Here is a 144179-nt window from a genome sequence, read left to right as displayed (position 1 = left end):
TGTTTTTCAAGAGCTCAAGTTAAATAGATAAACTTGTGGCAAGTTTGGGTGAAGAAGAGATAGAAGGAGATAAAGAAAAGGCACAATACAAGCTGTCAGGCATGGAAGGGAATTATAATCATAATTAAGATTCTAAACATCAGAAGAATACTTGGATGTAAAAAAGTATTCTTTACACCATGGTTTGAAAACTTAAGTGAAAATTACTAATTTGCTAAAAATACGTATTACAAATAGTAAATTTAGAAAAAACAGGAATCGGAACAGATCTATTAAATAAATTGAATCATAGTCAAAACTCTTCTCAGGGCTACCCTGGTGGCGCAGTGGTTGAGAGTCCGCCTGCTGATGCAGGGGACACAGGTTCGTGCCCCAGTCCAGGAAGATCCCACATGCTGCAGAGCAGCTGGGCCCGTGAGCCATGGCCGCTGAGCCTGCGCGTCAGGTGCCTGAGATCCTACATGCCGCGGAGCGGATGGGCCCGTGAGCCATGGCCGCTGAGCCTGCGCATCCAGAGCCTGTGCTCTGCAACGGGAGAGGCCACAACAGTGAGAGGCCCACGTACCGCAAAACAAACAAACAAACAAACAAAAACTCTTCTCAGACAAAAGGCCTCTGATCCAGCATGTTGACAGGTAAGTTTTACCAAACCTTCGAATAAGTAGATTAACTCTTACTGCTGTGAACTATTCCCCCTCCAAAATACATAAATAAGTATAGAGGAAAAGTTGCCCCAAATCATTTTACAAAGCTAGCATCATGTTAACATCAAAACCAGGCAAGAACATTTAGAAAAGGGAAAGTATTGGCCAATTTTATACAGCAGCTTCCTGGCTAAAACTCCTGCTATTCTTGTCCCCTTAGTTTATTCTACTTGAAGCCCAGCATGATGCATTTAAAGTATATCAGATTATGGCACCACCTATATACTCTGGCCCCCGGCCACCTCTCTGTCCTGTCCTCTACCTGGCTCTCTTGCTGCTTGTCATGGTCAGCAAGAGTACTCCTGCTCCAGGGCCTTTGCACTGGCTGTCCCTCTGCCAGGAACACTCTTCTCCCCACATTCACATGGCTCTCTCCCCACCTTCATTCAGCCTCTGTTCAAATGTCCTCTGCTCAGAGGCCTCCCTGACCACTTTGTCTAAGATGGCAGTCATCCCCCACCTCTCTCACCCTTTGTAGGAAGTATGGACTTTCTACATCGTCCATAGCATTGTCTATTGCTATGGTCTAAATTGTGTCTCCTCCCCCTCCCTCCACAAATTCATATTGAAGTCCTAACCCCCAGTGTGATGATATTTGGAGATGGGGCCTTTGGGAGGTAATTAGGTTTAGGTAAAGTCATGGGGGTGGGGCCCTCATGATGGGATTAGTGCCCTTATAAAAAGGGACCCTAGAGAGTATAACTGCATCTTGACCAGGTAGTATTTATCTCAGGAATGCAAGAATAATTTAACATGAGAAAATTTGCTGATGTAACTGCTATGGGCTGACTAATGCCCACCACCTCTACTAAAGATATCCATGTCCTAATCTCTGGAACCTATGAATATGCTACCTTCTGTGGCAAAAGAAATGCTGCAGGTGTGATTAAGTTAAAATGTGGAGCTTGGAAACCTATCCTGGATAATCCAGGTGGGCCCAATGTAGTCACAAGGATCCTTATGAGAAAAGACAGGAGGGTCAGAGAAGGAGCCGTGAGGACAGAAATAAAGATGCGAGAGAGAGAGAGAGAAAGAAAGGGGTGGGAAGAGGTGTTGAGATTTGAAGATGCTAAACTGTGGGCTTTGAAGATGGAGGAAGGGGCCATGAGCCAAGGAATGCGGGCAGCCTGTAGAAGATGAGAAGAAAACAGATTCTCCCCTAGAGCCTCCAGAAGGAATGGAGATGGGCTGACACCTTAATTTTAAGGCTGTTGACCTTCAGAATTATAAGGTAATAAATATGCTGTTTTAAGCCACTAAATTTGTGGTGATTAGTTAGAGCAGCGCTAGGAAACTAATACAGTAACTTACATTAACAGATTAAAGGGAAAAAATCATCTCCATAGATGCGGAGAGAGCATTCAGCACCTGTCTATGACGTGGGCAGGGCAGGCCCTTGGTGCTACTGGCAAGGCCAAGGCTAGCCATTCGTTACGGAGCACTGTCCCCAGTGCAACTGAGGATAACGGACGACCTGGGACTCTTGATTCTGACATTTCTGGATGGGAATCTTGGCTCACGATGCAGAGTGTAAATTTGGACAAGTGACATAATTTCTTGCATTACTTTTCTCATGTGTAAAGAATCAACCTACATTGAAAGCCATCATGGGGTTACATGAGGTGGACCACGTAACACTCCTGGAATGCAGCCCATACTCAGTAAGTGCTCAAAACTGGTTAGCTCCTGTAGGCTGCCTGCCCTGGGATGGTGCCCTGCGGGTTTAGGGGAGTGACCCCATCACACTGTTGGCTTCACTGTCCATCACCCAGATCTGCCAAGTGCCGCACCGCCCAGCTTCCTATTCCATCCAGTGCAGGTGGGGTCTGGACCTCAGGCTTGGACTGACCTTACTTCCCTCTGCAGGTGAAGTCAGTGCACTGTCCCACTGGATGAGGTCCCTCCAGAGCCCAAGCACCTCCTCAGGCTTCAGGCCACCTGCAAATTTGATTCCAGCCTCTTGTCCAGCATTCTCAGGACACATGGATTTCCTACCCCTCCCCCATATGGCTGTTTGCCATATTCTCCAGACTGCCTTTGAAGATCCCAGTGCCAATAACAATCTAACAATGACAATAATAACGTGCATTGGTTGGGTTACAGCCCAGGGCAGGCCCTGCCCATCTGTTATTTGTTAGCTCACAGCAACCCTGCAGTAGAGCAACAGTGGAGGAAACCAGGTCACCTGGGTGACACCCAGGCCAGTGCTCTTTCTGCCTTCATTCCCCCACCCCTTGGTCGGGGTTTGCACAGCTCAGCAGCCAGTTCACTTTGACCAATAAAAAGTGGGACCTTAGGAAAGTCTGTGCTTGGGGCCCACGACAAGGCCAACTCTCTCCAAACCCACAGAGCCCAGCTGATAAACATCTATCGCTCAATGGGCCTAATTTTTGTGCTCAGAAAAATAAACCCAGAAAGTGCATTCCTGTCATTCTCAACATTTAACTACATACTTCACTAATCAGTAGATTTCACTGATTTTTCACTTGGAGGTTTTTAGAAACCCAGTGGATTGATTACAGGAAATCAAATCCACTCAGAGAGAATAGCCGAGCCCTGTTTCATCACTGGCCAGGCTCAGAATTGTTTCAACAATAACCGACTTTACCTGAATTAAACTGCACGTTTTCTGTAGGAAAAAAAATGACTAACACTAAATAGTCTTGAAATGTCCATACCATTGTTGGAACTCCTAATCCACAATTATTTCTTTGGTCCCACTGACCAGCCCATTAACAATAACATGGAGCTAAAGGTGAAGCTGACACTATCAACCACGTGCTTCCGAAAGTGGAAACTCTCTGTGGAGTCTTCTCTCTCTAAACCGTCACCTTGCTGCCCTCGTGTACTCTCTGTTTGTCACCTGAAAAATCACTCACTTAACGGTTGAAAGGTGTACTCAACGTGGATTTTTCTTCTTAAAAAAAAAAAAAAACAGGAAAAAAACACTCTTTCCTTATGAAACGTAACCACATTAAAGAAAATTTGGAAAATGGAAAAAAAGAAAACAAAGAAACACCCATAATCCCAGCAAAATGAGCCAGCTAATGGTTTATGGTGAGTGTCCACATGGTGGTCCTTGCAGATGTCCACCTGAGGTCCACCCGCGTGGTGACAGGCCCCACTGCTTCCCAGCAGGGGCTGCGTCCTATTTGGGGTGTGCACATGCACACACGTGCATTCTTGTTGATGCTCTCTCCTGTTCATTTGTCATTTTTGGTCTTGTCTTCTGCCTCTCCTTCCAGGCAGAGTTCTTTAAGAGATGACTCTCTCATTAACGTGCTCTCAAATTCCACACATGCAGGAGGAAATGAATAAAGAGCAGATGGAACCTGCCCCTCTGCCTGCAGGAAGAGGGCCCGCGAGTGCACAGGGTTCACCCACCCCCAGGGGCCACACAACTCCCTGGAATTAGTAACATCTCACTGCCTCAAACAACTTGATGAAAAACCCTGCAATGAAACCTCCGCTGAGTTTGTGCAAATACAGCATGGTAGCCCGGTATTTCAGGGTGAGCACTGGTCAGAAGCCCCCAAAATGTGAATCAGAGTCCTGACTGTGACCTTTCACAAGTGGCTCACTGCTCAGAGCCACCTGTAAATGTGAGCATCAGTTTCCCCATCTGTAAATGTGAGAAGTCGCTAAGGACCCCTGGGGGTCTTTCCCAGGTTCCCGGGCCGCCACAGCTCTCTTGTGGGAGCTGCGACTGAGACACCCACCCCATGCTAGGTCCTGCCCTGGACTCCAGGACCCATGCTGGCCTGAGGACGAATGAAGCTTCAGCTCCTCGTTCCAGGATGTGCCATGTGTCCAGCCCTGACATCCCTACCCCAGGTCAGGAAACTGGGCTTAGGTCTGATTTATTTAGGCAGCAAACACAATTGAGCTTCTGCTCAGAGCTGGGCACTGTGCCAGGATGCACAGAGAAGTGAACCTCATCCTACTCAGAGCAGCCAGGGCGGGGGGCGCAGACAGGATAGCACAACCCTGTCCTAAGGCCTGCCTCTCTACCTGTGTCCCTGGGCCCAGCCCACGAGCGGATCTGCCTGGTGCCCTGGCCTGCACCCGTGACCTGCCTAGCAGCCACCCCCCATTCCCACTCCCACCTTTGACTGTGACCTTCTTCCTGGGAGACTCAGACTTCGGCCCTGAGCCTGGGTCTGGGGACCTGAGGCCAGGATTTCTAAGAACTCACTCCTCCCAGCTTCCCTGACTCTGAGCTGCCCTCTCTTGATGAGACCCCAACACTCAGGGTTAGGCATCCTCAGCACCTCGCAGCCTGGGAATAGCCCCACACTGTGGGGCATCTGCTTGGACCCTCTTCTCTCTGAACTGTCCCCCCAACCCCAGGGGCAGTGCTCCCAGCAGCCACCGCACCCTGGCCCTCTGGCCATAACTGACCAGTCTAAGAGGGAACATGTGGCCTAGGTTAGGATTGCCAGAAAAACACTGGATGCCCAGTTAAGTTTAAATTTCACATAAACAATGGGTCATTATTTCTAGTATAAGTATGCCACTATGTAGTATTTAGGCATCCTTTATTTTTATTGGCTAAATCTGATCACTCCACCCAAGCTAGACCAATCAAATTCTCTCTGGCAGGATTTTGAATCTAGAATTCAACAAGACTATAAGGTAATACCTTGCAGTGAGAGTGGGGCAGGTAGATTCCACCAGGCAGGAAGAGAAGAGAGGAGTCAGATCTGACGAGAGAGAGAATGAAGCTGAAGGAGGCAAGAGGCAGCCACTTTCTTCTGTGTCATGATGGGGACATTTCCTAAGAACTGGCCCATTCCTGGCTTCAGTGCCCTAGGATGCCCTGGTGTCCTTATAATTAATACTCTCTTCAGGTGAGGGGTCTCGCCCAGCAGTTTTTAGGTATAACCCGTCCCTTGGAATCTGGACAGACTAGCTGGTGTGAATGGTGCTTTGTTTGCTGCTTTCCACCCCAAACATCAAGATGGTCCCCTCCATGTCCAGGCATCACTCTAGACTCCTCTCTCCCCTCACCACACCCTGCATCCAAGTCCTGTCTACTCCATCTCCCAAGTCTATGTCAGCTCTGTCTTCTCTCCATCCCAATGCCTACCACCACCCTGCTTCTGGCCACCAGCATTTCTTGCCTGGATTAATACAATGGCTTCCTGTTTTTCTCGCATCCAGTATTCTCTACCCTCCAGCCAAAACAATCGTCCTAAGACGTAAATCTGACTTGCTCCCCAAACCCTCCACTTGAAACCCTCCAGTGGTTTGCCCTCCAGAGGCACAGAGGCTCCTCCGTGACCTAGCTTCTGGTGAGCCGTCCAGGGTCACCTCTTACCTTGCTGTCCCCACACCCCATTCCAGGCTCTGGCCACGCTGATCAGCTTTCACCTCCTCCTCCAGACTCTCTCTCACCTCAGGGCCTTTACACCTGGTGCCCTTCCCGCACCTCTTCACCTGGCTCTCCCCCACCTTTGGGGGACCCAGTCTGCGGTCATCACCTGCCTTGACTCTGTTCACCCTCTTCCTAACGGGTGCTTCCCCAGCATTGTGCTTAGTGTGTCCCCTGTGGTCCTCAGATTAGCAGCAGCCGCAATAGCAGCAGCACCTGGGAACATGTCAGAAATGCAAATTCTCAAGAGCCCCCCAACCCAGACTTCCTGATCAGAAACTCTGGGGTGGGGTCCAGCAGGCAGTGCTCCAACTAGCCCTCCAGGTGGGTCTGATGCCCACCAATGTTTGAGAACCACTACTATACTGTAATTGTATAATTATTTGTTTGAAATAAATAGTTTGGAAGCCGTGAGAGGATTAGAAAGGCCATAGCATCTTCATGAGCAAATACAGTAACTGGCACGTGATAGATTCTTTATAAATGTTTGTGGATGGAAGGAAACGGAAGAAAAGGGGAAACTAGAAGGACAGGAAGAAGACAGGCAGGCAGCCACAATCCTGCCAACAGCACACTTGGTCTTTCTGACCCTCCAAGCGTTTCTAGACACAGCCAACCCCATTCTGACATTTCCCTGGATCTCCCCTCTGCTTGCCGTAAGGCTGGGCATAGAGACAGGGCAGGATTTGGGCTCTGGGCACCTGCCATCTCTAGTTCAGAAGCGGCAACAGGGCTTGCCCAGCTACCAGTGGGCCCCACAGTTCTTGCATGGATTTGGGTGCCTGAGGAGGCCCAATGAGCTCTGCATTTGCACGAATGGCTGGAGATGGTGTTGGAGCTTATCAGCAGGAAGAGTCTAGGGCTCTGCTGCCCCGTCCCCCCAAGGCTACTTCAGGCCGTGTGTTCTGGCACGTCTTCCATCTCTCCCATCTGAGGCAGGAAGAGCGGCTCTGAGATGAGCATCCACTCTTTTTGCTCTCGGTGGCACGCACTGACCGTGGTCCCTGACTGGGCAGTCCACGGAATCCCTATGTCCTGTTTCCAGTCTCCACTCCCCAGGCCTGCTTCTGAGTCAACAAACCTCTAGTTGCCAGGCCTGAGCTGTTACCAGCACAGCTAAAGGGAGCGGGCAGAGGTCAGCAGGAAACCTCCAGAAGTGAGTCATCCACGGGGGAGGGACAGAGGGCTGGCCTCTGGTGCAGAAGCTTCTGGAAGGGCTTTCCCGACTGGCTGCCCCGAGCGCCCCTGCCTCACACGATGAGAAGGCCCTATGCGGACAGGCTCAGGCCCACTTTCCCAAAGAGAGGAGCGGGGAGGACATGGGGGACATCATTTGCTATTGAGTGGCAGCAAATGGACTCTTCTGCAGAGGAAACAGCAGCCGTCTTCAAACTGGCAGTAAGACGATCTGGTCCAGTTACAACCACAGCCCCCGCCCCTGTGGAAAAATGAGACCCCCATGCAGAACTCCCACCCCGGGTGGGCCTCCTCCAAAAGGAGGAGGTTCCCTTCCACGTTCCCCTGAGTTGTTAAGGATAAACTCACACTTGAAAAGCTCTTCACCAATTTCAAAGCCTGTATCTCACCTAATCCTCGCCAAAATCCTGAGAAGATGCAAGATTTCAATACATCCTGTCCTAGATGGGAAAACTGAGGCTCAGAGAGAGCAGGGCCCTGGGCGAGGAGGGAAAGGAGCAGAGAAGGGAAGTTCTCTTCGGATGCACAGGCCAACTCTCATTCCCCTGCCCACGCCCCTCACTCAGACAAGGGCAAAACTACCAACACAAAGAAACAATCAAAAAAGCCTATATAGAGAAAGCACTGATGGAGCTGGTCCAAGTAGAGAGAAGGCTACAGAGGTTTTCTTAAGTGTCAACACCCTCTCAGCATGTGGGAAGGAGGTGGGAATTGGAGGATATAAAGGTAGGACTAGTCTTTGGGTATTTTCTGGGTGGGTTTCACGCTGCTCACCCACCCAAAAGCTTGTGGAGGGAAGTGCATCCTCCTCTCTCCACCCCAGGCCACAGGTGACCACCCAGCCCTCCCTCCAACACCGGGCAGGCAAGTGATCCAAGGGGAGCCCTCTACAGGCTGGTCTGTAACTTAGGACCTATGTCCTTCGTTTGATAAAACAAGCTGGGCCAATCTGATTCCTTTCTCAAAAAGTCAGCATGAGAAAACTAAGAGATTGGGACAGTTGACTGCAGGGCTTAATCATGAGTTTGTGTAGGGGGGCCGGGGAGATTGTGATGGGTCCCGTGTGGCTGATGACAGAGTGGAGACTGGGAACCCAAGGAAGAGAAGAGAGAGATCTGGGCAGATGCAAAATGAGATGGAGGGGGGTCTCAGGAAAGACCACATGGCTGTCCCACCGCCATGTGGTGAGAACCATTCTACCTGGAAACCCGAATTCCTGAGCCTTCCTGGATGCATTTACAACAGACCTTCCTCTGCTGAAGCTACTGTGGGTGAATTTTTTAAAATCAGAGAAAAGGAAGCACTCAGTTCCAACCCACTTTCAACATTTGTGGAAACCAAGGACCACAACTAATCAAGGAGCTTGAACCCACGCTGCCCAGTGATACCCCAGGGTCCCAATCACAGCCCTCACGGTGATGGCCTTAGAATTACAGAGCTCAAGAGGGCAAGATACACGCTTCCATTTTAAAACTAAACATAAATCAGTCTGTTTCTAAATACAACCCCATGGAAAGACTTGAAAATCTCTTGGCATCTCATTAGTATTTCAAGGAAGCATGACATGAAGCATTGTCTATGAAAAAGTAAGAAGACCTGATTTTGTAAATGTGAGATGCTGAATACCACCTGGCCATTTCTATTTGGGTCTTACCTGAAACGCATGAATAACAAAAGCCTAGCTGATGACCTTTGCCTACAGGAGCAACGGCTGAAGAATACAATATATTTGCCAAGTCTGAAAGCAGTTTTGTTTTAGCTTTCTTGCTTGGGCAGAGGAGTTGGCATGTGTAAGTGTTGATTCAATTTGGCTCTCTTGTTAAAACACAGGACTTGGAAAAATTAAACATATTTGTGAAATCTAAGCATGCTTCTATCTATTAATGTTCACATCCTAATATTTTTGGTTTAATTTTCAGTTAATAATAATAGCTAACATTTATTATGTGCTTAGTATGTGCAAGGAACTTTTAACAAATAATCATATTTAATTCTCACAGTAACCCTATGGAACAAGTATACTATTGCAGATATGAAAATAATTATTATATGGGTACCCTGCCAGGAACCTGCCCAAGACGCACGGCCAGGAAGAGGCAATGCCAGGCCTCCACCTCGGAGGCCCAGTCTCTTTCAACCTTTCAGCCATCTCACCCCAGGGGAGGTTAGCTAAGGAAACAGATGATTGCTTGTTTGTTTGAGGTACAGACAGGGAAGATAATTCAGGAATTTGTAATTGCTCATCCCTGCTGGGGGATATTAGCTAGACATTAGCCGTGACACGTGAATCATGACACTTGTTTCCAGCTGAGTTATTACCTACGCACAATGCTGCTCACCAGCTTGCCCGCTTGCTTTAGAAAATGCTGGAAAAAGATGGTCCTTGATGCTTCCAGCTGCTCCCCAATGCCGACGGCTCAAGCAGGAATCCAGGAACCACCCCCCCAACCACCACCCTACATTGTTAACGGGCAATCCCTGGCTTCACTTCTACATCTGTAGGGTGAGTTGCGGCCCTGGTGCATCTTGTAGGGATGTTGTGAGATACCTTCTGGGAACACTGACTGCAGATCTTTGGGAGCTACAGCAGATGCTCAGCAACCCTTGAGGAAGGCATCCTCAGGGTCCTCAGAGTCCCCTCGCCTTTGCTCTGGGAAGGGCCCAGGGGCAGGAACTGACCTCTGGGAGCCTCCTTTGTCCCTACTCTGGATGCTCTGTGGGAGACCTGGGCCACACATCCAGGGGCCGCCCTGGCTGCCCCCGAGAGGGAACTGGACAGATTCTGAGTGAGATCCAGGGGGCAAAGGCCTGCCCAGGTGGTGCCCCTCCTGCTGGGCAAGTCACTACCCCTCTTCTGTGCTTCAGCTTCCTTATCTGTCCAAAAGAAGGGGTGGCAGTGGCCTGCGGGAGGGGAAAGGGTTCAGCTGTGACTCAGCGAGGCAGAGACACTGTCCCGCGTACTCCTGGGACGCAGGGCAAGCCCAGGGCCCATCTCCTAGCAGATCCTCCACCAATATTTCCACCCCATTTCTGGGGATACGCTAGGCCTTCCCTTTCATCATAAAATCTGCAGTGAAAGTTGTCACTCGTGTGCTTTAAGATGTAGGAGGGGAAGCATTTTTCATCTATTAAAAAAAACACTCAGCTCCCAACACCTCCCGCCTGGGGCTTTCCTGCCCTTTCTCATTTTGCCCCTCCTCCCTACGCTTTAGAAGTCAGACTGAAGCCCCCTGTGAAGCTCCCACCTCTGGAAGCCTCTCTACCTGTAATTCAGGCATCCTCCTGTGTGCCCCCCACAGGGCACTGTATTACTCTGGCTCGTATTTGAACCATTCAGTCATTCACCAAACACACCCCGAGTGCTTCTTCTCTGCCCAAGAGAAGGCTCAACAGAGGCCAGAGAAGCCACGAAGCATCCAAGGCAGGTAGAGGGCACAGGTGGAAACATAACCGAATAAGCCTACATATCCCCAAACTCTCTCCATCCAGTTTATATTCTTGTTTGTATTTCTAAGCTATATAGAATTTCACTCCTTTTTTAGAAAAAATTAACACTGCTGTTCCTTCCATGGAATAGGTGTCAAAGTATACCACCCGAACGCGGCACAGATGAGGCCTTGCAGTGGAGTGTGATTACTAAAGGGCACCTGGAGATTTCCTTCTCCCTGTACCTGCATTTCCTGGGCCCAGGCCCTCCTGGTGCCCCACCATACAGGAAAGGTATGAACGGCTCCCCTGGGCAGCAAAGGGGCAGAAAGAGATTAGGACAACTTCCCAAGTGTGAGTACTGCCTGGGGTAAGGCCGAGGGGTCCTCCTGCCACTAAAATGATTTAAACACAAGTACCACCACTCCTCCCCTCTCCCCTCTAGAAACTACAGAAACAGATGGTTTCCACTTAGATTTCTCCGACATCCAAGGACCAGACCCTCCCATCCCCACACCAGAAACCTGAAGATAGGGGGCTGCGGTTCATAGGAAAGCCCTTGCCCCCCATTACTCCCCCTCTGTCTCCCGCATCTTCCCCCGCTTCATGCACCACCCCCCAGCCATCCAGCATTTTCCTCCTTTAACACGACCCCCAACCATACTGATTAACACTGAAACTTCACGGCCTACAGGAATAAGGCTGTGGGATGATTCTTACCTCTAAGAGGTTGGCGGGGGTTGATGGCAAAGTCGGAGACCCGCTAAGCCGTGGCCTGGCCGGAACTCAGCAGCGGCGGAGGGGGTCCCGGGTTGGGGGTCCATGGCCAGTGCAGGGACCTCGTGTCTGGCGGGGGGCAGCGGGGCAGGCCCCTGTCTCCTCTTTCCCCTGAAGGACAGAGCGCCCACGGTTCCCCACCACAATCCTAGTGTTGAAGATGACAGCCTGCCCTCCGGCTGCCAAGCCTGAGCTGCTCCTGCCCCAGCTGACAGCACATGAGAGTGGGGCCTCGGGGGTGCCCTGTGCCTGCGAGCAAAGGGGGCGCTGATGGGGCGCAGAGGGCGGGGTGTCGGGGGGGAAGAGGCTGCTCCTGGCCCATCTCTGGTTCAGCCCAGGCCTCTCCCAGGACCCACTAGGGACGTGGAAAGCATCTGCGTAAGGAAAAGAGGCACGATTTCCCCAGGGAGAGGGGAGGAGGATGCTGTGGAGTGGCCAGGTGCTAGCCCCAGGCCAGGGCACCACGCTCCCCTGCTGTTCTCTTTCCCCTCCCATGACCTCCTCTCACTTTACTTTTCTTCCCAGACAGACTGTACATTGTGAGGTCAGGACCATGCCCTCCCAGTTCATCTCAGTATCCAGCATAGTGCAGTGACGTGTAAGTTCTTAGTAAAATTTTTTCTGAATGAAAAAAAGAAGTGTACGAAGGAATGAATGAAGAAAACTCCTTGAGTCCAAGATTGGCTTATGTTTAGATTCTAGTTACAGAGAATATTCTCCTTATTTATCAAAACCAACTTTGTGGGTTAAAAGAAATGATGCATTTAATTCATTCATCTACCAATGAATCACCTACTATATGATTTTTGTATATGGGAGTTTATTGGCCCTGAGGGATCTTTGTATCTAAGAACATTCTTAGACTCTCCTGTTGCCCTAAAACTCAACTCCTGGAATCCCAACAGTCATATAACTAGGAGTAGGAAAGACACAGTCCTTTTAACTGAGCATCCTTGTAGGATTTTTTCCCTCTATAATGAAATATATTCAAGAATGACAAGGTGTCAATAGATTCCTGTTTTCAAACATCTCTCCGAAAATCCAAACCCTGGGCCACATCTCCCTGTCTGTCTAAACAGGTAATTATACTCTGTGTATTAAAGTCTTATATCTCTGACTTATCCAGTGCACAAAAAACAGTTTAACCTTTAAACCAAGTCATGTACACCATTTTACTGCTAGAAAGATGAATTTATGTTACCCCGTCAAATCAGTATCAACCTGACCTTTAAACACATCAGTGTTTCTTGGAAAAATATTATGGCTGGGATGCCTACCGAGGTAAATAATATTAGCTGCTCCTACCCAGCGCTGAGCCATGCTGCGCAGAGGCCTATCAGAATGAGGGGGCGGAAGGCAGCAGGGCTCAGAGCTCTTCTGACAAACTCTGCAGGATATGAAGAACAATGTAAATGCACCAGAGGTGGCAGATATATTTCTACATTACTGTTCCAGAGATAAGAGCTAAGGTGAATCATTTCCCACCACCTACCATTCCAAATTATTTCAAATTCTGAAGGGATCCTATTTATTTCATTGGTAGCTAGCAATTTACTTAGCTGAAGATCATTATATTTATGTGTCTGTGAAATCCTCACAATAATTACACATTTGAGCTGTCTCGGATGTGCTATACGTAGTCTCATTAGTCATATACTTGGAAGGATATTATCACATTTTGTAGCAACCTTAGCAACGTACGTCTAAAGCATCCAACTGGATGTGAACTTTGATTCTCGTGCTTTTCTTACATATCTGATTTATCAAACAGCAGGACAGCCTGCATTCACAAGCAAATGCTTACACAACGCTGGGAAGTTGTCTCAATTTCTCTTTTCTCTAGATCCCTTCTGTGCGGCAGCCCGGAAAGATATTGTATTGGGCAGCAGGGAGAACAAAACTAGCTGAGATCTAAAATTACTTGAGGAGCTCACCAGAAAGTTCCATAATGGGAAATATTTATAAGACAGTATGCTTCTTCCCTGACTGTAAAGTCACTGAAGTGTAGGGGGGAGGTCGTTGAAATTTCCAGTGTTCTCAAGCAAGTGTCCCCAGGTTGAATTCTCAGGACAACTTCTGTGAGGCTGCTGGGTTTATCTGAAAGGTCTATTTTGTCATTTTAAAGCCAGAGATTATTAGAGGGAAGCGACCGCCTGCTGGTTTTGCCCATTTCTGCCTTCCACACATTTATTTCAGAAGAATCCACTATTATTATAAACAGGGTGATTCTCAGAACATCTCTAACCTTGATAGCAAATAACCACGATAGAAGACAATTCCCCTCCTGAGCAACGATTCTAACATGGCAATTCATGCACCAGAGAACATTACCGAACCATTTAGCTCAGGACTGGGGGGCTTCTGTGGCACGTACCATCATTTACCAAGGCACGTAATCTGTGATCACTGCATTAACATGTGCTCCCCCAAGTAGATGGTAAACTCCATGCACACACGGACTATATCTGCTTATGTTCCCTTTCACATCCTCAACACCTAGTACACACTAGGTGCTCGATAAATATTTATTAGAAATTGAGATATAACTGAGGGAGTTATCTGGACCAGCTCTGTGCCTTTCGCCTTTAGCTGGGTAGTATGACTATCCGATATTCAAATGGCATGAGGCCGAGAAGTCACGTCACTTTCTCACACATGACTGAAGCCAGAGTCTCCAGACCATCAAGCTCCTTCACATTCCATTTACTAAACAATGATTTAATGAGCACCTGCTATGTGCCAGGAACTACGTTAGGAACAACTATGCAGCCCACACAGAGCTGCTGGTCTAATGGGAAAACAGACCTTTAGCAAGAGCTCCCAAGAGAGGAGATTCCCAGAGCAGGAAAAAACAGTCATCAAATGAGGCCATAATAGAGCCAAGAGAATGCGCTCCCTGTTACTACTGCTGTGTGACAAAGTATCCGAAGCTTAGCGGCTTAGGAGGGGACTTTGAGGGATGATGGAAATGTTCTATATATCGGATGTGATGGTGATTTCACGACTATACATTTGTCAAAACTCACCAAACCATACACCTAAAAAGGGTGAATTTTACTTAATGTAAGTTATACTTTAATAAACTGACTTTAAAAATGAAAACAAATAAACAAAAACAACTTCAGAGGCTGTATAAACAACAGCCATTGATTATACTCATGGATACCTTGGACTGGAATCTGGGCTGACATAGCAGGGAGGCTTATCCTGCAGCTTCAGCTGGGAAGAGCTATAGGCTGGATGTGTCTAAAACGGCTGAGGGCTGAGTCACTAGGAGGCCCCCGCTCTCACATGTTAGGGGCCTGGGTTCTAGGCTGGGGTGACTGGAAGAATGTCACCTGGAGCACCTCCACTCAGCACATCCTTGCTGAGTGCCTGCTGTATGCCAGGCATTGCTGTGGACACTGAGACTATAACAATCACCACAATAGACAAATATCCTTGCCCTGCTGGAGTTGACAGTCAGATGGAAGACAGACAATAAATAATAAACATTATAAATAAGTAAATTGATGGTATGTTGGGGGTAATACGTGCATGGAATAACACGGGTTCGAGCCCTGGTCCGGGAAGATCCCACATGCCGCGGAGCAACTAGGCCCGTGAGCCACAACGACTGAGCCTGCGCATCTGGAGCCTGTGCTCCGCAACAAGAGAGGCCGCGATAGTGAGAGGCCCGCGCACCGTGATGAAGAGTGGCCCCCGCTCGCCACAACTAGAGAAAGCCCTCGCACAGAAACGAAGACCCAACACAGCAAAAATAAATAAATTAATTTTAAAAAAATCTGTTCTTTAAAAAAAAAACCAAAAACTTAAACCAGGTGAGGGGGATAGAGAGGCGGAGGAGAGACTATTCTATGTGCATGGCGCCTCCTCCAGTCCTGATATTTTGCTCTGCCAATGCCGTGGTGTAAAATGATGTCTTGTTGTGGCTTTAATTGCATTTACCTGATTACCGGAGAGCTGGGCATCTCTTCAGATGTGTGGAGACTGCTAGCTGGTCACCAAACGAGGTTCCTCTTTTTCCCCGGGTCCAGTTGGATTACACTTCCCAGCCTCCCGTGCCGCTGGCTGTGGCCTCAGAGTTCCAACCGCTAAAAGGCGAGCAGTAGCGTCCTCACCATTTCCAGGTCCGGCCCATAAAAACCTCTTTTCTTCTTCCAGCTGCCCAGTTCCTAGGGCAGCTTTGCAAGTCCCACAGTGAAGATGGCAGGGCTTCCAGCAGCCTGGGCTCCTGGGGGCTGCGAGGGGAGAGCCCCGCGGCTGGCCCTCACCTGCCTAGAGCATGTGCCCCGTTTACGTGAGCAAGAAATAAACTTCTATAGCGGGGCCTCGATGTGACAGCAGAAGCCCATCCCAACTAAGACGCTTTAATTGCTCATTGGGTTTGTCTTGTGTGCTCAGACCCTCTGCCAGACGTAGGATGGGCTTATTTCTTCTTTCTCAGTCACCTGTAGGAGTCCTTTATATCCTTGCTACTCAAAAGGTGGTCTGTGGACCAGCAGCATAAACTTCACCTGGGACCTTGTTAAAAATGCATACTCTCATGCCCTACCCACACCTGCTCAACCAGAACCTGCATTTTCAAAAGATCTCCTGGTGATTCCTGTGCACAGTAAAGTTTTGTCACCTGCAAAGCCCGTTAACAATTCCTGGGAAATAAAAACAGAATCTGGGTAATAAAATAAAGTCTAACCTTTTTTTTTTTCCTTTGTGCTTAGCCTGGTGTCACTTGCTCACAGGGGGCCGCGTGAAGGGGCTGCGAACTTGGCGCTTCAGAACAGAGTTCCTGGTGCAAAACAGCCGTGCAGAGACCTCAGCCCGCGAGTCGTGGGCAGAAGCGCTGTGCACAACACCACAATTCAAGATGGCGGCGGTGGGCCGTGTGCAGAGAGGCTGCGCCCGCCGGGCTCGCAGCGCACCTGCCCTCGCGAGAACCACGCCCTGCAAGAACCCCGCCCCGTCCCCTCCCAGCTGACAACACCCTTGTAGGGCAGCCCCGCCCAGGGCCTGCCTGCAGAGCGCGTGCTCCAGAGCGCAGCTCCCGCCCCTCTCCGTTCCATGATCAAAGAATAAAGGTCTCTTTTGCTTCTGAACCAAACTCGATCTCATTCTATTGACTTAGCTGACACAGAGCAGAAGGACCTTTGCTGGGGATTGACTCAGGACAGTCGGTACCAGTTTGAGCAGCACTGCTTCACACATTCTGCAATAATTCATCTTTTATGTGCATTGAATTCATTGTCTTCCAGTCTGTCGCTATCTTTCCGTTTTTTGGCTCTATTGTCTCACGTACAGATTTTTTTTTTAATGTTTTAACATTGTAGTATTTACCAAAATTTTATTTTATGGTTTGTATGTCCTCTTTGTTTTTTAAGAAATTCTTCTCTTCCTGAGATCATACTGACATCATGCTATATTTTCTTCTAAAATTTTGAAGTTTCTTTTCACAGATTGTCCTTCCACCTGGAATTTGTTTGTCTGTGGTATGCCATAACACTCTCATTTTATTTTTTCACATGGATATGACCCCAGAGCCATTCATTGAGTTATCCGTCTATTCTCTACGGGTTTGTAATGCCACCCGGCCATAGGTCATATATCAAGTTTCCATACACGTGTGGTTCATGTCTCTGGTCTCCCTACTCAAATTCTTCTGTTGTGTAACCTGCTTTTTTCTCAGGTAACCAAATATTGCAACACATTTTGTCCCCATAATGAGGTTCTTTTACAATGTAAATTTCAGTGGCTGCCTAGTAGTCTGCCATCCCTTCATTTTGTTAGGCTGTTAATGTTTTTTCAGTTTTGCTCTGTTGTAAATAACATTGGGGGTGAATATCCTTCACAGGATCTTTGCTCAAATGTATATTGATTCAAGGTAAATTCTCTGAGTGAAATTAGCAAGTAGGCATATTTTTAAGGAATTGGATAGATTTTGCCAAATTGCCTTCCAGAAAAATTGTACCAATTTATATTCCCACCTGTTCCCTGCCACCTTCCTGACATTTTTTAATTCCTCAGCATTTAAATCCCTGCCAATCTCATGAGCAAAAACAAATAAATAAAGACATACTGTTGTAATTCACGTGCCTTTTATGACAACTGACAATGAACATTTTTTGTTTATTGGCCTTTTTATTTACTTATTTTAACATACATGTGTGAAACTGTCCTGTTTGAAGCCTATTTATGTGTAGGTGCATGTGTCTTTTTCTTATTTATGGATAAAGCTCTTTATATATGAGAAAATGACAATTCTTGCTTATGTAGATTGCAAATTGTTTTTGCAATTTGCTTTTTACTTTTGTGGTAGTTTCTCAACATGAAGAAGCTTTAAGTGTTGATATGGTCAAGTCTAGCAATGTTTTCCTTTAATATTATACTAAGAGAGAAAAGGAAGTCCTACCCAAAATCATTCCTTGATGTTTTCTTTCAGTTCTTTTAGATTTTGTTTTTCATTGTTTAATTCACTTGTTAGTTACACTCACTCTGCAGGTGGCAACTGTGTCTTTCCTGACTTCTCCAGCCTGGTGAAATCCCCCTACTATATGCTTGCAGAACCCCAGGTACCTTCTCTCTTACCACTTTCTTGATGGTTATGTTTCATGGTGTGTGATTCTTTGACTAATGTCTATGTCCTTCCATGACATGCAAGTCCCATGAAGGCAGGATCTCTGTCTCTTTTCCACTTTTGTGTCCCCAGCACCCATCAAAATGCCAGGCACCTGCATCCACTCATTACCATTCTAGCTTTGTTTAGGACACCTGATAATTTCCACGTATTCCTACCGGCCCTTACCTATATCTATTTAGCTTAACTAGTATGCACATACACACACACACACACACACACACACACACACACACATATATATATACACATATCTATGTTTATAGTTTTATAGTTATACAGTTGTATCCTACCCATCCTTCTTATGAGTCTGCAGCCAGACAAGGGGCTGCCTTGGCTCATTTGACAGTGTCATTCTCTTCTCTGCAATAGTTCTCTAGGTAGTGCCCCTGGGCTTTATAAGCAAGCAAACATAATATCTAAAAATAATTTAGTTTGTCTTATTTCTACCAGTCATAATTCACATTTTTGATTTGTTTATTGCATTGGCTCAAACTTCCAGAACTTGTGGTTCTTTTATAAACAAGAAAAAAAAAACTGTATAAAACCAAAATAGAAGATGGCTATATTGTATTCAGGTTGCAATTTCTTTCAATTTTAAATTTCAAAAGATATCTAGATGGTCTCCTGATGTGCACACAAAGATAATTTTCATCATTCTCATACCAGTACTAAAAGCAGCCACCACCTACCCCCACGTTCCCAGCAGCCTGCCCTGGTCTCCTTTTGCACCACTGCAGTGAGTCCAGTGTTCCAGTGGAAAACGAGGGTCATGCCCCTCCAGCAGCACCAGGGTGCACACCGCCTGGGTGTCAGGAAAGCTAGGACCGAGTGCCAACTCTGGCCCTGAGCTGGCATCCTGTCTGGGACAAGTCACTGTCCCACTATGGGTGTCTCCCTACTTTCCAATCAAGGCACCTGCCTCCCAGCTCTGCAGCCTGGGACTCCAGGCTTGTGTTGGAATGGCCCTTCAGGCAGTGTGGGTCCTGCCATCTCCTAGACCCTGCTCTCTGAGCAAAGTGATCCCTGCCAGGGTGGATGCAAGCCAAGTGATGCCTTAAATAAGCACTGACTTAAAAGCCTGCTGCAGCCATGGTATTAAGGAGATAAACCTTGGAGAATATCCTGTGTTGGCTGAGTTGAGCCTACATAGATCACAGAGAGGATAAACCCTAAAACACTGTCAACCCACTGTAAGAACAGAGTGCCCAAGATGAGCGATGTCAGGGAAGAAGAGGCAGCGTGAAGCACTGCCAAGCCCAGTGGAAGCAGAGACAAAGGTTCAAATCCTTCACGGCTGCCCAAGCACCGCCCCTCTGCAGAGACTTCCCTCACCCTGTCCAGTCACCCACACACCAACGGTCCTAGCATCATGGTGGAGGTCTCCCCACCCTGCTGTCTGCTGCTTGAGGACAGGGAACATGCCTTGTCATTTCTGCCTTCCCTGAGCCCTTTTAGATGCTTAGATGGTGACATAATTTGTATGGTTTTCAAATCATATTTCTTAATTAGAAAATATCAAATGCTTATTTTAGAATATTTAGGTGATATAGAAAGGTACAGGAAAATCAATACTAGTCACCTCATCTAGAAATCAAGCGTTACATTTTGATGTATTATATTTCCTCTCTGTTTTCAATGTTTTTTTTTTACAAAACCGATCTTATTACATGCATAATCTATATGTATATATCACTGTAACAATTTCTTACATCATTCAATATTTTTCTAAGATATGATTTTTAGTAGCTACAAAATTTTTCATCTCGTACCCAGGAGTTTTCCATTTACCAGATATTTAGCTCTGGTCTTTGAGCTATTATAAATGACTCTGTAATAAGCATCTTTGCCCCTAAATCTTTGTCTAAGTATCTTATCAATTCCTTAGGATATGTTTTTCGATAGGGGATTATTGGGTCAAAAGATATGAATTTTTATAAGAGCTGTTCATATGTACCACTACATTTCTTATAGAAATGTACCAGTTCTGTCTGAAGTTATCCATCTCAGCAAATCCTTGCTAGCATTAAGTATTTAAATTATAATAATAAAAATCTTTGCTCATTTCATGGTGAGAAATGGAAACTCATTGTTGCTTTAATGGGCTTTTCTTTGATTACTAGTGAAGCTGAAACTTTTCTCATTTGGTTACTGTCCATTTGTAATTTATCTTTTGTGGATTTTCTATTCATCCCTTTTCCCCTTCCTCCCTCCCTCTCTCCCTCTTTTCCTCAGACATTCAGTAAAAGTGTGCTGATCACCTATTTGCCAGACCCTGTCCAGGGACCATGGTGGGCATGGGTCAGGAAGATACAGTCAAGGACTCAACACACCTGGGTGACACACACTTGAGCAAGACACTCCTGGATTGTCAATGACAATTACAGTGGGGTGGCAACCACATGTAATTTTTTAAAAATTAAGGTAAAATACACATAACATAAAACATACCATCTTAACTATTTCTAAGTATTCAGCTGAGTATTAAGTGTATTCACATTGTTGTGCAACCAATCTACGCAACTTTTCACCTTGCAAAACTGAAACTCTGTCCCCATTAATAACAACTCCCCATTTTCCCAGCCCTGGCAACCACCCTTCTACTTTCTGTCTCTAGGATTTTGACTGCTCTAGGGTCCTCATATAAGTGGAATCATACAGTATTTGTTCTTTTGTGACTGGCTTATGTCACTTATTGTAATGTCCTCAAGGTTCATGCATGATGCAGCATGTGATAGGATTTCCTTCCTTTTTAAGGCTGAATAATATTCCATTGTGTATATAATATATATGTATTTCACATTTTCTTTATTCATTCATCCACTGGTGGACACTTAGGTTGCTTCCACCTTTTGACTATTGTGAATAGTGCTGCTATGAACTTGGGTGTACAAATGTCTCTTCAAGACTCTGTTTTCAATTCTTCAGGATATATACCCAGAAGTGGGATTGCTGGATCATAAGGTAATTCTACTTTTAATTTTTTGAGGACCCACCATACCGTTTTCCATAGCAGCTGCACCATTTTGCATTCCCATTAACAGTGCACATGGATTCCAACTTCTCCATATCCTCACCAACACTTGCTATTTTCTATTTTTTTGATAGTAGTAATCTTGATGGGTATGAGGTGATATCTCATGGTGGTTTTTTATTTATTTTTTTATGGCTATGTTGGGTCTTCGTTTCTGTGTGAGGGCTTTCTCTAGTTGTGGCAAGCGGGGGCCACTCTTCATCGCGGTGCGCAGGCCTCTCACTATCGCGGCCTCTCTTGTTGTGGAGCACAGGCTCCAGACGCACAGGCTCAGTAGTTGTGGCTCACGGGCCTAGTTGCTCCACGGCATGTGGGATCTTCCCAGACCAGGGCTCGAACCCGTGTCCCCTGCATTGGCAGGCAGATTCTCAACCACTGCGCCACCAGGGAAGCCCTCATGGTGGTTTTGATTTGCTTTTCCCTGATGATTAATGATGTTGAATGTCTTTTCTGGTGCTTGTTGGCCATTTTTATTTCTTTACAACAGGTGATTTTTGACATCGCATTTGCCGTCATTGTATGTAGCATTAACAATGTTGGGAGGAATTGTCTTTCTGCGTTTAGCTCATTCCTTTTTTGTAATATCTTTAATATGAAGCTAACTTGAAATCACCCCTATGATTGGCCAATTTCAAAATGATAGAGAAAGCTTGCGTCAGTCCCCGATCAACCAAATCCTCCACAGGCCCTGAAACATCAAGGTGTGAGGCTCTATAGAGAGCCGATGGGTAGGTTTGAAGTGACCCTGTAGGTGTGTGAAAAGTATTTTAGGTTCATTCCAGCTCTTTGCAGCCTCGCTATGACTGTTATGTCGACAAATATGTACCCAGGGATTTAAAAACACATTAAAGAAAAGATTTGAGGTCAATTACTTTGAATGGCCGTCTACGCAGTTTGAATTTACCAATAGTCAGTGGCCTCCTTGCTCCGGCTCTGGAGACGGGGCTCTGGAGGGGAGAGACACGTGAGAATCAGCTGGGTTGACATGTGTGGACAGGCTGGAAGGCTTTCTATGGCAATGATTATTTTCCCTCTTGGTATCATCAATTCTTAAGTCTCAGCCTTTCAGAATTATCTGCAGTGACTTTTTTATTCTAAGCTGGACAAATTTGTAGTCCTGGATCTCTTTTCCCAGCTGTGAATTGCGGCAGGCTCAAGAAAAGCAACTGAATTCCAGGGTTTGTGGAAACAAAACACACTCTGGCTGCTGAGTGTCCTAATCTCCCAAGACTCCCTGCTGCCCAGTATTACGCTGAGAACTTCTCAAACGACAGTGAAAGGATACGGGGACAACGCCTGATGCTCCAAAGGATACAGGGACAACGCCTGATGCTCCAAAGATCGTTGGCAGGACACTCCTTCCCCTGGAGCCGGGAGCAATGCTGTGGGAGTGTTGGGAGTGGGCAGACAGCAAAGTGAAAAGCCCAAAAACGTCACCAGTGTGTCCTGTGGTTTTGAGGCTGTTTGGGGTCTGAACGGAAACAAAAGATCTGGTTCTTTACACCTTCCTGAGAAAAGGGATCAGTGGGGCTGAAGGAAGAGGTGGGTGGATCCTTGCTGGTCAGGCTCAGTCTGAAGGTGTCATTCAGGCCCTTAGGTCCCCCAGGCTCCCCCGCCCACCTTGGTATTGTGGGCTAATCTTAAATGGAAGTTTAAGAGGACTGAGATGAGGAAGGAACCTTCCACAAGGTGAGATGTACAGCTCTACCATTTAAAAAAAGAGACCAGGGCTTCTCTGGTGGCACAGTGGTTGAGAGTCCGCCTGCCGATGCAGGGGACACAGGTTTGTGCCCCAGTCCGGGAGGATCCCACATGCCGTGGAGCGGCTGAGCCCATGAGCCGTGGCCGCTGGGCCTGCATGTCCAGGGCCTGTGCTCCGCAACAGGAAAGGCCACAGCAGTGAGAGGCCCGCATACCGCAAAACAAACAAACAAACAAACAAACAAATAAAATAAAATAAAATAAAATAAAAAAAGAGACCAGAGAACAGTAGCTGACGCTGTATGAGTTTAATGGAGCACCGACCAGGGAACTTGGGGACACTGCAGCGAGGGTGTTGTGAGAGGAGGCTCAGGCGCAGAGGATTCCAGGGGAAGCCACTGGCCCTCCAACAGCAACCCGGGGATCTGGGAGCAAGCACCTTTTTGCACAGAAAGATAAGGAAGGGCGTACAAAGGCAAGAGTACAGACGCAGAGGCAACATAGGAGCCACCACCGTGGAGTGGCCTGGGTGATCTGGAATTTGGAGAATAGACACAAGCAAAATGGGGTTTCCAGGAGACAAGCCAGACCATTTAGATCACAATTTCTCCAAACTGGCAAGGGAGAATTTATTCCAGAAAGTCCATGCTGATCCTTGTCTCCCCGCGACACATGCACCCAGCTCAGCCACCACACAGCTGGCACGTCTGCATGGAAGGTCCCGTGTGCCCCTTGTGGGCAGGGACTGGGCCTCATTCACCCTTGTTTCCAAGCCCAGAGCCAGAGCAGTGGCTGGCAGAGTAGAGGCACAGTGAAAGTTTGGTGAAAAAAACTAAAAATAGTTGCAGTCCCAACTCCCCACAAAAAAAGTTTTAATTTTTTCTTTTGAGTGAGATGGGAGGCTGTTAAAGGGTTTGAGTAGGGAATGGAAAGGTGTCCAAATGTAAAGTGAAATTCAGCTTTGTTCCAAAGATTATTTTGATGTTCTGGCTCAGTTCATAGTTTAGTTTTAAAGTGTTTGTTTCCATCTTGGGGTTGGCAGAATTGTGCGTCATAAAACCCCCATGATGTTTTTCTCTTTTCTCTTTTAAAAGGAGAAACAGGAGGCAGACTGGAAGATTGAACATGACACATTTCTTGCAAACTTTTAAAATAATTAGAAGAGCATTACTGAGATATAGTTTACATAATGTATATAGGAAAGTCAATGTCATAAGCGCACCACTTGAGGTAACCCCACACTCAGAACAAGAGGCAGAACATTCCAGCACCCCAGAGGCCCAGCCTTGGACTTTTGAAGGTCCCAGCACCTGGCCTAGTACAGAGCCACTTTAGCAGCAAAGACCCGCCCCCCTCCATGTATACACCAGGCTGTGTTTTTCAAGCTCAAGGCAGCCTCCATTGTGGGTGAAGGATTCACCAAGCTCAGCTTCCTCAGCTCCAAGTGTGCTCCCTCGGGTCATGGATTCCATAAGAGCAGGTGTAGTAGACTCTGTAGTGCTGCCAGACATATCCCCCGCCGCACACACCTCTGGGGATTGAAGGGCTGCCTGGCCCAAGGTCAGGGCGACCCACATCTGCAGTCTGATCAGTGCAGGGGACAAAGGCCAGGCCATCTTGACCCAAGTCAGAACAACTCTGAAGGGCCATCCTAGCTCAGCTCTCCCCATGGGGACAGCCAAGGCTGTCATCGGGCCATTAGCGTCCCAGCCCAACTTCTCCCTCTGCCAGTCCCCTTTTCTGCTCCTCCCTCTCAGAGGTCTGGTCCCACAAGTTCTCCCGAGCGAACATCTGCACACTGAACGGCCCCTGAGTCTCTGTTTCCTGGGGCCCAGCCTGCCGCCGTGGGCTCCCTTCAGCCTTCCAGACTTCATTTCCAAAGGTGGTGCTGAGCTCCTGCTCTGTCCTGGGCAAGGCCCGGGCAGTGGCGGATGTAAAGAGAATAGTCACCGATGTTCATGGGCTTCGCCTAGTGCTTTGCTGTTTACAAAGCACTTCGGTGCACACTCTCTCGTTCGGTTTCTGCTCATTCATTCATTCACTTTTTCAGCCAGTGAAGGGCCTGCTCTGCACCAAGATTAAAGATATGAAGAAGGAAGCGAGCTTTCCCTCCCTCTGAGAGCTCACAGGCTAGAGCAGAAGGCTGATGCCAAAATGCAGAATTCTCCCTGGCTCTGAAGGCCACACTAGGAGAGGCCATGAAGTGGGGAAAAGGATGGTGACCAGAGAGTGGAGATTTCCCAGGGGATGAGCTAGCCGGCTGAGCCAGGAGCTGCAAGGCGGCATCAATGAGATCACTAAACCCAGTACCAACACTTACAGTCAGGCCCTGGCGCTGATATATCTACGTACAGACTGAGCCGCCCTGAGGTCTCCACGGGCTTACCCCAGGATGGCAGAGTCTGCGGAGCCCAGGGGCCTCCCCTTTCCCCTTGTGTGACCTCTCAGGGGTCTTCTTTCCCGCTTGGCACAGGTGGTTGGGACCCCAGGCAGCTAGATGGGAAGAAAGAAGAGAGGAGAGTAAGAAGGGAAGGAGGGAGCTTCCTGGCAGTGGGTGGTGGATGGTAGGATTCCAAACAAAAGAATAACATGATCTTGGCAAGCTGCCCCGGGTCCCACTTCAAGCACTGGATTAACTTAAATCCGTCTTTGTTACTTTCCAGAGTCAACAGGATTTGTTTAATTTTGTGTCTCCAGTAGGGGAAGAATCTTGAGAGAACAAGGTTAAAAAAATACACGTAAGTGAGATGTTTTCACTAATCTGAATTTGGGGCATATTGACACTTGGAAAAAATTTCGATTGCTTAACTGGGGGGTCAGACCCTTCTTTAGAACGTCTCTGCATAGAAGAACAATGAACATCAGATTATGCTTTTAGATGTTACAAAGATGAAAATATATCTTGGATATTTATCAAATTAATCACCCTATAATCTAAAGACAAATGGGATTCCTAGGGCAGTATTCAGCCAGTAATTTAATACCTAAGTTTTCTGATCAATAAACCATTGGCCTGTTAGAATATTTAAGTCATGCTTAGAGTCATTCAGAAAAAAAAAATCTATTAACTTAAGTTCTTTGAAAGCATGACTTTAATTTAAAATGTCATTTTCTATTTAAGCATTGCATTTTATATTATTATAAAACAACACCAAACTTAACTGGAATAAAAATATTTTTAAAAGTTTTGAATCAGAAATATTTTATAATTTATTAAATGTCTTATTCAACAAGTATTTGAGTGCTAATAAGATGGGCCACCATATCGTACAACTCCCGGGGGCACCATTCATGTTGTGATCTTGGGAAATGGTCCGGGTCTGTGTGAGGCTCTTGGGATACTGTTGTGGACTGCATGTTTGTGTCCCCCCAGAATTCATGTGCTGAAATCTTAACCACCAGTGTGATGGTATTTGAAGGTGAGGCCCTTGGGAGGTCATGAGGGTGGAGCCCCCATGACGTGGTTAGCACCCTTATAAGAAGAGTAAGAGAGGGCTTCCCTGGTGGCGCAGTGGTTAAGAATCTGCCTGCCAATGCAGGGGACATGTGTTCAATCCATGGTCCAGGAAGATCCCACATGCCACGGAGCAACTAAGCCCGTGCGCCACAACTACTGAGACTGTGCTCTAGAGCCAGCAAGCCACTGAGCCCACGTGCCACAGCTACTGAAGCCTGCACACCTAGAGCCCGTGCTCTGCAACAAGAGAAGCCACTGCAATGAGAAGCCCGCGCACCGCAACGAAGAGTAGCCCCCACTCGCTGCAACTAGAGAAAGCCCGCGTGCAGCAACGAAGACCCAACGCAGCCAAAAATAATAAAATTAAATAAAATGAATGAAATCTGTCTTAAAAAAAAAAAAGAGTCCCGATTTAAAAATAAATAAATAAATAAATATTTGCTGTTTCAGACATACCAGTCTATGATATCTTGTTACAGCTGCCTGAACTATGACAGACGCTACAGTGGTAAGACACAGTCCCTGTGCTCGAGGAACACACTGTGGAGTGTGAGAGTAACTAGTGAGGAGAGCCTAAGGGTCAGAGGAGCAGCACCCAACAGAAGTGAGCCCAGGGCACCCTGGAGCCCAGAGGAGGGCACCAACCCCGCCCACCGTGGGATTTGGGAAGTGCCCAGTGTGACTCCGGGAATGTTAAAGCCACAAAAGTCTCTTAAAAGATTCTCCAGCTGAGAGGTTAAGAGATTTGTCCAGGCTAACCCAAGTGGCTTTAAGACTAGCGTCACAGTTTACTGCCTGTCCAAATTTAGAATGTTTACACTCACAGGTTAAAGGTTATGCAAGTTACTGGTGCTTTAAAAAAAAAAAAAAAACTTATAGTGAAATATATTTGGGACTATGAAATGATAAGAAACATTTGGCATGTTGAAGGGGAAAAAATGCAGCTGTTGTAGAATTCTCCTGTATAAAAACATCTGACTTTGTGTGCTGGCCTGGAAGGGAGCATAGCTTTAAGGAACTCCATTTGGAGTCACTGCATAAGCCAGGTCTGCTTAATGCAAACAGTACATGTTCTGTCGTAAACGATTCCCACCTCAGCACCTCGGACATGGAAACACAGCTAATGTCCCTCTACAGCTAATTTGTTATTGTGGCCTCTGATGTGGGTTTGTGACAGTTGTGTGAAATCTTCCTAGAATCCCTTTGCAGCAAACCTTCAGAGGGGAAACCAGTGGATGGGCTGCTTTGGAAGTCGCTACCTTTTGTAATTGATCAGTGTGTCCGTCTCCACCATCACCGACCAGGAAAATGGGACTCAAGCCTTTATTGATCGGGGAGTTTTTCCAGTGGTAATAGTTGTATCTTCAGATGCAGCATGGAAGCCTGCAAAGGAACACCCGTTCTGGAGGAATCTTCTAGAAGACTGTAGAGAGGGCATGCATTTGTACACAGCTAGTAATGGAGATGCAACACTTGTTTAGCATCTTCGCTTTCGAAATCATTTTTAAAGATGTTTATAGAACAAAAGCAGGGCAGTAATCATAGCTAACTGTCTGCCAACTGCTGCTATGTCCCAGATGATGTAGTAGATGCCCCACAGGTGGTGTGTGGTCACAGGAGAGGCATAGCTGGGGTGGGGGGAGGTAGAACCACCCGCTCTATGCCAGGCACAAGGTCAAGTGCTTTACATCCGTATCTCATGCCATCCTCACAACATCCTCTTGAGAAAAACAGAAGTAAGAGCTCCATTTTACAGATGAGACAGCTGAGGTTCAGAGCGGCTACTGAGTTGTCCAAGGTCACAGGACTCCTATCACCAACACTCTACCGCTAAGCTCTAGGGCCTCCACGCGGCAGCTCTGGGTTGGTGAGGGGCAAATTGCAAGTGAATGACCCATTAAAGCCTTCAGCGTTCAAGTGCTATTGGTACCATAAGTGCAATTAAACTGTGCACTGACCAGCCACAAAAAAGTACGGAATGTGTAGTGTGTAAGAAGCACTCCATGAGCGAGGCTGTCTGGAGTTTACAAGAAACATTTTGAGTAAAACAATTTGTAACCAGTAAAACCCCAGTGTCTGAGAAGCCTATTTCTTCATCTTTCTGGAGAAATTGAGGCAACCTTAAATTACCCAACAAATTAGTTCATTTTAATGCCAGAATGCATTGAGGGAGGGGGGTTCTGAGGTGAAAGAAAAATAAGTGTAATTGCTTCTTTTTTCAAAATCACATATTACTTTGTTCATTATGAAATAATGAAGCATTATTTAATCCCATTATGAAATAAATGAGATTGAGTAAATAGCACATCTGCATTCATGCAGTGATATAAAGTCAGGAAATGTTTATCCCACTGACATTTAAAAATAGCAGCTCAATTTTTCTTAGTAATGAAATTGTAGGTGTTTTCATTACAAAAATATGTTTTATAAGAAATACAAATGTGGCTTTGTTAAATAAACTGTTAGGGGAACTTTCCTACTGAAGTCTTTCCTAGATGGTTGCGTTTTGAAATGTAGATTCACTTCTTCAAAATGAAGCCCATCTGTACGCAGTGATCAATATCTAACAAAATCATCAGTGAAATGTAAAAAAAAAAAAAAAAAGTCAACATGAGAGACTAGGGTTAAGTCCATGAAAGCCCTATTTCCATATGTACACCTGCCCTCTTGTGGTATTCATCTGTATGGTCGCCTACCATGCATTTTTAAGACTTTGAACATGGGTATCTTAACCAATATCCTACGTAGCTGTCTGTCTATACATCTAACTACAGAGCCTCTTCCGTGAATAGTTATTCTTTCCAACAGGCATTTATCAGACATCTCTGCTCGACCTTAGAGCCTGTGAGGCATGATCACATTTGGTGATCACACTATTGGGGAAAAATTCTAATTACTGGCTTTTCACTATCTTGGTCCAGCTGCTGAGGCTGCATGAAAAATTACCCCAAAACATAGTGGTGCAGAACAACCACCCGGTGAGTCAGGAATTCAGGAAGGGGATGGTTTCTCTGGGGTCTTGTGTGGAGACTTAAAAACTGAGGGCTGGAAACATCTGAAGGCTTCCCTACTCGGACCTGGTGGTGGAGGCTGGCTGTAGGCTGGGGGGCTCAGTTTCATCAGCACAGGGCTCTTCATGAGGGCCGGTTTGGGCTTCTTCAGGGCCTAGCGAGTGTCCTAAGAGACAGAGAGAGAGAATGCCAGGCAGAAGCTCTATCCATTTGTATGACCTAGCCTCAGAAGTCAGTATGATCACCTCCACCATTTCTGTTGGTCACGAGAAGCGAGCCCCGATTCAATCTGGGAGCGGACTACACAGGGCATGAATACAGTGAGGCATGCATCTTTGGGGACCGTCTTGAAGATTGACTGCAAATATTTCAATAATGAACCTACGTTGTATTTTATTTTTATGTGAGGTGTGACTGTCATCATCTTCTGCCCCTAGGCCTAACATGCTCTCTAGCCAACTGTGGGTCCGCATTTAGGATTGAAGGCCCCTATCTTTCCTGATCAAGTGTCTTTAGAAGAAAGACCAAGGGAGGGCCTCCCTGGTGGCGCAGTGGTTGAGAGTCCGCCTGCCGATGCAGGGGACACAGGTTCGTGCCCCGATCCCGGAGGATCCCACATGCCGCGGAGCGGCTGGGCCCGCGAGCCATGGCCGCGGGGCCTGTGTGTCCGGAGCCTGTGCTCCGCAACGGGAGAGGCCACAGCAGTGAGAGGCCCGCGTACAGCAAAAAAAAAAAAAAAAAAAAAAAAAAAGAAAGACCAAGGGAGAAGTCCCAATTAGAGTAAATCATCCCAGGGAGGAAGTGAAATTGTATAGGATTTTGCTCTTGAAGGAAAAAAGGGAGGGCAGGGGAGGGGCTCTAGCACAGAAGGGTGGGAGGTGGTCAGGCTCCAGGAAGGGAGGGAATGGGAACTTCTCTCTACTCTCCTCTTCTGAGAAGTCTCCCCCCATGCGGCCCCTGCCCCCATTCCCTACTCCCACCTCCACCTGCACTTTAAGAGGATTTCGTCAAGGACTCTGGGAGAAATACGAATTACTAATACACATTAAAACACACACACCTCAATTTCATTAGTAACCCTGGAAACAGACATTGGAGCAACAATCAGACACCCGGAAAGGATTTTTTTAGGCTGGAAAGGTGTGGTCAGAATGCTTTCTCAATGAGTGTAACCTCATTTAATCTGCAGATGTACCGCTGCCTATAATTATCTGAGTATATGTTGAGCCTTAATTCAGATTTTTTTATTTTTAAAAATATGAGTATTTTTTAATCTTAAAAAATTTCCTAGTACTCAGAAATGCCAAGGCCTGGTAGTGTGATCCCTACCCACAGGCTTTGCCAGGGACGATTCTGTAGCTAGAAGCTCTCTTGGTGTAGCTAGAAGATCTCTTGGAGATCTCACTCCTGATGGCGAATACTTTCTGTGTTTTTATCAGAAAGGAGACACTCTAGGGGCAGGACTGGGGAGTGAGAGGATCCTGAGAAGCTGACACTGTACTTGGGACCCGAACAGACCAACAGGGTTGCTCCTTCTGATAGGATGTGGGGGAAGCAGTCTAGGTAGACAGAACAGCATGGGAACACGCTTGGGAAATGACAGGCACTCAAGGCCCAGAGGTGGCGTAGGAAGTGTGTGGTTAGAGGCTGCACGTGGAGGTTGCCACTAGTGGCTGAGGACCACGGCAGGGAAGTGAACTTGATTCGCTGCCTGGAGCCTTGAATGTTTTTCAAGCAAGGGCACCAGGCAGTTCGGTGTGTCTTAGAGTAATTACTCTGGTGGCCATGGAGGGGCAAAAGCATATGACGAAAGATGACAACAGGTGAGGGATGGCTGTGCCCCAGTTGTGCTGGGAACGGAAAGAAGGAAATTATTAAAGAGACGTTCCTAAGGCAGAAAGACAGGATGCTGGGGGTGAGAGAAGGGAGGGGAGGCATCTAGGTCTGGGCTTTGGTGACTAGAGAGATGGCGGTGCCTTTAACCAAAATGTTGGCTACAAGGGGGAGGGGAGCTTGAGCTAACATTTGGACTTGCTGAGGTATGTGCTTCTGGGACATGTAAGGAGCCAGCCCAAGCCAGGCCCTGCCTTGGGGGCATGTATCTGGTTAAAGTTAAATCATTTCTGCTGGTCTGCATGTTTCCTCCCCACGGGAATGTGCCCTCCCAGAGGGAAGCCACTCTCCTTTTTCTTGAAGCTCCTGTGCCCCTGGAGAGGGTGCAGCCAGTTTTGCTGAATAAATGGTCGTCTACCTAAGTAATTGACCAGCAAAATGCATGCAAGTGAGAGGAGGGAGGGGAAGGGAGAGGGCAAAGAGCGGAACTCTAAGGACCACCATTTGAGAAATGGTTGGAAAAAAGGGAAGCCAGTGAAGGTGATGGGGAAAAGCAGAAAGGAGGAGGCAAGAGAGCCAGCCCAGCAAATGTCTCGTCTCCAGCTCTTCCATGTCAGCTGACACAGCAGCAGCCCAGCAGTGAGCCCCTTGGACACAGTCCCTGGACGGAAAACTGGCACTGACCTGCTCAGCCTGACAGTGTGGGCTGCAATAAGTCAGTGTGTGTTCTGTCGACATTCATGCAGGGTCTGCTCCCTGTAAACAGTCCATGTGAGCAATCCAGCTCGTCTCTCCCAAGCCGTTTTCTAAACAATGGGAAATGACTAGAGATCGGAATTAGACACCCGGTTCATTGCCTCATCTTTCCATATCAAAGTGAGGGAGAAAAAGTTTCCTAAATATTATTAATTACCTGATAGAATTCAATAAGTGGAAAGACCTGATGAGGGATTATTTTTTTATTAATGGAGTTACTTTGGACGTCTGTAAAAATCAACCGTCCTCCAGATGAAAGCTAAGACGCTCAGTCCTCTGATACTTAATTGAATTTCTTGGTTTTTAGTTGATTCGCTTAACGTTGGAAGCCTCATGTGATGCTCTTTGTTCTGAGGAGTAAGATCTGGTAAACAATTAACTAATTGTTTTACCGATCGATGTCTAATTTTTTGTTGCTGTTGTGAAACGAAAATAGCAGCAGAAAATTTAGAAAACAGGGAGAACCGTCTCCCCAAATCCTGCCCCCATCACGACCGTCTCATAGCAATTGTACATTTCCAGTCCTTTGCCCTAAGCAGATAGTTCTGTAGTTGTAAACACACGGGACGTTGTACCCTGCTGTTTTTTCACTTAACATAATCTGATTCTCTTTTATGAGCAATGAAATTTGATACGAGGCGCTGCTCACACGGTTTTTTAAAAGACTCATTGCAAGGATTGGTGAGTATTTTCTAAGCCCCATCGACTTCAGGGAATCAGGAAATTAAACTTTTTATTTATTGGTCTTTGACTTTCCCATAAATGGACACAGTTCTACGTTGTTTGACTGCATTGTAAAAGCAGGCACTGGCTGAACAAAGGCCATGCCGATGAGTAACTAGGCATCAGGCAGAGGCAAGGCAGTGCTTTATGGGGCCATTAGTACTTGCCCAGCTGCTTTCAAGTTTCCAGTTTGCTCCTTGGGCATTAGGTACCTTTAGTTTCTTTGGTTTAAAAAAATTACCTACGTGGGGTTTTTTGTTGTTGTTGTTGTTGTTTTTGTCCGAATGTTTAAGAACAATGAACTGATCTTTGTAGTCGTTTAAGGGAAAGGGTAAAGGGAGTTTGTGGCATATGTGGTTTTTTAAAAGCCACGTTCTGAATCTGATTAATCTTGTGTACACTTGAGTGCTTAGGGACTTAAAATATAGATGGAGTGATGCATTCTGCAGAGCCCAGGAAGGCAGTTCCCAGCTTTCTGGTGTGTCTCTTTCATGCGGAATGGAGGAGGTAGTCTGACCTCCACACATTTTTTTTGACATCCCTGAGAGACTACGTTGTTATGACATGTTCCTCTGAGAGCCCACTGGGGTTGTTCATCTTAACCAGAGTTCTGGGGGGAAAGCGGTTTTTGCTTTGGGCACTTTTTCTCGTGAAATGTATCTCTTCATATATATTTACTCTAGAGCAAAAATTGTTATCTTCTCTACCTGTGATCACAGCTATTAAATAAATAACTAAAGGGAATTTATTTTCAGGGGAGAAAAACTGGAGAGCTCTTTTCCACCAATATGACCTCAGTAAAACGTTGTCATCTTTGTAGACCCATCTTTACTTTGTAAAGCAGCTGCGGCAGCTTTGTAAAGCAAAATGATCACTGCCTCTTCTAAAATGGAAAATGTCCATTTTGTTAAAATTAAGAAGGTTAAAAAATGCCCAGATCTGCATATACTTGTTTTAGCGGTTGGTGTTTTGAAACACTCCCTCGTTCATTAGTGCAATAAATCGTTGGTGAAGGTCAGACAGAGAACTAAGTGCTGTGACAAGGTAAAGGTGAAAGGGATGGATGTGAGCCTGTCCCTAAGGCCCTGCAGCCTAGAAGGAAAATGAAGCAGATACTTAACAAAACAGTGGGCTCGGGGCTGTGAGGGAGCTCAGAGGAGAAAAGAGAAACGTTACCTCCAGCTGGAGGTCAGGGTGGAATGGCCAGGTTTTCCCTCAGCAAGGCAGGATGACGGGTCAAGACCACATAAGACCCAACACACACCCAGTGTTCCTCAGTTCTCTAGGAACTAATGCAATCCACTCTTGGTGCAAGAGAATTTAACTAGGGACCCGATTTTGGGAAGATTTAATGGCAAAGAGTCTTGATAACAAGTGGGCACCGCCCCACAGCTCCATGCATCCAGAAGAAGGGACCCAGAGGGGTCACCCTGCCAGCCTCACCGACTGGCCATTGGAACCTTCCAGGTAGCCAGAGTGCCTACCCGCAGAACTCTCACCCTGCACCTGACACTGTGAAAAACACTTTGCATGCATCTTCTCAGGTAATCCTTAATCCTAGGAGGTGAGTTTTATAAGTAGCCCCAATATAAGAATGTGAAAACCATACTTAGGAGTAACTTGCCAGATTCCACAAAGATAATAAATAACCGAACTGCGTACCAAAGCTGCACTAACCCAGTAAGCAAAGACCAGCCTTCATAACTGTCCACTGCAGAGGCATTCTGGATGCGCTTTTGGTAGTCCCTTTCAATAATGCCTGTATGCTGGGCGGGTGTGGTGTCTTGGGGTCTGGGGGTACAGCAGAGAGGGGGAAGTGCATGGTCTTCTTCTGTCCCCAAATGCTGCCATCATCCAGGCCTGAGAACCTCATCATGTCCTGGTGTCATCTCATGCCCCAGCACCCCGCCTACTTTCTCACATTTCCTCCTGTTTTCCTTGCACACCAGCCAACGCTCCTTCTCTGAGTCATGAATGAGTTTCGGAGCTGGGAGTTCCTTTGCAGCGCAGACTGGACCCCAGTTTCCAGAACTCTTTAAATCTCTCTCCTTAGTGATGGACAGCCTGAACTTCTAGGACACTCAAATATTTACTCCTCATGTCTGCTCAAATATTTTATAAAGGTGATTTGTTAAATGAAGAGTCAAATGAGATTCCGTTTTGATATCTTTCTAAAAGATCCAAATACACTCACAAATACACTTTTCTCAATCCTGCACTCCAGTTCTATAAATCTCTTCCATGTGCTGGGCCACCATTGTACCACTGCTTGTGTGCACACACATGCGTGTGTACACATGCCCACCACTCCTGTGGGCGCTCAGGTGAGTTCCTCTCATTTCCTCCCATCTTCCATGGCATCCTCAGTCCCCTTCTAGCTTCTCCAAAAGTTCTGGTGTGTTGACTGTGCGTTTCCTTGTGTCCCACCAGCAGTTCTCAGCTCTGACTGGCCCTGGAATCACCTGGGGAGCTTTTAAAATATACTAAAGCTGGCTCCCACCCCAGACACCTGACTTAACTGATCTGGGTGGGACCCCAGCCCTGGCACTGCCGAAGCCTCCCCAGGAGACTAACTGGGCAGCCAGCCTCAGGAAGCTTGCCCCCGGCCTTCTCGTGGCTCCATCTCCTCACTTTTGCCTGCAGGAATGATTTCAATCCCCTCCCATCATTTTCTCCCGTCTCACTCCAGATCCCTGTTAGGAAACCCCAAAGCAGGATCACGGATCCTCTCTAAATCCAGACCACCTCCCAGCTCCGGGGTCTCCTCCAGCTGGTGGCCCCGCCCACCTTCTCCAAGGTCCCACCTGAGGCACCTTCTTCTCAGATGAAGACCCACCCCCTATCTCCGTATGAGGAAGCGGTCACTCGGGAGAGACTCAAGTCCTCCCTCTTCCCCTGAAGGTTTCTCTCATCTCCTCCCCCCACCCACTCATGCCATGTGCCCCTCACGCAGAAGCGGGTCCCCCTTCCAGGAGCACAGCCCATCCAATATGCACCAGCCTCACCTACTCCGCCTTCATCCTTAGGCAACCGAGTGTGTCCACTTCCACTCTCTCCTTTGCCTTGGTCTGTAAGCACCATTCTTTACTACGTTTAAAAAAATCCTAAAAAAGAAAAATAGGGGGGTTGGAGGGGGAATCTGAATACAGAACCAGAGAGATGGTCGTGTGGGAAAGACTCAGACCAACACTGCTGGCCTTGAGGTAGGAGGAAGAGGCCACAAACCAAGGTTCCGGAAGCTGGAAAGGGAAAGGAAATAGGTTCTCCCCTAGAGCCTCCAGAAAGGAGCACAGCCCTGCCTCCACCTTGCTTGTTGCCCATTGAGACCCATTTTGGACTCTGACCTCCAAAACTGTAAGATAATCAATTTGTGTTGTTTTAAGCCAAAAAAAAATCCTTCTGCTGAACCTTCCTCCATCAAGCTATCATCCCATCTCCTCCCTCATATCCGGTCCCCATCCTGAGCTGACCCTCCCTGCCCAGCTGTCTGCTGGAGGGCTCTCCCTGGCTCCCCTAGGCACCTGAAATGGAGCCCAGCTGCAACCACACTTATCACCTTCTCCCCCAGCTGGAGCCTTTTTCCATTCCTGAATAGCTCGATGTATTTGAACAGGGGCTAAATGCTGCATGACTTTAGCCAAGAGCAAACCCTGTAACTTCACGTTCCCAACTCTTAAGGTGGGAAAACAGCAGACCTCGTTCCATCTGCCAAAGAAACCCTCACTAGTACACTATTAACTCAATTTCACCTATCATTATGCTTTCAGTAAGCAAAGGAATGAACCCCAAATAACTGCTTATATCCATAAGTAATCAAAATGCATTTAGTGCTTTAGTAGTTTGTTTTTCTAGTTCTCCTTTTTAAAAATTTTTATGATGATTATGATTTTATTTATTTCATTATTTATTTGGTTGCACCAGGTCTCAGTTGTGACTTGCGGGCTCTTTAGTTGTGGCACTTGGTCTCCTTAGTTGCAGCCATGGGCTCCTTAGTTGCAGCATGTGAGCTCTTACTTGCAGCATGCATGTGGGATCATAGTTCCCTGACCAGGGATCGAACCCAGACCCCCTGCATTGGGAGCACAGAGTCTTAACCACTGCACCACCAAGGGAGTCCCTCTAATTCTCCTTTAATTAGCAGAGAAAGAATTAAAATCAATTCCTCATCCAGCAGATAAAAAAAAAAAATAGACTCAGCTTTTGCCCTTAAACATATCCAAATTTTAATGTACACAAGGTACACAAATTCATAATTTTTCTGTAATGTACTACGTAACCAATATTAAACACATTTCTATGACATTTATCTTATCTCCCTGATCACAGCTTAATAAAATTATAATTATGACCTTTCAAAGCATTATTATCACCTGATCGACATTTAATTGGCATTCTTAGCTTGAAATCTTGGCTATTGCGAGGGGGGTTGCAGCATTTTGTCCTCTGACAGATAGTCTAGATTGCTTACATTTTGAGCAAGGATGAGTCTGTTGCTGCTCAGCCTTGTAGTCCAATGCCCAAAGCAGGGGCTTGAAAAATAGTCATTGAATGATAAGTAAATACATGGGGTGTTTGGGCATGTCTTAACGTGTATTCACAATGGTACCCATGAGAATGTGGCCCAAAAGGAGTGGGGCAATTGAGTGAGGGTTTGGGGCAGGGGCGGGGGCAGGGCCATATTAGGAATGAGCTGGAAATCAGCCCTGATTCTGTTGGCCAACATGTGTGCTTTAACCAGAACTATTCTGATTGACTGAAGATGCTGGAGTCTCAGACGGCTGTGTACCGGCAGAGCCAAGTCCTTCCTTTAAGGCTCTAGAATGTCACAGATTTTAGCCATTGGTTTCGACACAAAATATGCTTTGGAGGAACAATAAGATTTCTCCCGTGGGATTATGTTGAGACTTTCCCATCCTCTTTTGGAACCGCAATGACACTTACTGGAGAAGGACTGGGTATATCACTCACGGCTGGTAACAGCCACAGAAGCTTAGACGAAGGTTATAAACAGCGGGAGAATATTTAAGACAGGTTCAGCGTTTCTCTTTCAGGCCTAAGGAATAGACAGCAATGTGTTCTCGGGCAGAGAAGGCTGTATTCCGCTATGGTCATTTATAACCCTGTGAACAACTGGATGGCACATGGGTAATGGGCGGAGTTGTTCTTTCTTCTGGGAACTGGGATGGTCCACGACAAACGATGCAGCCCGACCGGTGCTCAGGTGGAGTGGAAATACTGGTCCTTGCATCTGAACATTCTGGTGCTAGCTTCTATTTGGGCAGGAGGAGGGGTAGAAGAGAAGAAAATGTGATTTGTGCTCCTGTGCCCGTATTACCCGATTTGGGTACTTGCAGATCTGTTTGATTTCAATTGGGAGAGAGAATAAAGCGTTTGAAGTTATTTTGGTAACTGTGTGCAGAAATCACACGCTACACCTAACAGATTCAACAATTTCATAGAGCCGTAGTCAAACGCATGAGTTACAGTTTTATTCATTCCATTTATTCAGTGAGTCAGGCTCTGACAGGGGGTTGATTTGTTGTTTAATATTTGGGAGGATTATTTTGGTGTAGCCGTAATGTGTTTACTTAAATACTGTGTGTTAAGTGAGATGTTTTCATTTGTTTTGATAGGTACTTATAAAGGCAATGTACAGCATTTCACACTTACACAGCCCTTCCGAGTCCGCGCGGCACCAGGATTCCCACGAAAAGTCCCCTGTGTGCTTGGGAAGTGCCAGCCTCGTTTCACCCAGAGAAAAGCAAGGGTTGAGCAGTGCTATCAAATCCCAAAGCCCAGAGCCGAACTGAAGGGGGTCTTTCCCCATCACTGTCTCGAGACACCACGCTAGGACCAAGGATCGTGGGTGGCAGCAAAGAGCTCAGATGAGGAAATTTATTCTTCTTGCTTGTTTTATGGTTCTTAGGGTGTTACCATAACAGCATGGATTCTTCCCTGCACTCAGCGGAACATATGGGAAACCTATACTTAGCTTATCATTTCAAACTCTTCCTCCCCCACACCTATCTCCCCCCTCAGAGGCCTCAATATGGTACCAATTCTGTAGGTAAAAAAAAAAAAAAATGTTGAATTGAGTGAAATGTCTGTTCCCCTTGACCCATGGGCCAGCAGTGATGTGTCCTGAGCTTTGACCGGAGTTACAATTGACCACTAACCTGCAAAGAGGAAATTGTTCACACAATGGTTGTCGTATCAGCCGTGGAAGGGGAAACACAGCCACCACATCTGACTCAAGTGTGGAGCCATCAGAACAGAGATGGCTGTGGCCAAAGACAGTCACAAAATATACAAAACAAAGAGAGGGCACAGAGCAATCTTTAAAATTAGTCATAAAAGTCAAAACAGACCAAATGAGAGTGTGCTTCTCTGCCTAAAAACAGAGTTTGGTCTTTATGAGACCAGAGTTGGTCTCATACACGAAATCATCACTCTGCTCTTTAAACTATCGTGTCTAAGGGTCTTCAGATCTGATTTTTGCAAGTATAAGTTAGAAAGAAAAATAGTTATGCACATGCCTAAAACATGCACAGTAATTAACTGACGCTTCCTGGTTTGGGTCTAGAATGGATACAAGGCAGCATCACTCCAAAATGTTATTGTTAAGCCATCAGCCATTCTTTTAGTGTCTAAGTCATTTCTAGGATGGCACAAGTCCAAGTCTAATTCATTAAAACAGAAGAAATCTATAAACACCTGCATGTAACTGATTAGTAAGTTGGGGTTTCTTTAACTGGCTGTTTATTCCTCTGTTCAAAACAACACACTAAAACAAAGAACCAACGAGGCAAGTCATTGACATTTTGCCAAGTTTCTTCCTTTTTTTTTTTTGAACATCTTTATTGGAGTATAATTGCTTTACAATGGTGTGTTAGTTTCTGCTGTATAACAAAGTGAATCCCCTATACATAAACATATATCCCCATATACCCTCCCTCTTGCATCTCCCTCCTACCCTCCCTATCCCACCCCTCTAGGTGGACACTAAAGCACCGAGCTGATCTCCCTGTGCTATGCGGCTGCTTCCCACTAGCTACCTATTTTACATTTGGTAGCGTATATATGTCCATGCCGCTCTTTCACTTCATCCCAGCTTCCCCTTCCCATTCCCTGTGTCCTCAAGTCCATTCTCTGACATTTTGCCAAGCTATTAAAGACTTATTTTTGCACAGTGGGTTATTGTATTTGGGGCATCAACCCCAGAGCCCCTAAGACCAACCCCTTCCTTAAAGTGCTGTATCCTTTTGTTCTTGGTTCATTGGACTGAGACCTGTGAGGGCATTGGACAGTGTCATTTATTTTTTTACATAGAAAACAATTAAGTGGAAAAAGACTAGTTTTAAGGGCAAATTATCTAATTTGTGTTTCTAGAGACAGTAAATATACTCTTTGATCCCAAAGGGTAGAGACTGATCTTCCCCATCCTCACATCCCTGCTTCACATAATTGCAGACTTGGTTCTATATACCTTTTTGGTAATTTTTAAAATTTCATCTCCAGTACGTTGAATGTGGAGTCACTCTTGTTGGAGATTGTTGGTATTTGAACAGAGAAAGGTGAGCCAAGGCAGGGGTTCAGTGAGTGAGGGTTTGTGAGGAGACCTTGGGAAAAGAAAAGGAAATAGAAAGAAATGTACCTGGTGAAGAACAGCAGTCCTGAATGTCAGGTAGTCAGACTGTGACTAGCAGAGAACTTACCCCAAACAGAGCTAACGTCATACAACCCTGTGCGTGGGGATATGGACTGGAGAGTCAGGTACAGTGCAACTTCCAAAAAATTTTCAAGCATTCAACTATTTTGACTATCTGGATCAGGGATCCAAGAAGCAGCACTGGACATCAGAAGCCGCTCAGGTATCATAAAATCTGCCTGTTAATAGAATCTGGCATTCTATTAAACCAAACCAAAACAAAAACAAAGCATCTCTTTGAAACTGGGGACAACAGGGATCACCTACACTTTTCCTCAAAAAAGGAACAGTAAATGGAAATGCCCATGATTTAAGATGTATAATGTGTCACTGGATAGTCTCTTTATTTTAGTGTGTCATTTAAAATTTTTTATTTAGTGAATACAAAACCACTTTGTAAAGGCTGTGACAGGGTTGACTACGATTCTACTGTCTCATATCTATTTTCCTCCTAAGATTGGAAGTTCTTCAACAGTGAATTCTACCAGAGGTGGTGCCAAGGTGAGCCCAACCCTCCTTCTTAGATGGGAAGTCACCACTGTAACTTCAAAGTCAACACAGAGAGTCTAAAATATTTGGTTTGCAAAACATTATGTAGTTTTCAGGGTAAAAAATTGTTATTCACTCGATTGTCCAGATGTGAAATCATATATTACAGAAAAGAAACCAACGTTTAAGGGTTTAAAAATTACTCCCTGCAAATTGTGATTAACATCCACTGAGCCTGCCCTGCACGTGTCACCTGTATGCCACAAGGATGAGGGTGCCCTGAAATGTAACTGAGAGCAGGGAGCACCCTCAAGGGGAGGGACATGACCGGTATGGACAGAGATCTAGTCTTTCAGTGTCAGAAGACAACTCTGAGGACATCCATTCCCAACCCTTTCCTGAAGTGTAGGAGACACTTTTAGGTGGCTGACTGACGCAGCATTCAATAATATTGGCTTACATATTAAGAAATTGTTTTCTTTTTCTATTCCATTCTAAACATTCTGTTTGAGCTGGGGAGAAAGCCCTGGGTTTGGTGATGGTGTGTCTAAACCTCTTAACACTTACTAACATCCCTTTTCAAAAATCCATGGGCAGGGCTTCCCTGGTGGCGCAGTGGTTGAGAGTCCGCCTGCCAATGCAGGGGACACGGGTTCGTGCCCCGGAAGATCCCACATGCTGCGGAGCGGCTGGGCCCGTGAGCCATGGCCACTGAGCCTGCGCGTCCGGAGCCTGTGCTCCGCAATGGGAGAGGCCACAAAAGTGAGAGGCCCGTGTACCACAAAAAAAAAAAAAAAAAAAAAAAAAAAAAATCCATGGGCAGGCCTCAGACAAGAAGTCTCGAGGAAGCAATGATGTCTGGGTGGAATTTAATCACTTTGGATTAGGGTTTTTTTTCCCTCACTGCATTTACTTTTAGGTTACTTTCTAGTTATGATAAGTGATCTTGATTTTCTATGAGATGGAAGGGAGGAGTGAAGTGTGCATGTCAGGGATGCTCCAGCCTTGGTAACTGCTCCAAGGGTACTGGTGTGGTGGTAGCGGATTGGGGAAGAGGCAGCACCCAGGGCACTTGGTGGGGTTACTTCTAGAGATTACCTGTCAGAGTTGGTCCTCATCCCATTCTCTGTACCAAGCAGTGAGTCGGATCTGAGTCTGTGCCAAAGCGAAAGGATTGGGAGTGCATGGTTACCTGGGCTGGGTGTCAGGGCAGTGCGCTAGGAAGAGGGCAGTAGATGAACTGGGAACCCTCTCCCAGAAGCAGAGCTGGTGGCCACACCCCAGGCAGTATGTCCTATCTCTCACCCATCCTCACGCCAACAGTGTGGGAAGAACATACACACTGTTCACATAAAACCAAAAAATCACTAAACGTTTGCACCACACTAGAAAGGCAAACAGACATAGCAATAGCCGAGGCAACAAAATGGAGAAAAATAAGATATTAGAATAAGTAAAATTATTATCAGACAGAAGTAAACATTGCATCCATAAATAAGAGCCAAATAGAGACCTTGAAGATTAAACTGTTGTTTGGTTAGAGGACAATCTTAGTATACTGGCTAAATAGCAGAATGGGTCACTGAAGAGCCAATTAGTAAACTGGAAGACAGAGTTTAGAGGCTCTTCCAGAATTCAGTGCAAATAGACAAGCAGATAGAAAATATAAAGGAATACTGGAGAGTCAAGGAAGAGAGATCCAGATATGTCAATATCCATCTAAGAAGCATTCTAGAATAAAAAGGAGAAAATGGAAGCAAGAAAATAAAGAAATAATTGAAGAAAATTTTCTATAACTAAAAAAACCCCCCTCAAAATCATAAAATTAAAAACCCAAGGATCCTAAAAGTGAAATACCCCACCCAGTTTCCAAGTATATATATCATGTAAATGTTAGACTTGATTAGCCAATCAACAAGCTAAGTATAATTGATATATAATTTTGTAGCCAGAAAAGGAGGCTACACACATAAAAATATAAACACACACAAACGTGCACACACATGTAAAGCTGGTAAAATTTGAATAAGGTCTGTGGATTGTACCAACATCAATCTCCTGGTTGTGATATTTGTGGTAGGTAGGATTCTAAGATGACCCTGTTGACCCTCATTTTTGTGTAATCCCCTGGCTGTGAGTGTGGGCAGAACCTGTGAATATAATGCAATATAATTCCCATACTTAAGTTATATAGAAAAATGGATTTTCCATATATAATTAAGGCCCCAAGTCCATTGCCCTTAAGGCATGGAGTTTGCATTTCTGCCACGTGAGGTTACAGAGAGCACAAACAGTCATCAAACACTGAACCTGCCCCGCCGTGATCTTGGACTTCCCAACCTCCAGAATTGTGAGAAATAAATGTTTATTGTTAATAATCAAACAAACAAAAAAAGATACAGAGATTATCCTGGGTGGGTCAGATCTAGTCATGTGATCCCTTAAAAACGGACTGGACTCTTCCTGGTGACAGAGGTCACAAAATGTGAGAGGGATTTGAACTCCATCACTGGCTTTGGAGCTGGAGGAGGCCATGTAGCAAGGAAAGCAGCAACTTCTAGGAGCTAAGAATGGCCACTGGCTGATAGCTAGCAAGTGAGCAGGGATCTCAGTCCTATAACCACAAGGAACTGAATTCTGCCACAACCACGTAGGTTGAATTAGGACCCTGGAGCACAGGTGAAAGTGCAGTACAGTCAACCCTTGGTTTTAGCTTGTGAGACTGAGCAGAGAACCCAGCCACAAGTGCCCAGACTTTTGATCTACAGAACAGGGAACTAGTAAATGGGTGTTGTTTTAAGCCACTAAGTTTATGGTAATTTGCTGCACAGCAATAGAAAATTAATACACCCATTTACTATACTTATGCCAGATGTTATCATCAGGGAAAAGTGGGTGAAAGAGACACAGAATGTCTCCATACTTTTTTTTTTTTTACAATTTTCTATGAATCTATAATTATTTCAAATAAAAAAGATTTTAAAATGGAAGATTACACATTCTTTTCAAATACATGTAGAACAGTTACAAAAATTGACCATGTGTTAAGCCACAAGAACATTTAAAATTTTTCAGTAAGCAGAAATCATACAGGTCTTAATCACTGACCACAATGCAAAAATTAATCAATTAATAAAATATGGGCAATGAAAAATCACAAGAAAAAATAAATTAGAAAACACACTGCTTAATAATTCTTGGATTAAAAAAGAAAACAATTACAAGCTACTTAAACAATCATGAGAGGCCCATGATGTAGCTACACAGTGGCATTTGAAAGAAATAACCTTACCTGCATTTACAAGAAAACAGGAAAGTCTGCAAAGAACTGAGTTATGCTTTCACCTTAAGAAGCTAGAAAAAAATCAAAATAAGCCCAAGAACAGAATTAGTAAACATGAAAGCATAAATTATCAAGATCAAAAGCAAACAACAGCAACAAAAATGTAGTTTTGGTGAACAGAGCAAAGATATGTGAGCAACATTCAGCACGTCAAAGGACAGGATGTAACTTGAAAGCATTAAAAAGAATATATTAAAACATCCCAAAATTTAAAATCCATATAAAACAGATGACTTCCTCAAAAACTAAAAATGTCCAAAATTAGGGAAAAAAGAAATAGAAACACCATACAGACCAATCTCCATGAAGTATATTGAAAATATTTTCAAAGATCCACACCTGGGGCTTCCCTGGTGGCGCAGTGGTTAAGAATCCGCCTGCCAACGCAGGGGATGTGGGTTCGAGCCCTGGTCCAGGAAGATGCCACATGCCGCGGAGCAACTAAGCCTGTGCACCACAACTACTGAGCCTGCGCTCTAGAGACCGTGTACCACAACTACGGAGCCCGCGTGCCACAACTACTGAAGCCCACGCGCCTAGAGCCCACGCTCCACTACAAGAGAAGCCCGTGCACCGCAGCGAAGAGTAGCCCCTGTTTGCTGCAACTAGAGAAAGCCTGCGTGCAGCAAGGAAGACCCAACACAGCCAAGAATAAAATAAATAAAATTAAATAAAATTAAAAAAAAAAAGATCCGCACCTGTAAACAACAACAGGTCCATGGCAATGGCAAATTCTATGGACATTTGCAATTTATATAAGCAGTGTCAGAGCATAGTAAAAATACACTTTAAAATCCTAAATAAAATATTTGCGGGCCTCCCTGGTGGCGCAGTGGTTGAGAGTCCGCCTGCCGATGCAGGGGATGTGGGTTCGTGCCCCGGTCTGGGAGGATCCCATATGCCGCGGAGCGGCTGGGCCCGTGGGCCATGGCCGCTGGGCCTGCGCGTCCGGAGCCTGTGCTCCGCAACGGGGGAGGCCACAACAGTGAGAGGCCCGCATACCGCAAAAAGAAAAAAAGAAAAAAAAAAAAATTTGCATATGAAGTCCTGAATTTATCAAAAGAACATTACATCATAAGCAACTAGAGTTTGTCTTAAGAATGCTAAAAAGGCTCAAATTAGAAAATCCATTAATATATGTTATTACATTAACAGATTAATACAGAAAATTTATATGATCATCTCAATAAATGCCAAAATACCATTTGCTATAATGTCACCTGATACATGAACAATAAGAACTACAACAAAACTCTTCAAAAAATTTTTTAATAATCTCAAAAAAAGGAAGTCCTAAGTAAGACATGATATCCAGAAGCCATTAAATAGGAGACTCATACATTTTCCTACATTATAATATATGCTGGGCTAAAATATGGTATACACCACACCAATGCAAGATGTTAATAACAGGAGAAACTGTGGGTGGTGGGAATAGGGGGGAGAGTGGGTATATGAGAACTGTCCGCTTTCTGTTCAATTTTTTATAAACCTAAAAGTGTTCTAAGAAATAAAGTCTATTAACATAAAATATGTATGTATATGTATGTATATGTACATCTATCAACAAAGAGGAACAAACAACAACGAACTACAGGAAACACTTGTAACGCATTCATATTTTCTTAGTGAAATTGTAAGCTGAAGCACGGCCTCTTTTAGAAACTTTGAATTAAAATTAAAAATCCACATGCTCTTTAGTTGAACAAGTTTATTTTTATGAGTTTAACTTATAGAAATACTCATAGATGAATACAAATGTTTACCTATAAATGTGTTTATTCCGGATTGTTTATAGTAGGAAGAGACTGAAAACTGCCTAAATGGCCATGAAAAGATTATAGGGACTATGACATATCCATGAAATGAAATACCAGGCAGTCATGTTTTTGAAAAAGAAGTAGATTTATAAGCACTGATATGGAATGACATATTCAAAAGTGTAGTTGGTAGTGCTGTGGCAGAAAGCAACAGTGGCATGGAACAATTGGTTTTTGTTAAGGGTGTGTGTATGTGAGAGAGAGACAGAGACAGAGACAGAGAGAATCCATGCAGAGCCTACCTAGAGAAGGATGCACATAAAAAAATGTCAACAGGCAGATGAATGGATAAAGAAGATGTGGTTCATGTATACAATGGAATATTACTCAACATAAAAAAGAATGAAATAATGTCATTTGCAGCAACACAGATGGACCTAGAGATTATCATACTAAATTAAGTCAGACAGAGAAAGACAAATACCATATAATATCACTAATATGTGGAATTAAAAAATGATACAAATGAACTTATTTACAAAACAGAAACATAGACATGGAAAACAAACTTATGGTTATCAAAGTGAGGGAGGGATAAATTAGGAGTTTAGGATTAGCAGATACAAACTATCATATATAAAAAGCTAAGTGACAAGGTCCTACTGTATAGCACAGGGAACTATATTCAATATATTGTAATAAACTATAATAGAAAAGAATATGAAAAAGAATATACATATACATATAAATTTACATATGACTGAATCACTTTGCTGTACACCAGAAACTAACAAAACACTGTAAATCAACTATACTTCAATTTAAAAAAATAATAACTTAAAAAAAAAAGGTGACAGACCAGTGCTGGGAGAGAAAATAGGGACTGGAAGTCAGGGATGTGAGGGAAATTATTTTTCACTGTTTATTTTTATCTTCTTTGAAATTTTCCCATGTACATATACTTAAAAATATATACCTTAGGGGGAAGAAAACCAGGAAACTATGAATATAAGAGAATATTCTTAATTAGATAAAGGTTATCTATCTCAAACCCACAACAACAGTCAGACATCAGAGTGACACATTAGAATCAGTCCCATTAAATTCAGACATAAAATAAGGATATGTACTATTTGTGCTAATATTCAAATTGTACCTGGTACAATAAGGTGAGGGGGAGGTATAAATGCTAGAAATGATAAAAATTATCACTTTCACAAATGGTATAATTATCCACATAGAAAATCCAAAAGAATCAACTGAAAAATTATTCGAACTTTTTAATTTTATTAGAATATTTTTTATTTATTGTAAGAAGTTTATCCAGGTAGTCAAATAAATATAAGATTCACATACAGAAATCAGTAGCTTTTTTATGCATCAAACAAAACCAACCTAAAAGTGTAACTTAAACACACACACACACACGCATTCAAGATAGACACATTTCAAAATATACAGGAATAAACACAGAAAAGAAACATACCATACTTATGTAAAAAAAGTTATAAAGCTTTACCAAAGAACATAAAATAAGATTTGAATAAATGGGGAGATACACCATGGTATAAAGATGTCAATTCTCCTATAAATTAATATCTAAATTCAGGGAAATTCCTATCAAATTGCCAGTGGATTTACTTGACAAGCTTATTCTAAAATTCATCTATAAGAAAAATATTTAAATAGAAACAAGAAAATTTTGATATAGAATGATGGTGACATTGTTCATTTAAAGGGCAATATTAATGGCCCCTGCGTGGGAAAAGATGGCCAACTTCACTAATAATCAGAGAAATGCAAAATAAGAAAATAACAAGATACCATTTTTTTTGTCCTTAAATATCCTTAAATATCTAAAAGATAATTTGAGGGGGGAGAGAAACAGAAACTCACAGATACTGTTGATGGAAGTTTAATTGGTCCAGACTGTTTTGAAGGTGGTTTGGCGGTGTTTATTAGTACTCTGTGCCTATGGGCCAACTTGGCACTAAGAAGGTAACTTTCAGAGATGACTCCAGAGCACATTTAAACATGCACCCAAAGAGCCCGATAAAGCATGTTCATGTAGCACCATGTCTGACAGCCAAAAATTAGACACAATTCAAAGGCTCATTAGTAAGATAGTTTTTTAAAACATGGTACATCCGTACTAGGGGATACACTGCAGTAGTTTACTCATACTGACACTGCAAGAACTTCAAGATCAGTTATGTACTCCAAGAACATATGTACTGTGTAATACAGTTTATGTTCAAAATGTGTACGTATTAATAGTTATGCACATGCATGTGATTGTAAAAGCACAGAATAAAAACAAATGGTTAGGGACTTCCCTGGTGGTGCGGTGGTTAAGAATCTGCTGCCAATGCAGGGGACACGGGTTTGAGCCCTGGTCCAGGAAGATCCCACATGCCACGGAGCAGCTAAGTCTGTGCGCCACAACTACTGAGGCTGCGTGCCACAACTATTGAAACCTGAGTGCCTAGAGCCCATGCTCCGCAACAAGAGAAGCCACCACAGTGAGAAGCCCGTGCACTGGAAGGAAGAGTAGCCCCCACTCGCCACAACTAGAGAAAGCCCGTATGCAGCAATGAAGACCCAACGCAGACAAAAATAAATAAATAAAATAAATAAAATTTTTAAAAATGGTTAGCTTACTTCTGGGGACAGGACAAGGATTAGAGATGTGGTGAAATCAAAGGGGACTTCTGCGTTCTCGGTTTGTTTGAAATTTCAAGATGAAAATGTAAACCTATATTAATTATGTAATTTAAAACCTCTCCCAAACGTTAATGTGGCAATTTCAAAATTTAAACACATTTTTGTTTAAAACACATTCACTTAAAATGTGTATGTCATCACGTATCTTTATTTTATAAGGACCTGAATATTTTTCAACCTTATTAAAACCATAAAAATACTTTAAAGGTGGGGGAGTGGCAACATTACTTGTTGCCTTTCTGGTTTCTCTACATAAGGACTTTATGTTATCACTGCAAGAAAACTTCACCTCAGCATTGAGGCACATACAGTCTATATTCTCTAATCCTAAACAAATCTTATGTCAAACCTCAGTGCTGTAACAGAAAATACATACTTTTAGAATGTGTGATGAAATAACAATATTGCAAAACTCATCAAGAATCTTCTGGAAGGGTTAGGGCTCCAGTGGAGAACCAGCCTTTTTGTTAATCATGAACCTTACTTTTGGATTCTTTTTCAAATACTCTGTATAGCTTTGCTGGGGAATAAATTTAAAAGTGTTCCATAACTCATTATAATGTCTTGGAAAGCGTCTGAAAATTGGGACCACCACGGCTTCCTGACAGACATATGATATTTGGTTATTTGAAAAGCCATCGAGACAAGATGGAACATAGTCACATGCCCAAAGATTGAAATTTCTTGAAATGTGTTGCCTTTTTTCTGGGGAGATCTTCTTACGTCCCAGGCCCTGGAGAAGAATCACAAGAAGGTTAGGAGAAAAATATTCAAGGTCACACAGTTCGGATGTCTTTAGTAAAACCACCTTCATGACATCCTATCTCTAAATGCACAGTATGACCACCCTTACAAGAGACATCCTTTATCAACCTGTTGAAGGCTATAAATTGACACTCACAACATCCTGGTTCTCGTAGCCTTCCACTCCCACCAAGAGGACTGGACTTCTAGAGACATGGGGGGCAAAACCAGAGAGACCACAGCCTGGACTCCCTGGGACCCCAAGTAGGTTCTCTGCACCCAGGTGGCTCCTCAGCATATCCACCCCAGGCTGCATCTCCAGCACTCAGTGGGATGGTTCTTACACCGAGAGATCCAAAGATTCTTTCCCATCCCAGAGGATTCCCAATGAAGAAAGCAGCACCTTTGGGTCTCTGATCACAGGCTTCCTCATCAACTCTTACAAATGTGGCCATTAGAAAATTTTAAATTACATATGCGCTCGCAATCTCTTTTCGTTGCCCAGTGCTTTGTTATCCACCACTAACCAGTGCTATCAGACTTTATTTTCTTCAGTGTTGGGGAAACACCACCTCCGGAGAATAGACAACTGCAGTTATTAGGAAGTCCTTCTTTATATCACGTAAGCTCCCCATCCATTCCTTTGACTCCTCATGGATCCTGGCTCTGCCATCCAGAGACACACATAGGCAATCCGTCCTTCTCATGACAGATTTTCACAAGAAAGCTCACAAATGAGACAGTTTATGGGAAAGCACATTGATGAGCATGAAATTCACAAAAACCTAGGCAGAAGGAAGGCTGGTGCAGATTTTGAAAGCTACGTGGGACTCTGAGAATTTTATGCTTTTTTCCCCCCTGGTAACCTGTTATGAGGCTTTAATCTTGTTCCAATTTTGAGGTCAGTCCTCTATCTTCAACACATCTCAGAAAATCAAAAGCCCTAATGTCGCTCCTCATTTTTTTAGCAACTTGGAGAGAAATACTCACAGAGTCGAGGTAGAGTCCAGAGTTCTGAAAGCTGTGACGATTGTCGTGTACAGAGAAGGGGAAGTTGTTATTTCCTGCTTGCTGGAAAAGAGCAAGGGAAGAGGTAAAAAGGCACACATCAGAACCCCAGTATGTTTCCAGAACCCACCTACAGTGGCATGGAAGGAAGAAGGAGGAGGCAAAGTGACCTCTAAGCAAGAACTAAACCCATCAGGGCGTCCCTGGTGGCGCGGCGGTTAAGAATCCACCTGCCAATGCAGGGGACACGGGTTCAAGCCCTGGTCCAGGAAGATCCCACATGCCTCAGAGCAACTAAGCCCGTGCGCCACAACTACTGAGCCTATGCACCACAACTACTGAAGCCCGTGCACCTAGAGCCTGTGCTCCACAGCAAGAGAAGCCACTGCAATGAGAAACCCGTGCACCACAATGAAGAGTAGCCCAGCTCGCTGCAGCTAGAGAAAGCCCTTGTGCAGCAATGAAGACACAAAGCAGCCAGAAATAAACAAATAAAATAAATAAATTTATTTTAAAAAAGAAGAATTAAATCCATCGACAGCAATGGGACCCACGGCACAGGGCGAGGTCCTGGGTGTGTGCATCAGCTCAAGGCTTTGAAACTCAACCTTATTGCTAGCTTGCTGAAAATCATAAAAAATTCTCTTTAAAACATCTTATTGAGAGACAAGGAAGGGAAAGTCTGTAGGCATGGAATGGAAAGCTGGAAAAGAATTTTGAGGCCATCTTCTTCTTCTGCCCAATAAGGATCCTAGTAGACCAGAGCTCTCTGGTCCATGGCGGCTCAATGTAAAGTTAACCCTGTTTCTCCCTCCGGCCACTTCATGCCCCTAAAGTTGCTCATGAACTGGCCAGCAAGGAAGAACGTGCATGTTAAGAACTCTGTCCACAGGGACTTCCCTGGTGGTCCAGTGGTTAAGACTTCGCCTTCCATGCAGGGGGTACAAGTTCAGTCCCTGGTCAGAGAGCTAAGATCCCACATGCCTCAAGGCCAAAAAAAACCGAACACATAAAACAGAAGCAATATTGTAACAAATTCAATAAAGACTTTAAAAATGGTCTACATCCAAAACAAAACCTTCACAAAGCAAAGAAAAGAACTCTGTCCATAGAGGAGCCTAACTTTATTGTCTGGACCAGAGGTATTTCCTCCTAAAGACTATCTGAGGTATCGTACTGACCGGTGTATGAGGTAGGATGCTACCAGAATTTAGGGGTCCAGGGAGGGCAAGCAAGCAGCTCCCTCCGAGAAAGAGCTGTCTGGTGCCAGGGGGGCACATGGCCAGCCCTCAGGACTCACCTTCTCCCGCACTTTGTAGAGCAGCGGTAGCTTCTCCTCCACTTGCCGAGATAAACGTGGACTACTGGACTCTTTTAACATGGTACGTGTGATGGATTCTGGTGTCTTTTGCATTAGTCCAATGTGAGGGAACTGGAAAAACAGCACACGCCTTGATTAAAACCAGACACATCTGAATCTTTAAGCCAAGTATCAGGGCTTCCTCTGTAAAGAGATTAAAATGCAATTTGGGTGCTTCTGGCATGCGATGGAAAGGGCATAATTTTTGTAATTTTCAAGTATTCTTTCCAAGACAAAAAATACTGTCATAGCCCGAGGCCACCACTGCCGGTTGTTTCAAGTTACAGGGGCCACCCTGCTGCTCGGAGCCTGGAAATGTTTCCGAGGCCTGGTGAGGAGGGTGTGGCCCCGTGAGAGGGAGTTGATGTGCTCTGAGGAGACAGAATGCATTATTTGAGATCTTCCTTGTGGTCAGGGAGCTCTCTGCACTTGGGGCCAAGGATTCAGCCCATGTTCACGGGGGTGAGCCAACCTCCTGCAGGTATGAAGTGGACCTTAGGACACGGGGGAGGGGAGGAGAGAAGGGTCGCATTGAGTCTCCACGGAGAATGGAGAATGGAGAATGGTAGAGGGTGGGAAGCTTATTTGGATGGCTGGGGGTGGGCTTTAGTAACTCTCTATGAACAGAAGAGAAGGAAGCAGGACTGGGCCTAGGGAGGCAGTCCCCACAAAGGCCTGGACCAACCCCACAGGGAGCTCTAGACATGGGTGCCTTCTCAGTCAGACTGATGGAGTGAGAGGACTGGGCCCTTGTGAGCCTTTGTCAATCAGTCACTGGGTAGAAGAGGACGGTGGGGGCCCAGGAAGTGACCTTGGGGCAGCAGCTCTTTTCAGCCAAGGAATATCTAAGGGCGGACCTCCCAGGCCACACTTCCAGCAGCTGCGCAAGCAGTCCACTCCTGAATTCCCCCTGAAGAGGGATGCGAGTGGTGCTTGACAGCCACTGTAGCTCACCCCAATTTTATATAAACGGCACCTCTTAAAAGCCACCCCAACAAAGTGGACTTTGAAGCAGGGATCTCAAGGAGAGGAATATGAATGGAAACTACAATACAAACAGAAGGCAAGGCCCTGACTCTTAGTGAAAATTCCTGAAAAGGGAGGAAGCATAACGTGGTGGTGGGTCACAGACAGTAGATTGAAACGCCCTGAGACCAATCCCAGCTCTCTCTCCCACGAGGTCAGCCTTCCGCAGGAGACTTAATTTTTCCAGGCCCCAGTTTCTTTATCTGTAAAATGGAAATAACAATACTTATTTGATAAGGTAGATCTGATTAAGGGAGAAAATGCACGCACCCAGAGAGTGTTCAATAGCTGTTGGCAGGTTCTATTTTTGCTCACAGCTGTCCCCTCCCTTGTCACCAAACCCATTGTCACACCCAAAGCCAGTCCTTCCTTCTCTTTTGAGATTATAATGATATTGGCTAACACTGCCATTCTCTCCCATTCTTTCTCAAGTCATGATATAACTGCACATATAAGTATGGCTTTTGTTTAATTTCTGCACAAGAGTGTGTTTAGTATGCTACTATTTATGTCAAAAGGTAGAGAGATTATGTCATCTATGTGGTATACTTGGTGGGGCATTGTTGGCAGAGAATAGGAGAACCAATCATCCAGATGACACATAGCCTCAGGGGGATCTTGTAAACTCAGTGCTGAGTGGAAAGAAGAAACAAAATGAGATCTATAACCCAACACCATTTATGTAAATAAATAATCCATGCACACAAAACAACAATACATAATTTACAAGAACTCATCTCAGTACAAGAACTCCCATTATACACGTGTGAATAGCTGCCTGTGGGGCGAGCAGAGTAGGAACAGGGATCAAGGGCAAGGAGACAACCACACAAATCAACACACCATCATGTGGACAGGCTCCTCCATGGCCAAGCGACAGGGTCACCTCGGAGGAGGGCACCAGGGAAGGAAGAAGACTTTTTTGCCATGGTTTATATGTTTCTTAATGAAATGCATCTATTAATTGTCTCATTTTCCCAACGAAAATAATTGTATTTGTTTCTGATTAGAGTTATAATACATGCTTATGGTTTTTAAAAGTTCAAACAATAAAGAAAAACATAAGGAAGGTAGTAGAATTCCCATGAAATCCCATCACTCTTTCCCCTTAACTCTTTTTTTTGTTTTTTGTTTTTTGGCTGTGTTGGATCTTCCTTGCAGTGCGCGGGCTTCTCATTGCGGTGGCTTCCCTTGTTGCAGAGCACGGGCTCCAGGCACGCAGGCTTCAGCAGTTGTAGCATGTGGGCTCAGCAGCTATGGCACACGGGCTTAGTTGCTCCGCGGCATGTGGGATCTTCCCGGACCAGGGCTCGAACCCATGTCCCCTGAATTGGCAGGCGGATTCTTAACCACTGCGCCACCAGGGAAGTCCTCCCCTTAACTCTTTGGTGACCAACTTCGTCATGCATCCTTGTGCAACTGTACACCCATATATATGCATAATTTGCATATATGGGATCGTATTATAAATGTGGCTTCAAAACATAAATTTATAAAATTATAAATGTGACCTTTTTATTTATTTATTTTCCTGATCTCTGTTTTATTCTTTTTATTATTATTATTTTTTTGTGTGTGGTACACGGGCCTCTCACTGTTGTGGCCTCTCCCGCTGCGGAGCACAGGCTCCGGATGCGCAGGCTCAGCGGCCATGGCTCACGGGCCTAGCCGCTCCGCGGCATGTGGGATCTTCCCGGACTGGGGAACGAACCCATGTCCCCTGCATTGGCAGGTGGACTCTCAACCACTGCGCCACCAGGGAAGCCCCTGTTTTATTATTTTTTTTATTTGAATTTTATTTATCTGTTTTTTATACAGCAGGTTCTTATTAGTTACCTATTTTATATGTATTGTGTATATGTCAATCCCAATCTCCTAATTCATCCCCCCACCCCCACCCACCCCGCTTTCCCCCCTTGGTGTCCATATGTTTGTTCTCTACATCTGTGTCTCAACTTCTACCCTGCCAACCGGTCCATCTGTACCATTTTTCTAGATTCCACATATATGCGTTAATATACGATATTTGTTTTTCTCTTTCTGACTTACTTCACTCTGTATGACAGTCTCTAGGTCCATCCATGTCTCTACAAATGACCCAATTTCGTTTCTTTTTACGGCTGAGTAATATTCCATTGTATGTATGTGCCACATCTTCTTTATCCATTCATCTGTCGATGGACATTTAGGTTGCTTCCATGTCCTGGCTGTTGTAAATGGTGCTGCAATGAACATTGGGGTGCATGTGCCTTTTTGAATTATGGTTTTCTCAGGGTATATGCCCAGTAGTAGGATTGCTGGGTCATATGGTAATTCTATTTTTAGGTTTTTAAGGAACCTCCATAGTGGCTGCACCAATTTACATTCCCACCAACAGCGCAGGAGGGTTCCCTTTTCGCTACACCCTCTCCAGCATTTGTTGTTTGTAGATTTTCTGATGATGCCCATTCTGACTGGTGTGAGGTGATCCCTCATTGTGGTTTTGATTTGCAATAAATGTCTTTTTATAATTTAATAGTAACTTTTGGTTTCTGTTTCCTTCCCCTTCTTGTCACCCCCACCAACAACCCAGATAACAGTGATAACAATAGTAATGACAACAGCTCTAGTATAATCCTTTACAAACACCCGTACCTACAAAAGGGACTTACACTGTTTTATAAAAATTGGACCATATGATACATACTATTTTACACCTTGCTTTTCTCACTTAACAATATACCCCAGAAATTTTTCAAAATCAACCTATACATTTCTAATTCATCCTGTATTATATATTTTTTAATGTTTTTAAACAATTTTTAAGTAAATGTAAATAATATGGAGGGCCTCCAGACTCAGAACCTTTCCCTTTTCCCCTCCTCCAATCTGATTTTCCAAGTTATGGAAAATCAGGCCAAGGTGGAGAGTTTTTCTACATCACGAAGGATCCCTCTCACCAGCTAAATGACAACTGACTTGAGTTCATTTGTATTCTGCAAGTCTGTGGACTAAATCACTGTAAAAAAAAAACGCTCTAGCATTTTAATTTCGCTCTTTTAAAATATATATTTAATGGCTATAACATGATAGCTGTGAAATAAACCCTTCTGTTAGATATTGTAACCGTGAAATACAGCTTTTTAACTAGTTGGCAGTGAAATTTTTGCTGCATTCAATCACTCAGTGACTGAAATATTAAATAGGAAGGTGAAAGTGTGTGCAGAGAGCCTTTTCTACCTAGTAACAGCCAGATTACCATCAGCAAGGTCAACTGCGAAATGACTGTCACCTCCAATGTGGCAATTAGTCTCCCAAACGGGCTGCTGCTGACGTAAAGCCAACAATTTCTTTAATTTTCCCAACAATTTACTTTGGGAAACTTCACGTCAGCACGTTTCTTTTTATACTCTTAGGTGCCGGCAGCAGAAAGGACCCACACCAAAGGCTCCCCACTTAAACTGGGCCCAGGTACATTCCTGGGACACCAATAGGAGATGCAATGTTCTTTCTCGATTTCTGCCTTAAAACAGAACCCTGACTTTGTTTGGGGTGGCAACATGGTTGGTTAAAAAATACCCCCCCAAACTCCCTTGCAGCTAAATTGGCCATGTGACCAATTGAAATGAAAGCAGAAGTCTGTGGGTGGGGCTCGTGGGAAAGAGACTGTTTCCCCCAGAAAAAGGGGCCGACTTAGCTGACAGCTGCCTTCCATCTATTTATCCGTTGACTTTCCTCTCATTTATCTGCCTGAGGTGACACACTGCACTGAGGATGACAGGACAGGAGGCTGAAAAGAACCTGGGCCTTTGACAACGCCCTAGGGCAGCTGTACCAGCCCTGAACTGCCTCCCTCTGGACTGACTGTTACTAGAGAAACACAGACCCCTGTCTGGATAAGGTACCGTAGTCAGCTTCTTATAATATTCAGTCAAACACAGCCCTAACTGATACTGTAGGTGATAAAAAGAGGCCAAGCTATTTAGTCTGAGAAGCTTACGTTGTCTCTTCCTAACCAATTAGTGTATGTAGTTCACGTTATTTCCCATTTTACTTTGGCTGCCAGGAAACTCAGAGTCAGATGTTATATCCAAATAGCTACTGTTTAGGCCATATGGCCTGCATATCCATGTGACATATTTTCCCAGTCTCAGCCTCTTAAAGTATATTTAAACTGGTTCTGAATTCTTATTTATATATACTTTACTACTTTATTGTGAATATTTTCCATTCATTACTTTAAATCTGTGAAATGGAGCAGGGTATACTAGAAAGAATATCAGTATAAATATATATCCCTTGGAATCTGTGGGGGATTGGTTCCCCCTATCCCACGCTGTGGGTATCAAAATCCGAGGATGCTCAGGTCACTTAGTTGCCCTTCAGCATCCATGGGTTCTGCATGGTGGACATATATACATATATATGTTACATATATACATATATTATATATTATCTATATAATCGCTAGCAAGTATTGAGTGGTTACTATGTTTCTATTGCATTATACTAAGCACCTTTGTATGAATTATCTGATTAATCCCCACCATGGTCTCTAACCTTAGTACATTATGCTCCCATTTAACAGAAAAAGAGACTGAGATTTAGAAAGACTAAGTTGCTTAGGGTTTTTAAAGCCTTCAGGCCCAAATTTTCCAAGATGTTTTCCATTTTTCTTTTTCCTTTTAAACAAACAAATTAAAAAAATTTTTTTTCTATGTATTACTGCCCTAGAAGAGGCTAGTACCACAATTTTCTCTGATACAACCAGTGGGGAAAAGAAAAGACAAAGATAACCAGCCTCATGGAGTTTATATAATAAATTATATAGTATGTCAGAAGATAGATGTTATAGAAAAGAGAAAAAGCAGAGCACACACCAATTACTGCTTAGTGAACAGTCACAAGTTGCCAGCCTGCTGAGCATTTTATACTCAGATTAATTTCATTTGATCCTCCCAAGGATACTATGAGATTCCCATTTCACAGATGAAGGAACTGAGGCTGGGTGAAGTGATTTGTCAGACGTCATACTATGGTAAGTAGCAGAAGTGTCCTGACCACACCCACGTGGCCTGAGATGAGAGAGGGCATCAACCTTCTTACCCATCTTCCATCCTTGTCTACAGGTGGGTTGAAGCATCTCCCTTTGGCCATTTTCTGCAGGAAGCTGAAGGGGGCTGAGGTTGGCTCTCTTACCCCTCTATCGCCTCATGAGTTCTACACCTGGGAAGCCACTCCTCCTTGCTCCTGACCTTTAATTCTCAGCCTCTACCAGGAGGGGAAGTCCGGGAGTGGTCCCTGTTGTCATAGCATCAGAGCCCATGCATCACAATGGGGGAGGAGTTTGGGTCTTCCAAGCCCCCCAAGGGCTCCTGCCTCGGGTCCCTTGCAGCTGCCGCTCCCCAGTGTGTAAGCCTCCAGGTCCCAGGTGAGGAAGCCATACACACAGATCACACAGGTGTGGACCAGACAGTCTTGAGACAATGGCGAACTCTGTACCCGCCAAATCCTCTGATGACTTCTGAGTTGAATATCCTCAAGGTAACCATCTATTCCAACCTCTTAGTTTTCAGAGAAGTGAGTTGACTCTGCCTTGTCTACACCCAGCCAGGACTCAGGCCTCCCCATGTGCTCCTTTCCTGGCTGCCTGCACGTCCCAGCTCACTCACTGTGACTCCCCTACCGCACACTGCTGAGGCCATGAGGAAGCAGCAATCATGAGTGGTTATTAAATACCGGGTGCTGTGCTGAGTGCTTTCACGTGTTTTACTTTTTCTCCATGAACCTTTGGGGTTTACAAATGAGGAAACAGAGCCACGTACCCAGTGGAGGGGGCGCCAGGTCACGGGACAGCTCCAGGGCTCGCAAGCCTTTCGAGGGCCACCTGGCGTCCCCCAAGCTGCAGAGGTGGCTCCTGAGAGCTGGCCTTCCTCTTGGGGCCCGGACACTCAAGTCCTGCCTCACTTCTACTCAGTTACGTGATTTCTCAGTTACGTGATTTTCTTTCCCCTCCTCCCTCCCTCCCTCCCTTCCTTCCTCCCTTCATTTCTTTCCTTCCTTCCTTTTTAAAATTCTGTGTCTTGACAATTCTCTTGGCTACTCCATGTGAAAATAAGAGTAAACACCAATGGGAGAATCTGTCCAACTCTTTTTTTTGCTAAGAAATTGTGTCCTCAAGCCCTTCTTCTCCTAATCATCGACGAGGGTGTCCTAACAAGAGTTGCCGTGTTAGTGATATGGGACCTCTCCTCTGGCCAGCACCAACGGCCCAGAGAGCTGTGTTCCTGGATGAGATGCCTGAGGTGGGACACGGGCTGAAACTGAGCAGGTGTTAGTAACCATCTCCACCTACAGATGAGGAAAGGGAGTCTCAGAGAGGTGGAGGGACTCACCCACAGTCACACAGCTAATGTGTAGCAAAGTCCAAACTAGGACCCAGATGTACTGAGGCCAATTTCAATGCCAGCATCAAACAGGATTCGTTTCACTGCACCTCCCTGACCACATTAAATTATCGGGCAGTGAATTTTCTAGGATTGCTTTTAACTCCCTTTCTTTAATCTGCATGAAACTGGGCCTCTTAGCCATGATCCCTCCCCACTGTGAGCTCTGGCAGGCCAGGGGTCAAATGACTGCCATCATGTGCTCCTCCAGTGGCCCTCCTTCCCCAGAAGATGTCATGCCAGGGAGCTCTGCACAAATGGAGGGGAAGGATGAGTGCAGAATGCTGCTTCTCCCACATGAAGAGACTGAGAGTAAAGCAATAAGGAGGGAGGGAACCGAAGACTGAGACTAAAGCCCTAGACATGGTGCCATTTCCAAACCATAGTATTTCACAGACATTCCCTGTGTCTCCACCGATGGAGCAGAAAATCCTTTAGATCTAAAACATCGTTTCTAAATATATTCTGCATCTCCTCTGTATTTAGTCTTATGCTCTATTAAACAAGGTATACAATCACTCGTTAAGGTGTATTCCAATTTTCCCCTTTTGAACGACTGTTTAAAATTCTAAAAAAGTTGTCCAAGAAAATCAAAAGCAAATAAAGAAAACCCGGCCAGGAAAAATGAAATTCAATTTTTCTTCAGCTAGGATTTCCTAGCTCCAGATTGGGGTGGGGTTGTTCATGGTTGATGTTATTCTTTTCAGAGGTTTGAATTACTGAGCTGAACTTGGAGACCCATTCTGAAAACAAGTCCTGTAGCACTCAGGGCACTAAGATCACTGGGGCTGAGAACACCGGAGGGTCGAGCTCCATCCTGCTTTGGGTCTTTGCACGAGCTGGGCCCTGCTCGGAATACAGTGATGCAACACCGCCTGTTAAAGGTAGCTGTGAAGGTGGTGCTGAGACATGGGCGTGTTCATTCAACAAATACTGACGGAACACCCACTATGTGCCAGCACTGTGTTCAAACAGTGGTAAGACAATCACCAAAATCAATTTTTCATAAGTAGTAAATCATGGATTTGCCAATACATCAGGTGACTAGGACCCCCAATTATTGATTAACCAAAAATTATTTTCAGTGAGTTATCTACAACATTTGTACCTAATTGTTCCACCCAATGTATTTTTCGAAATGACAGCTGTTGTGTACTTTGACTTTTAGATCTTTTACATCTGAAGTGTTAAGGACCTTATGAAAAGCAGCTGTGCCTATCTCTTCCACGTGTTTTCAGCGCACTGTGCCATTCCTTGTTTTAATTAGCAATTTGCTGTCTTTGGTGGGAGAGAAAGTGGTGGAACCATGGGTGTGTTTTCACACACGCATCGGCCACGTGCCCAGGTGTGCTGCCCGCACAACTCTCAGACCTGCACACACAGGCATGCTGCAGTTCATCATTCCACCAAAAGTTTTACCTCCACCTTCACGTCCACAAATCCGGGATGACTTAACTTGCATATGGGAAAAGCCGAGCCATCTGCATGTAAAATGTTGAGCATCTGAGAAATTCTCAGGCATCTGAAATATAAAACACATTTTCTTTTCACCCTGCAAGGTAAACTATCTGGATTCTTTCTGCAAATAGCAACAGAATTGAGGTGACTCAATTGTACACTTTTATTATGGTTCATGATTCGTACGGAACTCATGGAAATTACAATGGATGCACAACCCATGTGCACATCATCTTGAAAAGTACTCAGGCATCTGTCACGTGAAGCACATTTTTTGTTTGTTTGTTTTACCCTATGTTGCAAACTATCTGGAAAATCAACTGCATCTCTCTCCCTTCCATTCAAGAAAACAATTCCTGGATCAAGACAAGTAAGACGAATTGAAAGACAAGAAGGAGAACTTGACCAACCTGGAAGTTTGTTCAGTTGAAAGGTAGAAACAGTAACATTTATAAAAACGCTTGACTCTGCTGACACGCGTGAGTCGGTAAGGATGTGAGACATTGCCCAGGTAATGACAATTTTTGATAACCTTGCTGAAACGTGAATTGCTATAAACTTTTCAAATTGTGTCTAGAGAAGCTTTTGGTTCATTGATAACTTGGAGAATTGGTCACTCCAAAAATTGCTGCAATCTAGCAAATTGTGCTGGACACAGTGAAGGTCACAGTAAATACTGTTGCTGTCCTCACGAAGCTGGCTCTCTTGTGGGGAGACAGACATTACCACACAGATAGTTGGTTATAGTTATGAGAGGCACTGGGTGCTCAAGGCCATGTGACAGTGGGACCTGCATGAATCTGAAGGGTGACCAGGAAGGTGATGAAGAAATGAAGAATGACTTCAATGAACTGAGGGGAGCACGCGCCAGGTGGATGGAGAGCCCGTCAGAGGCCCTGAGATTGGGTGGAGCTTGACTCACTCAGGAAACAAAAAGAGGTCAGAGGACCGCGCAGGGTGGAGATGATAGAGGAAAAAGCAGAAGGCGGGCTACTCAGGGCCTCCAGGCCATCCAAGAGCTGTGGACCAGCACCTTGCCCTTTGTGACCTTCACCAGCTGGCCAATGTCGGTAGCAGACAGAGACATGAGGAACAGGTAACAACAACACACCAGTTGAGAACTTTTGCTTTTTTAGAAAAATCACCTTAGAAATAAGACTCACCCTTAAGATGGAGCAGGCGTGGGCTTCCCTGGTGGCGCAGTGGTGGAGGGTCCGCCTGCCGATGCAGGGGACACGGGTTCGTGCCCCGGTCCGGGAAGATCCCACATGCCACAGAGCGGCTGGGCCCGTGAGCCATGGCCGCTGGGCCTGCGCGTCCGGAGCCTGTGCTCCACAACGGGAGAGGCCACAACAGTGAGAGGCCCGCGTACCGCAAAAAAAAAAAAAAAAAAAAAAAAAAAAAAGATGCAGCAGGCATGCCGAGTTTATTCTTTCTCCAAATTCTGAAAAAGACAGGCGGAAATATTTAGTTTGATTTCCATTTCTCCCCTGGATGCGTTTGTTATTCCTATTTTCACTTCTGTGTTTCTGTGTTTGTTGCGGTTTACGTGAAGACTCGATGCTATTGTTTCCACCCCCTGGAAAGACAGCAGCTTTTGTCCTCTCGCAGTTTGAATGGGACAGTCCTCCGAAGACACAGAATAAAAGATAGCAGTGGGCTTCCCTGGTGGCGCAGTGGTTGAGAATCTGCCTGCTAATGCAGGGGACATGGGTTCGAGCCCTGATCTGGGAGGATCCCACATGCAGCGGAGCAACTAGGCCCATGAGCCACAACTACTGAGCCTGCGCGTCTGAAGCCTGTGCTCCGCAACAGGAGAGGCTGCGAAAGTGAGAGGCCCGCATACCGCGATGAAGAGTGGCCCCCGCTTGCCACAACTAGAGAAAGCCCTCGCACAGAAACGAAGACCCAACGCAGCAAATTAATTAATTAATTAATTAAACAAACAAATAAATAAATAAACTCCTACCCCCAACATCTAAAAAAAAAAAAAAAAAAGAGCAGTAATTACAAGTGTGGCTCAGAACAGAGAGCACTGGAATGGAAAACGCCAGCCTCCACAATCGTAAAGCAAAACAGCCAAATAAATATATATTTTTCAGCGGAAGAGGAAATGAACAGTGTCTTGGAACGTGATGGTAAGTTCGTCTCCATCCCACACGGGGAGGAGAGAGAGGAGGTGAGGTCCCTCAACGAAGAAGAGATCTGTAGGTCTTTTAAGATCTCCTCTCTCCTCTTACCGCGTACCATAAAACATAACGGCGATTTCATCACCTTGGCAGCAAACTGTGAGCTAATAAAAGAGCCTTGTTACAAAGATAATAAGAAGACAAAGTCATAAATGACAGACGTGGGCTGGGTCCTGAGACCCCCATTTCGCCAGCTCGACCGGGATCTGAGGTTCGTCAATTCAGTGAATCGTGTGGATGGCCACCAATCTGGCCTTCCTTGCTTTGCTCTTTCTTCACATTCCAGGGTACTTCTGTCCACCGGGGGTGCCTTGCAAAGGCAAATAGGAAATGTACGCAGCATCAAGGCTTGCGATGTTGCCTTCGCAAGGTCTTTTTTTCCCTACTTCCTTCTAAGTTGGCTGTGAGGTAAGGAACCTTCCTACCACCAAGGCCTCACTGCTCCAGGTGTGGTCCTTGGACCAGCAACCCAAGCACCACTTGGGAGTTTATCAGAAATGCAGAGTCTCAGGCCCATGCCCAGACCTACTGAATCCGAATCTGCATTTTAACAAGACACCCGGGTGATCTGTGTGCACATAAAGTTTGAGAAGCACCACCCTGGAGAATCTCAAGGCCCTGCTCGGTGCTTGAGACTTTCTCGGTCTTTCTGTGGAAAGACAGAGGATTCAGGGCACCCGTGGGCCTATTTGACCTTGTACCTACAGAGAAGAATTGCAGCCTAATTCTTGGACAAGGATCACTGTCCTTTTAGACTTTTAAAGATTTGGAAACTCAAGTAGGAGGCTCAAAGAGTTTACATCCTATTTACCTAGGAGGTTTTCCCTTCGGCGCTTAAAACCTTTCTAGAAGGCATAACACCGACCCCAGTGTGCCGGATATGGAAGTAGGGAAGTAGAGAAGGTTTTCCCCCAGAGGACCCTGAGACACATGCTGTTTCTTTGCACAGTTATATAAACAGGCTGCAGCGTGGTTGTCTTAACATTTCATTTAGATTCCTACCCCATTGATTCAACGGTGGCAAATGATAGTAAACCAAATCCATGGTTCTGCCATGCCATGGTCCAGTCGTTTTGATGGTGGGAGAATGACCCCATCAGGGCTGTGTGCCTAATTAAGTACCTAGTCAATAACCCGCTCCCTCTGGACCAAGCCATTTGCTTTCTCCATTGTGGGAACAAGATCAAACTGGGCAGTGAATGTGGGCAGTTCATGCAGGAAGAACTCATAGGAGGTGAGGACGGATTGATTGGAATTAGTTATTTCAGAACCAGTGCTGGAGATGGCAGAGAGAAAGCACTTTCCTTCCTCAGGTGATTCCAGTACTCCTTCACAAAGGTGAGACAAGGACCACTTCCAGCTCGCCAGGGGCACACGCATGTGGACCATTTAGAGCAAGCATCCTAATGTGCAGGCGTGTATCTCTCCAGGGGAGGCTCAGAAATTTGGGAACAGACCATCGTTGGTATGTTGGTATGCACACAGCTCACGGCTGCACAAGGTCTCTAATTGTTTTTCAGTGAGATAAGAACTCTCCATTTTATCCAAAGTCTCAGGACAGCTTATTGACTGCACTGTCTGGCTGTACAGCACATAATAGCATTGTTAGGGGAAATGTCAGCAAAGGCACTGAAGGGTGGAAAAACATGAAATCAGATTTCTCACATGACGAGGGCTTGGACAGTAGTTGGACTTTTGCTCCCACTGAATGGGGCCGAGGATTCTTTTCAGGCTGATTCGATCAGACACCGCATAGTGTTTGTCCAGCCAACCCACCGCGCAGTTAACACATTTTAACAAGTCACCTCCTCTTCCTCCTCCCAGAAAGAGGTCTGGAACGGGTGGACACTTTACCAGTCGCTTCACAGAGAAATCATTTTCATAACATCCTGAGCCTCCTAAGACTTCATGTTGTATTCTTACATCAGCCATCTGCTAGGGTAGATGCATCCATACGACATCTTCTTCCGCTGGCACAATTAAAAGAGATTCTCTCCGTTCGAACCTTGTGTTACATTTACATTCAAAGTTACAGTTGCTCTCTCTTTGCCCTTGCCCTCAAGGAATTGTGGGAATTCAAGTTAATAGGCTTTTAATGGTTCTGTGATAACTGTGATTATAAACTGTGAATCAGATTGCGGGAGCATCGAAGTTCAGCTGCATCTCATGCAAAGACATCACCGTTGCTTTTGATCCTCGGTTGAACTTTGGTTTCCAGTGTTCAGACACCACCATTGTAAAAAAAATAAAAAATAAAAGCCACCTCATTTGCTTTACAATTGCTTTGATAACAATTTTAAAGCCTTTAAACACACATTTTCCTTTTGATATATTAGCAGTATTTAGAAACACATCCTGTTGCTAAAAATTAAATTTCAAAGTCTACAATTGTATTTCCTGCTTCCTTTTAGATGCTGGGTTTATTTAAAACACATGCAACATGTTAGACACGTGTGTGCGCACACACACATGCACTCACACGTACTCACGTGCTGCCTTCAACATTTCACTGCCAAATATTTAGAAATAAATTTTTACTGAGTTCTCTGAACATGTGATTACTGCTTTGAGGCTAGTTAATGAAAATATACTTTCCTTTGAAACATGTTGGCTCTACTAAATGAGCCTTTCCTTGTGAGTCCATAGATGAATCGATGGTGAGCCTCCTTGAAAAAAAGAGGCATTCTGATCATTGTTGCCAGATGTCTCAAGCAAGCCTGCCAAGCTGGGGCCAGAAATACAGCCTTAAAATAGTAGGCACGGAACTGCACCATCAGCCAATTAGGGCCCTTAGAGCAAATTAGCTCTCATTTCCCATTGGCCAGAGCAGCTGTGACTTGTGCACAGACAGCCCGGGAACATTCCAGTGAGCATCTCCTACTGTGGCCAACTGTTGCTGGCATCCAAAAAGGCCGCAGAGAACAGTCAGACCCCAGTTTTAAAAAACTGCCTTGCTGAAACACCTCAACTCACTTCCCGGGAAGATCCCCATGGCCATCCCTGGAGAGCAGGGCACTGTCTAAGGCAAAATAATCCCTGTGGGTACAATAGCTCCAAATGGCAAAGCCCTCACAAAGTTGGCCTCTAGATAGAAGGTTTTACTCTCAGGTAAGACAGCCCTTACCTATGGGCCATCCTTGAGGAGAAATCAATGAGGTTGGTTCAGTGGGAAATCCACAAGAATGGAAGCTGAGTGATCGAGCAACAGACGGTACATGATCTCCAGTTGGAGGTTGCATTCAACATCAATTTTAAAAGAGACACTTGAACAAAAAGCCATGGGAAGCATCGAACCCTTAAAGACCAGTTCATCTGTAAGGAACAAAGGACCACTGAAGCAGAAAGTCGCATCTACAAAGGTCAGCTCTTGGCAACATATACCCCACTGGGCAGCCAGGAGCACTTTAGACACTGTCCAGCGATGCTGCCAGCACTGACATCAGGACTAAGAATTAAGAAGTTACTACTGGCAGCAAAGAGTGATTTGGTTGCAGTATCTCTCCAAAAGCCTTAAAAATATCCATGTTTATGATCCAGTAATTTTACTTCTGAAAAATTTACCACAAGAAAATACCCACGTTTGGTGCTTCCCTGGTGGCGCAGTGGTTGAGAGTCCGCCTGCCGATGCAGGGGACACGGGTTCGTGCCCCGGTCTGGGAAGATCCCACATGCCGCGGAGCATCTGGGCCCGTGAGCCATGGCCGCTGAGCCTGTGTGTCCGGAGCCTGTGCTCCGCAACGGGAGAGGCCACAACAGTGAGAGGCCACAACAGTGAGAGGCCCGCGTACGGCAAAAAAAAAAAAAAGAAAAGAAAAGAAAAGAAAATACCCACGTTTGCACAAAGATGTATCCCGAAGTATGCTCATTATACTATTTGTCAGAGAAAAAAAAATCGAAACATAAAGTTGAACCCAATGCAGTCATGAAAAACATAGAAGAATGACAACAGAAAAATGTTTCATTGCAGTGTACAGTCAAAAAGAAAGGTTAATACTTCTACAGGATGATCCTCTTTTGTAAAAATGTACATACATATTCATGGAAAGCGGAAAGTTACACTAAAATTTTAGAATTAATTGAATTTCTTTTTTTCCTTCATTGAGCTTTTCCAAATTTCCAAAATGAGCATGTATTGTTATTGTGGTAGGAAACAAAGCTAAAAGAATTTAAAAAGAAGGTATAGCAAAGCAAGTAATGCATGATCAATGTCTTGCAACAGTTCAGGCCTGGACAAGGAGAAGGGCATGTAAATTAAGCTATAAAGTATACAGAATCCGTGATGTCTGCTTAGAGCAGAGAGGGCTAGACTGACTGTGGTCAAATCATGAATTTACATGTGTTCCAGGAAAGCGTTTTACAGGCAATCTTCCACATTGCGTTAGGTGCTGAAGGTACCATGGTCAATTATCAGCGGTTCATACTCTAGAGGGCCCACAGCCTGAATGAGGAATGCATCCACACTTCCAAAGGAGCATTTCATTCCACCCTGGTGGCAGGCAAAGTTCCCCCGTCAGCTTTAGTGGAATCCACCTTAATAAGCTTTGCATTATGGAAAGTAAGATCATATAAAGCTTAAAGTCAGCAGCAGCCTGACCCTTGGCCTTAGCCCAGACTTTTAAGAATAAGACCTTGAAGTCAAACAATGAGGAATAATGCAGTTCCAAGTTCCAGCAGTAGCTCTGGAAGCTCTCTAGCTGCTGAGATCTTTAAGCAGGAATGCTAAGACATGCTCAAACGTCTTCACGGGCTCTTCTGAATACAATCTGAAACTTTCGCATCCTCAGGAATCAGACCCCAAAAAGGTAGATCAGTTCAATTTGGGATACCCCTCCTCTCCACTACTGAAAAGCTTTTGCCATGATTTCTTTGATACAAGCATTAATTTTTATAGTTAATAGATCACCTGACAGACTTCCACCTGACAGGGGGTTAAGGCAGGCCCCAAGGGCACTGGCCAAGGGATCAAGGCCAAGGCTCAGTCCTAAGGACCAGAGTTGATAACTTCCATATTTAATTTATTCCATTATTAATCACCCTATCAATATCATTAACATAAAGTAACAAATTTCTCTGTTAAACAAAATAGGCATTTTCATCCTGCATCTTTGTTGACCATGTTTTCTGGATTTTAGTGCAGTTGGACTCTTTGGTCTGAAAAAATTGCCAACCTCTGTTCTAACCCAATCCAGTGGAGTAAAACAGAGTTTTTAAAAGTGTATCTTGAATTATCTGTTGGGTGTTCTCTGAGTTGTACAGTGAAGCAAAAGCCACCTGAATGCGAGTACCTCAATATTTCTCTGTATTTCTCAATATTCTCAATATTTATCTGCAGGACAAAACTTCCAACATTTAGAAATGTATAAGCAGTGGCAAAAACCCTGGGAAAACCCACCCAGGGATGACGTCTGGAGGCAGCGTTGGCCAGTGGGTGAGAACACAGCACGGGGTGCTTGCACCCCAGCACCGCCACTTACTTGGTGTGTGATCTTGAGCAAGTTACTTAATCTCTTTGTGCATCAGTTTTATCACCTGTAAAATGGAAATTAAAAAACTAGTACCTACTGCTTTGGGTTAGTGTAAGGATTGAAGCTGTTGATACAGGTCAAATGCACACACAAAAAAGTGCCTGACACATAGTTAGGTGGAAATAAATGTTAGCTCTTTTGACTATATGTTACTGGTCCCCCAGAGTGCATGAATTTTGTCAAGAGGCCCATGGGAACTCAGTGGTGGTGAGGGCAGAAGGAGGAGGGGGCCTAGGAAATCAGAGATGGGCCGGACCAGAGCTAAGGACCCGTTCTGAGGCTCTGGAGGTCCCTCCATAGAGTCGGGGCTTTGGGATGTAAAGGAGGCTGTGGCAGAGGCAGATGCTCTCCGGGCCAACCAGAAAAGCCCACCAAGAAGACATCCTAATTCTCAGAGATGGCTTCTCCAGCATTCTCCCAGGCCCTGACCTTGGATTCTGCCTCTCATTCTCTTCCTGGTTCAGACATGAGACCCCCTGCAGCTGTGTTGGCATCTGTTCTTCTTATGACTTGGAGGTGGGGGGGGGGGATGCCAGGTGGCATGTGAGTGGGCTGAGGGCGAGGAGGAGTGCTGTGCAGAAGGGGCCCCCCAAGCACCACAAGGGGAGCCTGGAAGTCTCAAAGGCAAATACGGATTCTGTACAGCTTTGCTAATGGAAAGGCTTGCTTCAGTCTGAATTGAGGTCTTCCAAGAAAAATCACCAGCAGTGACAGGCTCTTCAATATGGGATCTAGCCACAGGCCAAAGATCAAGCTTCACTGAACCAGAGAGAGGGAAAAAATGACAATCAGACATCTTCTTTTTCCGCACACAGACTGTAATCAGCTCTCCACAAGGTCATCCTGGAACTCCAAGGACAGTCCAGACCCTCCTGGCTCTCCTCAGTAATGGACGGAGGCAATGGTGCAGATAATCCAGCCAAATGGTGGGTAATCCAAAAGCCATTTCCATTTGGCCTTGGGAGAAGTTTCTGTGCTCATTCTGAGTGTGGGTGTATGCGAGCCTCCCCGCCAGATCTGGGGCTCACGTTGGGGTCTGGGCAGATCCCAAGCTGAGGTTACCCTCAGAGGGAGGCATCTCCTAGCAGCAGCTGTGTGGACTGTGGTCACTGCAGAGCACGGGCGGCTTTGCCGGCCGTTCAGGATGGGATGTGGGTTGGGGTTCTCCACCTGCCCCCTTCCCTGGTCCATTCACCATCCTTGTCTGACTTGTCCAGAGGGCTGACCCTGCCAACAGCATCACCTGGGCTCCTTTGCCTTCTGGCTTTCTGGCAGGTTTGAGTGATAGGATGTGGGAGAAGAGAAAGCAGGGAAAACCTGGGATATCTCTTCCCTACTTCCTTCCTGTTCTGGCATAATTTCTCTGGTAACCTCTATTTTCCTTCTACCTCCGCCCCGGTTCCAGTCTTCACTGAGCTCCAGAACACCACTCCCTCCCTTATGCCTTTGGTCCCCTGGTGGTAGGGATGAAGCCTTGTAGTCCCATGTGGGTCCATGAGTGATGCCTTCATTAACGCATTTTCACTAAACCGTCTGGAGTGAGCTCTGTTTCCCGCTGAACCCTGGCGGACAGAGGGTGGTACAGGATGGGGATGAAGTTGGAGCTGGAGCTGAGAGCCTGGGAGAGCTGAAGCAGAGAGGCATCTCAATACCTGCTCAGAGCACAGCCCCTCCCTAGATCTGACTGAAGCCCACTGCCCCTTTTTGTGTAGAGGCCGCTTGGCTCTGCCTAGCCTGCCCCCCATTCCAGACAAGTGGCATCAGGTACAACCCACCTGAATAATTCGGTGTTGGAGGCCAAGCCATCTCTTCCTTGTGGTCATCTGGGATGACCAACTTCCCTCAGAAATGGAGACATCACATTTTAAAAGGAGAGACTTACATGTGGAATCTAGAAAAATGGTACAGATGAACCTATTTTCAGGGCAGGAATAGAGATGCAGACATAGAGAACGGATGTGTGGACACAGGGCAGAGGGGAGGGGAGGGTGGGATGAACTGGGAAATTGGGATTGACATATACACACTGCCGTGTGTAAAATAAATAGCTAGTGGGAACCTGCTGTATAGCACAGGGAGCTCAGCTGGGTGCTCTGTGATAACCTAGATGAGTGAGATGGGGCAGGGGGGAGGCAGGTCCAAGGGGGAGGGGATATATGTATACATATAGCTGATTCTCTTCATTGTACAGCAGAAACTAACACAACATTGTAAAGCGACTATACCCCAATAAAAAAAAATAAAAGGAGCGACTTACCCAACATCCTTGAATTTTCCTTCTGAGCCCCCTTCTCTAATCCTGTCCTCTTAAAACTGGGATTGGGATTGTATGAGACGTTCTTTCATTGATCACCAGTTCCTTGACCTTGACCCTGACCCTGACCCTATCTTCTATAATCACCACCCGCGTTCTTTCTCCTTAGTCTGCTCAACTTTCTGGCTTCCCGTTGGTTGAAGCCATAGCTGCTCCAACTCTGCCTCTGTGACAATCCATCTGCTTGTTCTATTGCTGGACAATTCAGTTGTTTCTGATAGATCCAACACCTAGTTATACTGCAGAGCTGCTGGCCTCTGTGAATGGCACCACCATCCATCCAGTTCCACACACCAAAGACTTGGGCGTCATCCTCGTACCGTTCTTCCCCCCACTCCCCAAATCCAAGCCATCCCCGAGTCTTGGCATATCTCTCTAATCCATCCACCTCTCTTGAACTCTGCTTCCAACACCCTGGTTTAAGTGACACTATTTCTCAGCTTTATGGCTGCCTCCTTCCAGGAATCCCCACATCCACACTGCCCTCCTCACCAAGCCATCCTGCGCCCCGTGGGCTTTGAAAATGTAAATCAAACCATGTCAACTCTTAAAACCCCTTCAGAGGTCTCCATTACGCTGAGCACAAAGACGGTCTTTCCTGGATCCATAGACCCCTGGCCGCTCTGGCCGCTGCCCTTGCCTCTGGCTGCATCTCGCACCATCTTCCCCTCCCTTTCTGCATTCCCTCCACAGACCTCAATCTGCTCCCACTGACCTGAGTACACTGCTCTGCCCCATGCCCGCCTTTACTCCTTTATCTCCCTGACTCCTATTCATCCTTCAGATCTTAAACATCACGTCCTCTAGACCAAGTCGGTTCGCCCAGGTAAGTGTAGAAAACTGAACCTTCCTTCAAAGCTCCCATCACTGTTTGTAATACGTCATGTGCTCTACTAGCTTCATAAACCCAGGAATTACCTTTGGTTTTGCTCTCACCCCCACATCCTGGTACATGGCAGGTGCTTAATACTCTTGAATAAATGATAGGCTTTTTCTACTAAAAATATGCTACAGACAAATTTCTGGGTCAACATGGCCAACTTACCAAATGCTTCTATTTCCTCTCCTTCTGGAATCCCTCCAATAAAGGAATTTTTCAAAGGTGTAGACCCACAAGAACGAAGAGCACTAAAGAAGAGACAATAAGGAAAGAAAGATTCAGCAGATTTTTTTGGAACATACAAAGCAGGTGGAGAAACAGTTGCGGATGCAGCAAAGAGCAGCAGCTACATCTCAGGTGCCACTAGCAAGTTAGCCAGGTGACACACACAGAACTGGGAGACAGAAATAGTGTGGAAAGTGGGGGCAAGGCAAGTCAGGGGCTGAAAACAGAGGATTGGTTGAAAATGTGTAGACAGAAGGGTTAAACCCTCACTCCTTTCCCACCCTATGTAGCCAAGCAACTATTCCTCCCATCTCCACTCTGATATCACCAGCAGGCGAGCAGAGGCTTATCCTCCAGATAAAATGAACCTGAGAGCCTCCACAGGTGAGACATGAGACATGGAGGTGAAGAAGCACAGGACTAAAAATGGGCAATTCAGTGAAAGGCTAATAATCACAGTTAAGCTGGAGAAAAGCCCTTAGGCACAGGGACGCAGCTTCCGGCAGCCACAAGTTGGCCAGAGCACACTGAATGGTCTCCAGACAGGGGCGGGGCACAGAGTCCATTACAACGAACACGTGTGATGTGACAGCTGCAATTTGATCCTGGATCAGCAAAAGAAGAAAGGCAGCTATAAAGGATGACAAGAGACCACTGGAGAATTCAAATACAGACTCTATACTGGATTTTATTTTATGATAATCATATTATGCAAATATAGGTGAATGTCTTTGTTCTGAGAAGAGCTACGCTGAAGTATTTAGGATGGAGGCATCACAATACCTGTACCTTCCAAATATTTAACAAAGGAAATTATACTCATATAGATATATATGTGAATATATGCATAGAGATAGAAATATAAGTGGATGGATGGATGATAGACCAACTGACCAGGAGAGAAAAAGACAAAATCAGAGGAAGCTGATGTGGCAAAATGTTAACAATAATGAGGCTAGGTGTGGAGTATTCAGGTGTTTGTTGTTCTGTTCTTTAGGTTTTTTGGGGTTTTTTTGGTTTTTTTTCCGCCACACGGGCCTCTCACTGTTGTGGCCTCTCCCGTTGTGGAGCACAGGCTCCGGACGCGCAGGCTCAGTGGCCATGGCTCACGGGCCCAGCTGCTCCGTGGCATGTGGGATCTTCCCGAACCAGGGCATGAACCCGTGTCCCCTGCATCGGCAGGTGGACTCTCAACCACTGTGCCACCAAGGAAGCCCCTGTTCTTTCGGTTTTTTTTAATAGTAGGCTTGAAATTTTTCAAAATAAAACAGAAAAAAAAAAGAATCCAAGTAGCATAACCATTTCTCAGCAGCAGCACTGAAAGCTAAAACCAAAAACAAGGGTGCCTTATACTGAATGATTTTTCAATTCGGGTTTCTATTCCCAGCCAAACTATCTTCCCAAATAGTAAGGGTAAAACAAATATATTTTTAACACATGCAAGAACTCAACATTTTTATATCCCATGTAAATTTTCTCAGGAAACTATTGAAATATGTGCTTCGAACAACACAGATGGGATGCGGGAAATAACAGGAGAAAGAAGGGAAGACACAGGATGCAGTGGTGCAAAGAAACATCCACTCCAGACTGGAGCAGGAGGATATAGGGCTTCTGCAAAAAGAGGAAAAACAAAACAAAACAAAAAAGAACTCTTATGCCTGCCCCAGTGGAGCTTGTTATCAGTAAACATGTAGCAGGGCATTAAGGAAAATGTAGTGATGACAGTATATAGAAAAGTGAGCAACTGTAAAGTTGATGTCACTGTTAACTCCAGAAAAAAAAAAAAGTATTCCGGAAAATAGACAAGGGACTAGAGCACGTCTGGCTCAGCAGCTGACAACATTTGTAAAGTTACAATAGACAAAACATTGGTTTTTTATTTAACCAAAACTATGCGAGGGTGGGGGTGGGGAGTGTGTAGAAAAGTAGGAAGTTGTTGTAATTAAGTCCTCACATGTCTGATTTAACATGTCTGGAAATTAAAAGATAATGTTAAAAAATGATTAATCAAGAAATAGCCATCCAAAACAACTGAAAGCAGAGGCTCGGACGGATATTTGGATATCTATGTTCATAGCAGCATTTGCAGCAGCCAAAAGGTGGAAACAACCTAAATTCACAGGCAGATGAATGCATAAACAACATGTGGCATATACATACAATGGAATATTACTCAACCTTAAGAAGGAAGGAAGTTCTGACACCTGCTGTGCTGCAACATGGATGAGTTTTGAAGACTTTATGCTCGGTGAGATAAGCCAGTCACAAAAGGACAAATATTGTGATTCCACTTCTATGAGATACCTAGAATAGGCAAATTCATAGAGACAGAAAATAGAGGTTATGAGGGGCTGAGGGGATGGGGGAGTGGAGAGCTAGTGTTTAATGGGCACAGAGTTTCTGTTTGGGAAGGTAAAAAAGCTGTGGAGCTGGATGGTGGTGATGGTCCCACAACATTGTGGATGTGCTTAATGCCACCGAACTGCACACTTAAAAATCGATTAAATGGATTAAAAGAAATACTTGTACAAGAATAATATTTGGAGTTACAGTGGTAACCAACAGAAGCAACAGTTGGGAGTTGTGAGCACTCACCACCTGGAAGCAACATGGGGAGACGGGAGGAATGTGGCCAGAGACGGCTCCTTTTTATTACAGCCCTTTTTGCGCTGTTTGACTTTAAAAAGTACAGTGTGCACATTCCTACAGGCCTGCTTTAAATACTTTATGTATATGCTCATTTAATTCTCATATCACTATGAGGTAGGTGTCTGTTCCACATTTTGGAGAAAGAAAACAGATCGAGGGAGGTGGAGAGGGCACCAGCCCAGGCAGGCTGACTCCAGAATCCCTGCTCTTAATCATTCTACCTTGCTGCCTTTAATGCATGTGTATTACTGTGATACAAGAAAAAAATTAATGGTTTTTTTTTTTTTTTTTTTTTTTTTTTTTGCGGTACGCGGGCCTCTCACTGTTGTGGCCTCTCCCATTGCGGAGCACAGGCTCCGGACGCACAGGCTCAGTGGCCATGGCTCACAGGCCCAGCCGCTCCGTGGCATGTGGGATCTTCCTGGACCGGGGCACGAACCCGTGTCCCCTGCATCGGCAGGCGGACTCTCAACCACTGCGCCACCAGGGAAGCCCAAAAATTAATTTTAAAAATATGCTTGTATACATATTTTATGTGCTAGTGTGAGAAAATCAGATTCCTGATTTTCCCCAATTCTATAAAATTCTATAAAATAAAATTCTATAAAATAAAATAGAAAATTTCCCCAATTTCTATAAAAGATGAAACATGGCATTCAGTTCATCATGTGGGCATAAAAGCTATTGGAATAACACTGATACTGACATTATGCTCATTTTATTATGGAACTGAAGCACAGAAGCAAATGACTTGTCTTTGTATTATAATTTTTTTAACATCTTTATTGGAGTCTAATTGCTTTACAATGGTGTGTTAGTTTCTGTTTTTAAAAAAAGTGAATCAGCTATATGTATACATATATCCCCATATCTCCTCACTCTTGCATCTCCCTCCCACCCTTCCTATCCCATCCCTCTAGGTGGTCACAAAGCACTGAGCTGATCTCCCTGCACTATGCGGCTGCTTTCCATTAGCTATCTATTTTACATTTGGTAGTGTATATATGTCCATGCCACTTTCTCACTTCGTCCCAGCTTACCCTTCCCCATCCCCGTGTCCTCAAGTCCATTCTCTATGTCTGCATCTTTATTCCTGTCCTGACACTAGGTTCTTCAGAACCATTATTTTTTTAGATTCCATATATATGTTAGCATACGGTATTTGTTTTTCTGTTTCTGACTTACTTCACTCTGTATGACAGACTCTAGCTCCATCCACCTCACTACAAATAACTCAATTTCATTTCTTTTTATGGCTCAGTAATATTCCACTGTATATATATGCCACATCTTCTTTATCCATTCATCTGTCGATAAACACTTAGGGTGCTTCCATGTCCTGGCTACTGTAAATACAGCTGCAATGAACATTGTGGTACACGACTCTTTTTGAATTATGGTTTTCTCAGGGTATATGCTCAGTAGTGGGATTGATGGGTCATATGGTAGTTCTGTTTTTAGTTTTGTAAGGAACCTCCATACTGTTCTCCATGGTGGTGGTATCAATATACATTCCCACCAACAGTGCAAGAGGGTTCCTTTTTCTCCACACCCTCTCCAGCATTTATTGTTTGTAGATTTTTTGATGATGGCCATTCTGACTGGTGTGAGGTGATACCTCATTGTAGTTTTGATTTGCATTTCTCTAATGATTAGTGATATTGAGCATCCTTTCATGCGTATGTTGGCAATCTGTATCTCTTCTTTGGAGAAATGTCTGTTTAGGTCTTCTGACCATTTTTGGATTGGGTTGTTTGTTTTTTGGATATTGAGCTGCATGAGCTGCTTGTAAATTTTGTAGATTAATCCTTTGTCAGTTGCTTCATTTGCAAATATTTTCTCCCATTCTGAGGGTTCTCTTTTCATCTTGTTTATGGTTTCCTTTGCTGTGCAAAAGCTTTGAAGTTTCATTAGGTCCCATTTGTTTATTCTTGTTTTTATTTCCATTTCTCTAGGAGGTGGGTCAAAAAGGATCTTGCTGTGATTTATGTCATAGAGTGTTCTGAGTATGTTTTCCTCTACGAGTTTTATAGTGTCTGGCCTTACATTTAGGTCTTTAATCCATTTTGAGTTTATTTCTCTGTATGGTGCTAGGGAGTCTTCTAATTTCATTCTTTTATATGTAGCTGTCCAGTTTTCCCAGCACCACTTATTGAAGAGGTTGTCTTTTCTCCATTGTATATTCTTGCCTCTTTTATCAAAGATAAGGTGACCATATGTGCATGGGTTTATCTCTGGGCTTTCTATCCTGTTCCACTGATCGAAATTTCTGTTTTTGTGCCAGTACCATACTGTCTTGATTACTGTAGCTTTGTGGTATAGTCTGAAGTCGGGGAGCCTGATTCCTCCAGCTCCGTTTTTCTTTCTCAAGATTGCTTTGGCTATTCGGGGTCTTTTGTGTTTCCATATGAATTGTAAAATTTTTTGTTCTAATTCTGTGACGACTGCCATTGGTAGTTTGATAGGGATCGCATTGAATATGCAGATTGCTTTGGGTAGTATAGTCACTTTCACAATGTTCATTCTTCCAATCCAAGAACGTGGTATATCTCTCCATCTGTTTGTATCACCTTTAATTTCTTTCATCAGTGTTTTATAGTTTTCTAGGTCTTTTGTCCCCTTAGGTAGGTTTATTCCTAGGTGTTTTATTCTTTTTGTTGCCGTGGTAAATAGGAGTGTTTCCCTAATTTCTCTTGTATTATAATTTTTAACAGGTCTCCCTGGTTTTTGCAACCCCTCCAATTTTCCCTCTCAGCTCACCTGTCACAGTGATCATCACCATAATGGTACCTGTGGAATAAAACACAAGAAAAATGAGCACTGAGACAGTAAATCAAGCTTCCTTTAGACATAGAGGAAAACAATTTTTCAGTTAGAAAACATGTTGAAATATTATTTTTTACAGTGAAAATAGTTACATCACAATTTTAAATTACATTTCCATTTGAAATGGAGTCGATTTGCACCACCTACTGGAATATACAGATCTATATATTCAGAGGTTTCAAAATTATAAAACCACTTTTAAACTTTAGAGTTACATGTCTAGTTATCTTCAAGAGACCAGCCCCTTGGACATGCTGGAAATACCAAATGCTAATTTACTTCAGGGACCATTTTCTAAAACAAACTTTCTTTAAAAGCCAAATTTAATCATCTAGCTAAATTAACAAATTGTACAGCTGCTTATAAAAATGAAATGATTAAGCCAAATACATCAACCAAAGAGATAAAAATGTAAATTAGAAGCAAAACTGAAATCAATACACATTATCAGTTGCTAACTCACTATTAAAAAAGAGGATTCAAACAGACAAATGGAAAATGGCAGGAAACATAAGCAAACAGGATAATAAAAAAGAACATAACTCAACATTAATTTAAAAAGAACTCACCCAATGAAAATTTGATAGTGTTTATATCCAAAGTAATAATCATTGTCATGGCTTAAATACAGCCAAACATCAACACACAAAGTATTTGTATTTAGGTTTTTTGACATTTTAAAGGAAACATCCACAGAAAATTTCATGTTTCATTACAAACTACTCCAAGCAATAAATTTCTCAGAGAGAATTTCAAGATGGCAGAGGAGATGTGGAGATCACCTTCCTCCCCACAAATACATCAGAAATACATCTACATGTGGAACAACTTCTAAAGAACACCTACTGAACGCTGGCAGAAGATCTCAGACTTCCCAAAAGGCAAGAAACTCCCCACGTACCTGGGTAGGGCAAAAGAAAAAAGAAAAAGAGACAAAAGAATAGGGACGGGACCTGCACCTCTGGGAAGGAGCTGTGAAGGAGGAAAAGTTTCCACAGGCTAGGAATCCCCTTCACTGGCAGAGATGGGTGGTGGTGGGGGGGAAGATTCGGAGCCACAGAGGAGAGCGCAGCAACAGGGGTACAGAGGGCAAAGCGGAGAGATTCCCGCACAGAGGATCAGTGCCAACCAGCACTCACCAGCCCAAGAGGCTTGTCTGCTCACCCACCGGGGTGGGCGGGGCTGGGAGCTGAGGCTCAGGCTTCGGAGGTCTGATCCCAGGGAGAGGACTGGGGTTGGCAGCGTGAACACAGCCTGAAGGAGGCTACTGTGCCACAGCTGGCTGGGAGGGAGTCCAGGAAAATGTCTGGACCTGCCTAAGAGGCAAGAGACCATTGTTTCAGGGTGCACGAGGAGAGGGTATCAGAGCACCGCCTAAACAGGCTCCAGAGAGGGGTGCAAGCCGCGGCTATCAGCGAGGACCCCACAGGTGGACACGAGATGCTAAGGCTGCTGCTGCTGCAGCCACCAAGAAGCCTGTGTGCGAGCACAGGCCACTATCCACACCTCCCCTCCTGGGAGCCTGTTCAGCCCGCCACTGCCAGGGTCCCATGATCCAGGGACAATTTCCCCAGTAGAACACACAGCACGTTTCAGGTTGGTGCAACGTCACGCCAGTCTCTGCCGTCGCAGGCTCTCCCCGCACTCCATACCCCTCCCTCCCCCCGGCCTGAGTAAGCCAGAGCCCCCGAATCAGGTGCTCCTCTAACCCCATCCTGTCTGAGCGAAGAACAGATGCCCTCAGGCGACCTACACACAGAGGCGGGTACAAATCCAAAGCTGAACCCCGGGAGCTGGGCGAAAAAAGAAAAGAAAGGGAAATCTCTCCCAGCAGCCTCAGGAGCAGTGGATTAAACCTCCACAATCAACTTGATGTACCCTGTATCTGTGGAATACCTGAATAGACAATGAATCATCCCAAACTTGAGGTGGTGGACTTTGGGAGCAACTGTAGACTTGGGGTTTGCTTTCTGCATCTAATTTGTTTCTGGTTTTATGTCTATCTTAGTTTAGTATTTAGAGTTTATTATCATTGGTAGATTTGTTTATTGATTTGGTTGCTCTCTTCTTTATATATATATATATGTGTATATATATATATATATATATATATATATATTTCCTTTTTCTCTTTTTGTGAGTGTGTATGTGTATGCTTCTTTGTGTTATTTTGTCTGTATAGCTTTGTTTTTACCATTTGTCCTAGGGATTTGTCTGTCCGTTTTTTGGTTTGTTTTTGGTTTTTTTAGTATAGTTTTTAGCTCTCGTTATAATTAGTGGATCTGTTTTTTGGTTTGGTTGCTCTCTTCTTTCTTTCTTTTTAAAATTACTTTTAATTTTTTTATTTTTAATAATTAAAAAATTTTTTATTTTAGTAACTTTATCTTATTCTTTCTTTCTCTTTCTCTCTTCCTTCCTTCCTCTTTCTTTCTTTCTCTCCCTCTCTCTCTCTTTCTTTCTTTCTTTCTTTTTTCTTATCTCCATTTTCTTCTGAGCCATGTGGCTGACAGGCTCTTGCTGCTCCAGCTGGGAGTCAGGCCTGTGTCTCTGAGGTGGGAGAGCTGAGTTCAGGACACTGGACCACCAGAGACCTCCTGGCTCCACGTAATATCAAACAGCAAAAGCTCTGCCAGAGATCTCCATCTCAACGCTAAGACCCAGCTCCACTCAACGACCAGCAATCTATAGTGCTGGACACCCTATGCCAAACAACTAGAAAGACAGGAATACAACCCCACCCATTAGCAGAGAGGCTGCCTAAAATCATAAGGTCACAGACACCCCAAAACACACCACCGGATGCAGTCCTTCCCACCAGAAAGACAAGATCCAGCCTCATCCACCAGAACACAGGCACCAGTCCCCTCCACCAGGAAGCCTACACAACCCACTGAACCAACCTTAGCCACGTGGGGCAGACACCAAAAACAACAGGAACTACAAACCTGCAGCCTGGGAAAGGGAGACCCCCAACACAGTAAGTTAAGCACAATGAGAAAAAGAGAAACACACAGCAGATGAAGGAGAAAGATAAAAACTCACCAGACCAAACAAATGAAGAGGAAATAAGCAGTCTACCTGAAAAAGAATTCACAGTAATGATAGTAAACATGATCCAAAATCTTGGAAATAGAATGGAGAAAATAAAAGAAACGTTTAACAAGTACCTAGAAGAACTAAAGAGCAAACAAACAATGATGAACAACACAATAAATGAAAATAAAAATTCTCTAGAAGTAATCAACAGCAGAATAACTGAGGCAGAAGAACAGATAAGTGACCTGGAAGATAAAATACGGGAAATAACTACCACAGAGCAGAATAAAGAGAAAAGAATGAAAAGAATCGAGGACAGTCTCAGAGACCTCTGGGACAACATTAAATGCACTAACATTTGAATTATAGGGGTCCCAAAAGAAGAAGAGAAAAAGAAAGTGTCTGAGAAAATATTTCAAGAGATTATAGTTGAAAACTTCCCTAATATGGGAAAGGAAATAGTCAGTCAAGTCCAGGAAGCGTAGACAGTCCCATACAGGATAAATACAAGGAGAAACATGCCAAGATACATATTAATCAAACTGTCAAAAATTAAATACAAAGAAAAAATATTAAAAGCAGCAAGGGAAAAACAACAAATAACATACAAGGGAATCTCCATAAGGTTAACAGCTGATCTTTCAGCAGAAACTCTGCAAGCCAGAAGGGAGTGGCAGGACATATTTAAAGTGATGAAACGGAAAAACCTACAACCAAGACTACTCTACTCAGCAAGGATCTCATTCAGATTCGACAGAGAAATTAAAACCTTTACAGACATGCAAAAGTTAAGAGAATTCAGCACCACCAAACCAGCTTTACAACAAATGCTAAAGGAACTTCTCTAGACAGGAAACACAAGAGAAGGAAAAGACCTACAATAACAAACCCAAAACAATTAAGAAAATGGGAATAGGAACATACATATTGATAACTACCTTAAATGTAAATGGGTTAAATGCTCCAACCAAAAGACATAGACTGGCTGAATGGATACAAAAACAAGACCCGTATGTATGCTGTCTACAAGAGACCCACTTCACACCTAGGGATACATACAGACTGAAAGTGAGGGGATGGAAAAAGATATTCCATGCAAATGGAAATCAAAGAAAGCTGGAGTAGCAATTCTCATATCAGACAAAATAGACTTTAAAATAAAAACTCTTACAAGAGACAAAGAAGTACATGACCTAATGATCAAGGGATCAATCCAAGGAGAAAATATAACAATTGTAAATAATTATGTACCCAACATAGGAGCACCTCAATACGTAAAGCAAATGCTAACGGCCATAAAAGGGGAAATCGACAATAACACAATCATAGTAGGGGACTTTAACACCCCACTTTCACCAAGGGAAAGATCATCCAAGATGAAAATAAATAAGGAAATACAAGCTTTAAATGATACATTAAATAAGATGGACTTAATTGATATTTATAGGACGTTTCATCCAAAAACAACAGAATATACTCAAGGAACATTCTCCAGGATAGATCATATCTTGGGTCACAAATCTAGCCTTTGTAAATTTAAGAAAATTGAAATTGTATCAAGTATCTTTTCTGACCACAATGCTATGACACTAGATATCAATTACAGGAAAAAATCTATATAAAATACAAACACATGCAGGCTAAACAATACACTACTAAATAACCAAGAGATCACTGAAGAAATCAAAGAGGAAATCAAAAAACACCAAGAAACAAATGACAATGAAAACATGATGATGCAAAACCTATGGGATGCAGCAAAAGCATTTGTAAGAGGGAAGTTTATAGCAATATAATCCTACCTCAAGAAATAAGAAACATCTCAAATAAACAACCTAACCTTACACCTAAAGCAATTAAGAGAAAGAAAAGCAAAAAAAAATCCCAAAGTTAGCAGAAGGAAAGAAATCATAAAGATCAGATCAGAAATAAATGAAAAAGAAATGAGGGAAACAAAAGCAAAGATCAATAAAACTAAAAGCGGTTTTTTGAGAAGATAAACAAAATTGATAAACTGTTCACCAGATTCATCAAGAAAAAAAGGGAGAAGACTCAAATCAATAGAATTAGAAATGAAAAAGGAGAAGTAACAACTGACACTGCAGAAATACAAAGGACCATGAGAGATTGCTACAAGCAACTATATGCCAATAAAATGGACAACCTGGAAGAAATGGACAAATTCTTAGAAAAGCACAACCTCCTGAGACTGAACCAGGAAGAACTAGAAAATACAAGCAGACCAATCACAAGTAATGAAATTGAGACTGTGATTAAAAATCTTCCAACAAACAAAAGCCCAGGACCAGATGGCTTCACAAGCGAATTCTATCAAGCATTTAGAGAAGAGCTAACACCTATCCTTCTCAAACTCTTCCAAAATATAGCAGAGGGAGGAACACTCCCAAACTCATTCTACGAGGCCACCATCGCCCTGATACCAAAACTAGACAAAGATGTCACAAAGAAATAAAACTACAGGCCAATATCACTGATGAACATAGATGCAAAAATCCTCAACAAAATACTAGCAAACAGATTCCAACAGCACATTAAAAGGATCATCCACCATGATCAAGTGGGGTTTATCCCAGGAATGCAAAGATTCTTCAATATAGGCAAGTCAATCAATGTGATACACCATATTAACAAACTAAAGGATAAAAACCATATGATCATTTCAATAGATGCAGAAAAAGCTTTCGACATAATTCAACACCAATTTATGATAAAAATTCTCCAGAAAGTAGGCATAGAGGGAACTTACCTCAACATAAAAAAGGCTATATATGACAAACCCACAGCCAACATTGTTCTCAATGGTAAAAAACTGAAACCATTTCTCCTAAGATGAGGAAGAAGACAAGGTTGTCCACTTTCACCACTATTATTCAACATAGTTTTGGAAATTTTAGCCATAGCAATCAGAGAAGAAAAAGAAATAAAAGGAATCCAAATTGGAAAAGAAGATGTAAAGCTGTTACTGTTTACAGATGACATGATACTATACATAGAGAATCCTAAAGATGCCACCAGAAAACTACTAGAGCTAATCAATGAATTTGGTAAAGTAGCAAGATACAAAATTAATGCACAGAAATCTCTTGCATTCTTATACACTACTGATGAAAAATCTGAAAGAGAAATTAAGGAAACACTCCCATTTACCATTGCAACAAAAAGAATAAAATACCTAGGAATAAACCTACCTAAGGAGACAAAAGACCCGTATGCAGAAAACTATAACACACTGATGAAAGAAATTAAAGATGATACAAACAGATGGAGAGATATACCATGTTCTTGGAATGGAAGAATCAACATTGTGAAAATGACTATACTACCCAAGGCAATCTACAGATTCAATGCAATCCCTATCAAATTACCAATGGCATTTTTCACAGAACTAGAACAAAAAATTTCACAATTTGTATGGAGACACAAAAGACCCCAAATAGCCAAAGCAATCTTGAGAAAGAAAAACAGAGCTGGAGAAATCAGACTCCCTGACTTCATACTATACCACAAAGCTACAGTAATCCAGCCAGTATGGCACTGGCACGAAAACAGAAACATCGATCAATGGAACAGGATAGAAAGCCCAGAGATGAACCCATGAAAATATGGTCACCTTATTTTTGATAAAGGAGGCAAGAATATACAATGGAGAAAAGACAGCCTCTTCAATAAGTGGTGCTGGGAAAACTGGACAGCTACATGTAAAAGAATGAAATTAGAAGACTCCCTAGCACCATACACAGAAATAAACTTAAAATGGATTAAAGACCTAAATGTAAGGCCAGACACTATAAAACTCATAGAGGAAAACATAGGCAGAACACTCTATGACATAAATCACAGCAAGATCCTTTTGGACCCACCTCCTAGAGAAATGGAAATAAAAACAAGAATAAACAAATGGGACCTAATGAAACTTCAAAGCTATTGCTCAGCAAAGGAAACCATAAACAAGATGAAAAGAGAACCCTCAGAATGGGAGAAAATATTTGCAAATGAAGCAACTGACAAAGGATTAATCTACAAAATTTACAAGCAGCTCATGCAGCTCAATATCAAACAAACAAACAACCCAATCCAAAAATGGTCAGAAGACCTAAACAGACATTTCTCCAAAGAAGAGATACAGATTACCAACACACACATGAAAGGATGCTCAACATCACTAATCATTAGAGAAATGCAAATCAAAACTACAATGAGGTATCACCTCACACCAGTCAGAAGGGCCATCATCAAAAAATCTACAAACAATAAATGCTGGAGAGGGTGTGGAGAAAAAGGAACCCTCTTGCACTGTTGGTGGGAATGTATATTGATACAGCCACTATGGAGAACAGTATGAAGCTTCCTTAAAAAACTACAAATAGAACTACCATATCACCCATCAATCCCACTACTAGGCATATACCCTGAGAAAACCATAATTCAAAAAGAGACATGTACCAAAATGTTCATTGCAGCTCTATTCACATAGCCCGGAGATGGAAACAACCTAAGTGTCAACTGACAGATGAATGGATAAAGAAGATGTGGCACAGATATACAATGGAATATTACTGAGCCATAAAAAGAAATGAAATTGAGTTATTTGTAGTGAGGTAGATGGAGCTAGAGTCTGTCATACAGAGTGAAGTAAGTCAGAAAGAGAAAAACAAATACCGTATGCTAACACATATATATGGAATCTAAAAAAAAAAAAAAGTGGTTCTGAAGAACCTAGTGTCAGGACAGGAATAAAGACACAGATGCAGAGAATGGATTTGAGGACACCGGGATGGGGAAGGGTAAGCTGGGATGAGTTGAGAAAGTGGCATGGACTTAGATACACTACCAAATGTAAAATAGATAGCTAGTGGGAAGCAGCTGTATAGCACAGGGAGATCAGCTCAGTGCTTTGTGACCACCTAGAAGGGAGGGATAGGGAGGGTGGGAGGGAGACCCAAGAGGGAGGAGATATGGGGATTATGTATACATATAGCTGATTCACTTTGTTATACAGCATAAACTGCCACAACACTGTAAAGCAATTATACTCCAATAAAGATGTTAAAAAAAATAAATTTCTGGGTATATAGTAGCCACATTTATTATTGTATGATTGACAGAGATTCAGGAAAAAATTACATCTACAATATCTACCATTCTAGATGAAATTGCTTTAGAATAGAAGCCTAAATATATTACATTTTAATTTCTTGAAACCTATTACAGCATTCCACTTATTTTATGTGTATTTTGTCTGAAAATTGATTTTATTTTTATATGTCAACTAAATTAGATGTCAACTAAATTAACTGAAGCATGAAATATGCCAGCAAGATATATTTACAAATACACATGGCAAAATGCTATGCAAGTAACAGGAATCTGATTTAAACTCACAAGCACAAAAAGTCCCCTTGCAACAGTGACCAACTCATCCCTAATCCTCTTCATTGTTGTAGGTGATTTGTGCATGACAAGCCTGTTTACAGTGACCAATGTCATGAGCAAGGTTGCCAGAAGGTTTTTGTCATTTTAGTTCACAGCTGGTGTGATTCCTCTTAAGGTTCTCATCTGCATCAGAAAGCTTGGGTTGTTTAATTTCTACCAGGTGAGTGGACAGTCTCTCCCCAGACATCACATCCGTGGACCCTAATTCTAACCCTAAGGTTAAGGTTGGCTCACCACCTCTGTGGAGATGACTCCCACACCTAAGTCTGCTGCAGCCCTGACCTCTTTTTACTGCTCAAGTGGTATATCCTCCTGCCTGCTGAGGACCGTCCTAGGTGCCCCAAAGGTACCTCAAACCTATATGTCCCAGAGCCAACTCATGACCTACCCCTCCAACTTTACCTTCTTTCAGTGTTCCCAGATCGTCCACCCTATTTATCTGACCAATTTCCCCTGATATGTATTTCCCACTTGCCCCTAATCCAATCCCCCCAAAGTCCTGGCCATTTTACTTTCTAAATCTCCCTGGAGCCTGTCTGCCATTCTCCATCTCCATCACTATCCCACTGGTCCAAAGAACCATTATGTCTAGCCAGGACCAATTCAAGATGGTGTAGCCTTGTTTACCCTGATCCTGTGACCCTTTGCTCAAAGCCTTTCACTGAGGATCCTGAGAAATTCCTTAACAAGGTCACGGAGACCTCCCCTGGTCAGTGCACACCTGCCTCTCCAGCCCCGCCTCCCATCTCAAGCTCCTGTGGCTCCCATCCCAGCCTTACCACCGTGTTCCCCTGCCTCACAATGGCTGTGCCTCTCTCTGCTGATACCAGGACTTCACCTATGCTTTTCCCTCTGCCTGGAATTCTCTTCTCTGCCCTTTTTGCCTAGTTACCTCCTCCCTGACTTTACTGACTGGGTCAAGTCATAGTTGCAAGTTCACAATTCTGAGGGGGAACTTACTTGACAGCTTCTGCATATGCCCCCGCTAAACTGTTTCCCCTCACCTTTGTGTTCCCAGCACCCAGCATACCACCTGTACATGGAAACATTGGATAATTCACTCAAATCAGAGTCAGAGGGGTGCCTGCTCTGGCTTTCCTCTGGCCACCCCTGCCCTAAGCCCCCTGCAACACACAGGGAGACAGGCCCACCTGGAGCTCCTGAGAGCCTTCCCTAATGGCTCCAAGCCTGCTTCAGGGCCCACACAGTGTGCTTCCCAGGCCTGACCCCCAGAGGACCTGGTGTTTGTACCCTATGCCCAAGGGGTGGCCAGGGGGCACCTGTTAGAAGGGTCAGAGGATAGAACGTTTTAATAGTCTCCAAGGGGTGGCTGCGATGAAGGTGTACCAGCCAAGGAAGGAGGATAGGATATATTTTATTTAATAATTTGTTGGCTTAATATATAACTTAGATATTTAGCCATATGCTCTGCAGACTCCATTTACAGTCTTCCCCAGGCCCTGCAAAAAAAAAAAAGCAAACAAAACAAAAATAAAAAACAAGCACAGGCTTGGTTTCATGCATATCTGAGAATAAACTTTCCCTCTCATTCAATATAGAGATGATCCCCTGTATCCCATCTGCAATCTGAGCTCAAAGGAGGATTGACTCTTAAAGTCAGCAGAGATAGAAATATTAACGCCAAAACTCGATAAGCACAATGAATGGGGCAGGGAGGGGGGCGGGGTGAATTACTGAAGTCATTCAGTATCAAAAACATGTTCCCAAATCGTCATAGACACAAAAACATTAAAAATTATGTTCTTTGGATAGTGGGACGATGCATTTTCTTGCCTTTTTGCGTTTTGCTACGTTTGAATTTTCCAACATAAACGGGCCCACATTTGTAATGAAAACCTTATTCTTTTGAAAAATCAAGTTACTGTTCTGTTTCATTTACAAAACACGAACGTTTTGCCAAAGCTCACCATCTTCTTTGCCCTCCCTTACATGGAAGCAATGCTAGGAATTTTCTGTCCATGTATTTTTTCACTGGCAGAGACAAAAAAACCATATTTTCTCAGAACTCAGCAGCAAAAGACTACAGTTATACTTACATTTTATGTAGTGGGGAATCACAATAAGCCTCATTTATAGGTTTAAAAAATGCATCGCCTGGCTAGTGGAAGCTGGGTCCACTTTATTTCAGGCAGCTACCTGAGTTTTCTTATACCACCCCTGCTGCCTAACTTCCGTTAAGCCCACCTTGATTTCTTCCGGTTTCCTAAGTGTGGTCTGCAGTATGTTTTTCATAGCCATGCCCTAAAAATCCAGTTTTGGTTTTCCTTACTTAGAAATAAATATTATCTAGTTCTTAACCTAGGAAGAACCAATTGCCCTCCTCCCCTCACCACCCCTCCTTCCCCCATTCCTCCCACCAAGCCCCTTGCACCTTGTGTTCCAGCCAACTGGGGCACTCCCACAGCTCCCTCAGCTATTCCCACCTCCACGTTTTGGTAAGTGTTTTTCCTTCACTGTCCCACCCCACACTCAACCTTCCAAGTCCCTCCTCAACACCTCAGGCTCCACGGGCCTTGCTGACCTCCCTGAACCCTCACCCCTCCCAGCCCAGTGTGTCTATCTCAACCTGGAATGTCCCCCACACCTGGTCTTTTCCCTTTCTCAGTGGTTACATCCGCCTTCTATTGCTGACTACTTGCTACAGCCCTTGTCCTCTTCCCAGAACTAGATCATATGCCCTTGAGGTTAGGAACCCTGTTCTGCCGACATCCTTAACCCAGCGCTGTGCCTAGGACCAGACGTGTGTCTTTGGGTGGAACTGAATTAAGCCTAGGTCGTTTGGCCAGTCTCAATATTTCTCCCTTGAGAAATGTGTCTGCTTAGGGCTCCCTTGAGAAAGGTGTCTTTTCATAGACAATCCAGGAGACTGACTTAAGACAGTGATTGACAGAAGAAAATGGCCAGAAAAATGCAACAGGGAGCATTAAATTAAAAATAGTTAAGGAGGGCTTCCCTGGTGGCTCAGTGGTTAAGAATCCATCTGCCAATGCAGGGTACACGGGTTCCAGCCCTGGTCTGGGAAGATCCCACATGCCACGGAGCAACTAGGCCTGTGTGCCACGACTACTGAAGCCTGTGCTCTAGAGACCACGAGCTACAACTACTGAGCCCATGTGCCACAACTACTGAAGCCTGTGCACCTAGAGCCCGTGCTCTGCAACAAGAGAAGCCACGGCAATGAGAAGCCTGCGCACCGTAACAAAGAGTAGCTCCGGCTCACCGCAACTAGAGAAAGCCCGCGTGCAGCAACGAAGACCCAACGCATCCAAAAATAAACAAGTAAATTTATTTTTTAAAAAGTATGAGGTAATTTCAATAATCATCTGAGGAAGGGGAGGGTGTGTGGAAGGAGATTGGATGGTGTTGGTCATTTTTCAAGGTGGATAATGGTGATGGGTACATGGGGGTTCATTTTACTGTTCTCTCTACTTAGGTATATATTTGAGATTTTTGTGATGAAAAGATTTGAAGAAGGAGGCAAAGGAGGAGGAGAAGCAGCAGCTGATTTGCAGATTCAGAAGGGACCCTGGGCAGAGGAAAAAGAGAAGGGCTTGGCATCTGGGTCTCTCCCTTTGGGAACCATCTCTCCTGGTAGCAGCACTCCTGCTCTCCAAGCACCTCTCCTCCTGCATCTATACACACCGCCCCACCACTCATTTATATGGCCCCCCACGCTCAGACCTTTGACCTGAGTAACACCATCCCAGGCTCTGTCTCTTGGGTAATGCCCCATGTTCTAGAACATTCCCAGAGGGGCATGGGAGCCCCTCCAAGCCAGGCCCTACTTTGACTAATACAGTTGGCAAACCCTCATCCATGTGTGTGACGTCACACACTGAGAACTTCTGGGGCAGAAAGTCCTTGATGCTTCTTAAATCATACCAAGCAGGGCCCCTGCAAGAAAGGATCTGCCACGGGTCAAAGGAGCCATCATGATGGACGTTTCTCCACTCCGGCAGCTAGTAGAGAACTGAGCACCGTCCGCCCAGAATGGCTCCTTTCTAAATGACCCCTCAGCAGCTCTTCCCCATGGCTGTGATTCTCCCATGAGTCACTGAAGTCAGATAATACACATTCACTGCAACCCAGATGCACAAAGCACTGTCCTGAGTTCACACTCGGGTCTTTCCAAAACAATTCATGACATCCACAGCGATCATGTCCAACCAGTTTTAGGGATAAACAAGCAGGAGACCCTCCAACATGAGAGCTCACTCTTATGCAGTCCCTTTCCCACTTCCAGACCATTAAAGGAGAGAGATTTGTAATGTAGATGAGGCCAGTCCTTTTGCACAATGTTGACAGACACGAGGAAGATTCCAGAGAGAAATGCCACAGCAGCAAATGAATATAAAGGATGCTTTTTCACTCTGTGCTTATAAAATGCCTTTTGTACCTGAATCTCAAAGCACTCCAGGAAGCAAGTCTTTGGCACTTCCACTCAGGGTAACTGTGAATGGTCAGATCTTCTCAAGTCATTTGTGATAAGAAAGAACAAAAGTCTGGACACTTTTAAAATGCAATAGTCTTGCCTTCTGGGTAGTAAACAAAAGCGTGCAGATGGATCATGACATCTGTGGATTCTGGCTTCATTTCCTGGAGAGAACAAAATGTAAATAAATATGTAAAGAATTGTCCTATGTGGATAACACTCGTGGTCCATCCAGTAGTTACCATTCTGTCCAACATGCTCCTGCAGTGGATTCCATTCCTGGGTGCAGCCTTGTGACTGCATTACACTGACAAGGTGAAATAGATCTCTTCAATGCCCACAGGAAGACAAATATAGAAATGTTTAGTAAAAAGGTCCAGTTCTGACACCGGACACTTTTGCACTAAGTGATGCCTTCTTTTTGTTCTCTCCACTGGAAGCTTCCTTGGAAATGCTCAATGGCTAAATGATTCATTAGGGTCTGGAAAGGCCAAGCCCTTAACTGGAAAGGCAGAGGCCTGCCTGAGGGATTGATCTGAAGGTTCATTTGAGAATTCTTTCCTTCTCACCCTTAGCCTAAGGTGTGTGCCCAGCACGAATCACAACTAGTGCTCCAGCCCCCAATGAGGTGCCTGGAGAGCAGTCGTGAGTGAGTTTGGAACTGTTGCTGGGATTCCTTTAGGGTAATAATCAGCTTCGGAGGATAAAACTCACAAAGACTCTAAGGACGTTTCTGCTGGGAAAGTTAACACCCAGCAGAGACAACCTGCCCCTACGATCACCAGTGCTGGATTCTGAAAGTCAAGGCTAATAGCTTGCAAAAGAATTTGAGTTCATCGTGTATCTAGAAAAGTATCTGCATTGAGTTCAAATGCAGTTGAAATGATTTCCAAATAGTTTCAATTATTTTGCTTACATGCTATTAGTTTATAGAACAATTAAATAATTATCAAGAATAATTATGTAAGGTATCCTGTAATTGTAACTGAGTGTTCCTTGCCATTACACTGGTAAATTGCACATCAAGGTTTGCATTATCTTATACTCTAAAATTTTTCTACTCTGGTCAAATTAAACTGTAAAGGAAAATATAGATTATTAATTTACTAACTGTTCTTGACCTAAAGAGTAGCTAGCATGTGGTTTTTGGTTCCAAAAGCAGTGGTCTATAAACTCTTATCTTATACTATTATTAGTTGAAAAAAATTCTGAACATGTAGCCCCAATATATGCATCTTAATTTATTTGTAAATAATATACTAGCAGTAATACATTAGCATAAAAACACAAAAGTAGAAAATGCTTAAAGTCTAAAACAATATTTTAAATATTTTAATTTTATTTATTGATTGCAAACTAGTTCTGCTCTCGCTAGCATTTTTTTAAAGAGAGTAAAGTGGTCAAATAGGTTTATTTTTGTGACTCTTGACTGAAAACTCTGTGATATAACAATTTGAAGTGTGCTTCTAAGTTCCGTTTATTTTAAAACTTGGTTTTAATGGCTGTCATTGCTTAAAATATCTCAAAAGATAAGTAAACTAACTAGGAAGAATCACACCGCTTACCAAGTCAAACTGCTCATTTCAATTGTTTCCACAAATCATGCAAAGGTTTTAAATGAAATTTGGCTAAATTTCCATCTGCTCTGAAGTCCACCAATCCTCCTTTTACAAACGAATTAAATGGTGTCAAGGAATAATTCAGAGATGCTTAACTAGTTGTTTTACATGCAATTCATTTACTTGTACATGAGGAAGAAAGGTCAATTGACTGTTGTCATGGAACACAATTAAAAACAGGATGTATAAAATAGAGGAGAGAGGAAAAACCCTGCTGGCAGCTGGGAATGGTGAATCTTACACACACATTTTAGGGGTAAACAAATCAGTTGGAGGCTGACAAAGAGATCAGTCTGGAAAGATTTGCAAACCTCTATTTTCAAAAATGCTCTCTCCATAGGATTCAGTTCTTTTGAAAACCAATGAGTTTCTCACTCATTGTTAAAAACATCACCGTTATCATGAAGGAACAGATTAAGTCTGTTTATTTTTGTGAAACTCTCTCCTACACCATCCTGATGACAGCTACTTGTCATCACAGAAAAGATGAGTAAATGTGGAATACTTTCTGTAAAACAAAATATAGTAACTCATTTTTTAAGCTTGACAATTCTTTCAAGTGCTTTGTCACAAGATGATCTGTGAACTGTGTGGTACATGAGATTTTCAAGGTCACCCCTCATCTTATTACAAAACTCTGAAAAGATTCTTCTAAAGGTCTTTTTTTTTAAAGTCTTTATTGAATTTGTTACAATATTGCTTCTGTTTTACATTTTGGTTTTTTTGGCTGTGAGACATGTGGGATCTTAGCTCCCCAACCAGGTATCGAACCCACACCCCCTGCATTGGAGGGCAAAGTCTTAATCACTGGACCGCCAGTGAAGTCCCTGAAGGTCTTGTTTTGTCATATTTTACCCTGTGGATGGCATCTGGTGGCCCATCCAAGCCACCATATGCCGTGGTAGACTTCATAATGGTCCACAGACACCCAATGTCCTTCCGTAGGGGATCATTAGTCTTCACCACCACCTGGATGCTAAGCTTGGCCATGTGTATCATTTTGGCCAAAAAAAGTGAGAGGCAGCGTGTTTGTCACTTCTGAGCTGGAGATTTAGGAGCTAGTTTATGGTTCACCAATCTCTTTGTTGCCCCACCACCCCTACTAGTTCCAGATGCAGGTTGCTTCATCAACCTGGGTTCTGGAGTAAAAATTACCTGGACCAGTGAAAGTCTGTCCCAAATGTCACAGGTGACATACTGCTACTAAATATTTGGAAATTCTTACCCCCAATTTTTTCTGTTTATCTTAAATTTATTTTACTTGGCGTCCCTGGTTTAAGTCCCTGACATCGGGGGATCATTTGTTTTGGCTGCATAACCCAGTCATACTGGACTGACACACCAGCTGACCACAGCCCAGGGAAGGACACCTGTGTCAACCTGTATGTTAGGCATTAGTAAGGCTTAATTTTGCCTTTACTTTCCAGATTAAAAAAAACAAAAACAAAAAACAGAAGCCACAGTTCTTCCTGCACCCCAGGGGATAATCCTTGGAGATCACTGTTCTAAGTTGTGGTCTGCAGGCCAAGGTGGTCAGACACGAGGAACTCACTCAAAACGTCGATTCCCCAGCACTGGCCTAGCAACACTGACTTAGCACCTGGAGGTGGTTAGAGGATTTGCTCGCTTAACAAGTTCCTCAGGTGATTCGGAAGCAAATTAAAGTTCCACTGGCCAGTGTTTGCAATTTGACTGTTTTAAAGACTAAGTGGGGCTTCCCTGGTGGCGCAGTGGTTGAGAGTCCGCCTGCCGATGCAGGGGACACGGGTTCGTGCCCCGGTCCGGGAAGATCCCACATGCCGCGGAGCGGCTGGGCCCGTGAGCCATGGCCACTGAGCCTGCGCATCCAGAGCCTGTGCTCCGCAACGGGAGAGGGCACAGCAGTGAGAGGCCCGCGTACCGCAAAAAAAAAAAAAAAAAAAAAAAAGACTAAGTGTACTTACTAGTACTCCGGGACCTGGGTACCAGTCCTGCCTTTGCTGTTTAAAGTACGTTTTCACGATATTCAACAGGTCAATTCTATCCTCCTTTCTGGACTGCACTGCTCTCATCTAAAGGGGGACAGGATTGGCTCAGATAATCTCAAATCTCTCTTCCAGCTCAAAGTCCAGGACCAGGAATCAGAAAACCAGGGACTTTCAGTGACCAGCAGGCAGAGTACACAAGCGAGGCTGAGGAGGTATAAGACACTAGGTCATGGAGGGGACAGTGGCAAACAGACCGAAGGGCCCAAGCCTCAGTCTAAGCACTTCCTGAAGTTTCCCTCTCTGCAGGCAGAGCTGTTCGGGAATTCCAAGGGCCCTAAGCATATCTGCCTTACATGCAACCGTAAAAGTTTTGGAAAAGATTTCTCATTTTGCTTTGGAAAGTACTGTGTGCTACGAGTAACTAAATGAATTTTTGATTGGCATTTCTCTGAAATCATCTTGGGTGCTGGATTTTTGTAAGCAGAGAAAATCTAACATACAAATTGTTTTAGAATGGAACAAACTGTGTGAATACTTTAATAATTAATGACATTGACACTGCAAATTTTGTAGCTACTTCATTAAACATTTTAGCTTTCATTTTGCAAGATTAAAAATGTTTATCTTGGAGCCAACAACATTGTTTTTATGTCTCGAACATTTTGATATGCATTTTAAAAGCCTGTTGGCACCAGTCATTTTACCTGCATTAGCCTAAGGGCTAAAACAGTTCTGTGGGCTGGTGCTGCTCTGGCGTTGGTAAAACAGATGATCAGATAGAACATTAGCCCTTGAGGAGCTCACAGTCAGCAAGGGAGGTAGATACAAGTAAGTAACTTTTCTATAACGGGGCAAGTGCAGGAAAAAGCTACGTACAAGTTTTGGGAACAAAGAAAGGGACCCTATAGGGTAAGGAGAGGGAGGTGTCAGGAGAGACTTTTTAGGGATGACACCTGTGATGGATGAGCCTCTAGGAATGAGCCGGGTGAGGAAGGGAAAGGTATTCTAGGCAAAGGAAAAGCACCAGCAGACACAGGTTACGGGACAACTTGTTGAAGCAGCAAACTATAAGCAGTTCATTCATTCAGCAAACATCTCTTTAGTGGTGATGGCATCAGGCACTGGGGAGACAGGTAAACATGTGAGAGCACTGATTGGTTACAAGATCCAGGATAACTGCCCCTGCAGGGCAGGGCAGGCCACAGATGATGAAGTACACGTTGACGGGGGCTGGGAGCTAGGGGGCAGGGAAGGAGGGGAAGGCAGACACTGGGAAAATATAAAAATGAACATAAATAAGTGTCTTAAAATGTGAAGTTCTGGAAGTAATGACCCATGTTTTCCCACATTATATTTCAATCAAAGACATTAAAAACAATGATATTAACTTAAACCCACGGCACATGAACGTTTTTGAAGAGGGAAAAGAAAAAAATTAATAAGCACTTAGAGCTAGAAGAATGGGTAAACTTTATGTAATTCAGATGTGCTCAGTTTCTCCTGCCATCAGGGATCATCCTCCTTCCCTACCTAAATCTCTCTAGTCCTGCCCTGTGAGAGGCCCCAGGATATCTAGTCCCTCCTCAGGTTTCCTTGCACAAACAGTTCCTGGGCGTCCCTGGTTCCCCCAGCCCAACGCCCGCTCTCAAAGTCCCCTCTGCCGCTGACCTCTCTTTTTCTGTGCTGCGTTCCTGGTTCTCTGTGTTTCATTCTTCTCGCTGCCTTTTCACAGGCTGTTTCCAGCACATTTTCTCCCTAAGCATTATCAACAAGGGTTCAGGAACTTACTTCTCAAGAGGCCTACAGTATATGTGAGTCCTGAAGAAAGAATCAGTGCTACGTCAGGAAATCCCTTCTTGCAAACACAGAATTATACAATGAAACAACAGAATTCAAAGATCATTAGAGGGCTTCCCTGGTGGCGCAGTGGTTGAGAGTCCGCCTGCTGATGTGGGGGGCACGGGTTCATGCCCCGGTCCGGAGGATCCCGCATGCTGCGGAGCGGCTGGGCCCGTGAGCCATGGCCGCTGAGCCTGCGCGTCCGGAGCCTGTGCTCCGCAACGGGAGAGGCCACATCAGTGAGAGGCCTGTGTACCGGGAAAAAAAAAAAAAAAAAAAAGATCATTAGAAGCTAAATTATATATGTATAAAAGCTTAATAAAATGACATTTTACTATAAAATAATGCATAATCAGAAAGAAAAATAGGAAAATGAAGATTTAAAGAATAAATTTTAAATCATTTCATTTTACCCCGTAGAGATATGTTTTTATGTACATTGACACAGAAATAAACAAGTCTGTGAAATTAAGACCTTATCACAGGTTTGCTTTAAATTTTTTTTTAAATCACAACATCGTGCACGATCTTACAGTACAGGTACACTTATATTAACATACAATGTGCAATTTAAATGTTCTTGAATATTCTTGAAAAACAATTTATTGATAATAGTTGCATAAGTTAATGGTATTATGTACCAAAAGTAGACTTAACCATCCTCCTAATGTCCTTAGACCTTTAAGTTGTGTTCAACTTTTTACTATAATGTAAAATAATAATGTGTTACTTGCAAAAAACGAAAAAAGAATTGACTGCAAAATACAAACAGAAAATTATAGATAACAAAACCAATACATGTTGATTTAAGTTCTACAAAATATACTATGATATTAAATTCACTGTTAAATATAAATCATAAAATGTTTTGTTACAATTGAAAACAATTTGTAAATTGAGTTTGCTAACAGTTACAAGGACTTCTAAATCTGCAGATAATTAGTGTTATTATCAGCACCTGATGTAAATTACAAATTGAGATAGCCAAATAATTGCAAAAGCAAAACTAATTTTTCAAGAAACTTTCAATATTTTACTGCAAAACAAAACAGTTTTATGAAGGCTGTGGCTGCATGTAACGATACGATACTGGGTTTCGGCTCTGAGGATAAGAGAGCCTAGCATCTTCGCAGCTTTAAACCGGCCTTGGCTATTTCTCTACCTCTTTGCTACTCAAAGCACTGGCATCATCTCCTGGGGGTCTGGTAGAGATGCAGAATCTCAGGCCCCTCTCAGACCAACTGAATCAAAATCTGCATGTCAACTAGATCCCCAGGTGTTTCCTGAGCCCTTTAACGCTCGAGAAGTCCCTGGACCACCGGAATGCCCTTTGCTAGTTCCCTGGGGCCCGACAAATACGGGGCTCTCCGCAGATGCTCCAGGCGTCACTAAGCAGCAAACTCTGCACCTCTGGGGGTGCCGTCTCCTCTGAAATCCATCCCTTCAGCAAAGGCGGAGGGCCTCCTCTCCCCGTGGAGCCCCGCCGCTCCTACACTCGGGATCGCGAGGCCCACGCACGCACTGCGATGAGCGGACAGGACGCCGAGGCCGGGCTGGGTTGAGGCTGGACGGCCCCTCACCTGGGCATGTCTTTCCCTTTCTGGGCCTGAGAGCCCGACTGCAAACCGAGGGGGCACCGAAAGCTGGGGTGGGAAGAGTGCCGACACTTCACTACTTCACGTAACGGGAGCCGCTGGTTACACCTACAGCCGCTCTTCCCCGCCCACGCAGCGAGGACCTCGGCGACTTTGACTCCGCCCAAAGCCCAAGTCCCGAGGACTGTTGGCCAACAAAGACCGGCGTGTAAGGGGTGGAGCCTGGGAGTCAGATAACGCGAGAGGTAGTTTCCCGCAGAAACTCTGGCAGACATCGGCGCACGACAGTTCCCGCCCCCGCCGCGAAGCTGGTATCTACCGGGGGAGGCGGGGCCGGGCCTCTGGAGCAAAAGTCGCGAGATTTGAACGCGTTCGCGCCAGTTCTTCCTGTCGGAGGCCGGAAGTGCGGGGCGTATCTGGCGCCTGCTCTGCTGGGCAGCAGCGCCTGTGGGCCCGGCAACTTGTCACCGCTTCTCGGGTCGAGCCTCGCCTTGCCTCGCCTCGCCCCGCCTCGCCTGGACCGAGGTGATGGGGGACTCTAAGGAGGCCGGGACCGAGGCTCCGCCGGCCGGCACCGCTGCTCGGGGAAGGCTCAGCCTCTTGTCCCAAGGAGAGTCCGAGGAACCTTCTGCACAGGTGAGTCCGCGGTGGGGCGGGACCTGAAGGGCTCCGTGGGCTGCGGGCCCGCTCGGCCCGGGAGGGATGTCACGGTTCCCGGCGGCTTCTGCCGCCTTCTCCACGCCTCCCCGACGGCCCCCAAACGGAGTGGAAGTCCGTGTGCCTGTCGGTGAGTACTCAGGCATTTACTTTTAGGTCATTCGTATTAAAAGCAGTCCTGGCTTCTCAGTCGATGATAACCGACAGGTGAGTTAAGACACGACCTTCAGTCTCAAGAGGCGTACGTGTAAATATGTGGTTCCCAGGTTGGCACAGCCTTGCAGAGCTGAAGGGAGAAGAAAACGAGCTCACCGAGATGGCACTGAGCTAATTAATGTTAGAAGGGCGCAAAGTGTTTGCCAGGCCGAAGCGGGGCTGCGTGAAGGAAGGTTGGAAGAGTTAACTTAGACCCTGAGCTTTCTTGGTGTGCGAGTGAAATCTCTGCGCACCCCCCAGGGACTTGCTATGAAGTTAGACATTGAGAGTATTTGTGTCGTAAACTGACTAATCAGTTACTAAACGCTTACTTAAAAACAAAAGACGCCCAGATATCTCACCACAAACTACTTTCTAAATGATGTATGTTATTGACATTGAAATACATCTTTAATATTGAGCAGAGGTTTTATTAAATTTTGCATTTAGTTAACGTGCTACTCCTGACTCCTTGGTTTCTGCTTCTACACTTTCTTATGAATGTTTTAAAAGATAGTTCGGTTGGCCTGTTTCCTAGCTAATAACCGTACCCATCACACTCCTTGACTCATCTTTTTTTCTTTGAAAGTATGTGAAAAAGAGCTAAGTAAATGGTACACATTTTTTTTTAAGAAGGTCATTTTTTTTGATGTTGGGGGTAGGAGTTTATTAATTTATTTTTTTGCTGTGTTGGGTCTTCGTTTCTGTGCGAGGGCTTTCTCTAGTTGTGGCAAGCAGGGGCCACTCTTCATCGTGGTGCGCGGGCCTCTATTGCGGCCTTTCTTGTCGCGGAGCACAGGCTCCAGACGCGCAGGCTCAGTAGTTGTGGCTCACGGGCCCAGCCGCTCTGCGGCATGTGGGATCCTTCCAGACCAGGGCTCGAACCCGTGTCCCCTGCATCAGCAGGCAGGTTCTCAACCACTGCGCCACCAGGGAAGCCCTAAATGGTACACATTTACGCTCACACTTACTAACTGCTGTTAGTAACATGTAGTATGCGTTCTTGTAAGCCTGATGTGGTAGGGTTTTTATTATTATTATTAAGGTGGTTTTTTTAATTCCTAGTAGTGTATATTAGAATTTCATTTAATGTTTTAATCAGGGATCAGCGTTATTTCTTGGAGGCAATGAAGTGAAGAGCCGAGCTGTGGTGAAATACTCCTCTGCCCCACCTCGGACAGCGTTTGCACGCCTCCAGGAGAAAACAGACTTGAAACTCCCACCTGCCAACTGGTTACGAGAGAGTGCCAAACTAGGACCAGCAGGAACTACCATTCTTGGCAACAGTAGGAAAAGCAAACCGTTTTCAAGGTAAATATTAACTGAAGGCATTTTTACCTGTCCCTCAACCTTCCACCTTACAACCCTTAATACTCACTGTTCAGTTTAATTTGTAATGTTCATCAACGTGCCAAGATTTCGCTTTGGTAAAAGATTATATTTGACTTTCAATGTCCTTTATCTCCCTGATAATAGGACTCTGTTAAAATATGAAGATAACAATCGCGTATGCTTCTTTTAAGTCTGCAGCATGTTATTAACAAAGATGAGGTTTGACCACTAAAATTCCATCAGCTATTTTAATTTTAGCCAATTTACATACCTTTTGAATATGTGAATGCAGAGAATCAGGGTGGCACATGATGAGGAAAGCCCTTAACACTGCCTAACCTGTCCTGTGGGATTTTTCATTAAATGGTGGTGGATTGTCTGGGCTGAAAAAGCAGTGATGTAAAAACACAGCATGTCGAGTGTTGTACACCCTTGACTTTGACACTTGCTGGTGGTATTTAAAGTTGAGAGAGTGACCTGGGTCTTACAGAGAAAAATGTACTGATGTCCATATTTTTGTAGACCATTTAATGTATGGGGTTCTCTTTTTTCCTCTCAGCGATTGAACCTAAAATATTTCTGCATAACATATAGCAAGAGCCATAAATACATTAGTACCTTATGTGCCAGTAGTTTGGAAATTATCCTAATGACTCAGAAGGTAAAAGTTATATTTGTAAAATGTTGCTTGTTTGTAGCATTATTTATACTAGCAAAAAAAAATTGGAAATAGTCTGCCTATCTTCTTTTAGAAGAATCGCTTAATAAATTATAGGTCAACAGAATTAAATGGTATAAAGTGATTTAAATGATAATTATATTGACTGTGTACAGACACTGTGCTGAGTACTTTATATGTTTATCTCATTTCATTCTCACAACAACCCTTTGAGTTTGGTACTGTTAACTAACTTTCCTGCGGAAAACTGAAGCTTGGAAAGGTTAAGTAACTTGCCTAGACCACATGGTAAATCATCAGCATGCTTTGAAGTGAGGCAGTCCTAACTAAGTATCTTGACTCTCTGCCACCTACTAACTGAAAAATGGTGACATCAGCTGCCTTTCAGGCTTGCAGATTATAGATGTGCCTCATGTGGTACCTGTCACAAGTTGGGTGCTCAGCTGTTTTTTCTCTTTCTGGTTGAATTGGTTTCATGTGCATTTTTTTCTCATACATTTTTTAAAAGGGTAGTAGTGTATATCACTGGGAACATAATCCCAGAGACTAAAATTCTGATAAATGTTTCTGTTGCTATTTTTCTCATCTCCCCACCTAAAAAGTATAATAACTCTAACTGACTGTTTTCTATTGGATATTTTTTAGACTTCATGACTACAAAAATAAAAATAATTGTTAATTGTTTTTATTCTAAATATTTACTATTAATTGCTTCTATTACTATTCTGTTATTACTATTTTTTATCAAATCCAAGATGCCATTGATTTTTAAGTCACCCCATTATTTTAATTTTTTTAAATTTATTTTTTCTTGAACTATAGTTGATTTACAATGTTGTGTTAGTTTCTGGTGTACAGCAGAGTGATTCAGTTTTATACACACACACACACACACACGTACATATTCTTTTTCATTGTGGTTTATCACAGGATATTGATATAGTTCGTGTGCTCTACAGTAGGACCTTGTTGTTTATCCATTCTATATATAATAGGTTGCATCTGCTAATCCCAAACTCCCAATCTATTCCTCCCCCACCCCTCTCCCCCATGGGAACCACAAGTCTGTTTTCTAGGTCTGTTAAGTGACCCCATTATTTTATGTACCATTAAGAAGGAAAAACTAGCCAACTGTAATGGTGATAGGCATACTGATTTCGGAGGTGTTAGAATGTAAAAAATGTGTATCCAAGAAGCGATGAAATATAGTATTCTATTATAAACAATACCTGCACCACCCTGAATGTGATTTTTGTGGACTTTGTCTTCTCCTTCAGCTTTGGGATGGCATACGACTTTATTGATTCAGTGGGAAACGATGTGGATGTTGTCTCTGACTCTGAAGTAAGTGTCCTTATTGCAAATGTAGTTGGGATGTTTGTGCTGGGGATTTATAGCCTGCTTTGTCTGCAGTCTTGAAAAATTAGTGATGAAATAAGCTACAACTATCTGATTATTGAATACCTTTTTTATTAAAGTAACCATGTCCACTTCATCTTTCCTCAAAGAGGAGGGAGCAACCCCCCAAATAGTGGCAGTGGTAATTAATATTAGTATTGATGGTTGTGTTTTAATGATAGCAGTTTTGATGAGAGCAATTATAATGTTGGGTTATGTAATGTTACTAGTTGAGAATTAGATGTGATACTTCCGGTAAAATCTGTTGATCCTTAGTTGGTCAATTTTATCTGAGATGCTAAAAGCCTGGGTCAGTGCAACAGTGTGACCTGTACATACTTTATGAAATTCCATCGTGTACAAGTAAATCTTTGACTGTCATTTAGATTAACACGGGGTGACCGGTAAAGTGTAGGTGATTCTGGTTCTAAACCTCTGTCTTCTATGTGTTTATAGGTAGCTCTTTGTGTAAAATACAGTTTTTATGACCTTAAGGAAATAAGGTTTATTATGCTTTAAAGTTGAGTGAAGTTAAAATTTGAAAGATTCCAGATCACACTACAAAGGTCTTTCTAAATTGTTTTTTCCTCTTGATTTTTTTCAAGAACATAAAAAAGCTCCTGAAGATCCCCTACAGCAAATCGCACGTGAGCATGGCAGTGCACCGCATAGGAAGGACTCTCTTATTAGACGAGTTAGATATTCAAGAACTCTTTATGAGATCATCTCAGGTAATACTTGAAAAATAACAAGAAAAGCACTATTATAACAACTTAAGGGAACTAGAAATGTGATTTTGTTTCAAAGAAAGGCCAAAGTGGAAACGTGGTTGAGTACTTCAACCAAGAAGTGAAAAGTTTCACTGAAGATAAAAAAGCTTTAATAAAGAAAAAACAGAAAAGAGAACGGTGAAGAAACTTACTTCATTGAAACCAACAGCCAGGATTCTTGCAAGGAAAAGGATGAAGTGAATGAAGAAAGTTGTGAAAAATCTGAAATTTAAGGGACTGGTTAAATTTTTGAAAAATCCTTTGATGTCTCCATTAAAGACATTTTCATGAAACATGGCTGCCAGGAAATGTGAAAAATGTTTAAAAAATTATTCCTATGAATATATAGTTACATTAGAATTAATTGGTTCTCTTAAAGTAGAGCTTCTCAAACTGTATGTGGTAAATGACTATTCCCCCCATTATTTTGTAAAGTATAGTAATATAATAATATTGCAGTTTCTGAAAGCTTACTCTGTACTTCTGTATTTACCTTGTCATTACAAGTAGTTCATGGTTGCAAATAGTTCATGGTCTTGCCACTCCCATAGTCTACTCTTTAAAGAATATTCCTGCAGTGCTTTGATACAGGAAAATAAGTTATAGTGATTTAAATTGACATTTAAAATAAATGTTTTTCCATTTGAAAAGACCACAGTTCAGTTCAGTCTGTATATGTTAGCCACTGGGCAGGATCTTGAGAATCACAGTCCTTGCTTCCTAACAGCTTATAATTTGGGGGTTATAAACACACAGATAATTTTAATGCAGTGTGCATAGTGGGACTGATTCCAGGCACTGAAGAACATGTTATAGAGAAGAGTCACCTCTCCTTGTCTGGCTTAAGGAGAGGAGGAGGACAGGGAGATTTCCTAAGAGGTGATAGGGACTGAGTCTAGAAAGGTAAATGTTTTACGAGTGTAGGTTTATGAAGCGGTGTTTAGAAAATAAAAAGTATTTTCTATAAGAGGGCAATAGGTAACGAATTGTTTTGACTGCAAGCTTGGTTTATTTATCAATTTCTTATGTTTGTTCTATTTATCGATTTCTTATGTTATTCAGACTGGTGATTGGACATGGTTAAAAGAGTTTTATCAAAGACTTATTGATCAGAAGTGGCAGAGGAAGAAAAAAAGCAAAGAACACTGGTATCAGAAGGCTATTCTTTCGAAGTTTTTATATTACAGGTACTTGGCTACTTGTTTATTTTTATCTTAAGAGGAAAAATGAAATTCTGACCTAAAACGTAATTTGAAGCCAGCAAAAGTAATTTAAGTTTTGCCACTATTATTGTTGACATTTGCCCTATATTGCTTTTTTAACGAGATTTGTGCTTGATTATAGAATCTGGTTTTTAAAAACCGGTGGCCTGTTACATAAAGTTAACTTAGTAACAGTGTGGTATTTTTTCTTTCTGATTTGGCCAGTATCAATGGTGATGGAGCTGCTCAGCCTGTCCCATCTACCGCAGAACAGCAGGAATCGTCCAGCGCAGATCAGACAAACGATTCGGATGGGGCTTCTTGGCCCGCCCCCTTTGAAATGCCTTCTTCAGTCTCTGAAGACCCCAGTGCTTCCAGTCAGGTTAGTTAGGACTTAGATGCTAATTCAGCAACCTCATTTAAGGAGACAAAATCAATTATACTGTTAATAAAAATAGACGAACCGGAGTGAAAAATATTCCATCAATTTATGTCTTCACAGTTACAAAAAGTACTTTCTTTAGTTTTTGAATATGGAATTTACAAGGGCTATCGTGAATGGCTAGATCTGATGTTTTTTAAGAAATAATTCAAAAGCATTTGAAAGTTTTTACCACATTTAAGATAGCTTATCAATATGTTTATTGATACTGATTATCTCCTTAAAGTCATAAGGAGGTATGGTATATTTAAACTGTAGAAATATTAAATGCCTATCAGATATTGAGACTCACAGGCCTGTTTGTAATTTAAATACTGATCTTCTACCTTAACTTTTAGTCAGATTGTTAGGCCTGAAATAGCCCTGCAGATTTTCTAGATGAAGTTGCTAAGACTTAACTTACATTAATGTTATAAAGCTTTTAGAAAGGAAGAGAGAGTAGACTGTTACCTCTTTTGTCTCTTAATATTCTTGGTTCTTATTGTTCATTTGTTTTTGTCCTTATTGTGTCTATCAAAGAAGAAAATAACTCCATAGATGTAAATTGTGCATGTTTATTTTTAGGAAAATATATTGACAAGCTTGAGGAAGGTAAAAATAAGATCTTTAACTTGGTAAATTGTGTTTTTCCTCTTGCTGTGTATTCTCACACGTTGAACATTCAGCATTTGTCCAGATACTATCTGTCCTCACAACTTATAAGGTTATAGGGGACAAATAGCTTTAACTTGATTTTAGTTTTAGTAGATTTTCAGATAGAGATGCCTCATTAAACTATGTAGTGACCTTAAATTTTTTTCCAAAGTTGGGAAAATTGTAAGGAAAAGGAAGGGATTAATTACCCTGCAAGTCCATATAGTGATAACTGTAGGAGGTGGGTATGTTACATAAATGAGAAGGGACATGGGTGCTGGGTGCTAGGAGGGTCCCACGTCATGACTTGGGTAGTGGTTACATAGCTAATTTGCTTTCTAATTAGTCATTATACTATATTCTGTATTATTTGTTTTATGTACTTTCCTATATGTGATTATACTTCACTAAAGGAGTTTCTAAAAAATTACTTAGTATTCCTTGACTTCAAAACACACACATTATAAAAAGACCACATAATAGAAATACTAGTCTTCTACCACCCATTTCCTCCTTTATGAGTGGTACCATCTGTCCTTTAAGGGTTACTGTGAAAAACCTTGGAGGCTTTTGAGAATCTGCAGACCTGCATGTGGAGGAAGTGAACTGGAATCTACTTAATGCCTCTTAGGCCATGTACTTTACTCCACGTGTGGCGTATAAATTTGTTTCATCCTTGGAGCTGCATATGTACTGTGTTGATGGTACCATTTTACAAATAAGTAAATAAAGCTCATAAAAAGTAGATGTTTGTCTGTGGCCACAGAGCTGATGAAGTTCCAGCTAGGGTTTAAACCCTGATATTTCTGACTTCAGAGGCCTGTTCTCACAGCATTACTCCAGTGTGCCCATGTATTCCACACGTTTAGAAGGGCCCTGTAAGCAGTCGAGTTGTCTTAGCAATGGCATATTCCTAAGTAGAGCTACCCTGCCTAAAAATAATCTTTTACAGAATACTTTTTATAACATATATAAATCTTTAAATTTCAACATTTAGAGATGTATTTTTGTTCATAAGCTATCACCTCACGAATTCTTGCTCCCAACACTAAAATGGCTAGTTTGAGGCCTGTGTTAAGCAGTAATAGAGTTTAAGTAGGTCTCTGTGGTATGGCCGTGGAGCCAAACCTTTACTGAGAACATTATAAACTAGAGCCCAAACTCCCACTAAAGCAGCTACCTGGCAAATACAGTTTGGGGGGTTGATAACTTGTCTGTGTAAATAAACAATATAATAAATGTTTGAAATCCTTTAAGGACCCTTTGAGAAGAAGACAAGACATAGCAGAAGCACTGGAGATTCGCCCCCCATGCTTGCAGTTATACGTACTTTGCAGGCGGGTGCTAGGCCTGTTAGCACACACATAGGAATAAGCAGTGCACACACATGCTCACATGTGCATGCACATATGCATGCTCATCTTGGTTTAAAGTAATGTTTCTTAAAGGTTTAAAGTAATGTTTTTTAATGGCAGCTGCCCTTATGGTTGGAAAGTTGAGTGGTGGACTGTGTTTACCCATGTCAAAGATTCCTCTTCCTATGTGTTTTCAAAATATATTCTACAGAATCTAATAAGAATAAGAAAGTGTTATGAGGTCAAATAAATGTGAGAACATTGGATTATACAGAGGCGAAGTAGGTTTTTCCAGTGCAGGACCTCTTAGGGGCTTTTTAATGGTAATAAGAATTGTTACTCTCCAAAAGCAAATCCTTGGTAAGCAGTGTTTTTCAAACCTGACTCCAGAAATTTTTCACCCAGGGCCTAGACGTCTGTGAAACACACACTAGGAAATGTGAAACTGGAGGCTGTTCTGATGACCAGTGTCTCAAAAATATGGCTGAGGTTTCTTAGGAATTTTTTAATCCAGGAGGGATGGGGTATGCTGAAAGAGCAGTGCTATTCTGATTCACCCAAAAAAAGAGGAAAAAAGGCTTGGAAAGCTTAAAATAATCTTTCATTGTTATTTGAGTAAGATCTAAATGTGATTAGCTTATTATAGTAACCGATAATTAGGAGCTGAAGTATGTCACCCAGTAACGAGAGTTAATGATTTGTATTAGCCCTGAGTTACGAGAGTAGATTTGATGTGTATGCTTTGAATGTTTAGGTGATACTCTTTAACAGTAGGCCATTTTAAAGTAATTACAGCAGCAGAATCACTCCTTATCCTTGCACTTTTCACAGGGAGGTGAGCCTCTTGAACCCTCATACATAGTGGGGCATGTGGCCTCAGCACCTAAAGAACAAAACCTGACTACTTTATTCAATGACGGGGAGAACAGTCAGGTATGCTTTTCGTGGTGTCCAAGGTGAGACACCTAATCCCCAGTCTACTTCGTCATTTAAAAACTAGTCTAAATTGGATTCATAGGGGAAGAAATCCACTTGATCCTGAATCTCTTTCTAAGCATCTCTGTGATCTTATAGCTCTGTGGCTTTAATTTACCTTGTCTCCCTTGTCTTTTCCTTTTTCTAGTCTTTCTGTGGATCGTGGGGGGAGATTACTGATCTCCTGTTTATTATATAATCTTTCTATTTGATTTTAAATCACAGGGTCTTAAAAATGATTTTGCTCGGAATATTTTATGGACGTTTGAAGACATACATATGCTAGTTGGCTCCAACATGCCTATATTTGGAGGAGGCAGATATCCAGCAGTCAGTCTACGCCTCAGGTAACCAGGCTTGTGCTCCTTTAGAATCAGCCTTCCATGTGCTTTCACCTCTCCATTCCAGCATCGTTTCCTTTTCTAGTTTTTTTCACTTCCCTTCTTGCCCCAGCAGTTGAAATGGCTGCAGTAAGGAAGGAGTGTTTCAGCAAATGCTGAAAGCCCTCTGGCTGGCTTTTCATTCTGGTCCTCAGTGAGTGAGTGGAGTCAGAGATCTGCTGTGCTGACCTAGTCTTAAGTCTGAATCTACAACTTGGGAGAATATAATGTAGTTTATTTAACTAGTCAAGGAGATGGTCTACCAGCTTTCTGTTAACTAATTGTGAGCATTTTTTTAATGTTCCAGGTGTCTGTGTTCATACTAGTCCATGTGAATTCTGATTTGGGCACTGTGATGCATGCTGGTCAGTCTTTCACTTCAGGTTGTGTGAAGAGCGTGCAGTAGGCTCCCGGTCATCCGCTGTCATAGTTCCTCCTATTCTTACTGAAAACTCTTATGGACACCCATTGGAAGTCCAAGAAAAGCTTGTGGAAGGATGTTAGGTACAACACACCACATAAGCTACATGTGCGTGTCTCATCAGAAGAGAAAGCATAAATGGCATCCTCCAACTAGGGAGAATAGATTAAAATATTTTAACAGGGGAAATAAGTCTCAGATGATTGATTATGGAACAGCTTAATTAAATCAAATAACACTAGAAATGTGTATTTTTAGGGATAACAACAAACCAATTAATGTGCTAACTGGAATCGACTATTGGTTGGACAACTTGATATGCAATGTACCAGAGCTTGTCATGTGTTTTCATGTAAATGGAATTGTACAGGTAAGATAGACACAGTGTGACTTTTAAAATAATCTCTCAAATACAGATTGGAGCAGAAAGTACCTCACTAAAGTTTTTAAGACTCTTAGATACTAAGGTGTATTTTGGCAAGGAAGATAGCTATGGATAAACTCAAATTTGAGTGTTTTCACTTTTGAGTTGGTGATTTCAGAATTCTAGATGTTATAGGAGTCTAATTTTACAGGTAATTTGTGGGCAGGTCATAATACAGTACTAAAATCTATATTTGTAGCCAGAGAACTGTAATTTTAATGCCAGGCACCCATAGTAATTACCTGAAAGTGTCTAAACAGTGGAGGTGTTTATTCAGTATACAAATACCTACTCAGTTTATGCAGAGTTTTAAGGAAAGGCCCCAGCATTGCATAAAAGTAAATAGTTTATATAGCAAATTGTTATTGAGCATATTCTATTTATGAGGGACTTTGTCCCCATCAGAAATGTTGGAGGAAAAACAATAAGGTTTGGTCACTACTCAGAACGGTTTAACCTAATGGGAAATAAGAATGCGCAAAAAGAAGAATTGGAGACAGTGGGTGAAGGATTCAAAGTGTAGTGCACACAGGAGTCTGGACGATCGGAGAAGGGTGAGATCACTTCTGTTTTGATCTGGTCTATTTTCCAACTGATTTGTAGTTTCTAGTCTTAGAGTACTTCAGAAAATACGGTAAGAGGCCTTTAGGGAAGTGTAAGCAGAAGACAAGCTAAAGCTACGGAGGCGCTTTAAAAATCGTGATAGTAATAGCCTTGCAGCCTTTACTCTTACCGTTGCCTCCACGTGCCATGCTCCATTTCTGTAAAGGAATAGAGTCCATAGCTCAAGGGGAAAAGAGGATATACTGGAGACACTGCCCAGATGACTATAGTGTCAGGGGAAAGAAAAAGCCAGAAATACATATTTTGAGAAAGCTTACTGGGCGAAGTCTGCCTTCATTTACCACCTTCCCAGTTGAAAACCATTAGGGTAGAATAGAAGAAAGTGTACAGCGTGACTTGTTCCATGGTTAGGACAGAAATGGGATCCTGCCTAAGTGTGTGGTTCAGAATCTGGTGATGACTCCCCCTTGAGAATTATTCCTGTGGTAAACCACCACACTGCTGGCAGGGATGGGTCAGATGTCTCTGGAGTGTCAGGGCAGAAAAAAGACCAAAAGCCAGGGCCTTAAACTCTCATGCTGCGTAGGTCTCTAGTTGCGGGATTTGTATGTTTGGTTGCTTTTTCATAAAAGAAGTGTTGCTGTGTAGGTTTTCTCTTAAACTATCTTCTTTCTGTTTTACAGAAGTATGAAATGATAAAGACAGAAGAGATTCCCAATTTGGAAAACTCGAATTTTTCTACTAAAGTCATAAAAGATATTGCACAGAATATTTTATCATTTTTGAAATCTAATTGTACCAAAGAAGGACATACCTATTGGCTATTTAAAGGTAAGCTAATTCTTGAATGAATAGTAATTGATTTGAGTGGCAACTGTAAAGTGAGGTTTATTTGGTTTCTTTGGTTTTTTTGTTTTTTCCCAGCAAGTGGCAGTGATATAGTGAAGCTCTATGATCTCACTACTCTTTGTGAAGAAACTGAAGACAAATACCAAAATCCATTCACAATGCCAGTGGCTATTCTCTTATATAAGTGAGTGCTTTAAGACGTTAAGATGAAGCATTAGCCTTACTTACAGTTTTTAAGTGTATAGCCACATTATCTATGCCAAGGTTTTAAATACCTTTTAGATTTTCATAGTTTAAAAAAAGTGTATGTATGTATGTATATATACACCTATATACTGTTCCAAAATAAATGGGGAAGGGGGGAGGGCAGGTATATAAAACACAATATTTAGTTGTTTCTTATGGCCCTTATTCCACTGGAAGGAAAGAAGAGCGTGCCTAGACTTCAATCTTGTAGAGCATGATGAATGGGGAGTAAAGTTGCTATGAACTTCTTTCAGGGTTGCTTGCAACATGATGATGAAGAAGAATCAAAATAAGAAACACTATGGGACTGTTAGAACCCTGCTTCTGAACTGTGTTAAATTGCTGGACAAAAGCAGGCATCCTCAAGTAAGCTTAACATATGCTCTCTAAAAGAATTCTGGCATTCCGATAGAGAATTGTTGCCTAGACATTAAAGCCGCCTGATTCATAGTCTGTAACTGCCCAGTGGATCCAGTTTGGTAGCCAGGTACCACGTGTGGCTCTTGAGCACTTAAAATGTGCTTCATCTGAATCGAGATGTGCTTTCAATGTAAAATACACACTGAATCTTGAAGAGCGTGTGTGTGCATGTGTGTACACATTACTTGATGAAATATTTTGTTTATTGAATCAAGTGTAGTATTAAAAATTGATTTCGGGCTTCCCTGGTGCTGCAGTGGTTGAGAGTCCGCCTGCCGATGCAGGGGACACGGGTTCGTGCCCCGGTCCGGGAAGATCCCACATGCCGTGGAGCGGCTAAGCCCGTGAGCCATGGCCGCTGAGCCTGCGCATCCGGAGCTTGTGCTCCGCAATCGGAGAGGCCACAATAGTGAGAGGCCCGCGTACCGCAAAAAAAAAAAAAAAAAAAATTGATTTCAACCAGATTTTACTTTTTTTAATGTAGCCACTAGAAAATTTAAAATTTTGTGTCTGGCTCACATTTCTCTTGGATAGCACTGTTCTATAAATTTACAATTCACAGAATTTTAATAAAATAGTGCTGTTTTTCCTTTGTATTATCACTGTTAGAAGGTGGAAAACTATAGTCTCTTGAAAGATCCATTTACATGAATGTCAGTATGAATAAGGTCCACATCCTGTACCTCAGTATATAAAAGCATCTCTTAAAACAACCTCAGTTCTGTGCCCATGGTTTTACACCACCCTTATTACCCTCAGGTGTCTGAATTTGACAACTGTATGTTTCAGTGTAAGGATAGTTGTTGTGTCCTGTTTAAATCAGAAGAGATACGTAGTATCTGTGATTTTTTTTTTTTTTAAAGATCCAAGTTCCTTTTAATTGTGGCCACATGCAGTTCGGAAATAAAGATTATCCTAGAGACCAAACCAAGATAAACTGTTTTTGAAGAAAAATGACAAAGCAGTTTCTGGCTTAACTATCTAATTGCTGATTAAGGTGATAGTGGTTAATAAGTTAAAAATAGTGTTAAGACTATTGCATGTCTGAGATTAATAATTACTTAAACAGTAGAGTAGAATAAATGCTAATATATGAATGCTAATTTTAAGAGAAACCAGATTTTCTGGACTTTTCCCTCATTAAGCTAGTGGAGGTTTTCCCCCTGGAACCATAGGTCGTATAGTAAATATTAGTCGCCTATTAAAGGTAAACTAATTAGTTCATAGCTTGTAAAGAGAAATTCTGGTTTCTTGGTTGATACGGAGTGATGTGTTGCTAACATTTTAGTTATGACACTTTATACATGAAAACTTGTCTCCAGTGAAATACATTTGCCACTTTTTCTTAAGAGAGGGGGCTGGGAATGGAATAATTTTAGGAAATAAACATATCAACCCATGAGGATTTTACAGAGTACATTCAGAGTATTGGTACTTTGAACCAGGAACATTTCAGTGTGTATTAACAGTCTGTGGTGGAAACAGCCTGTCTGCAGGTCTCCTAAAATTTGTTAGTACAGTAGTAACATTCATTCCACTTCAGAGTGCTCAATTTTGATGAGTTACTTATATGTTTTTTCTTTTTATAAGATTATTGCTTCAGCCAATTACATGCTTTCAGAACTCTTCCAATTGGATGAACCTAAAAAAGAAGAAAGTTCAGAATCTCCATTAAATGAGAATTCTGATGAAAGTTATAGTGAAGAGGAGGAGGAGATGCCAGACAGTGATGAAAACGGATCCTACAGCACCTGTTCTGATCCATCAGATGATAACAAAGCAGTAGCTATAATTAAGTCTGTTGGAGAATTGTCAGTTCCAGAAAAATACAAATCCATTCATCAAATCAGAGTAAGCATATTGAAATTTGTATTAAAATTTCATCATTGGAAAAACAAACAATTGTTAATTGGATACAGTTAGCATCTCAAAAGATGGCATTACTTCAGTAAATCTTTTATGGTCTAGGGTCTAATAATCATTAGCTCTATGAATTCTGAAACTTGGTTCTATAATTGTCCTAGGGTAACTGATCCACATGCAGACCTATGGTGGGCTGATGTGTAAACCACATCAAGATGTTAATTTTTAGGTGGGAGATTTTCCTTTCCAGTGACCAGTGTGCAGCCCTGGCTGCTCACCACGGTACTTCTTCCCGGTTGCTGTGTTGCTGGGAGACTGAATGTATAGGTTGCTTGGTGAACGTAGAATCAGAGCATACGGGTGGCTCATTATTGATCCATATGTGGAGAGATCTGGCACATTGTCCCTGTGCTACAGGACGGTACATTTTAGTGACTGTGGCCATGTCAGCTGGATTGGACATGTCTCTTCTCTGGTCACAGCCTGATAGACCCTAAGAGCTTCCTGCCCTTTTGGTTTCTGTTGGTGTCGATTGTGTTGACTGTCACACCATCCATCTTTTTCCAGACAGTGTAATTATGTTTCATTTTTCTAAATTATAATTACTTTCCTGTCATATTTATAGATAATCTCTTAATTTAAGCTCTGAGTTTAACTTTCAGATGGAAATTTTATATCCCAATAGGTTTTTAGAGGACACCTCTGTCACCCCACAACATTGCCTGTCCTTCTGACTGTCTCTTCCTTCATTTCTCCTTTCATTTACCTTAGCCCCACTGCCTTTTTTTCTGTCTCTCACAAACCGTCTTTCTGAATTTTAGTGCACTTGCAGCTTGAACCCCGCAGTACAGTAAAAAAAAAATGTTTCTGACTATAAACAAAAACATTGATTGTAAAAGGTACCTGTATTTGGGAAACTGCATTGTAACAGAATGAGATTACATTTGGAGAATGGAATGCTTACAGATTTTTTTTTTTTTTTTTTTACAGAGACAGCACTTTCTATCAATATTGAAAGCACTCAGAAATACAGTCATAGTATTCATATAAACATGTCTTTCGTGGTAGCTTTGCCTTATCTCAGTACTTTTTGAAGTACAGACAGCATGGCTCCAGAGCCCCGGCCTCAGCCCTCTCTCACTGAGTGCTTGAACACATTACTTAACATCTGTGTTTACTTCTCTGTATAACGAGAATGGTAATTCCAGCCTCATAAAATTCACCAAATGGAATGCCTCGCAGAAGCTCTTACACATGATATCACTTAGTAGATGGAGGCTATTAACTGGTTCTCCTCCTAATTAAGTATATGAATTATACAGTGAGACCATTGGCAGTACTTGTTAACTTATTGCTAAATTGCTGATATTGTTAACTGTGTGTTACCAAGAACTAGTGCTGATTAGTAGGAGTCAGGCTCCCCCATCGGATTAGCTATACGTTTATTTAAAACATTACTACTCCCATTCTTGCTTTTTTTGTTGTAATAGAATTATTTTTTTGAATTTTAAGTACTTAAAGCAACATGTATGCTGGAAGATCTTTTTAAGCAAGATTTTTGTTGGTGCTTATATCAGTTTACTCTGCAGTTAAACAGTGCATTAGCCTTAAAATGTCAGATACCTCACTAAGCTGAATATATAGAAAATTTCAAAATTATTGACTTGTAGAGTTTTAGTAATTCCCAGGAGATGGAATTTGTCATATCGGTGCATATTAATAATTTTAAATGTTTGTCTCTGAAGCCCAGTTGTGCGTTTCCAGTTTGCCATGACACAGAAGAGCGCTGTAGACTTGTGCTTAGCTACGTTCTGGAGGTAAGTTTCAGTGTAGACTGCACCGTTTCAGTAAAACTTGTACTTGATATGCAAATAGTGTTTGTTTATTGGTGCCAAAATGTTATTCTGAGTGATATTCTACTGTGATTTTCCCCCCCTTTAAGCATAAGTTGAAAATTAATGTCTCCTAATTTTCAGGTCAAATGTAGTAGTTTTTTAAAGTCTGTTTTCAAAATTTAAATTCTCCTAAATGTATCTAGTAGTCCGGATATTGCCTTATATTTAGTTTCCAGTTGGTGTTCAGTGACATGTATAGTAAATGTTTCTCTTCTTTTAAAGGGTTTAAAATCTGTGGACAACAGCATCAAAAAAGAAAGTGACCTCCCTGCCGCTGACCCCCACACCCCAATCCCACTAAAATATGAAGATGAATCCACGAGGGGGGGTCCTGAGGGCCTGGAGAAGCAGATGGCCTTGTTTTTGGACAAAAGTAAGTTGAATTGAAGTGCAAATAAGGCCTTTTCAGCGGAATAATATAGTAGGCCTTTTCAACAGCAGACTTAGGTCAATTAAGGCATTCATTGAAAGGAATTCAGAAAAAGGATATCATGTGAATGGAAAGTAGGGGAAGATATCCTTTCATTTGGGATATAAAATAAAACAGGATAATTTCGATCCTTTATAGATAGTTCTAAGAAGAACATAAGGAACCTGCTTCCTCCTGCTACCTGCTGTGAGGAACTAATGCCTTCAGCGCGGTGGGGTTCTCCTGAGAAAGCCCCGCTTCAGTAGATCCAGTCAAGGGTTTAAGCACAAGGACTTGGGAACCAAACTGCACCGCTTCAGATCTCGGCTTCACTAGGGCAGGTTGTTTGACTCGTTTGAGCCTTGTTTTCTCTCTCAAAGTAGAGACAATAATAGTCCCTACTTCAAAGGGCTGTTACACGGATTCAGTGAGTTAACGTACGTAACGTGCTCAGAACAGTGCGTGTGATGAGTGCCTTAGGAGTGGTCACCGTTGTCTCCTCACGGCACTTGGATAAGCTGCAAGAGTCACTTAAAAGGGTCTGATTTGTTCCTCAAGAACATCACTTCATGAGGAACATGTGGACTTTGAAGTCAAAGTCCTGAGTTTCTCGTTTATTTTAATCTAAGTTGTATTTCTTTTTCCATCCTTATCCCCCTCCCTTTGTTTTTTTAAATCACTTTCAGTTATTTTAAAAGTGTTTTGAAAGCCTATATGTTTAAAATAGTATCGAGTGCTTTCTAAAAGGTCTTTTCTTCCCTTCATGAACGTAAGGGGGCAGGGGGCAGGGAGCAGCGTGCGTGGCAGGATTCATTTCCCCGGCATTTATGTAGTGCTTCCTATGTGCCAGCCTGAGTCTGCCCACAGTGAGGAGGACCCCACCAGCACCTGAGACCCCTGTCTCTCTGCTTCCTTCCTGGCGTTCTCTCCTCTGAAGTGCCTTTTCTGTCTCCTCCGTCCTCCCCGTCTCAGCTGTTGAAAATCCTAAGGTCTCCGTCCTCACCTCTATCCCCAGAATTAATTGGTTCCCTCACCACTCTGTCCTGTGAGCACTTAACTGAAGCCTGCCTCAGTCATCATCAGCTGTGTCTAATGCTTTTACACACACACACACACGAACACACTTGTGAGCAAAACTTCATCTTCTTCATCTTTGGTTTTCTCACAATGCCTCACACACAGAAAATGCATACAGTAGCAGAGGAAAAAGAAATACGTGCACGAATAAAACCATAAGAGACTAAGTACTTATCATTGCTTTGAAAGACTCAAGTGTTGGAGCTGATCAAAAAATGAGACATCTTGAAGCTGGGAGATGATGGGGGGTGGGTTCCCACAGCATTTTGCTCTTCTCTCTGTCATTGCACTTAATATATTTTGTTGTGGTTTATGTTATTGGCCCATCTCCACCCCTGGTCTGTGGCGTCTTCAAGGACAGAGGCCATATAACTTCATGTGGCTGTTTCTGGTGCCTAGCACGGTGCTTGGCACAGAAGTGGTCATTTGTTGGCTGAAGAGGGTAGTAATGGGCTGGACTTTAGAAAGTATTCCGGGTGGAGAAAGCAGTAAACCCAGATGGGATACAGGAAAAACAGGGTCTATGTAGGCAACAAGCTGCACCTTGATTTTGGTTGGTGGAGAGTAGGCATGGAGTACAAGGAGGTAAGACTAAAAAAAAATGGAGCTTAGGAAGTGGGCCAAGATGCTGAGACATGATTGAATAAGTGGTGAGAAGCCATTTTAATGTTTTAGAACAGGAGTTCCACTGTGATTAAAGCTGTGCTTTAGGAAGGTGAACTTTTTGGCAGGTCGGTGCATAGACTAGAGAAAGGACGTAGATGTCAGTCATGAGCTTAGTTATGTTAGTGACCCTGAAAGAGTGACAGTTGACAGCTGCAGGGAAGCAGGCCTTCGGAAATCCCAAGTGAGAATGTCAAAACACTGCTATTCTACTTCATTGCATTTAAGTAGTAAAATACAGTATTTACCAGTTTTGTTGTAGCTATTAATAGTACCTAGGCCTGGAGTGTTTTTATCAAGAAGCAAAATTTTTTTTACAGTGAGACTTACATTCAAATAAAATGTGCTGCCTTTTTTCCCTCATGTCGTAGTGGGCTCCCTTCAGAAGGGTAATTATTCCAGTCAGTCTGGAATGATCCCTGGTTCTTGGCAACATAAAATGAAACTCCAGCTGATTCTCAAGTCATCAAAGGCCTATTATGTTTTGTCTGATGCTGCCATGAGTCTTCAGAAATATGGAAGAGCGTTACGATACATTAAATTAGCTTTGCAGAGCCACGGTAAGTCACTATAAATGAAAATATTTAATAGGCGTTGGGAGGAGAGAACGGAGAAGGCATCTGAATCAGTGAAATTTTAATCCTATTTCTGTTTTAAATTTAACTAAAAATTTTTTTTTCCAATCTTGTATGTGTTTCCTAGTATTTTCCACTTTGGTTTAACATTGCTTCATTTTGAAATACATGAAGTCATACGTGATATCTGACAAAATAAACTTAGATACAGTGGTACAAAGCTTTCAGCTAGTAACAGATTTTCTTAATTTTTACTGTATTCCTTCATTTTTAATGTGCTGTGTTTTTTCTCCTTCCTACCCTTTCCACATAGATACTTACTGCTGCCTCTGCACCAATATGCTTTCTGAAGTGCTGCTATTTCTTTCTCAATATTTAACACTCTGTGGTGATATCCAACTAATGCTGGCCCAGAATGCAAATAATAGAGCGGCACACCTTGAAGAGTTTAATTACCAAACAAAAGAAGACCAGGAGATACTACACAGCCTCCACAGGGAGTCCAATTGTCAAGGTATGCCAGTGAGACTCATCGTTTGATTCAGAAAAATGCCAGAAATGTTAGTGTTTCGGTATTGCTGTTTTGTTTCATCATTTCTTAATGTTAAATTGAACGTGATCCTGTGTATTTGTGTATAAAGTGGTTTTGAAGTATTTTATAATTAGTAATTATACAACTAGAACTAATTAAAAAATAGTCTCTGGAGACAGTCGTATTGACGTTTTACACTTTTCTTTTTGTAAGGTTTTTCTGGGAAACCCTTTAGTCAACTAACCAAGCCATGATTTTCTTTTGAAAAGGAGTAACAGTTGGTAAAAGTGGATGAATTACTTTTTGAATGGTTCACCTTTTGAATGGTTCCTGAGGGCTAAGATACAGTGATCATTATTTTTTTATTTATTTTTATTTTTTAATTTTTATTTTTTTTGCGGTATGCAGGCCTTCTCACTGTTGTGGCCTCTCCCATTGCAGAGCACAGGCTCCGGTCGCGCAGGCTCAGCGGCCATGGCTCATGGGCCCAGCCGCTCCGCGGCATGTGGGATCTTCCCGGACCGGGGCACGAACCCGTGTCCCCTGCATCGGCAGGCGGACTCTCAACCACTGCGCCACCGGGGAAGCCCCAGTGATCATTATTTTTTAAATGTAGTTCACAGCTGTCTGTTTTTGGAGTTGTCAGATTTTAAACCTGGAAGATAGGAGAATTTAGTCTGCAGAGCAGTATCCCTCCCTCTTAGCTCAGTACAGTTATATAAGCACCTTGCAATTAGGGCAGTAAGTGAGACATAAGGTGCTTTTGTAATGTATCATGGAGTTGTTTTATTATGCTCTTAAATCGTTTATATCACTTTATATCCACATCCCAAAAAACTTTGGACTGTTAACATCTAGAGAAGTATACTGGGGGAGGAAATGTATTATTGTGGGGGTTTTTTTGCCCTCTTTCTCCCCTTCTCCCCTTCTGAGTTTCTCAAATAATCATTTTATTTTAATAGACATGGTGATAAAATCCTTAGTTTGTTTTTGCCATTCCCATCGTGTTAATTTCATATAAGGTACTTCTTTGTAAGAGTGATGTGCTCCTTGAAAGTTATCAGCAGGAGTACTACCCTTTTTCTCCCTTGAATTTTTGGGCCCTGCACCTGAGTTTACTCCAGTCTCCACTAGATGGCACGTTTAAGTCTTTGAGAGCTTATCTGTCAGCTTCTTCAGTGACATAAACTTACATTGGCAAACTCTAATGTACATAACTAGCCTCTGTAGCAATCCGAACTTTATTTCAAGAACTGTTTCCAGTAATTAAAAAGGAAAAAATGGTTTACCTTGTATCAGTGGACAACTTTAGGTCTGTACCAATAAGCAGTGGACCTGGTAAAATCTGGGTCTTGGGAGTTGTTTTTAGGCAGGAAAATATTTTCCTTAAATCCAACATTAATATCCCAAGAAAATACAGTTTTTAAAATAAATTCAGAGATCTTTTCTTTTGAAATTTAAAATTTTAGTTGTATTAATTGAATCTATGTTTATACTATATTGCATATTATGGTATAAGCGTAATTTTACTATATGTTATTTTGTCTTAAAAGTATTAGATTACTTAGATACTAAGGAAGAAGGGTTCATGTGACTCATGATGATGTTTCCTTTTTTTTCTTTTAAGGATTTGCATGGGCAACTGATTTGTCTACGGACTTAGAAAGTCAACTTTCAGTTAGTTGTAAATGTTATGAGGCTGCTAATGAAATCTTGCAGTTTAGTGACTTAAAAAGTCAAAATCCAGAACAGTATATACAAGTATTGAAGAGAATGGGTAACATTAGAAATGAAATCGGTGTCTTTTACATGAATCAGGCTGCCGCATTACAGAGTGAGAGAGTAGGTGAGTACGTCTCTGGGGTCCTGTCTTTATTGCCCTTTCTCCTAGAAAATCATACTGATTTTACATGGTTCAAGCCAAGAACTGTGGCATTTGATTTTATGCCATAAAGGGGTGTGCTATTAAAGAATCTTTTATTATTAAATTCTCAAGGAATAAAAGTAGGAAAAGACATTATTTCCCCTTGGGAGTCATCATCTCACTGTCCTCCGTCCTCCATCTGATCAGTTCAGAAGTGAGTTGGACAATCAGCCACGTGCTAGGCTCTATACTGGATATGTAATTGCCCAAGACATAGTTCTCTGAGCTGGGAAGCCAGATATGAATACAAATCTCTGAAAAATGCTATAAGTACAAATGCCGTACAGTAGAGGAGTGGGGAAAGGAGACATTCCTTGAAGTTGTGGCATTCTTGGAAGGCTTGTGGGAAGAAGGTGTAGTTTGGGCAGATTGCAACATGATATGATTGCAGCAGGCAGACGTGGGAAAGGTGGGATGTCTCGACCGGAGTAGGCAGCATTAGGAAGGAGCCAAAGATACAGTGTCCGGTGGGTGTTTAGAGGAGCAGCGAGTGGTCTTCAGTGATTCAGGCAGAGGGGCATGGATTCATCTGCGCCCACGTTGAGTTGGAGAAGCCAGTGGACATGTACGTGAATGGTATGATTTAGTAGTCAGTTAGAACTGTGTGCTTAGAGCTCTTTGGGTTAGCAAGGCATAGGTTGGGAACCATTCACATAGGGGTGATAGTCGAAGCCATGAGAATGGGTGAAACTGTAGAGGCTGTACACACAGCATGGGAAACCAAAAGGGCCGAGATAAAACTGAGGACAGCAGGTAGGTTGAATTAAGTTATTGTGTGCCTGTTGATCTGTGAGCTGTACTTGGCACAGGGATACAGAGGTCATTGCCGGTGGGAGAACCTGTGCTTTTTTGTTGTTGTTATTTATACGTATATAATACATTTTTAAAATTGAGATATAAGAACGTATGCTTTTAAGGTGCCTCTGGAGGAGGAAGTTGGTGAAGGTGTATGAAAAGTGGTTGTCAGAAACCTAGGAGAATTAGAGAAGACACAGACTGTGCCTCTTGAAATTCATGGGACCATGTGTTTTGAATCTTTATAAAATAGTGCTTTGCCCGATGTTTTTATTTGCCTGCTTTAATATCATCTGGTTAATAGAAAAGAGAACTCCAAGTGTTGTGTCAGTCTGCCCGGCTGCCATAGACTAGGTGGCTTCAACAACAGAAATTTATTTCTCATAATGTGGAGCTGGAAGTCCAAGGCTGGATTTCTCTGAGACTTCTCTTCTTGGCTTGCAGGTGGCCACTTTCTTGCTGTGTCCTCACCTGGTCTTTTCTGTGTGTATGTTCCTGACGTCTCTCTCTCTTATGAGAACACCAGTCATTTTGGATCAGGGTCCCACCTTATGACCTCATAAATGAGACCTTAGTCACATTTGTGGTTAGGGCCTCAACATGAATTTGGGGCGGGGGGCGGGGTGGACACAGGTGTGATGAGAATAGTGCGTTGCAGTGGGTCCAGGTGGCTGGTGGTCCACTAGACGTTCTGTCACTGCCACGCTCTCATCATCGCGTCGAGAGACACTGGTGGGTTTACGCTGATATCTGCTTACGCAATTGTTTTCTTTCTTTTTTTGTGAAGTGAGCAAAACTGTGTCTACTGCAGAGCAGCAGTTGTGGAAAAAAAGCTTTTCTTGTTTTGAAAAGGGAATTCACAACTTTGAGTCAATTGACGATGCCACAAATGCTGCCCTTTTACTATGTAACACGGGACGACTCATGCGAATTTGTGCACAGGCGCACTGTGGTGCAGGTGATGAATTTAAACGTGAATTTTCTCCAGAAGAAGGCTTGTATTACAATAAGGTAACTTGCTTACATGTTGGACCGCATCTGTTCACACCTGATTGTCCTTTACACTTTGCCACAGCTCCACTAAAAGGTTATAAAACTAAAATAATTAACAACTGTGGTGATGGCACAGGACTCGACAGATCATTAGAACACTTAGAAGCTGGAAGAATACTGAGAATTTAGTAGTGAAGATGACAGGTTGAATTGGTAGGGAAAGATGATTGTTCAGTAAATTACGTCGGTGTAGCGAGAGCATGTCAGATGGATTAAAGATCGACACGGAGCAGTGAAACTCTGGAAGTCCCAGAGGAAAATACAGGTAGACGGTTATCTGATGGGATGGGAAAGGACTTTTGCAGCATAACACAAAGAGCAAAAATTGCGACATAAAAGATGGATAAATTCAAATGCATAAAAATTGTTTTTTAAATGCACAACAGAAAGCAAAATTGAAAAGCAGTCCACAATTCAGGGAAAATACTTAGAGCACACATGACAGATCAGAGGTTAATAAACCCTTAATATATAAAGAACAATTAAGAATCATTGAAAATAAACTGCCCCAATAGAAGAATAACCTTGAACAAAAAAAGTCATACATGTTAAAAAAAAAAGTAAATGGTTAATAATATGTAAGAAAAATTTCAAAATTTAAACTTTTATGAAATTTAAAAATAAAGTTTTTTTTAATCAAATTGTGAATATTTTTTGCAAATGGTAATATCCAGCGTTGGGGGAGGTACAAGAACACTCATTTAGTCAAGAACTTTGAAGCTGTTTAAATTACATTAGTGAGCAATGTTCATTGCATAGAGAACTTAAAAAAAAAGTGATCTTGTTTTTCTTTAAGCCTACATATACACAGAAAATGTAAGTACACACCAGAAATGTAGAAATTATTGCTGGGTGATGGAATTCAGTGTGATTTTATTTGATTACATACAATGACCATGTATTTCAGCATGGTGGTGACAGAGGTGGGAAGGGTTGCTTCTTTATACAATCAAACCCAGCAAATTTTTTATCCATAGACTTGTCAGATTATTTTTTCTATTTTGCTAGTCATATAAGCTGTAATTCTCATTTAGAAAGAAAGGAAAACAAATGAAAAAAATGCATCCTCATGCTTCACATGAGTCATAAGACACTCAGATGGGCTGATGATAGACTCGAGAGAAAATGTGGGCAACATGCAGTCCACTTTAAATCACTTTCTTCATTGAAATTGTGTCACTGATTTACTTTTTTCCTTTCCTCATGATATTGGTCTTTTATAAATTCTCTCAAATTAATGTTGGGGTGATTGTGAGGCATGTTTTACTTTATGGTGTATATTTAAACTGAGTCACAACGGTCCTCTTTCCTCCCTTGCAGGCTGTTGATTACTACTTGAAAGCTCTAAGATCCTTGGGAACACGAGACACACACCCAGCTGTTTGGGACTCAGTGAATTGGGAATTGTCCACTACTTATTTTACTATGGCAACTCTACAGCAAGATTATGCTCCGTTATCTAGAAAAGCTCAAGAGCAGGTAATATTTGCTGGATTATAAAGAAGTCTTAACCTTACTTATTCCTTTGTTTGACAGATATTGAGCATCTGTTATAGTCTTTTCCTTGACAAGCAGTATTTAAATGTTTTTAAAATTCTTACATAAGATTATGGGATTGTCATTTTTTTCCTCCCCCTTAAAAAAAATACACAGATTGAAAAAGAGGTCAGTGAAGCTATGATGAAGTCCCTGAAATACTGTGACGTGGACTTGGTGTCTGCTCGACAGCCTCTTTGTCAGTACCGAGCTGCAACCATCCATCACAGGCTGGCGTCCATGTACCACAGTTGTCTGAGGAATCAGGTATTGCCATTTCGATTCAAGTTAAGTGCCAAGTCCATTTAAAAGTGTTCTGGTGCTTTTCTTACATTTCTGTAGACATTTAAAATGCCATCTATTCTTTTAGCCATTTGAGAAAAACTTGGACTGTAGGTATTTTTCCCCTCTCTCCTATGCTATGTATTTTTCTATTATAATTGGGTCTTAGTTTGCAAAATTATGTGTTTGCCTGGGTGTATTATTTAGATTTTTTTTAAATGTAGTTAGGCTTTATAGTAGCGGTTCTGTGCCAATTTTAAAGTATGCATTGATCATTTAAAAAAATTTTTATTGTGAAATAGAGCATGCATATAAAAGCACATAGAAGATGTATGTTAAGCATTTATACAGTTTAAAGAATAACAAAGGAAACTCCTGTGTACCTCACCTTGAGGTTAAGGAATGGAAGACTCCTTCAGGGATCCAATGTGTACCCCTCCCTGTTGAGTCTCTCTCAGTACCCACCCACATTAACTACTGTCCCAGATTTTCTATTATGTCTGTACCTTTTCTGTGTTTTACCACTTAAACAGCATGTTTACATTTTACCTGGTTGTGAAATTTATAGAGCAAGTCATACTGTACATATTCTTCTGTGGCTTATTGCTTTTTAGTTAACATCATGTTTTGGAGATTCTTTCAGGTTGATACACGTAGCTGTTCATTTTCTCAGCTCAATAGTATTCATTAAATGAATAAAATATATCACAGTTTATTTACCCATTCTATGATTACTGAACTTTGGGGTTGTTCTAGTTTGAGGCTATTAGCAGTAATATGATGAACAGTCTTGTACCTGAATCCTGGTGCTCAAATGCATGTATTTCTAAGGATAATTTGAGGCCTGAGCTGAAGGTGCCTTCCTTCAGAGAGGTTGCCTTGCTTCTGCCAGGAGTCTTGTGCTTATAGTTTCTCAGGGATATTTTTTTATTGTTTTGTTGTTCTCCCTTTCTTAGCTCAGCACCAAGACAAATTATCTTGCAGTTCCTTGGGTATGGGTTTACTTCTGGGATGCCTTTATCCTGGAAATACTGTCCTTTGAGGTCCAGCTGAATCTGGAGAGTGTTTTTTCCACTCTGAGCTGGCCCTAGACTCTTTTCCCCTTGCCACAGAGGGCCCCCAACCTAAATTCACATTTGTCCAGATGGCCTAATACCCTCACGGCAAAAGCAAGCTTGAGAGAATTCGAAGACAGTTCACTGGGGGAAGAATTGTCTGTTCAGCAAATCATGCTGGGATAACTGGACATCTGCGTGCAGAAGGATAGGGTTAGACTCCTCCCTCACATAACATATAAAAATAAACTGAAAATGGATTAGAGACCTAAATGTAAGAGCTAAAACTCTAAGACATAACAAAACACTAAAAAGTATTTAGTGGTCCAGAGACTTGGTTAAGTAGTTATTGTGAAATCAAAGCCTTAGGATTTATTTTATTTTTGGTTCTAGGTTGGTGATGAATATCTTAGGAAGCAGCACCGGGTGCTAGTAGACCTTCATTACAGCAAAGCTGTGAAGCTTTTTCAGCTTCTGAAAGATGCTCCATGTGAACTACTTAGAGTACAGTTAGAAAGAGTGGCATTTGCAGAATTTCAGATGACCAGTAAGTCTCACTTTTTTATTTCTCAGATTTGTATGCATTGGCTTAGTGTTGGATTGTCTTAGAGTGAGGCAGACTGTGGATCTCTCTTGGATGTGAGCAATATTGTTTTCTTTTGCATTTGCCCATAGTTAATGTCTTTGGGTAGGGACATTTTTTGAAATGCTTTTTAAAACTTAGAGAAATGCATTAGCTTATGTTTAATGAGTAGATATACTGAAATATAGCCCAGGATTTCTTACTTGAAAAAAAATTATGACAAGTTAGTTTAGACAAAGATTTTAAGCATCATGAACAAGATGAGAGTGGAAAACGGTGATGGAGAAGTGGTGGGCCTGAGTCCCCTTGAACGAAGAACCAAGACTGGCAGCTTTGGATTGTGGTTCTAGAGCAGACTTTAACTGCAGATCCTGAGCAAGGTGGCGATGAAGTGGGAGGGCAGGGAGGGCGAAAGCGAGGCGCTTCACGTATCGTTTCCCACGGCGGAGTAAGCTGGCCCTCCACCACTGAGCGGTTTTTTCTGAATTCCCTCCTCGCTCTTGTTCACCGGCTCCCCCTCTGTACAGGGATCTTTTGAGAAATATCTCTTGTGTGGTAAAGCAACAAGAGACGTTTATTTGAAGTACAGCAATTCCATTGGTTTCATTTCAGTTGTTTTCTTCTATAAAATTAAAATAAATTTAATATTTAACATATGCATGACTCTTTATATAGTATCTCTGGAAGGATGGGCGAGAAACTGACGGCATTGTCACTTCCGTGGCTCTCAGTGTATGCCCATTTGTACCTTATACATTTTGACAGTGTATTACCTATTCAGAACAGTTTTTAGAAATACTTTTTACTAAAAGCATCTTTTTAAACTTTTTGTCAGTACATAGAGCCTAGCTGAATGTCTTGGATGGTCACCCAGGATTAATAGTAGCTCTTTCTGGGGGCAGTCTGGGGTGATCTTCTTTTCCAATTTGCATCTTTGAATTTTCTGCCATGTTTGAATTCCTTAGAATGAGCAGGCATCATTTTTATTTAAAAAAAAAAAAGTAGATACTGGGAACAAGTTTGCTAAGATGGTAAGTATGCTTAATTCCCTTTTTAAAAAATGTTTAATACTGTGACTGTAAAACCAGATAGTGAGGCAGGGAAACAATGATTGTTTATTGCCTTGTCAAGTCCTCCTGTTTTTCTTTAGGGATAATTACTAGACAAAAGTTGGATTTAGAAGATTTCTTGGGATTCTCATGAGTTACCTTTACAGCATTTGAAAATCTGAATTTTCATTAATACATTGACATTGGATGGGTTTCTAGATTTATATTTAAAGGAATGATCATTTTGTGTTTGACACTCTAGGTCAGAATAGCAATATTGGAAAATTAAAAACACTTTCTGGGGCTCTTGATACAATGGTGAGAACTAAGCATGCATTGCAGCTCATCAGAAAGGAGCTTGTAGAGGAATTTGACCAGGTAAATGGAAAAAAGATTTATCATTGTTTTTTATGTGTCTTAAACTAAATGCTACATGACTGTATAGTGGGCATATGGGATGCGTCTATGTGTATATATGTGTCTGTATATGCATTGTGTGTGTACAGATACATACATAAATACATATGCTCTGCATAAAAACATGTTAACAGTGATTTATTACATTTTCTTTGTGGAATTATTAAACTCAAATTTACAAGTGTATCTTATATATATATATATATATATATATATATATATTTTTTTTTTTTTTTTTTTTTTTTTTTTTGCGGTATGCAGGCCTCTCAGTGTTGTGGCCTCTCCCATGGTGGAGCACAGGCTCCGGACGTGCAGGCTCAGCGGCCATGGCTCATGGGTCCAGCCTCTCCGCGGCATGTGGGATCTTCCCGGACCGGGGCATGAACCCGTGTCCCCTGCATCGGCAGGTGGACTCTCAACCACTGCGCCACCAGGGAAGCCCTATCTTTTATATTTTAAAATTATTTCTTGTGGGCTTCCCTGGTGGCACTGTGGTTAAGAATCCGCCTGCCAAATGCAAGGGACACAGGTTCGAGCCCCAGCCCGGGAAGATCCCACATGCCGCAGAGCGGCTAAGCCTGTGCGCCACAACTACTGAGCCTCAGCTCTAGAGCCCGCAAGCCACGACTACTGAGTCCACATGCCACAACTGCTGAGGCCTGCGTGCCTAGAGCCTGTGTTCCACAACAAGAGAAGCCACCACAATGAGAAGCCCGCGCACCGCAACGAAGATTAGCCCCCGCTTGCTGCAACTAGAGAAAGCCTGCGTGCAGCAGCGAAGACCCAACACAGCCAAAAATAAAATAAATAAATTTATTAAAAAAAATTATTTCTTTAAATAACTACATAGACCTTGGTTAATAATAAGGCCCTGGGAGTATAAAGTCTGTTAAGTTTTGCTTTTGTTTTTTTGTTTGTTTTTTTAAGAGAAAGGTCTGTGCCGCCTTTTATAATTTCCACTAAACTGTCTGCAGTTGAACGGTGATTGGGCTTAAGCAGACTCCTTGGGAAGGCCTTTCCGGTTTGCCAGGCGTTCCCACATTCATGCTGCCTTCTGCTGAAAGCTTCCCTGAGTCCCTGTGGCCTCCAGCCTATTTCCAAACTCTGGTTCTCAAACCATACAGTACCCATTTCCATCTTGCTCCTTGAGCGTCTGACGTTGGAACGTCAGGAGGTTTGTTCAGGATTAGTTTCTTCTACGTAAGTGCCTTTTAGGTCTGAGACATTTTTTTAATGTGGTTTAGTCTATCAGAATGTTCTCAGGGGAGGGAGGAGGAGGCCGTGATGAGGCTGCCAGCAGGCTGTCCCCGAGGAAAAATCATCTCAGGTTTGCTCTGTTTTGCTTTTGGTTTAAAAGTTTACTGGATTATTGAAATGGCAGTTCCATCACTTTAGTATGAAACTGTGAGGTAGCTTAGGTGCAATAACTTTTTGTTGTTTCTAGCCTAAGAGTGAAGAGACCCCTCCAGCTGCTGATTCTTCTCCTAGCCTCAATCGAGAAGAAGTGATAAAACTCCTGGGTATATTTGAATCTCGCTTGTCATTCCTTCTTCTTCAGTCCATCAAACTGCTGTCTTCAACTAAAAAGAAAACAAGGTAAATTTTGTGGAAATTTCTTTCCAAGCACCTTACCTATATACTTTTTATTACTGATACTGTAAAAGGATGGGCCCCATTCTTTGTTGTGTTTTTTAAGTGGTGCTCTTTCGTGATTTGTTAAATTGAGTGAGAATCATCTCCACGTGGCCTACTACGTGTTGAGATTATAGAAACAAATCTTGCTGCCTAAGGGTAAATACCCTATAGGTTGTAATATTTTCCCTGAGAGAGATGAATGACCTGGAATGAAGACCTTGACTGTTTCTTGTCACTTTTCTGAGCATTGTGTTTAATGGGAAGTCAGAACTATAGTTTAGATACTCAGGGCCAAGCGCATCATAAAAAGTAGGTGACAAAACCTCAAAGTCTCTCTACCCAAGAAACTAGTGAAGAGAAGAGTGAGCATCTCAGCAAATACACCTATAACATCTTATACAATTATGTTGTTTTCCAGAGTTATTATGTTGGGATTATTAATTTAATTTGAAATTCTGGTAGTAAATACTAGATCAGGAAAATAATAAACAATATGCCTTTCTTTTTTTTTTAGTATAAGTATAATCTAGCCATATTACAAAATTTGAAAAATAGAAAAAGGAAAAAGAAAATCATTTATCCTAATATATTCATTCTTGTCAGTTATCCTGTGCATATTTTACCAATTTATAAAATTGGGATACAGATAATTTTTGTCTCTTTTTATGTTTTATTTATATATAGTAAAATTCATCCTTTGTGGTGTACAGTTCTTCAAGCTTTGGCAAATGCATAGATATGTATATCTACTGCCTAAATCATGGTACAGAGCAGTTCCATCAATCCAAAAATTCCCTCTTGCTGCCTCTTTATAGTTAATTTCTCTCCTGATTTCAGTTCCTTAGTATCTCAGGGAGAAAGCATTCTGTCTCCTGCTATGAAGTGTGACATCAGCTACAGGTTTTTGTAGATCAAGTTGACGATGTTCCCTTCTATTCCTAGTTTGCTGAGAGTTTCTATCATGAATGAATGTTAAATTTTTGTCAGATGCTTGTGCTATATACATTGAAATGACTATCATTTTCCATCTTTAATCTGTTAATATAGTGGATTACATTGATTTTTTTTTTAAATGTTAAACCAGCTTTGAATCCCTGGGATAAACTAGTACTTTGTTGTGGTGTATTTTTTTTTAATGTATTGTTGGATTCCATTTGCTAATATTGTGTTGAGAATTTTTGTGTCTGTTCATAAGGGGTATTGGTCTATACGTCTCTTATAATGGTTTTATCTGGTTTTGGTATTCGAGCAATGCTGGCCTCATAAAATCAATTGGCAAGTGTTCCCTCTCCTGTTTTTTGAAAGAGATTGGAATTTATTGGTGAAACCATTTTAACGTAGAGTTGGCTTTATGAAAAGTTTTAATAATTAGTTCAATTTCATTTCATAGATATAATATTATTCAAGTTGTCTTTTTTTCTTCTTGAGTTTCATCTGTTGTCAAATATATAGGTTCACAGTATTCCCTTATTAGCCTTTTAATATCTAAAGGAGTTTTTAGTGATAGCCCTTCTCTCATTCCTGATATTAGTTTTATCTTCTCTTTTTTTTTTTTTTGGTCTGGTTAGAAGTTTATCAATTTTATTGATCTTTTCAAAGAACTAGCTTTTGGTTTGGTTTCTCTTCCCCCATTGTTTTTTTATTTTCAGTGCCATTGATTTCTACACTTATCTATATTTCCTTGCTTTTGTTTATTTTGGGTTTAATCTGCTCTTTTTCTGTTATATATATATATATATATTTATTTATTTATTTATGGATGGATGGCTGGATGGATGGCTGGCTGGCTGGCTGTGTTGGGTCTTTGTTGCTGCGGGCAGGCTTTCTCTAGTTGTGGCGAGCGGGGGCTACTCTTCGTTGTGCATGGGCTTCTCATGCGGTGGCTTCTCTTGTTGTGGAGCACAGGCTCTAGGTGCGTGGGCTCAGTAGTTGTGGAGCATGGGCTTAGTTGCTCCGTGGCATGTGGGATCTTCCTGGACCAGGGCTTGAACCTGTGTCCCCTGCATTGGCAGGCAGATTCTTAACCACTGTGCCACCAGGGAAGTCCCTTTTTCTTGTTTCTTAAAGTGGAAGCCTAAATTACTGATTTGAGACCCTTTTTCTTTTTAAATATAAGTATTTGCCACTATAAATTTTCTTCTAAGCACTGCTTTTGCTATATCTCACAAATTTTGATATATTTTCCTTTTCATTCAGTTCAAAGTAATTTTTTTATATCCCCTGAGATGTCCTCTTTGATCCATGTATTATTTAGAGGCATGCTGCTTAATGTCTGAATATTGGGACTGTCCAGGTATCTTTCCATTACTGATTGCTTTATTTTAATTGTACTATGGGCTGAGATCATAACTGCATATGATTTCTCTTCTTTCACAGTTGTTTAGATTTGTTTTATGGCCAAGAATATGGTTTGCCTTGGCAGGTGTTCCATGTGCACTTGAAAATTATGAGTAGCTTACTGTTTGGAGTGTTGTGTAAATGTCGGTTAGGTTTAGTTGGTTCAGCGTGTTGCTCAGGTCTTCTGTGTTCACACTTTCTGTCCAATTGTTCGGTCAGTTACTGAGAGAAGCACGTTGAAGTTTCCAGTGACGGTTGTGTGGATTCATCTGTCTCTCCTTTCGATTCTTTCAGTTTTGTTTCACATATTTTGAGGCTCTATTAGTCACATACACATTTAGGACTGTTATATCTTGGAGAACTGAGCCCCTTATAACATGTGATGTCCATCTTTGATATTGATATAGCTGCTCAGCATTTTTTTGTTAATGTCTTTTTCCATCTTTTGCTTTTGACCTAGCTCTGTCTTTTAAATTAAATGTGAGTTTCTTATAGATCGCATATAGTTGAGTCTTGCTTTTTCAATCCAAACTTATAGGTGGTATTTTTAGACCAGTCACATTTAATGTGATTACTGATGTAGTTAGATTTAAATCTATCATCTTGCTAGCTGTTTTCTGTTTGTCTTTTTCTTCCTTGAGTTAATTGAACATTTTCTATGATTCCTTTTTATTTCACTATTGATTTATTATTTATACCACTTTTTAAAGTTTTGGTGGTTGACCCAGCCTTTACATTCTTTTTTTTTTTTTTTTTTTTTTTTTTTGCGGTATGCGGGCCTCTCACTGTTGTGGCCTCCCCCGTTGCGGAGCACAGGCTCCGGACGCGCAGGCTCCGGACGCGCAGGCTCAGCGGCCATGGCTCACGGGCCCAGCCGCTCCGCGGCATATGGGATCCTCCCAGACCGGGGCACGAACCCGTATCCCCTGCATCGGCAGGCGGACTCTCAACCACTTGCGCCACCAGGGAGGCCCCAGCCTTTACATTCTTAATCGGAGGCCACCTTCAAATAATATTATCCTGCTTCACATGTGTGAAGACTTTAAAACAATATGCTCCCAGTTCTTCCCTTCCATCATTTGTACTGTTATCATTCATTTTACTTTTACACATAATAAACAAACAATACACTGGTACTGTGTTTGCTTAGATAGTATGCCTTTTGTTTATATAGAGTTTTAAGAGAACAAGGACTTTTTTGCCTTTATTTATTCCATTTCTAGTGCTCTTAACTTCCGTGTAGATAGACCATTTTTTTTTTGTGTGGTATCATTCTTTCTACATGAAAAACTTCCTTTATCGTTTTTTATAGTATAGGTGTGCTAGCAAGGAATTCCTCCTTTCTTGTGAAAGCCTTTATTACTTCTTCGGGTTTTAGAAGATCTTTTGGCTGGGTATAGAGTTCTTTCCACACTTCAGAGATGTCACTGCATTGCCTTCTGGTTTGCCCATTTTCTGACAAAGTCTGCTGTTGTGATCTTTGTTCTTCTGTATGTCATGTACCTTTTTCGCTCTAGCTGCCCTCAAGATTTCTTCCTTCTCTTCCCCCAGCAGTTGTGGGCATTATATGCCTAGGTGGTATGATTTTTTTTCCCCTCCTCAGTGTTTTTATTTCTTCTCCAATTTCTTTTTCTTTGGTTCCACTTATACCTATATTAAACTGTTTGATACTGTTCCACAGCTTTTAGGTGTTCTGTTTTTTACAGGTTTTTTCTTTTTGTGTTTCAGCTTAGGCGATTTCCCTTGACCTGTCTTCAAGTTCACTATTTGTTGACTCAGTTTTGTGTCATATACAGTTGGACTTGTTGAAGGCATTCTTTGTCTCTGTCACTGTGTTCCTCATTTCTAGTATTTCCCTTGGTTCTTTCTTATAGTTTCCCTCTCTCTGCTGAAGTTACCAATCTGATGCTGCGTGTCGTCCACATTTTCCATTTGAGCCTTTTAATCATTGTCATTTTAAATCCCCTATCAGATGGTTCCAACATCTGTGTCGTGTCTGAGTCTGGTTCTCTTGCTTCTTTGACTCCTGGCAGTGTGTGGTTTCATTGCCTTTCTACATCTTGTAATTGTTTGTGGGAAACTGGGCATCTCCTGTAGGATAGTAGAGACTGAGGGAAGTGATTATTAAGCCTGGCAAGTTTGCACACCTGTCTCAGGCTAGGCCTTCAGTGTGGGGAGTTTGAGTTCATTTTTCAGGTTTGGCGTCGAGCTGTGGTTGAGATTTTCTTGTTGCCTTGGTTACCTCCCGTGTTCCTCTGGCAGTGCCTGGATTGGCGTGGAGCAGCTCTGTGGAGGCTTCTTGTACCGTTTTCTCCATCTTCACGTCTGGTCGTCTTCTTCCTGTAGCATCTCAAAGAGGGCCTGTCTTCATGCTCTTACAGCTCCCAGCTGTATTCCACTCGCTGGTCCCTCGGTGCTTTGTAGCTGTTAGGGAGGGGAGGGGGAGTTGGCCGGGCTTCTCACTTGTTTCAGGTAAGCCTCAGTCTGAGGCAGACCCTGCGTCCCTGAGTGTCAGGGGTGTGGCCTTCCCCCTGCTCCCGCCCCTCCCCCAGGGCTAGTGTTTCTTTTCTTCCCTTCCCTTCCCCTGTCTGCACTGACCTTCACCACCAGCGCTGCTCCCTCCCCACCCCCGCCCCACATATTCAGGCTTCTGGTTCCTGCGGAGAAGGGTCCGGTGAGTTTGGGTTGCCTGCCCCGCCCCCTCCCACCGCTGCAGCAGCTGTTCCCCTCGCCCAGGCCTGCACCACGGGAGCCCGGAGCGTGGTCTGGGACTCTCACCGGGCTCGGGCTCTCACATCAGCTGCTGGGGCTCTTGCAAGCCCCTCCCTCACCAGCCCTCTCTCGACCTCTACCAGCTCATTAAGGATTTTAGCTGAATTCTTCTTTCCGTGTCCAGCTGTGTCTGCCCCAGGTGAGGAAGAACTTTCCTGTCTCGCCCAGTGTTCGCCTCTCTGTCCTTCGTTTTCAGACTGGTTGGTGGCCCTGCAACCCCAGCTCTCTGATGGGTTCAAGCCAAGTCATGACCTTGTAGGTTGTCCTGCTTTTATTGCTGTTTTTGTCGTAAGGGTGGGAATGGTACTTTTCCCAGCTCTCTACATCCTAAGCAGAAACTCCCTCTCCTAATTGTTTTTGGGTAATTCTGTCTGGTCTGAGAAGTGGGTTCGTTTTGAGAGGAGCACTGGGTATCAGGTGCGCTGCCGCCCCAGCCCCGTTGTTAGCCCTGGGCGGCTACTCCGCGTCACTGGTGCACAGCAAGGGTAGCCGACACACCCATCTTCTGAAGAACCAGAAGGCAAAGGAGCTGTGCGTGTGGTGATGCACAGCTGGAAAAACTCACGGTTTTTCCTTTTTAACAGCAGTGAGTAAATTTTGAGAAATTTTTTACTGGTTTCCACAGAGTGGCAGTATAAATATATATGAGATGTGAGAAACAGTGATTCATCGGTTTTCACAAATCCGTGGTTTAAGTAATTGGCTAACACGTAACAGTTCAGTCTTCTAGTATCCTTTATACTCGTTAACAGTCATACGTATATGACCTGAGTCATTTTTATTTTAGTGGAGGGGCCTCTAACGTTCTGTTTATTCAAGTTATTACTATTCTAGTTAAAAAGTTTTAACCTAAACTTCTTACACGTGATGCATAAAGTCCTATTTAGCTAATCTGTGTTCGTTTCTTAAGGTTTATTAAATAAAAGACTTAAATGTGCTGCATGTGTTAATACGGTTAGTATGTTGACAGGTTGCACAACATAGAGACGTATTGACTAGTAAGTCAATGACTGTTTCTCTCATGTTTCACTGATACACACGTGAGCATCTATAATTTTATTGTGGAGAGGAGAACATCCTGTGCTGCAAGCCCAGTTATTTCACCAGGAATTAATGAACATTCCTTTTTGGAGTAAAGGGAAATCAGAATTAGCCTTTGAAAGAAAGGAAATAGTCATGTGTTTTTATTTTGACTGTTTCTTCCTTCCCTCCCACCAAAAAAGAAAAGAACAGAATGAACTGAGCTTGGTAATTTAATTCTTAGAATCCTAAAGAATTGGAAAGAAATCTAAGAAAATTGAGATGCATTTAATCTAAAACCATTTTGTTTTCCTTCTGAGGTTGTGTCGGCGCTCACGACGGCCGTGTCACCACTGTCCTGCCAGGAACAGTGGTTTTGTCTGTTGGGTTGTGTTCTTTCTTTTTGGATCAAGAATTTATTTGCTCTTGTACTGCCTTTTAATATTCACTGCTTTAGCCTCTTGACCTTTTGCTGGCTTTGGGGTTTAATATAATGAAAAAGTATAAAAAATAGAAGTAGTCTCTGAGGGTTTGGATGCCCTCTGCCATAGTCAGAGAACAGACCCTTTAGATTTATGGGTTTTCCTGGCCAGGTATGTCCCTCTAATATTCGGTTAAGAATAGTGAAAAGGAAAAGAAAAGAATGTAGGTTACCTTCTTTTGGAAAAAAGTTAACCCTGTGAAATGATAGGACGCCTCAGGATAGAGTTCATGGTTTCATTAACTGTGTGTGTGTGTGTGTGTTTGTGTAGATACCATAATGTTTATTTCTGCAGGAAAAATATACATGAACAAAAACAAATCAATTATAAAATTGAAAAGGACAATACCATTGTAAATCCTAAATAACACAGCTAGAACTATACTTCGTGTCAATTTTTATTAAGCATGGTCAATTTTAAAATGGTCAAATACTGGCAATTTCATACGGTTCAATAAAATTTGAAGTACATTATAGAGAGCTTAATTGCATAAGATAAATCCCTTTCTTTTACTTCAGGTTGCCTTTTTCAGTTTCCCAGTTTCTAGACTGAACGATATGGCTGTTGACAATACCTAAGTTTTTGCAGTATAGAGAGAGAAAGAAAAAAAGATACAGAGAAATGGAAGCACAGTGAGACTAAATTATAGAGAAGAGAGACTGAATTTGTCCTGGGCCTGAACCTGGTTCCTAGAGAAGCAGCTTTGAGCAGCGCCTGCTCTTGGACCAACCAGCATAGTCAGTGCGGGGGTGAGGGCAGAGCCCCTGCGGAATGGGGTCCAAGGGTTCACCCCTGCAGGCCAGAACAGAGTGGCAACCAGCACAGTGATCACTGACAGGTGGACAGACAGCCCAGTAATCGTCCTCCAAGGATGTGAGTCTTGGAGCTGCTATTCCACTGCTCTGTCAGGGCTCTGTATGAGCCCTGAGATAAAGAAGTAATATTGAAAATATTTAACATCAGGTAGCAGTCAATCAGAAATCAGACCCAGGTTGTGAACAGGTGGCTGAGCCATCCCAGTGCATTCCCCTGAGGAGAGTATGAGGTCCTCTCATAAATACGAATATCATTATTCCCAGAGGTAGTTATTTTGTGGACCTGGGCAGGTTTCATTAACTGTTGATGAGAGTTGCTTAAGGAAGGGAATGATTTGTAGAAATTGGAAGATAAAGATTTAACATTCAGAATTATGATCAGAACAAATCAAAGGGTTTTATATTTACGATCTCAGAAGCCCATCAGTTATCCTTAGGCATCCAGCTGAAATGACAGTGTGATGTCATTGTCCACAGAGACCAATTCATATTTCAGACAGTGTTTCTAATTGTTAAGTGCTGTTGCTTTGAGTACTGTCAGATAGGAGTTTAAATGTCTTATAAGGTTATCGGAGGTTTGTGAATGTTAACCTTCCCCCCACAAAAAAAACCCCAAAAACCTAAAACATATCCATCTTAGGCCTGAACTGCAGAGAGTGAATACGTTTTGAATGGTCATTTTACTGTGCTGTGGGTGGTGCTGGGTGGGCGTGGGGCGGAGAGAGGAGGAGATGTGCCTGGCAAAAGTCAGAATGAGCGGAAAGGAGAAAGGGGTCTGTAAGAGGGGGGTGTGGGCGGGCTCCCGTTGGCTGCCAGCCTGGGCCCGTGGTCAGGCCGGCCACAGCATGGAAGAGGTGGGTCCTGTCGAAGAGCAGTAGTGGGGCTGTGAGAGAAGCGGGGCTCCCTACAGCCTGAGCCTCGATCTGGGGCAGAAGGGAGGGTCCAGGCTGCTGGTTTGCTCTCCCGCAGGCCTGACCAACAGGCACTCGGGCAAAGGTGGAAGATTTGCATATTGGAGAGTGGAAAGAACACAGCATTTGACCTTGAACCAAATTATTTAACCGTTCTGGGCTTAGTTTTCACATCATTTAGTTTTTCATTACAAAATAAGAATACCAGTCCTTGCTCTCCCGAGGGCACAGGGTCACAGGCAGATCTCGTGTGCATGTGCGCACTCTCAGCCGTTCTCTGTTTGTGTGGCCAGGGCTCTGCGTTTATTATATCCGGACTCAAAAAATAAAAAGGATGCCAGAAATGAACTGCCGTGCGATTACTAGTCTTTTTCAGTAACATAAATATAATCCATCGATCTACCCTACTGGGGAGATATTTTCAAAATAAACTGCAAACTTAAGAAATTTTTGTTAAGACAGTTTTGAAATGGAAATTCCCTCTAGACCTCTCCAGCTGAGGGGCACTCTTCACACGGGAGCTGCACGTCATGTCAGCTAGATGAGGGGCAGTGCACCCGTCTCCGGCAGTGCTCGCTCCAGGGGAGCAGAGTCCGCAGTCGCTCTAGGTGTGGGCCCGGGAGCTGCACCGCGTGGCTTCTCGCCCTCGCCTGGCCCCGCTGTGTTTTCTTCACAGCACGTGTCAGCTTAGTCTGTTCTCTTCACCGTCTCGACGTTTCTTCCCCCAGTAGACTGTGGGTTCCATGGAGGCTGGGGCTCTGGGTCTGTTTTGTTCATGACCACGAGTAGTTCCTGGTACATAGTAGGTAGTCGAATGTTTATAAAAAGAATAATCATTGGCTTTAATTGATGTTTGAAATAAATGTTTAAAAACAGGCCCATAGGCAGTCAGTGGAGTCGGCATTAATGGAACACCTGCTTCCACGTGAAGAGTGGCAGGGCTGCCCGTGTTCAGTGTTCGGATTTCGTTCACAGCTGTTGGTGGGCACCACTTTTTGCTTCATCTCCCTCTCTTTTGAACCCAGTAGTAACCTTGAAGAAGATGTAGTCCTGAAAACCAACAAGCAGATTTACTCCCAGCTTCTAAGAGCTACTGCGAACAAAAACGCATCTCTCCTGGAAAGAATCGACGTCCTCGTCCATTTGCTGGACCAGCTGGCTCGGGGCAGCGGCGGAGACGGCGGTGCTCTTCAGTGACTCCCGCCTGGGGCTGCATCCGCAGAGATGCTGTCAGTGCCTTCTGCACTCGGGAGCTAGTGTGTCCATTTGGTGCTTCGTTTCATTAACTGTGAGGGAAATATCCACTTAAAACAGGCACGGCAGTGGAAGCAGAGTTCTCATTTCCCGTGGCAGACAGTCATGGTTGAGTTCTTTGGCTTCCTCGTTGGAGGTGCCAACATCAGAATCAGACCCAGAGCTCCCACATTGGTTTCTTTGAGAAGCATGTGGTACCTCAGTATTAATAGACTTGCTGTGAGGCAGTTAACACTTTTTGTTTGTTTGTTTTTGGTTTTTTTGCGGTACGTGGGCCTCTCACTGCTGTGGCCTCTCCCGTTGCGGAGCACAGGCTCCGGACGCGCAGGCTCAGCAGCCATGGCTCACGGGCCCAGCCGCTCCGCGGCACGTGGGATCTTCCCGGACCGGGGCACGAACCCGTATCCCCTGCGTCGGCAGGCGGACTTTCAACCACTGAGCCACCAGGGAAGCCCCAGTTAACACTTTTAAATATTTTTGAAGTATGTTAAGCTACATGGGTTTAACAGATAATTATCTTGGATAAATGTTACTTTGGTCAAGGGAAGTTTTATCCAAATGATTTCAGTGGTTCAGGTCAGTTAAAGAAACTTCCTGTACATCCACAGTGTTCCCTTCTCAATTGCACAGAAAAAGCCTGCCCTTCTTAAGCTTCGGTACAGGATTTTTCGAAGACTAGCCATTGCGCAGTTCTCTCTGTAGTGCATGTTCTGAACGGATCTGCTTTTCTCTGACTTTGTATGACAGTTGATGAAGAATTGGTACTCCCCCCCCCCTTTTTTTTTCATTTTAAACTTGAAACTGTGAATAAGGTAAGAAAACTATTTTGAATAAATAAATTATTTATTTAAAATGTCTTTGTAGTTTTCTATTTCACATTCTTCACATTGAGTTTTGATGTGAACTGGTTTAATTAATAAATTTTACAAAGTGAATATTAAAACATTAAAATTCTACCATCCACTAAATTCTCACTAGAATATTATACTTACTACTTGCTGCTACATGGCTCTTGTCCAGTTGCTTAAAACATAGTCTATTTTTCCAGTGCCTACAGCATGCAAGGCTGTACTTGTCATAGTTAATTAATCTCAGTTTCAAAAAGATAATGTAATCTACAGATCCAGCATACTCTTTCCTGTTGGGTTGATGGTTTGGATTCACGTGCACCATGCCTCTGTAGACGAGAGCTTGCCCCGCCACCAAGTCCACTGGCCTGGCCTGAGTGTGGGAAGACGTGCTGCTGCCGACGCCCCCTCGGTGCCACGTGCAGATGATTTTCACTGTGCAGCCCCCCTCCACTCACTAGCCACACCCTTCTGAAGAAATCTGAACTAGACTAGAAAACTGGAATAAACTTGTTTTAAGCTGAATTTTTACAGACTCCTTTTTCGTACACTGAGATTTTCAGATGTTTTCACTGGTGACTTGACGGCTGTCATAGCCTGGCAGAATTATCACCTGCCATTTGTCCACTTCCTTGTAATTATGCAGTTTGCATTGTCCTCGGGACAGATTTGCATCAACTAATCACTGAAGCATTGAAAGTTTTGCCTAAATTGTAAAGCAGTTGTACAAAATCAACGATGTCCCATATCAGGACAGCTGTCATTCTGTTTCCCCTTGTGGCAAGCACACACACACAATAAAACTCTTGTTAGTTAAACCCGGACATGTCCATTGATTATATCTAATTTGGGGGTTAATGAATTCCAAAGGATATTCTACTTAGGCAGAAAGAAGCTGGATTTCACGGTATTAGAGTCGCTCATCTTACCTCTCTCCTTAGACAGCCTTTCAGTCAAGAGGAAGATGTGCTTTTAAGCAAGAAGACATCAATTCCAGCTCTCTTCATTTGTCAGAGCAATAACATGAAAGTTCCTACAGGGGAAGAAAAGGTCCTTTTAAAATGTTTTTGTCATTTGCTGATTTTAATTTAAATTAAAGCTTTTTAAAGTGCCTGTATTTTAGCTGTGTCTTTAGAAGTATTGGGTATTTGTGGCCTGATCGTTGCGAGTTCTTTTTCAGTTTAACTTCAGTGCCCAAATTTTGTCCTTATTACATACGACTTTGGGGGGTTTGTTTACGTTAAGAACAGGTAACGGTGGCCATATTATGTATTACGTAAAAGTTAAAGGAGCATGATGCCTAAGATAACTGACACAGGAAAAATGAAGTTATCCAATTAGCTTCAGGAGTCTTATTTTGGTAGTCTAACCCTTGGAACATAAATAAGCCGCCATATAAAGTGTTTCCTGCCTTGAAGAGGGAGGCGCACATTATAGGAATTACAGTGAAGCCGTTCTGTTCAGGGCCATTTGGGATGCAGGTGTGTATATTCAAGCAGAAGAGCGCCACGTGAATGGAGAGAGTGCAAGGGCGCTAGGCTGGGATGAGGAGAAAGGTCAAGGGTGACGGGCGGTCGACCTTTGGCCAGACACAACTAGGGAACTTTCTTTATCTAGAAACGTGCACAGCACCATCTGTCCTGCCACTGACAAGAGTTGTGAAGAGCAAGAGAGAAATACACACGAAAACCTTTTGGGGGCTTCCCTGGCGGCACAGTGGTTGAGAGTCCGCCTGCCGATGCAAGGGACACGGGTTCGTGCCCCGGTCCGGGAAGATCCCACGTGCCGTGGAGCGGCTGGGCCTGTGAGCCATGGCCGCTGAGCCTGCGCGTCCGGAGCCTGTGCTCCGCAACGGGAGAGGCCACGATAGTGAGAGGCCCGTGCACCACGATGAAGAGTGGCCCCCGCTTGCCACAACTAGAGAAAGCCCTCGCACAGAAACGAAGACCCAACACAGCAAAAGTAAATAAATTAATTAATAAACTCCTACCCCCAACATCTTTAAAAAAAAAAAAAAAAAGCTTTTGTATACTGTCAAGTATTAGAAAAAGAAATTGTTAGGACAGGGATTTTGGAGTGTAGTTAATTCAAATTCTGTGATCTTTTCCATTGAATCCCTGAGTTTTCAGTGCAGTAAAATCATTTCCATGCCCTTGGGGCTCAGGGGGTGAGTGGCATCTCCCGTGATTGGACCCATGGCTATGGCTGCCTTCCTATCTCCCAGTGAAATAGGGGCCGAGGTGGGTGGAGGGACAGACGGTGGGTGTTGGGAACGTGGCTACAGAGCCCTAGACAGATTGGAAGGCAGACAGGGATTCCTCAGGATGCTTTTTCTAACCTTTCCTAAAATTTTTGTAAAATTATTTGTTGAGAAATTTGATTTCCCAATCAAGTAATTTAAAAGCTCAAGTAATGCTTTTCCCATTGGGTTTTAAGTTAAGGAGGCATATTTGCTTCGGTTACTAAAAATCTGGTTTGTTTTCTTTGTAAAAGAAATGGGACTTAGAAATCCTCTGGCTCTCCATTTGCCTATTTTTCTCATTACGAGTTCAGGATGCAGGAATCGACGTCACAGACGTCAAGCCACTGCTCTGAGCTAGACTGCTTGGGAAATAAGCCACTTGAAGGCAGCCAGGAATCTCTTGTTTGTCCCTGCTATTGCCAACTTTCCAGCACATGCTGCCTTTGCAGAAGAAGGCGAGCGGTGAGTGCAGGAGTGCTGAGTGTACATCGACAGAATGGCTTTGTGGCTCTATATCCGGAAAAACCTTAATAATCTTCATTGGATAAGGGTCAAGGACTTGATTTCTATTCACATCGATGCAAACACTTGCAAAGCAAAGTTAAGACTGGCTTTTCTGGAAGTCATTGATTTTTAGGTTAATTTATAGCAATGAGGTAAGCACATCTGTGGCTCTGCACCAAATTTTTTGGGCTTGAAGTTCTTAATAATTTTCTGTATGATGGGATGATCTGCCATGGCCGTATATATAGGTCTGCAGTAATTGAAAACAGCGTTTAACTAAGAACTTGGTCATCTGACAAATTGCAGTCAAGGGTGACAGAAGCAACACGAGGCTGGAAAGCCTTCTATTACGAGAGACCCTTTGAAGAAGTAAATGAACCGCTTTCTTCGGTCATAAAAGGCATCGTCCAGGGACTTGGGATGCCAGGAAATCCTTCTGAAATCAATCTGGGGTAGCTTCTTCCCCGTTCATCTTCTGTCTGGGCCTGGTCCTTGTCACTGTCATATCTCTGGTATTGATTTTCTGAGAGCCAAACAAGTTTTAATGTGTTCTATTACCATTAAGTCACAGGAAACGACAGAGACAGCTTTCAGTGTGGGCCCCAGCCATCCGTGCTGTTCTGCCATGATTCCAGGAGAAAGCAGGACTTGCAGCATCCATCCGAGTGGCCTCTGCTCAAAGCAACGACTCCCCAGGCCTTGAATCACCTCTAGATTTAACCCCAGGAGTCGATTTCTCTTTCACATCTTCACTGCAGCTCCCAGCGCATTGGTGCTCATCAAAAGCAAAAACAAAACAACAAAAACCATGCAGTCTTCTTCACATCAACATCTTATTTTTCTTCTCCTTCCTGTATAGTCTAAAGATTTTTCTTTTACATGTTAGGGGCCCATGGATTGTCCCGAATCATTTTCCTAGCCTAATTAATATATCCTCTCTTTTTTTTTTTTTTTTTTTCGGTACGCGGGCCTCTCACTGTTGCAGAGCACAGGCTCCAGTGGCGCAGGCTCCAGTCGTGCAGACTCAGCGGCCATGGCCCACGGGCCCAGCCGCTCCGCGACCCGCGGGATCCCCCCGGACCGAGGCACGAACCCGTGTCCCCTGCATCGGCAGGCAGACTCCCAACCACTGTGCCACCAGGGAAGCCCCTATCCTCTCTTTTTAAAGAAAAAAATCATGATGCTTATTATTGGATTCTTCTTTATTCCAGGGTTTTAGAATCATCTAGTTCCACCACCAGCCCCGTTTTTGCAAATGAGGAAACTGGAATAGAGTTGAAGCAGTTCACCCCAATTCAGACAGCCTAGGTTGAAGCAGGGATACAGCCCGGGACTCCCAAATTTTACCCAGGCGACTTTACTACTGTCCTATGAATATTTTGTAATTTTGTTATCTTAAAATTTCATTTTAAGATCCAAATGCTGATTTCATGCTCTGAAACAGCGTAGGATTATTTTAAGCGGTCTTTTTTTTTTTTTCTTCGCGGCACGTGGGCCTCTCACTGTCGGGGCCCCTCCCGCTGCGGAGCACAGGCTCCGGATGCGCAGGCTCAGCGGCCATGGCTCACGGGCCCAGCTGCTCCGTGGCATGTGGGATCTTCCCGGACTGGGGCACGAACCCGTGTCCCCTGCATCGGCAGGCAGACTCTCAACCACTGCGCCACCAGGGAAGCCCTAAGCGGTCCTTATTTGTTCCTTGCCCTGAATATTTGGTATATTGTCGGCGTGCAATAGAATAAATCCACTGAGTTAAGATACTTTTGAGGTCACAATGCACAAAGCATCACAAGCAGTTACATTCCTTAGCAACCAAATATTCAATATATTTGGAAAGGTTTACCACTGAGAAGAGTGTGACATGTCCGGCTAAAGGTGCGATTCACTAACTGGAATGATTTTTGAACTTAGAGAATTCACAGCAGGTTAAATTTAAGATGTTTTTTAAAGCTCCAAGAATGAAATACAGCTGTCATTACAGAAACCCCCATGGTGACCTAATTCTGTAATTGAGATGCTTTGAGCGTTCCCAATATAAATTCTGGACTTCTTAAGGCACAGAAAGATGTGCTTACAACTCTGAAAGATCCGAACCATCAAAGTCCACGCTGAGGCCATTTCTTTATGTCACTGGACTGAAATCATTCTTCCTCTGTGTGACGTGAAGGAAGAGGACAACCAGATTCATGCACAGGTCTCTATGGCAACAGTTGTGTGCAGAGTTCTTTCAGTTTGGCTCCGGCCTCTTTTTGAGCAATTTAAAGAAATGTGGTTCTACTACTAGGATTCAGGCCGAGGGAGGGCCCACGACTTATTTCTGGGTGGCCAGAGGAAGGAAAAGCAGCAACCGCAAAACTGTGTGTGTGATCAGACTGTGCCCATCTGGTCTGCACAGGTGGCCAGCCTCCGCCCCGGGCACGGAGGCCGGGGCTGGCCCCCGGCTGCCTTCTCCGTGTCACCGCAGGCCCCACCTCAGCTTCTGTCTCCCGGCCAAACACTGCCCCTCCCTGCTCAGAAACTGCCACTGTCCTGCTCAGTGAAGTGCCCCCGACCCTGGTGTTCCAGGCGCCCAGGCTGGCGGGTCTCTGCAACCTGGCCTCAGCCGGGGTGAGGGCCCTGCCGCCCCTCCCAGGGCGCAGCTATCTCGCAGCCGCGCCTCATTCCTGCTCAGCTCTGAGGCCTTCCTTCTGCTTCCTGAGTCTGTACCCCGGCCTCACCTCCCAAGACAGACTGAAGAAAAAGAAAAGCATCTGACCTACCATTATTGTGCCTTAAAACTTAGCAATAACCCTTTAATCTTATCACATTTACCCAGGCAGCATTCACACTTTTCAGCTGTGGTCTCGTTCTTTATTAAATTTGAAATTAGCTCTTGATCGGAAGCTAAAAACTTTCTGTAAAACAAAAACTAAGAAGATGAAAGGCAGAATGATATGATGTAAGGTGTCACGCCGGCATCTTGTACTTCCCATGTGACTATGATACGCGACATTTACACAGAGCCAGAGAGAGATGGCCTGGAGCCTGCTGGCTGCCAGTCCCCACGCCTGTGCCCGTGAGGTCCATTCTGCTCCTCTCCTGCCCCTGGGCTTCCATGAGGAGCCTCACGTAGCTAAATGAACCCCCTCGTCTAGTGGAACTGGCTTGGCAGGCTCTCCATACCTTGTGATCAGAGAAACGTGACCAGAACCAAACTCTAGCTTCTTCTCACCACACGGTACGTTATCGACGTCAGTATACAGTTCTCAACTATACTGTCAGTTGTATGCTCTCTGTATAACATAGATAACCATACATAGAACTCTGACATATATGTCAATTGTATGTTTTATATATATAGTCATTTATAAAACTATGTATATAGTTATAGGGACTTCCCTGGCGGTCCAGTGGTTAAGACTCTGTGCTTCCAGTGCAGGGGGCACGGGTTCAATCCCTGGTCAGGGAACTAAGATCCCGCATGCCATGT

The 144179-nt window shown here is 43.1% G+C and overlaps 2 protein-coding genes and 1 long non-coding RNA gene across 4 annotated transcripts; 1 reads left to right on the top strand and 2 right to left on the bottom strand.

Moving 5' to 3' along the window:
• Positions 1-49084: 49084 nt before the first annotated feature.
• TEX36 (testis expressed 36) lies at positions 49085-57922 on the bottom strand. Its single transcript, XM_060096229.1, has 4 exons — positions 57872-57922; positions 51701-51832; positions 50383-50463; positions 49085-49381 (listed from the first exon to the last, which is right to left on the bottom strand). The coding sequence occupies exons 1-4, from the start codon at positions 57920-57922 to the stop codon at positions 49085-49087; spliced, it is 561 nt and encodes a 186-aa protein (XP_059952212.1).
• A 31139-nt stretch (positions 57923-89061) lies between these two features.
• On the bottom strand, positions 89062-97380 carry LOC132488195 (uncharacterized). The gene is made up of 3 exons (XR_009531728.1): positions 97229-97380; positions 95598-95896; positions 89062-90387 (listed from the first exon to the last, which is right to left on the bottom strand). It is a non-coding gene; the product is annotated as an uncharacterized LOC132488195 (long non-coding RNA).
• Positions 97381-97664: 284 nt separating this feature from the next.
• On the top strand, positions 97665-137930 carry EDRF1 (erythroid differentiation regulatory factor 1). 2 transcript variants are annotated; one of them, XM_060098426.1, is made up of 25 exons: positions 97665-97879; positions 99198-99406; positions 101384-101450; positions 102110-102235; positions 103337-103461; positions 103702-103858; positions 106738-106839; positions 107107-107228; positions 107941-108052; positions 109354-109501; positions 109595-109703; positions 110020-110131; positions 111776-112036; positions 113794-113865; positions 114166-114316; positions 116464-116652; positions 116981-117181; positions 118827-119045; positions 120706-120929; positions 122292-122450; positions 122625-122774; positions 124238-124391; positions 125739-125854; positions 127338-127489; positions 136894-137930. In XM_060098426.1, the coding sequence occupies exons 1-25, from the start codon at positions 97772-97774 to the stop codon at positions 137060-137062; spliced, it is 3714 nt and encodes a 1237-aa protein (XP_059954409.1). In that variant the 5' UTR covers positions 97665-97771; the 3' UTR covers positions 137063-137930. The 2 variants fall into 2 exon arrangements, with proteins under 2 accessions (XP_059954409.1, XP_059954407.1); XM_060098424.1 differs by having other exon boundaries at positions 136891-137930.
• Positions 137931-144179: the final 6249 nt, after the last annotated feature.

The sequence above is a fragment of the Mesoplodon densirostris genome, chromosome 1, assembly GCF_025265405.1.
Source record: "Mesoplodon densirostris isolate mMesDen1 chromosome 1, mMesDen1 primary haplotype, whole genome shotgun sequence".
In the NCBI taxonomy this organism is placed as follows: domain Eukaryota; kingdom Metazoa; phylum Chordata; class Mammalia; order Artiodactyla; family Ziphiidae; genus Mesoplodon; species Mesoplodon densirostris.
Note: the sequence above shows the minus strand (reverse complement) of the source record. Positions and strands in the feature narration are given on the sequence as shown.

Bases quoted from the DNA above. Each gene is read 5' to 3' on its own strand.
- EDRF1 (XM_060098424.1), top strand. From the start codon at position 97,772: ATGGGGGACTCTAAGGAGGCCGGGACCGAGGCTCCGCCGGCCGGCACC. The intron at 112,037-113,793 runs GTAAGCATATTG...TTGTCTCTGAAG, and splicing joins AATCCATTCATCAAATCAGA to CCCAGTTGTGCGTTTCCAGT. The intron at 119,046-120,705 runs GTGAGTACGTCT...TTTTTTGTGAAG, and splicing joins ATTACAGAGTGAGAGAGTAG to TGAGCAAAACTGTGTCTACT.
- TEX36 (XM_060096229.1), bottom strand. From the start codon at position 57,922: ATGGCCAAAGGGAGATGCTTCAACCCACCTGTAGACAAGGATGGAAGA. The intron at 51,833-57,871 runs GTAAGAAGGTTG...CTGTTTTTCCAG, and splicing joins TAGACAAGGATGGAAGATGG to TTCCCTCACATTGGACTAAT. The intron at 50,464-51,700 runs GTGAGTCCTGAG...GCTCTTTTCCAG, and splicing joins TCTACAAAGTGCGGGAGAAG to CAAGCAGGAAATAACAACTT.